Source organism: Danio rerio, chromosome 3, assembly GCF_049306965.1.
Source record: "Danio rerio strain Tuebingen ecotype United States chromosome 3, GRCz12tu, whole genome shotgun sequence".
NCBI lineage: Eukaryota > Metazoa > Chordata > Actinopteri > Cypriniformes > Danionidae > Danio > Danio rerio.
In genome coordinates, this window is record NC_133178.1 from 29298464 (window position 1) to 29442642 (window position 144179).

A 144179-nucleotide genomic window follows, 5' to 3' on the forward strand; every position below is an offset into this window, starting at 1 on the left:
GGCATGTGATTAATAATAGAAACAGAGAAAATATGAGCTCAGGGGGCTACGGTGGGAAATAATTATACTGATGTACATTTCAATAACATGAGCGGTAGTGATTGGTAATGCAGAATTCCTCCATTGAGGGATGTGTGCGGCAGCATTGGCAGTGGTTGTACTGCGATATTAAAGGGATAGTTCACCTCAAATTAAAATTCTGTCATCGTTTTATTCCAAACCAGCATGATTATCTACAAAAGATAACATTGTGAACTAAAAGCCAATGAACGTCCAAAAACAACAAAGGAAGACATTAGCTATGTTTTCATTTAAAGATGTGAAATACATTTATGCGCAAAACTGGAATATCGCATGAAAGACATGCGAATAAAGCAGCCTTTTCATCCGAGTCAAAGACAACAAAATCTACACTTCTTGATTATCTGGCGCCAAATATCAACAGTAAAAATATAATTTACTGCGGTAGAAGAAGCTACTCAATCTTTTCTCAATTTAATAAAATACTTGCGCCTCAGAAGACAATGCCGTCACGCAATGAACGCGTGGTGGCGTTTGAAGGCGTAAAAAGCAAAGCACAGATGATCTTTACAGTTCTGGAGGTAATTAATAATATAATAACATGAATACTGAAATGGTTAAAGCATTTAAGAATAACCAAAGCAACATTTCAGATGTTTTACAGTGTGCTCAGCCTGCTGGTTTGTCCATTTACACATATTTGTATCATCACATGATCTCTTATAACAAAATCACATGACTTTTTTAATGCGCATACTGGAATTCGATCTGTAAAAGTGTCTCCATCGTAGTGTTTTGCTGATCTTTTTTGCCGAATAAAAAGTTGATCCTACTCAGTTATGCGCATTTTTTTTTCTTCGTATTTTCAAAACTTATGTGCATCTTGGCACTTCCATCAACTGTTTTTTATACACATAACCAAACTAGGGGCTTGAAAACATAGCTATTGACAAAAAAGTAAATTCTCAAGATATAGTACGTTTTCAAATTCGAAGTACCTGAGCAGTGACACACTGTTAGCGAGCAACTGGTGGCATCCATGCTGCTGAGAGCAATGTGCAGATGAACATGTAAATGCAGACTCATGTTTTCCACTCAATATCTGAATAAATGTACAACTCAAACGACAACAGTGAGAAAACAGCAGTAAAGAATTAATCTGATGATAGTTATGTGTATGTTTGCATGAGCAAACATTCACTTATATTGCACTTTATAAAGTAGACTGCTTTACATAGATTTTCCATTAGATGTCGCCTACGCTATTGTTGTCTGTTGGAAGGAATGCGTCAATAGAGCCGCCATTTTAGTTCAGAGTAGTGCTCTTTTGAAATGAATATGGGACCAAGGTGCAGTAGAGGACTGGCCACCCTAAGCCATAGATATATAGGCATATATACATATATCTATAATCTGGAGTTTTCCCGGTGGTCAGTATTATGACATATTATAATTTGACATAACTTTTCTTTATAGATGGATAAGTGATCGCACGGGCATTGCTGACAAAGAGCGATTGTTTTTGTGTAGGGAAATGAATTATTCTTCCTCCCTGTTAAATTTGATCTGTATCCTGAAACACACCCCCTCTCCTGCTTTCACTTCTAATGCTAATGGAGGGACTGATTCGTTTGTGAATCTCCGTTATGAATGACTTGTGTGAACCATCGATAACCCTGCATCTCAATGTGCATATCTACCTTTCTGATCTAATTTTATGTAACATTTGTATTATTCAATATTTTAGGGTGGACAGTTTGCACACTGAGGCGCAGGCACTGTTATTATCAGACACCCTTCGAAGTTACTTCAAAAACTAGCCATTACTTGAATTACAGCCGAAAATATGATAAAGTTTATAATATAATAAAGTTTCTGGCACCACAGCGTCTTGTTGTCATATTCCCTTTACATTGTTTGCTGATTTTATTCAACAAAACTAGCATAAGCCTAGTGTTTAGCGCGAGTTGGTGCTACTTTGCCTTATGATCAGAGCAGTAAGAGACTGTATTATCATCAATAATGCTACTTGTTTAGCACAAAAATACGTAACATACAAAAATGTAAAAAATGAAATCTTACCTAAAAAATGTGATGCCTTTATGCTTTGTTTTCTTTGGTTGCTCGTTACTACACCCATACACAATGCAAAAGTCCAGGATCTTCCGACTGGCCTTAGTCTTGACTAGTGCGGTTAAACAACAATTGTCCTAGAAGGGGACCCGTATGCGATATCTAGTGTATATATCTAAAGCAGCTTCTCAGTGTTTATATTTTATCACAAACATACTACCATGACAAGCTTAAAATGGAATTCATTCTTTTTTTTTTTTCGCGCTTAGTCCCTTTATTAATCATGGGTCGCCACAGCAGAAGAAACCGCCAATGTAGCCAGCATATGTTTTACACAGCAGATGCCCTTCCAGCTGCAACCCAACACTGGGAAACACCCATACACTGGTGCACTCACACACATACACTACGGCCAATTTAGCTTAGAAAATTCTAATTTAACTGACCCAGCCAGGGCTTGAACCAGCGACCTTTTTGCTGTGATGCGACAGTGCTACCCACCGCGCCACCGTGATGCCCTAAAATGGAACGAAACTAAGAAAACTAGAGAGTAGCCACACCTAATTATTACATCATCACAATGGACTAATAGTATTTTATAGGTGTTCACCAGCCAAAGCAAACTGTAAGGTTTAAAAGTTTCTGGGCCTTAAGCGATGACAGAATTGAAATTTTTGGGCAAATGATCCTTTTAATAGCGGCAGTGACCCTGGGTATCAAGGGTATGTGAAGGTTTTGATAATGCTCTGACTAGAGAAGCAGCAACCTGAACGTTTACGAGAAAATAAAATGCATCTGAAGTCAGTTTGTAATGTCAAAACTTTAAAAGTAATCTTGTGGAAAGGTGAAACAAATGTCCCCCTCTTTGTCTCTGTTCGCAAGGAATGCTCAGACATAAAAGATAGTCACATTAGCCAAAAAGAGATGAAGAGAACCAGTTTGTCTTTTTTTCTCCACTTTTTCTTTTAAAGACAATGAAAAAACTTCCAACATTTTAGCTGTGGCCATCAGGTCTGTCCCCTCCTACATACAGAGCACATTTACAAAAAAAAAGAAAAGGAAAAAGAGTGAGAGAAGCACACCCAACACGAGAACACAGATCAGGCTAGGGACGAGCTGGTTAGGGACACAACGGAGACAGGTCACAACCACATTCTACAGAGAACGACCGAAACGCGCATCTGAGAAATAGACCCTGTCCCTACCAAGTGCAACAGGTCCTACACAAGAAATAGTTCCTCTAAGACACAGGACAGGAGACACTTGATTGTTCAAAAAATGAGATTTTCTCTGTGCAGGACAAAGGCGAGGGAAGTGGAGACGTACACGGGGTCACGGTGACATATACCAACATACAGGCATACACGCGCACACATCCAAACCAACGAGCAAACGCATATCGACACAAAAAGAGCACTCCCACAAACACATCAGATACACGGGAGGAAAAATTAGAAAGAAAAAGTGGACGAATGTGTGTGTGTGTGTGTTTCAGAAGTGGTCCTCTTGGCAGAAGGATGATGGAGAGCACACTCTTCCTCTTTTGAAATTAAAAATGTCTGAGAGAAAAAAAATCTTGGCGTGGTATAAAAATAAAATACTATGGCCAGATCTTTTTTTTTTCTCTCTCTCTCTCCCCCCTTTGGATATGTTTCCAGGAAGTGCACACAAATCCAAGCTCAGTCCCAGTTAGGGTCCGCTGGCAATGTTTGAAATCAATGAAAGCTCCCATTGGAAGAGTTCTCAAGGGGATTCAGTCTGCCAGTGTGTCCAGGTCAATGAAACATACTCTTTCGTTCAGTATCTGGTAGAACAAGAAGAATGACTGGACTCTAGTAAACAAACGCAAATAAAAGAAAACGCTGCCGATCTCCAAGAGCTCCGAGCAGAAGGTGATAAAAATGTAGAAGGCAGAGGGACACATTTCAATGCTGCGTGACATGATTTGGCCAACGTATCCGTGCTTATTTCTCCTCCTCCAGATGGGAACGGTCATAAAGTAGTCCTCCTCTCCAGAGAAACAGGAAACAAGGATACAGCACTCCCAGAACTTGCAGCTACTTGTCCGACTGAAAACACTTTGTAAAGATTTTCTATAGCTACACACAGACACCCGTACAAACTCACGTACGCACATGCGCTCACACATACACAGAAACATTCGTGGTCCATAATCTATCAGGTCTCTCTCCTGATTATATATATATATATATTTATTTTTTTGTTCTTTTTTAAGTAATTAAAATCTCTTTTTTTTGTAGGCTCAGTTTCAAATAACTAAATAAAGATTATCTATTTAAAGTGGGAATGTTTGTCATATTTCCCCTGAATAAATCATGACATATTTTGACTTTAACATCATTCCTGAAGCAAAACCATCCATGCCAGTTGTTTTGTTATGAGTCTGGTGTGTGTTCTTTGTCTGTTTGAGTGTGTATCTGTGTGTGCTTTGTGTCCGGTCTAGTCTAGGTGTTGTTGTTTTCTTTTCTATATATTGTGTTGGGTCTGCAGGGTTGATTTAGAGGAATAGCACTAACACAAGCACAGTCTCTCTTCTCTGCTTCTTTCTTGATGAACAATTATTCACAGGTGAAAAGAAAGAATGTATTCCCGTCGCTAAAAAGATAATGCTGACCTGAGGATGGGAAAGAAACAGAAGACAAAAAAAAAACATGGTTAGCCATATGAAGAAGAACAAAATGTTACAAATAGCTTAAGGGAACAGATGGTAGCATTCGTAAAGTGTTTGTGATCGGCAGCTGTATTTTCTCTCAAATATATTTGAATCTAGAGATAAAAATAACCTATTTTGTCATATATTGGATTTAAGCCCATTTGAAGACAACACTGTAAAACCCCAAAAGTTAAGGCAACTCAAACCATTTGAGGAAACCGATTGCAACACACCATTTAAGTTCAAAAACTAATCCTAATGAGTACTGTAAACTTAATCCATTTGAGTAAACGAAACAATCTGAGCACAATAATACCCAATAAATGAACCGAGTGCTACAAACCATTTAAGTTCAAAAACGAGTCTATGTGGGAACTGTGACCTTACTCCATTTAAGTTAAAGTAATGAAGTATTTAATTAACTTGTTACCTTCAACGCTGAGTTCAAAACTCTTTTTAAATGATTAGAGTTACCTTTCAGTCAATTTTGAGTTAACTACACTCATTTCATTTGTTAAAGTTGACTGTTTGGTTTTACAATGAAGTTAACTTACAAAACCGTTTCCTTGCACAAAAGAACCATGCCTGAAAATGCAACTGGTGCAATCATTTTTCCTCCAAAAGCATATTGTTTTGAAAAACAATAACATTGACCTAATAGGAGACAACTCTCCATTTATCTATATTTACCTGATGATCTGGGACCTGTATAACCCATTCACACAGGGCTTTAGCGTCAATTTGAATTTTGACATAGCAGCGTCAGCCAATGAAATTAGTCAGCAATAGGCCACTGTCTGAGCTGGTGTATTTGCATACAGCGATCTGATTGGCTGATGCTTCCATTGGCGCTTGAAAAGTTGAGCAAGTCTCAACTTCTGCAGCGGGCAACGCCACTGAAGCGGCGCCGACGGATCCACAATGCAGTTTGGCAATGCGTGACGTCACCCATTCAAAGTGAATGGGAAGCATTGAAGCTGACGCCCCGTGTGAATGTAGTTTTTCATAACAAAACTGAGTAAATGTAACCATAGTTACAGGACTGACAATTGTATTCTGCTGCTGTGAACACAGTCATTGATGTTTTTAGCCTGTGTTCATTCATGACTGAAACCTGAAGCACTGCTGTGTAACAGTTCGATTCATTCACCCGCACAGATCCCATACGTGTGGAAGCACCCCATCTATTTACAGTGTGTGTGTCCATGTGTGTGTGTACTCACATCTCTACTCAGAGTGAGGGCTGTCCACCACTATGTTTGGCTTGGGGGAGGGTGCGGCACTCTTTGACACATAAGTGTTTATGGATTTTTCCTAAGGAGAAGTAAACAAGAATTCAGAAGGAATATTTGGTCCATTTAATGCATTATACAGATAATTCATGATCACACAAGTATTAAACAGTGATGAAATGAGCTTCAATGCAAACCCTCTTTTACCAATAAATGAAATCCCTGTATGAATGTATTAAAAACATCCAGTTAAAATTTGTGATTTTTTACCATTAGTTATCTTTGGAGTTGAACTTATTGCATATGTATGTGATAAATGTAAGAGAGGACAGTATTTAAATGAATTGTGCAGCATGATTTATTAAGTTTAGCAAAACTTTATTTACTGGAATTTGCTCCACTATTCAATGCCAAAAATAAAAATGATAAAAAAGCTGCATCTAACATCGCTGCTGGAATAAAAGAGAGCACACGGTAGAAGGCGAGCATATTACACAATTGTACAAAAAAACAAAATACAAATACTTAAATGCCTGTAATCAAGCAGTTTTTGTCAGGAATTGTAATTTACTAATTTGTTTTGAAAATGTTTACTTTTACTTTCCCTTGAGTACATTTTTAGTGCAGTATCGGTACTTTTACTCCACAACTTTCCTTCAACCTCCCTACTTTACTCACTACTTTGTTTATTTTTGTCTATGGGGATTAGAAAACATCCAACACTAAAGTCAACCAAATATCAACGTCTAATGATGTTACAACTTGTGTGGATGTTACCACTATGATGTCAATCAAATGTTGGATTTTGGTTGCTATACCTGACAAATAAATGTAAGTATTTGACGTCAATATGACGTTGGTTTAAGATTACATGTAAATGCATCAGCTTTTAACAGCGTAATATTCATCACTTACTACTCTTGAGTACTTTTGAAAGGGCTACTTTTTACTCATACTTTAAGTAATATTTACAACAGATACTTTTACTCTACTTGCACTACAGTTTTAGGCAAGTAGTGGTAGTTTTACTCGAGTATGATTTGTCATTTCTCTTTCCACCACTGCACACTTGTGATGATTTACCTGGAAAGGCAAAATGATGTTAAAACCAATTTTACTAAATATTGACAGCTTTGCTGGCACCAAATCAGTGGAAATTAACAATTTGAATTCTTTTTAAATACAGAAATGCTGTATAACGTATATGGTATTCATATAAATGATCACTAACAATCATATTGATTATTATTAATGGCTTGTTTGCGACCGTACACCAATTTAATCTGTTCTTGCAGTATTACATTGGTCAGTCCGGAAATGAGCTGCTGCTTCCGTGTCCTTTAATAACTTGCAGAAATATCCTCTCTTATCAGTGCTTTTATGAGACTGTGATTTCATGGTAGTTTGCCCTGTTTAGCAAATCTGGTACAAAATATTCTATTGTATTTGCACTTATTACTTAACATGCTGGCAAACAGTAACAAATGCAAAGCAATGTTGATAATGTGTCTTTATGTATTAAGCATTATGCACTGAGCTGTACAAACCATTTTCCTAGGCAACCATATTTTTATGTCTTTATTTTTAAAAGCAGGATATTTCACCTCAAATCATTCATTAATGTCCATTTATTTCATAAGTAGCCATGTAATAGAAAAAAATATGTGCAAGCAGTCAAAAAATAAACCACCTCAACGGTCCTGATCCTAAATATGCTATACAGCATTACTTTTACATGTAACTCTTATTTTTATAGCTACGAGAAAGGTAAGTAATATACTGATTAGGGTAATAAGGTCTATTACAGGACATTATGAATGAATTGCCATGCATTATTAATGCTTTTAGTAGAATGCATTATATACAGTGCTCAACAAAAATCAGTAACATCCCATTTAGAAAAGGAATATTTTTATTCATTTCTCAGTGAATATAGGTCATATATTTTAGTGCATCTGAACAAAACAAATTTTATAAATGGATAAAATTATTAAAATAATATTTTCGTCAAAGAACATCTTTAGAAAGAGTAAGATAATACATTTAAATTCATGCAAAATATTGGTGTCACAGTCACTAGCGATCTAGCCCATGCAGATCGCTGGAGAACGTTCGAGGTTACTAAAGTAACCCTTCGTTCCCCGAGGAGGGGAACGGAAGCACTATAAGTGGATTTGATTGTAAAATCCACGCATTGGGAGGTTCGGTTCAGAAGCTACTCGTCTGAAAGAGTATTGAACGGGCCAATTAAGAATGAATTGGCAGCGCAAGCCTGCGCAGGTGAGCGGCATAAGCAATCAACTGAGTATATAAGCTCACCTGGCGCCAGCAGACGCTATCCTTTTTAAGCTGAAGAGACTTTCAACAGCTAAGGGACAGTCATTATGGCGACGGAGTATAGTGCTTCCGTTCCCCTCCTCGGGGAACGAAGGGTTACTTTAGTAACCTCGAACGTTCCCCTTCGGGGGGAACTTCAGCACTATAAGTGGATTTGATTGTAAAATCCACGCATTGGGAGCCCATTGAAAGCGCCATAATGACTGCACCTTACCAACACCCCCGATGAGGAGATAGTCAAGCAAGCGTGACGCACCCACATCATGGGGGGCGCGGTCCTCCAACGTGTCCCTGGCCCTAATTTATCCTACTTCAACAGAAGTTTTACGGATTATATATATTTTTTGGGAAGTCGTGAGCATCTAGATAATTCTAGGAAAATACGACAGTACGTTGGGAAGCGTGCAATTCCCATAGGGAGGACGCTGCGGAGGCCATCCGTTACCCAAGGGGGGATAGATGGCAGAATTACATATGGACTAGCCCTAAAAAGGGGGAGTACGCATAGCAAAGAGTGGTTAGTGGGGAGGGAAGGCACGGGTCCGCCCAGGGGGGGGACTTAACCGTGGCGGAATAAGCATATGGGATCGCCTAGTGGGGATCACTCATAGCAGGCACCTTTACCCAAAACGCGGGCTGACCAGCGGGCAGACCTACAACGTAGTGGGCCAGCAAGTGACTCCTCCGCTGAGTCAGTGCTGGGGGCCACGGAGGAATCTGCAGGGCTCACCTGACGGGGAACTTTACTGACAGATAAAAAGGCGCACGTATCTCCGTGTTAGGGAAAATGGCGCAGCAAGCGTGTTTCAACACCCTACCGAATTGTTTCCTCAATCACCAAGGGTTACCTAATACCCTTGAGGAAACCGGCTCCACTCGCAGATTGTAAAACCTTGCAAATGTGTTGGGTGTCACCCAGCCCGCAGCTCTACAGATGTCTGTTAGAGGGGCGCCGCGTGCGCGCGCTCGAGAGGATGCGAAGCTCCGAGTGGAGTGCGCACGCGCTCTCGGGGGACGCGGCTCATCTCGGCTCTGATAGTGAAAGAAAGGCATCCACAATCTAGTGGGAACTTATTTCGGTACGGCACTTCCCTGCTGCCGACCGCTATAACAGACGAAGAGCTGCTCAGATGATCTAAACTCTGAGTGCGGTCCGGATAATACGCAAAACGCGAACTGGACAATAAATAAGGGCTGGGTCTGCCTCCTCCGAGGGCAGCGCTTGCAGGCTCACTACCTCGTATTAAAACGGAGTGGTAGGAACCTTGGGCACATATCGCGGGCGGGGTCTCATACGTGAGAGAAGCCAGCCCAATTACAGGCACGAGTCACTGACCGAAAAATGCCTCCGGGTCCCCGACCCCTCTAATCGATATCAACGCGACCAGCAGAGCTGTCTTCAGGGACAGAAATATACTGAGTCGAGGATCGAAGGGATCTGACGCGGCTTGTGTAGCGAGGGCGAGATCCTAAGAGGGCATGAGAGGGGGCGGGGTGGATTAATTCGCTTAACGCCCCTGAGGAACCGGATGATGAGGTTATGCGTTCCCACGGTGCTGCCAGCCACCGCGTTATGAGAGCGGAGATGGCAGCCACGTAACCTTGAGTGTGGAGGGCGACAGCCTGCTCTCCAACTTCTCTCGGCGTAAAGAAAGCACAACGCTGATCTGGCAAATTACGGGGGTCTTCTCAGCGAGAGACACACCATTCAGTGAATAGACTTCACGTCAGGGCATAGGCGCGCTCGGGGAGGGGGCTCTAGCCCGAGTGACGGTATTAGCCACCGCAATCGGAGGTTACCTAAGTCTTCCTCGCGTCTAAAAATCTCTTCAAAGATCGGCGAGGGTGCCAGGTGGTGCCCTGTCCCTGAGAGAGTAGGTGCTCTCTCGAAGGGACTGCCAGGGGAGGGCTATCGCGAGGGAGAGCTCTGACATCCAGGTCCGGTTGAGCCAGAGGGGCGCAACCAGCAACCTGTTCCTCATCCTCCCTGACCTTGCACAGTAACTGCGCGAGCAGGCTCACTGGGGGAAACGCGTATTTGCGCGTGCCCCGAGGCCAGCTGTAAGCCAGTGCATCCGTGCCGAGAGCACTCGGTCAGGGAAAGAACAACTGGCAATGAGCGATCTCGGGGGAAGCAACAGATCGATCTGGGCTTCCCCGAATCGCGCCCATATCAGCTGAACAGACTCGGGGTGGAGTCTCCATTCTCCAGGATGCAAGGCTGCCGTGAGAGCGCATCGGCTGCACGGTTGAGCTTGCCTGAATATGAATGGCGTGCAGCGATTCAGCCGCGGATGACTCCAGAGGAGCAGACGGCGGGCGAGCTGAGACATGCGGCGAGAGCGCATACCCCCTATACGGCTGATATACGCCACCGCCGCCGTACTGTCCGTCCTGACCAGCACGTGTTGCCGCTCCAGCACCGGAAAAAAACGGTGGAGAGCGAGGAACACTGCCAACAGCTCCAGGCGATATGCCAATGCAACTGGGTACCTTTCCACAGGTCCGCAGCCGCATGCCCGCAACGCACAGCCCCCCAGCCCGTGTTGGAAGTGTCTGCTGAAACGACAACAAGACTGGACGCCTGTTCTAGAGACACCCAGGCCTGTAGGAACGAGGGGTCGCTCCAAGGGCTGAGGGCGCGGCGACACAGCGCAGTAACAGAGACTCGGTGCGCGCGCGTGCCATGCGCGTCTGGGGACTCGATCGTGAAGCCAGTGCTGAAGTGGTCTCATATAGAATAATCCGAGCGGCATGAAGCGGCTGCGGATGCCATATGCCCCAGGAGCCTCTGAAATAGTTTCAGTGGGACCACTATTTTACTGTCGAGCTCTCTCAGACAGTACAGCATCAGTTGAGCGCGCTCTCCGGAGAGGCGCGCTGCCATGGTGACCGAGTCCAGCTCCAGCCCGAGAGAAGAGATCCTCTGCACGGGGGCGAGTTTGCTCTTTTCTCGGTTGACCTGAAACCCCCACAGGTGGAAGTGCCAGAGCACTTTGTCTCTGTGCATAATCAACTGCTCCGAGAGAGGGCAAAATCAGCCAGTCGTAAGAAATTGAGTATGCAGATGCCCGCGAGCCGAAGGGGCGCTGAGGCACCCTCCGCGGGCTTGGTGAGGACCCGCGGAGACAGAGAGAGCCCGAAGGGGAGGGCTTTGTATTGCCAAGCTCGACCTTCAAACGCAAACCGCAGAAACTGTCGGTGGCGAGGAAGAGTGGAGACATGGAAATACGCGTCCATCAGGTCTAATGCTGCAGACCAACCCAGAGGACGAACGCACCGGAGGATGCGCTTCTGCGTGAGCATTCTGAACGGCAGCTTGTGCAGGCAGCGGTTCAAAACGCGCAGATCTAGGATTGGCCGTGACCCACCGCTCTTTTTGGCACGATGAAGCGTGGGCTGTAAAACCCGCTCTCCATCTCGGCTGGAGGGAGCGGCTCGATTGCATCCTTCGCCAGGAGGACAGCAATCTCCTCTCGCAAGACAGGGGCGGACAGGGGGCTGACCCTGGTGAATACACACCCGTGACTTGGGGGGCCGTTTCGCGAACTGAATCGCATAGCCGAGTCTGATTGTGCGTATGAGCCACCGCGAAGAGCTGGCCCGCGCTAACCAGGCAGGCAGAGCTCTCGCTAATGGACTCATCGCTACAATCGCTGACGTACCAGCAGTGGGGCAGCGCGGAGTGAGTGTGCTGATCCGGGAAGCTCGCGGGTCCCACGGAAAAGCTGGAGGTGAGATATTTGCTCTCACTCCAAACCCGAGCTCCGGAGGGGAGGCTTGAGGGGTGGGAGAAAGGAGACCGTCCTCCCAGCGCTCGTGAGCCACTGGCGAAACACACCGAATCTGCAAGCTAGAAAGCATAGCGTCCCAGACTGGCAGATTTCGGGCTGTCACATCTGGGGAAGTGAAAAGTGCCCTTTCATAATGTTTTCATGGCAGTAAAAAGTGCCGTTGGAAATGGGGCCCCGCCCTCCAGCGGGGAAAGAGCAAGTTCCCTCTTCTCCAGATGGCCTGTCCCAGGGGCGCTTTGCGGTCCGTTGCCGGACTTAGCGGCGTTCTGGGCAGGGGGGCTGCCTGCTTCCGAGGTGCCCGACGCGCTCGCTTCGCCGTAGGCGTGTGCGGGGGCGGAGCAGCTCTCGTAGGCGGGCGCCTTCGGCGAGGAGCAGGTATGAATGGCACGGCGGGCGAAGCGGGCTACGGACCGCCGATAAGACATCACCCACCAACTGCTCTCTCACCGCCTTGAATTCCTGGGTGAATTCACAGACAGTGTCGCCGAACCTGGCTGGGGATATGGGGAAGTCAAGAAAGCGGACTTTGTCGACTTTGCGCATATCAGCCAGGGGTGGCGCTCCTGGACCACTAATGTGGACATCGTCCTCCCCAACGCACACGCAGCGGACTCAGTAGTCCGAAGAGCTAAGTCGGCGGCGGTGCGAAGCTCGTAAGCCTGGGTTGGACCCACCCTCGTGCAGCTCGGCCAGCGCCTGCGCTTGGTAGCGCTGGTAGGTGGCTATCGCATGCAAGGCGGAAGCAGCCTGGCCCGCAGCTATGTAAGCTCTAGCTCCGAGGGAGGTAGATAACTTACAGGCTTTGGATGGGAGACGAGGCGGACCCCGCCAAGAAGAGGCGCCGCGCGGATTACCGCCATCGCGCACTCAACCTGAGGAATCGCCACATACCCCCTGGCTGTTTCACCGTCAAGAGTGGTTAGGGTGGAGGAACACGCAGCACGAGCAGAAAAATGTGCTTTACAAGACCGCGTGAGCCTACTGTGCACCTCCGGGAAGAAGGGAACGCCCCTCTAGTCGGTCCGGCCGCGGAGCTGGGGGATAAACCATCTCCAACCCACGGCCGAAGCAGCCCGGGAAAGCACGGCTAACATGTCTGTTTCAGGATCCGTAGTGACAGCGCTCACCAGCCCGAAGGGGGCGAGCGGGTCTGGATCATCATCGGACAATGAAAGCCCACCCTCCGATGCCGCGGTGGACATCTGGTCTCCGGTGTCATCGGGCGTAAGGGCTACCATCTGTTAGACGGATCGCTTCCCCCGCCCGAAGCTTGGATAGAGCACTTAGAGGAGCGGGAGGTCCGCGGGCCCGTGGGCGACGGATTATCTCTCGCTGAAACCCTCAGATCTGCCCGAGTGCCCGCTGCAGAGCAGGGGACAACTGGGGTGGTTCACCCTTTTGCAAAGGCTAACCGCGATCTTGCGCAACAGTCATGGCATCGCAATGACGACATGAACTGCCCGCGAGCAGCGCATTAACATGCTGGACCCCCAGACATGCAACGCAGTGCCCGCGTCCATCATCCGAGGACAGGAAACCACCGCATCCAGAAACGCACAGTCGGAGCGCCGTCCTGATAAGGACGTGCTGCACGACTGTGTTGCTCTTTCTGTGAAGTTTGCAACTTTATACGCACCGCTCTGGAGGACCGGACCCAAAGAACGCCAGGCAAGGGAGAAACCCAGCTCGACCGTCTGCCACTGCATGTACACACTCTGGACCGGAAGAATGCTCTCGTTCGCTCAGAATCGCTGGTCACAGCAGGAGGAACCCTCATCGACTCGATCAGAAAGTCTCTGAAGCGAAAAGGATAGCGTCTGCTGGCGCCAGGTGAGCTTATATACTCAGTTGATTGCTTATGCCGCTCACCTGCGCAGGCTTGCGCTGCCAATTCATTCTTAATTGGCCCGTTCAATACTCTTTCAGACGAGTAGCTTCTGAACCGAACCTCCCAATGCGTGGATTTTACAATCAAATCCACTTATAGTGCTGAAGTTCCCCCCGAAGGGGAACAACAAATCTGTCACCATATGAACTACAACTCCCTTCAGGCACCACACACACACACCTGTCCCGGTTCTCCATTGGTTACACACATACACATAGCTGATAGCTACTCAAGACTGATTACATGAACTATATAAACAGCACACACACTCACAGACATTGCTGAGTCTTGTCGGTACATACCCTGTAACATTATGAAGCGTTTTCCATGTTTAGTCTCTTGGTGTTTTAACCCTGCCGCCTGTATCAACCATTTGTTTGTTATCTGACTAGACTGCTGGATTTCCCTGTTTGTTACAGTTTGCACCTGATTGTGACCATTTCCTGACTGACCACTCTCTGTGTAATAAAGTACTGCATGTGGATCCTCAACTTCGGTGTCAGCATCCTTCAGTTGCAATTAAGAAAGAAAAAAAATTACAAACTCAAAATTTTACACATTTTTAGTTTCGCTTGAATTTTGCTTTTTTTATTTCATATTTCTCCCTAACATATACATTCCGGTGTACAAATTTTGGACTGATATCATAAGTTATTTGGTTAGATTAGATTTGGCTTAAGTACTGACTGATCTAATGTACAGTATTTGCACAAATATAATATTTGTAAAGCCTCCTATAAAAAAATATTAATTTAAATGAGAGATGTATTAGGGGTATACTCATATAGGTTGGGCACTGTATACAGAAGTCAAGGACAGAGTAATTGTACCAAAAAGTTTTTAATGTTATATATTTTTTTCTGTCTAGATTTGTCTTTATTTCTTGTCTCATTTTGCAGTTTTTGCAGTTGATAGCAATCCCATAATATATAACAATTTGAATACCATAGCAAACTTTTATTTAAGTAAATAGTTGTCCAACAAATAGAAATGCTGTATTTCTTAATTAAAAGAATGTAGCTTTTAAGTATTTTCCAATTAAGTAAGTAAGCACAACATTAAGTGATCATTCACATAAACAGTCAGTGAGTGAGTGGTCTGCTCTTTATCGTGCCAATGTTTTCTGATTAATGCTGTCAGCATTATAGACAGCAGCAGCTCTATTAGACTTTATTTACAGTGCGAGCTCTAATGCATACATCCATTGCTTTTGTACTGCCTGTGTACATTTACTTAAAACATATCTGACTGTGTTTACATTAACATCTCCCCCAGACTGCCTTTTTAGCAAAAAAAAGAAATTAAAAAAAAAAAGGTGCGTTTGAATGCAAGGTACAATTACTCTTTGCAGGCTGAATGTGCAAATAAAAATGAAAGTACAGCTATTTTTATCAACTCCACAACCTGCTTGAATGGTGCACACCAGTAGTTCTCAACCACTATGTGGACTCAGGAAAAAGGGCCTAAATATAATTTCATATATAATTTCAAGGAGTACTTTTATATCCTTTTAAGAAGATACAACATAAGCATATACTGTAATAGCTCATATCCTTTATTACTACCATAGCAATGTCTCTTTAAATGCAAATGAGCTGCTGCTCCCCACCCCTTTTCCAGAAAAGGACGATGCCTTTACAGCTTAAAACTTGATTACTCAGGAAATGACAATAAACAAAACAACTGCATGCTTTTTAAAGTCTTGTCAGTTTTAACTCCCAACTTACAGGCTGCGTCTGAAATCGCCCACTACTCATTAGTTACTGCATTTGAATTTACTACTCGACCATTTGAAAAGTATTTTCTATATGGTATGAATGAGAGTAGTATCCCAGCAAACACGCAATGTCATATTGGGTTAGATTAAGGTTGCCAGCATCTAAGCACAATGTTATTCTGACATCCAATAACAACGTGAAATGACATTGATATTTGGTTGATTTTAGGTTGTGTTATAAAAAATGACCAAAATTCAACATCAAGCCAACATTTTAAACCAACAGGTATGGCAACCAAAATCCAACGCCTAATAGACGTCATAGTGGTAACAGCCACACAACATCAAACATTGAATAGTAACCAAAATGCATTATCTGACGTTGGACATTGACGTAGACCTGATGTTGGGTTCTGACGTCAACATCATTTTCATTTTCAACCAAAAAGCAAAATCCTACGATGTTGGGGTACAACGTCAATCTGATGTCATGTTGACCTCCTGTGCCTGCTGGGATGAATGGAAAACGGACATACTATATCCGCCGTTTTGTCATTATCACATGACCACAACATTGTGTCACTTCACTCCCATTCACAAATTCTCCCATGGTGTGTTATGGGATAGGGTAGTATCCATCAGATGCGCATTTCAGAATCTCGCCGGAAGTATTAGGTCATCCGGGTAACTTCTCGCATACTGGTTTTCAAATTCTATGAAATCGGACAAACTACTTGGCTCACATACTGTTTTTCGTGTACTAAATAGTATGGAAGTATGCCATTGCGGACACAGCCAGTTCTTTTGAGCCCACAGACACAAGCCCTTGCACTAGAAGTTGTCATTTGACTTGTTGCATGAGTAAGGAACTACATTCTCTTTTGTGACAGCTTTAAAATGTACATAAAAGCATGTCAACATGACACAAATATATAAATTCATATAATGTTGGTTAAGTCTGTGAATGTAGACAGTTGTAAAAAGATATTCGTGTGTATTAGTAAATTATATATATATATATATATATATATATATATATATATATATATATATATATATTTATATATATATATATATATATATATATATATATATATATATATATATATATATATATATATATATATATATATATATATATATATATATATATATATATATATATATATATATTTTTTTTTTTTTTTTTGGCAAACCAAGATTTCCAGTCATGAAAAACATTAGTAGTAAAAAAGTAAAATTTCTTGACATGAAAAACTAGCACCCGCTGTGCTACATCCACATATTTGACCAGCTATGCTAATAGAGAAGACTCCAGATCCAGATCTGTTTTTACATTACTGTGACGGTTGGGTTTAGGGTTGGGACGGTAGATGTTAATAAAATACAATTAATGAGAAATTTTATAAATAATCAAAATAATTCTTGCTAACTTCCGGTTGCAGCAGTATCTGATCTACAGCTGATTAACTATGTGGATGGATAGAGCCCATCAGTAGATGCAGAAGGCCCCTACTGGCCTATATCTATCAGCTGATAAAGCCCATTCAATCCAGTGATAACATTCAAATCGTCTGAAACTAGTAGAATTTTTATGAACAGAAACAAAATAATTAATTTGGATTTTAGTTTTGGTTTGGGGCCTTCAAACATTATTGTGGATGATGGGGGTCACTGGGGAGTCAAAACAGCTAGGTATCAGGTGTGAAAACTAGGGATGTAACGGTATTGTAAATACCGTCATACCGCAATATTAAATTTTTTCGATATTACCGAAGTCGCATGACTCGGTAAAACTATAGGTCTTCTGAGAAAATTTGCTCAGGCGAATGAAGCGAACGGGAGGTAGCTGAAACTTCATTTCCCATCAGCCCCGGCGTGGCCATAATCCTTTGCGGTCTGTTGTCGCTACAGATCCAGTAATGCGGAAATGGAGTGTGCTGCTAGTAGCAGAGATGAAAAAAAGATGGAAATGATCGAACCTAAAGCGGGTGTTGTCGCCGCGCGCGTGCTGAATAGCGGTGCTGTCGCGCGCGTTCTGATCAGCTGTGTTGTGGCGCGCGTATTGTAAAGCGCCGAGGGGGGGTTGAGCGCGCATACTCAAGAGAGGTGTTATCACGCGCCTACTGAAGGGCTGGACTGGACGGAGGTTGTGTCGCGTCGCGGGGGCACTTTTGATCGTTTTGGAAGGGCATTTTCTATCCAAGACTAAAAAGGGCATGTGCACTGCACTGCACAGGTTGAGCCCTATGTGTGCACGTGCCTGCAAGTTGGGGAATACGACTAATAACAGTCATGGGGACTGCAGAAACACAGCACACTGTTCAGATTGATGCAGACATTGACTTGTACCGCAAAGAGATCTCTATCTCACTCATGGTTTGTCCTCTCAAGTGGGGGACAGACAATGCACAACGTTACCCCACTGCTGTCAACATGGGCCAAGTCATATCTCTCTTGTCCCAGAAACCTCAGTCCCAAATGAGAGGGTTTTTTTCTGTTGCAGGGGACATTGTAAATACCCAGAGATACCAGCTTTTACCAGATTATAGTTATATGATAATTTTCCTTTAAACCCATCTCTATCTAAGTGAGTGATTAAATGTTAAATGTGATGAGTTTTTAACAATACTAAATTGAAACTTTATTTTTTTACATGGTTTAATAATTTTTTGTTATTAAAATTGAAGTTCCTGTTTCAAAGCTAACAGATAGATGGCTAATTTGTATGTCATTGACACTTTTGGCACTTTTTTGGAGTATTTTCAAAAGTTTTTTTTTTTCCTGTAAATGATTCAATAAATACCGTACCGTGACATTCATACCGAGGTATTACCGTACCGTGAAATTCTGATACCGTTACATCCCTAGTGAAAACTGAGGCTTAAGCCATTTTACTAGGGTCTTGGATTGCATAGAGGGCACCGTCTGTATAAAATAACAAACAGTGCACATTGATTGATTTCCATGCTCTCAGACACACACACACACATAATCCATGCGGTCACGCTTTATACCTCCACCAGCTGGTGCCAGTGTTCAATAGGCTTGCGGGGATTCGCCAGCATGGCTGTCCAGTGCTCTCTTCCCGGCCCATCAGCATCACTGCCCATACGGCACATCCCGATCACCTCATTATGACCGATACTGAGAGATGGAGAGAGAGAGAGAGAGAGAGAGAGAGAGAGTGGGAGGGGAAGAGAGTGAATTAATGCAGTTAGGCTTAGAAATGAAGGAGAACCACAGCACAGTGCATCCATTACCACAAATAGGCAGGAGAGCAAGAGAGAGAGAAAGCCACAAAAGAACACAAGGAGCAAGAAGGCAGAAAGTAACGAGATATAAAATTAAGCCTAATCCGCATCATGTAATTAGAAAGATACAGACAGGACCTTAGCGTCATATAGCAACCTGCCCATTAAGACACTCTCTCACACACACACACCACACACACACACTGAGAGTTTCCACATGCAGTCCTTTAATTACGCAGACACAGACTGAGAGATCACATAATTACACAGACAAACAGAGAACAGAAGGAGAGAGAGAGACAGAGGTACATTTCAATTATTGAATTACGAAGATAAACAAAATGAGGCGGGTGCACAGGGAAAGGACTCAATGATTTGAGCGAAAATTTGTCACAGAGGACAGATGGGTAGTTGTTTATGATAGGTCTACTGATTACCGAGATAAAAGAAACGAGAGAGAGAGAGGAGATGAGAAAAGAGGGAAAGGTGTCATAATCACTTAATTACTTGAAAAATTAGTATGAAAGTGGAATAACAAGCGGATACAATAAGCAGAGTAAATTTTTGACATATATTAAAACTATTAAAAGGTTAGCTCACCCAAAAATAATAATTACCTCATCATTTACTCAGCCTCATGTGGTTTTAAACCTTTATGAGTTTCTTTCTTCTGTTGAACACAAAGGAAGATATTTTAAAGAATTCTGGTTGCTTGCACTCATTGACTTCCAAAGTTAAAAAAAAAAAAACATGAAAGTCAACAGCCCGTTCACACATACAGACTTTTCCGGAAAATGGCTGGAAAAGGGATCATGTGCAAACAGGCCCTTTTTGAAAATACCGGTAAAATATTAATTCTTAGTGCCAACTGTGGAAAAAATGATCGATAAAATGCTTATAATAAACCACTGTGAGTTTACCTGCACTGAACTGCGTGACATGTGAGCATGTGATGAAGTGTCCTGTGAGTCAGACTTGAGTAGCCTACAACACTGGCAGTCTTTCGTTTTTAAAATGTAATCTCACAAGCTGCAGCACAAACTCAAGAGTACATCTCGGTATCCTAAAGTGTTCCTCCACATCTGGTCATCGATGTTGTTCACGATAGCTATTATTTAGTCCATCTCTGAGACAAAAGCACCTACATGAATGCAAGATCTTTGAATAAAAGTGAAACAATGATGAAAATAACAGACCCCCTTCATGTTTAATACAAGCATGGCCGTTTAGAGCTTTTGGCTAATGATGTCAGAATTTACAGATATATTGGAATGAATGTGTGAATGGTCCTTTCCTGAAAATTCTGGAACGCCCTTGCCTGTGTGAACAGCACATATCTGAATTTACATGTAAAAGAAATTTTCTTGATATTTACCGGTATCAGTGTGTGAAAGGGGCTAATGGGTGCCAGTAACCAGAATTCTTTAAAATATCTTCTTTTGAAAAAAACTAAATAGATTTTGAAAACGTCAAGGGTGAAATGATGACAAAATTTTCATGTCCATTTATTGTACATAGTTTTAAAAGTTTCTCGAAAGGTTTATAAAATGATGAATAAAGAAATATAGCAGTTTACGGTATACAGTTGAAGTCAGAATTATTAGCCCCTGTTTGAATTTGTTTTCTCTTTTTTAAATATTTCCCAAATGATGTTTAACAGAGCACGGAAATTTACACAGTATGTCTGATAATATTTTTTCTTCTGGAGAAAGTCTTAAATGTTTTAATTCGACTACAATAAAAGCAGTTCTTAATTTTTAAAAATAACATTTTCGGGACAAAATTATTAGCCCCTTCAAGCTATATTTTATTCCGATGGTCTACAGAACAAACCATCATTATACTCTAACCTGCCTAGTTAACCTAATGAACCTAGTTAAGCCTTTAAATGTCACTTTAAGCTGTATAGAAGTGTCTTGAAAAAGATCTAGTAAAATATTATTTACTGTCATCATGGCGAAGATAAAATAAATCGGTTATTAGAAATTAGTTAATAAAACTATAACATTTTTAAATGTGTTGAAAAAAATCTGCTCTCCATTAGACAGAAATTGAGAAAAAAAAACAGGGGGTCTAGTAATTCAGGGGGGTTAATAATTCTGATTTCAACTGTATATAAAAACTGCAAGTCAATGGCTGCCAACAGTTTGAGAGCAAAAAATATAAAGATCTAGATAAGACAAAACAAAATTAATACATGTGGCCAATGTCCTAGTTCTACATTTTAGAAATCACTAAGGACCACAATTTAAATGAGTAAATTAACAACACATTTTCATTTTGGGGTAAACAAAATTAGCATGAACAGAGTCGACACAACATTCTACTTATTTACAGCTAACAGTTTTTTAAAAAGGTAGCTTGTCTCTACATCTACAGTATTCTTTAAATTATGAGTAGTTTTTATCCAAGGGAGCTGCATTTGTAAAGTCGCTCCACTAACAATATCACTAAATCAAGAAAGAAACAGGTGCCAGCAGATTTATCTCCTGCATTTTCTGTAATGCCAAAATAAAGTCAGTCAAGAGGATTTAAAACAAAATACTGTATGTGTGCTGCAAGCAGCCTGAAATCAAACAAATAACATCGGTTTTACCAAGCAGTCAGCACACCAAGAACAACACTTCTTCATCTCCAACAAAAATAACTTGCACCTGCGCAACGACTTCCGCAGTAGCGCTGGTTTAAATACAGAAACAGTAAAACGGCATGTCAGATATATGTATAAAATGACTATTATCCGACAGATAGCGCTTCTGAATGGAGCGTTTAGCACAGATGGCATGCAGCAATGCTAAGAGCAATTCATCAGCCGTTATCTGTGGCTCACAGACGAGCAGCTTCATTAGGAGGGGCCGGTGGTGTGCCGCGTGCCATTGGGGAGAGATGGAATCACAGAGAGCAGCGACAAACACGCATTTGGGGAAAGTCGGATGTGGATTTCCTCAGCACAGAAAGCCATTCTTAAAATAGAAGCGTGATTTGTATGCACCTGATTTCCGCAAGGCATATTCTGTTCCACAAAAGCACACAAAACATGGCCATAAGTGGGATTAGATGCCACTACACACCGAGCAGTAGGTATACTTTTTCAAAAAGTAAAGGAGAAACATGTAGAAGAATATAAAATCTAGACATAAATGTCTCTCTTAAGGCCTACCACACACACACACACACACACACACACACACACACACACACACACACACACACACACACACACACACACACACACACACACACAGAAGAGGTGACTTGAGCTGTGCCCACCAGACAAGAAATATTGGCTGTGTTACAGAGTGTCTCACCACCAGACATTACTTCCATTAGTATTAGGCCGTCATGTATATTCATGAGGTGTCTGTCTTTATGCAAAGCAGTGCAGACGTCCACCAGGAATAGTCCGACACACAGGGGCATAGAGGTCTATGTTCAGTGAAGCGCATACACATACAAATATGTGCCACAGGAATGCTAATTCACCAATTAAAACAACAAACTATCTCATCAGTACCAGTCATGGAGATTTGACAATGCATAATAATGTTTGTGTCTGCTCTTTTTTTTTTTTTTTTGGTGATAATTTAAAAGTGAAATTCATTGAACTTGTGTAATTAATAGTTTGAGTAGTATTTGAGGAGTCTGAGATCAATAATTGGATTAAAAGTCATTTTTATGTTTGACAAGGCTGCATGTATTTCATTATACTACATTAAAACATTAATATACACAATTACAATTGTGCATATTGTTTAGCCTTTTTAATAACATTTAAAATGTAATTTATTTCTCAAACACATTTTAGGTATCATTATTACTCCAGGCTTTTGTATTGCACAGTCCTACAGAAGTCCCTTCAATATGCTGACTTGCTGCTCAACAGAGACAAGGAACAGAAAATAAAAAGAAATGTTAAATATTAAGCTAAAACTAGGCTATTATTTGAATTTGATAACTTATGTAACAATATAAATGAATAAATTTACAATTTTTAATCAAGAGTAATACTTTGTTTTGTAAAAAATCTTACTAGCAGACCCCATGTTGTTCATTACAGTACAGAAATACAAGTATTTACACAGTTAGGCTTCTTTATTTTATCCACTCAATAATCAAATTAGGCAAACTATTCCAAATTCTGCATGTAAACATAGCAAACGTAATACTAAAAACTATATTTTGTGTTTCTTTCGGTTACCTGCCTTCACTTTCATGACTGGCCATAATACCAAAACAGCCAATGGCAGAGCCGGAGTGGGACTCCTTTTCAGCTTTGGAGTTTCAAGCCTTAGACCGGCCCACATCAGTTCACAAGTGATTATTATGTCTATTTCAAGGACACAGCTGCTTTAGAACTTCAAATGTTTTTCATAAATATTAGAAGATTAATGGGTAGCTAAATCTCCGACATTATTCTTTAAAACATCACAATGTCCTTTCCTGCAGTGTTTGAATATATATTCTGTGCAAAATTCTGTATAGATATCCAGTTCTTCATAAGGGTGGTCGCACAAAAAATAAATTAAAATATGTACACCCATATAAGTAAACCACACAGTATTATATGTCTTAACACTAAAAAAAATAAATAAATAAATAATAATAATAATAAAAATAACTCAGCATCGTAACGCATCATGCTGACCACTGGACCACAATGGCGCTGTTATGCTGGTGGGTTTGGAATAAAAAATATCTGCAAGACTCCTTTAACCAGAGTATTACTTTCTATTGATGGCTTAATCTTTTTCTCCCCTTTTTAGATTTCTGATCAAGTTATGTCAGATTTATTAAAGTAGTGAATCATCTGATTTTCATTGAACAGGTATAATATTCATTAATATTAAATATTCAAATTCATATATTCATTAAGGTGCTGCTGTTTGGGATCGAATGATAGTTATGTCATTATTAGTCTGCAGGTTTCATTTTGTTCATGAGGCTGCGAGAAAATGAATACAAAGAGCGGAGCTGCTGTAAAATAATGAATAAAAAGAGTGAGGCTATGGTCAAATAAATAAATAAATGAAAAAAGTGAGACTGCTGAGAGTGCAAGCAGTTAGAGACACCGGCCCTCGTCGCCAAAAAACCGACTGGCCCACTGTGAATTCTCCCGGTCCTCCCGATTAGCCAATCCGGACCTGGCCAATGGAAGTGCTTCTGTGGTGCATGTCCTAATGCTTGCAGAACAGACAGCTCACGTTTCCTTTAATAAGACACATAAACTAAAAAAACAGTAAAAAAAACTGTATCATAACCTACCACACTTATACAAACACGCAGCAGATCCAGAAAAATGCACAGCAAGCCCAAAAAACTCACCAAATATAAGACACAAATGCCCATTCATTCATTCTCCTTCAGCTTAGTCCCTTATTTATCAGGGGTCACCACAGCGAAATGAACCGCCAACTATTCCAGCATATGTTTTACACAGCGGATTCCCTTCCAGCCGCAACCCAGTATTGGGAAACACCCTTACACACTCATTCACACACACACACACACACACACACACACACACACACACACACACACACACACACACACACACACACACACACACACACACACACACACACACACACACGTCTTTGGACTGTGGGGAAAACTGAAGCACCCTGACAAAACCCATGCAAACAAGAGGAGAACATGAAAACTTCAAACAGAAATGCCAACTGGCCCAGCCGGGACTCGAATCGGTGACCTTCTTGCTGTAAGGCGACAGTGATAACCACTAAGCCACCATGCTGCCCAATTTAGATACAATATATTTTAAAACAAATTGCAAATGTTTATACAAAGTGGCATCTATTTAATATAATGTACAAATCATGCACTACAATATTACTAAATAACAAATGTCTGCATGATGTGTTTTTAATGGTGTTTTAATGTGTTTTTTTTTTGGCCAATTTTGCCAATTTCCACCACAGCTCAGTCCTTGAATAAGAGCCTCTTTCTTCAAGTGAACAGGAAGTCCTGCAATGTGTTCCTGCAATAACTCTGTGAAACGCAGCTTGTAATCATGCCTAAAGTTGCAAGTAGGCACTTCCTGTCAAGCCTCATATCTCAGCATGGGGCTTGATGTGCTGCAGTTCTGTATATGTCTCAAAGCCCATCACAGCATGAAAAAGGCAGTCATGATCTTACCAGTCGTAGTCCATGACGGCTATGATGAGCGACACACTCTCAATGTTCTCGTTGGGAATATCAAAGACCAGAGCCTCGTTATACGTGGGATTGAGGGTATTCTTCTTTATGGATGTCTTTCTCTTTTTCAGCCTTCGACCTTCACAAACCAAAGATGCCTTTACGTATGGATCTGGAGGAGAAAATGACAATTTGTCAGTCAAACTTAAACAGCAGTAGAGTTTTGGCAACATAAACTAAATAGATAGTTCACCTCCCAAAAACTACATTTTAAAAATACAACCTTTGTAATAGGGATGCATGATATATCAGCGGCCATATCGATATCGGCTGATAAATGCTTTTTTTAATGTTACCGTTATCGATCTGATATCAAAATTAGGCCAATATCTTTAAGCTGATAGATTATGTAATTGTATAGAACTGCCTGCCTAACACTTGCGTGTGTCGAACTTGTTCAGTGCTCTATAACAAAGCTTACATCACATTGTTTATTCCTTTAAAGTCCGTCCTTCCTTTGTGTGGTATTGCTGTGCGTTAATAACTCAGTAAGTAATCACATTCTTATCATTGTAGATATGTTTGATAGAGTGTCATTGTGTATTTTGGGTTAAATCGCCTCAGGAAAGGTATTACATGTGTAAACATGATAGCAGCAATGCACACATGCTAAAGAACTTGTTGGGTTGTTTGTAATCTAATATGATTATTTGGTCTTTTTTTAAAGATTGTATTCAGTTTGATCTGCATATTTATAATGATTATAATGAGAGCATGTGATGGTTATTATCATGCACACACATAGTGACTAGCGAGCCGTCAGAACCTTCACAGCAGCAGGGGAGCTAGTCACTGAATCCAGCATAGGGGTTTACAACTATCCGCCACATTCTGTCTTTATAATATGCACTGTGTTTGTCATGAAGTCATCTGTGCTTAATGCTCAGTTGTTGTGTCAAAATCTGACTTTCGAGGACAAACCTGACTCCGCTTCGCATGCACATGTGTGATGCATCACACAGCAAAAACCTTTCATTGATCGGTTTTCCCGCAATTGACAGCAAGAACAAACATAGAAGAGTTGTCTGATTAACAAGCAGCACCTACATGTGTTAAAAGAATCAAAAATGCCAAATGGGGCGAATTTTTGCTGCATTTTTAAAAAGTAAATCATACATTCTGTATTTAGCTTTTTTGCTTGTACGGTGGCTCTAACCTGTCAAAACACCTCTCAAAATGCTTTTTCGGACATCTAATATTTGTACATATATTGTAACACATTTTATTCAGGAACTTTTGAGCTGGTTTCAGTTCTTCTTTCATTTTCATTTCATTTAACATATATTTATTTAACTTGTTTGCTAATTAAGTTCCATCTTGTTATTTAACCAATTATTTTTATACAACAGTCAAGTACATGTTCATTTGCTATGCGAAGAAAAGTAAATAATAAATTTTTGGCATGCTGATTTATGTGAAATGGTGAATATAAGTCTATATGATCACCTTGCAATTTCGAAATTATAGCTTTTTTTGCTTTGAGTAGGCTATTCAGTTCATAAGATCAGTTCAAACGTTGGTCACACTTTATTTTGATGGTCTGTTTGTTGAATTTAAGTTACATTGCATCAACAAGCCAACTAAATCACATTAGATAATAAGCAGACTGTTAGGTTGGGGTTAGGATTAGGATTAAGGTTAGTGTAAATTGACATGTCCTTGCAAAGATTCTTATAGTCAGCTAAGTGTCTGTTTAGCAGCAGTATCAACCGATATTAAGCAGACAGTCTACTAATACTCAAATGGACCATCAAAATAAAGTGTTATCCAAACTTTTATGAAGTTTTAGAAATAAAATCAGTCGTTCAATGTATAAAAATATAACATTTTGAAATAATTATACTTATTGGCTATAGTATATCGGCTATCGTCCTCTAAATCTTAAGAGTTATCAGTTATCAATATCGGCCAAAAAATCCATATCGGTGCATCCCTACTTTATAAGGTTTTTTTCTGTTGAACAAACACATAAAATATATATTTTGTAAAATGATGGACACCGGTAGCTATTGAAAAGTTTTCCAAGGCTTTTCAGCATTCTTCAAAATTTCTTAGTTTGTGTGTTCAACTAAGAGAAAATCATTCAAACCGGTCTGAAACAAACGGATATTGAGTAAATAATAAAAATGTTCATTTTATGGTAAACTATCACTTTAAAATGAATGTTAGTAATGATATCAATAACGATTATGCAAGCATCAACCATACATTAGCATCTATGTAATCATACCTGTCAGTGTGTACCAAATGTTACTTTTTCATAATGCCCTTTCATAATGATCATGTCCTTTGAGAAAATCTTTATTGCATCACTTTAAGCCTTGATGTGATAATTAAATTAGCCAACACTAATTAAAGATGTCTCTTGTCCTTACAACAGCGATGTTGATGCCTTTATGAGGCCTTCCTGTGTTGGCATTGAAATTTTTAAAGGTGTTATTTGATATTCGCAACTTTTCAGAGGTGATGCTTTGATGACCTTTAATGTTATTTCATTATTCACATGCTGGTCTTGTTACATGCAGATTATTAATGAGAAGCAGTTTCATCACGTCTCAATGTTAACAATGTCTGAGGCACTAATGAGGTATTGCTGCTAATTATGAGGGAATTAGATGAATGGCTGGGGACAAGGAGCGAGACCAGACACCTGAGAAGCCCGTCAGGTCCATGGCTTTCAGATTGGTGGCCTTAATGATGGTGACGGTCAGTCGGCCAGCTGTTGGCAGGTAACACAGTGAGAAGTTCAGCTCTCCCAGGTCAGCTTTCTCCTGCAAACACAATAAGCATATGGAAAAGGCATACTGAGTCAGGTAAATGCAATGCAAGAACATAATGAAATATAAAAAAAAAAAAAAAAAAAGGTTTCAATGACTGCAACAAGTTTCAATAATCAATTTGTCCTTTTATTAAGACATAAGGATATACAGGAAGAATGTTTGTGGCATTTGATATTGATTCAAGCATTTTTCAAGGATTCCTCAGGGTTAAATTCAAAGGTAGCTCTATAGACGAAAGCTGGGCCTGCTGTTGACTATCATAGAAAATTATTTCAATTCGTCCTTGAATCTGTACATCACAATGAAAGTCGTGATTAAGTCAAAGCACATACTACAGTAGGTTATAGAATTAAACTGTGATTAACATAAAAACATTCATACATTGAATACACATTCAGCAAACTTTATAGCAAACAAACTGTTTACTGTTACAAACAAACTGTTAAAAAAAATGTAAAGTTTTTTTGTAAATGCTGGCATCCACAAAAAAATCTGGAATTAGTGAGGTTCATTCAGTTTCAATTTGGCACTCAACTTTTTTCTCTCATCCAAAGCTATGGTGTAACGCAAATTATTTACACTATTTAACAAAAAGTTCACAGCATCTCTCACCCCTCAAGCAGGCCAAAGATTATTCCTACTCCCCCAAACTCAGAATACATCTCTTGTTACTGTGGTAACACACATATAAATGGTTTAATGACCTCAAATTTGGATTAGCTCCCAAAATCTTAGAAACAGGCAATAGAAGACAAGACAAAGAATCAAACTTCCTGTAAATGGGACTTTTCTCTATCTCCATTGTGTTGTCTTATCTTTGATACTCTGAACCTTTTAATGCACACCTCATTATGACATTTTTAAACACTTATCTTATGTTTACTATCAAATCAGTCATTAGTGAATGTGATTCTATATACTTACTCATAGGTTGCTACAAAGTACTAATCTGAGTTTACACACTCAAAACTGTAAGTTCATTATACAAATGAACTCAGAAACAATTAGAGAAACTTTTCCCATTTAAAGAAGCTACAGTATGTCGTTGGCCGAAACAATATTCAGTAGGTGTGGTCTAGGTATGAGCCGGTATAAATTTCTGGCGGTACGATAATCTTGGATAAAAATATCAGCTTCACGGTATCATGGTATTGTGATTACTGCTCTGAAATAAGTTATTTTTAAAATGTCAAAACTTTGTTTTCCCATTAAACACGATATATTTTATTTTGGGAAACATTTATAACATTTTGGAACATTAAACATGTTAGGCTAAATAGTTAAAATAAATCACTGATTTCTTTACAAAACATAAACTCATTAATAAAAAACTTGCATATATAGAAGGAACGATATAACAGATAATTTTAGTGGTTTTAAAACCACTGGAAAGGTAGAGCTATCATGCAGATGCCATGTGCTTCAGCCTTCTTCTATCAAGTCAGAATCCCATAGCTGAAGCCATTGCATTGAATGTTCCCACAGCGGCTGAGACAAATGCAGGTATCATACACTTTAACTACTTTAATCAGAGGTTTAGATTAATCGTGTAGGCACCATTAAAAAGGTTTTCAAGATGGTTAAACTGATTTGTAATTGTTCATTCATTCTCCTGTTTTATTCATTTTCACTTTTGCTCCAGCCTTATGTATGTGTTCAGTTTTGTCATTATATACTTGACTCAGCTAAAAAAATAAATAAATAAATAAAAAACTTTTGTGCACACTTTACACTTTGTTGAATCTGTAATAATAACTGCTTCTATCTAAGTCACTTTAACGATCTTTAATGCTTTTGTGGCCACTAAAAATGACATTCTTACTCACTGGAAGAACGAGTTTGAATTGCAAGCTTCAGCAGCATCAAGCTATTACATATGACCAAAGTAGTAAAAGCTGCAAATTAAAAAAAAACTACTAATATTCAAACTGCTGTAACTGAGTAGTTTTTCTTAGGAATGGTAATTTACTACGTAGTTTTAAAAATGTGTACTTATACTTTCACTTGAGTACCTTTTTAGTGCAGTATTGGTACTTTTACTCCATTACTTTCCTTCCAACTGCAGTCACTACATTTTTCTTGTCTAGAGTTCTTATTCTTGAGTAGAAAAATCAGTCCTGGAACTCCTGTCCAATCAAATTGCACATAGAAAGTGAACCACATCATACTGAACAACCTCAAAACAAGGGCTCTATAGAAATGCAGCAAACTGTTTGAAAGCATTAAAAGTGTCCAAAGAGATGGCCAAAATCTTTACTCTCAATGACCCAGATGTTTAGATCAAGGGTGCCCAAACTCAGTTCTGGAGGGCCGGTGCCCTGCAAAGTTTAGTTCCAACCCCAGTTATACACACCAGAACCAGTTAATCAAGCTCTAGGTTTACTAGAAACTTCAGGGTGGTGTTGAAGAAAGTTGAAACTAAACTATGCAGGACACTGGCCTTCCACGACCGAATTTGAGCGTCCCTAGTTTAGACAGTCTGAAAATTGCTGAAGAGTCTCAATCAATAACTAAATGTACAACAGAATGTAAAGTTAACACACACCAGCACAAATTGCATATAAAAGCATTAGTTTTTCACAGCATAACACTTACTACTCTTGAGTACTTTTAAAAGTACTGTTTTACTCGTAATTTGAGTAATATTTACAACAGATACTTTTATGCTGATTGAGCTACATTTTTGAGCAAGCAATGGTACTTTTACTTGAGTATGACTTTTCAGTACTCTTTTCACCACTGCATATAACTGATCCAAATATGCATAAACAATTATAACTGGTTATTATTAAATTATTCAGATTGTCCAATTAGCTAATTAGCTACAATGTTTATCACATTCCGTGTCAATAGAGTCTTGATTTTAAATGTGGATATCGTATAAAAAACTTTGTCGCATGTATTTAGACACTGGTCATCCAAGCAGCATGAAATTACTAAAAAAGGGAATCACTCCCAAAGTTCTGTTATGATCAGTGAATTTCATATTTACATCATGTTTACATGTTGGCTGTTGTAATGAGAAGATTCAAAAGCATGCAGAACATAGTAGTAAACACCAGCGGATTTGTCTGTAATTGGCTGCACGGCTCAACACTGCAAAAACACACTCTAAAAAGAACTTTTTTAATGCTCTCCAGAGTGTAAACAACAATATGCACTGCAGCATTTACTAATTATGTTTGGCAATATGCCATTATACCAGCTTTTAGAACCTCTGTCTTTAATTTAAAATGCAATTTAAATATGTGACAGACAAGTTTTAGTATCACATGATCAATAATTAGATTTGTACTAAATCATTAGGAAAAGTTCAATAAAAGATATAAGATTCTAAGATAAAACATGTTTTATTAATTATACTTAATTAAGATTTCTAATGAATTTTACAAAGTACTGTATTAATTACTGTATTGTATGTGTGGCATTCCGAATGCTTGTAAGTGCAGTATGATTTTGTGTCTGTATTTCCCATTCTCCCCATATAACTTCTACCATTAAACTCTGTCTGTTTTTTTAAAGGATGTTTATTACTGATCAAAAATGTATTTACAGTTGTTGTGTTATCACTTGCATGCGTTTAAAGAAACTCAGACAGACTCTCCAAGCATAAAGTATACAGTGGTTTGTTTTCCCCCTTATGCTCCTTGTTGAGACTTTCATCTTTCTCTCAAGTTCTTGTTCTGCCAGACAGAATTAATCATCAGCTATGATGAAAAAAGAACAAGGGCAGCAGAGGTAAACAAAAAGAGCTGCAATATTTCATCAAAAACGCCAACCATCTGAGGTACATCTCCAAGAACTATAGGAGCTGCCAGCTTCAGGTCTGTGTCCGTACACGTGATGTGAATGCTACGTGATGTGTGAGTATTTTTTTTTTTTTGCTACACTCCGACAGCTCGAAAAATGAATTATACCTCAAGATATTTACCAGCTGAGTAGTTAAATCCACTACCGCCACCTGAGTGGCCAATTGCCTGAATCCTGTATGTAAACATTTGATCTACATGTCAGAAACACACTCAAATCCAGCATGCATCACAGAACAATCATTAAATTCCTCTTGTCAGACAGGGAAGACAGTGCCAAATCTATCTTCTTTCCTTCATTTGATCTAGCCGTGCAGCAGAAAATTTCATCTTCCTTATTTAAGCACACTACAGCTTGTGTTTGATTTGATTTATTCTCTCTGTTCTCCAAAGGTATAAACATCTTTTAGAATAACACTGCTCTACACTCAGGATAAAAATGTTTCTAAAAAATGCACCATTAAGATGCTGTGGCAAGTGCTCGTGATAAAAAAAAAGCTTGTTCGCACATCGACCTTCACTAATTTCATGTCATTTTCTCTGGAAGGACAAGCACATGCATCACTATTTCTCCTCACACCTCTACCAACATCCCCCCAAGGACACATCATCACCATCGACTTAGCATGTAATCATGCATGATTTCCAACTGTGTATGTCTTGTGAATACAAGATGAGCTTTTGAAAAAAGAAAATTAAGAGACATTGCAAGTACTAGAAATAATTCTATCATCATCTCATTATTCAATCTGTTCTTGAAAGTGAATCCCAGCATCATTTCTTGGGTGAAATTAAACAATTTGTTTAATTACATATGAGGATGGCATGGTGGCACAGTAGTTAGAACTCATAGCAAGAAGGTTGCTGGTTCTAGTCCCTGCTGGGCTAGTTGGCATTTCTGTGTGGAATTTACATGTTCTCCCCATGTTCACATGGGTTTCCTCCGGGTGATCTGGTTTCCCTCACAGTCCAAAGACATGGCGCACTATTTTAATGATCTAGGCGCAACTGTGGTCTAAAGCGCATGCCGCAAAAGCATTAAGGGAGTGTCAGAGTCCACTTTAGCTATTTTAAGGACGGTGCATGGTCTAACAGGGCTGTGCTTATTCTCTTAATGAGTTACGGGTGTGTTTTGAACATTGCGTGCATTAAACCAATCAGTCTCATTTCACATACCTTTTAAGAGTCTGTTGCGTCACATCATGGCACATTTACTATTTACATGGCAGACTTTGTAAATGTTTCAGCAGAGAGAAAACAGTTAAACAAACCATCTGCAGTGAGGATAAATAATGAGACTCCATTCGTGGATAAGGAAACGGTGTTGTACACACTCCACTGAAGATATCCATTAGGCTACATATTTAATTTTGTTTGTTAAGCGCAAAGATTTATTTCAAAACATATTCAGTTCTAATTTTTAGCAAACTAATAAATGAACAATAATAACAAAAATAAGTGGTCAAAAAACTGAGTTATAAATCAACACATGTCCTATTCTTATCGCCCATATGGTGATGCATACGACTCCAAAACCCGACAGGGGGGCAAATCTAAACTTGTTTTTATTAAAACAAATATAAAGCCGGCAGCTAGCTCTCTGCAACTCTCACATGGTCACCCACTGAAGCTAAGCAGGGCTGCGCCCGGTCAGTACCTGGATGGGAGACCACATGGGAAAGCTAGGTTGCTGCCGGAAGTGGTGTTAGTGAGGCCAGCAGGGGGCACCCAACCTGTGGTCTGTGTGGGTCCTAATGCCCCAGTATAGTGACGGGGACGCTATACTGCTCAGTGAGCGCCGTCTTTCACTGGCCTTTGTCCATCATGGCCTCCTAACCATCCCCATATTCAATTGGCTGCATCACTGTCTCCTCTCCACCAATCAGCTAGTGTGTGGTGTGCGGTCTGGCGCAAAATGGCTGCCGTCGCATCATCCAGGTGGATGCTGCACACTGGTGGTGGATGAGGAGATTCCCCCCACTGTGTAAAGCGCTTTGAGTGCACAGAAAAGCGCTATATAAATGTAAGGAATTATTATTATTATTATTATTAAATATGCAAATAATAAATATTACTGTAAATAATAATAACACTATACAACTCAGTCATGAATAAACTGAAAAAGCCCCCGGACATGAAGGCATGGAGGTAGTGTAACATTTTAATCCTTTATTTTTTTCATATGTAAAGATATTTGTGCATTGCTGTACATCGTGTGTGTATTAAGCTGTTGAACCTGCATAGGCGCATAACTAACATGCTCTGCACTGGACTTTAAACCAGCTTTTACTTGGTCAATCGCGTGGTCTACTTCAATGTTAAGGCACCAACAATGCACCTCAACACACCTCCTTTATAGACTGGAACACCTCTTGAGTCCACAAAGTGGTGCAAATGGATTTGCTATTTAAACAACGTGGCACAAAATGCCAAAATTAGGGTTGCGCTGGTCTCAAAATAGCAACAAATCTTGTCAAACACAACATGCCTTATTGCGCCGGGTGTATGATATGAACCATGTTGTAGAGGTGAATTGGACAAACAAAAAATGACCTTAGTGCAAGAGTGTGTATGGGTGTTTCCCAGTACTGGGCTGAAGCTGGAAGGGCATCTGTTGGGTAGAACATATGCCAGAATAGTTGGTGGTTCATTCCGCTGTAGTAACCTCTGAAATAAAGACTAAGCCGAAGAAAAATTAATTAATGAATCACAGAATTGAACGCAAATTTGATTTAATTCTTAAAAAAACTGATTTTCTGATCTAAGATGATGTATTTTGGGTGATTCAGCAATATAAAATAATATATTTGAATCCAATAAAACTTTAATAAAATTTGAAAGTCAACTAAATTTAGATAAACTTTATTCCCAAAACTCCAGCACGACTTGTTTGCTGTCACTAAAATGCTGCATGTACCACCCAGAAGAAGCAGAATTTGCCTCAAAAGAGAGATTTGTGCACATTTGTATTGATGACAGCAGTCATTTATCAAATGATGATCAGGTGACAAAAAAAAAGCGTTATATCTTGGTGAATATTCAGAAGCCAAGCACACTTGAAGTTTTTCAGATGCTGGTGCAGATGTGTTCAGTGCGAGTGCTTTGACATCTTGAGCTGTGTTGTTTATTTGTGGCTGGAGTAGGCCATGTTGCCATCCTGTTTCTCCTCTCTTTTTGACTCCTTGTCTCACTACTACACTGTACAGAAAAAAAAAATCTGTCAAGTAGGGATGTCCACTTTTCTCCAGAGTTCAACTTCAGCCATAAGCAAAAACACCTGAACAGGCTGAAACACGGAACGGGGTGAACTTTTACTGTAGCTGGAACAAAACTTTGCAATACCAGTATCTCACAGCTTCAAACTTAAAATGTACTTACTGTGACCTTTAAAATGGCTATATTATTATGTATTAATCACTTTTTAATGCCAATGTGTGAGGAGCTTCTAATAAAACTTCCTAGGTTGTCTATGTAGGTTTGTAGTCTGATTTGTTAAAGGGCATTTCCTAAAGGGATAGATCATCCAAAATGAAAACGAACTTGCAATTTAGGCCCAATCTCAATTCTACCTCTTAGCCCTTCCCCCCTAACCCTTCGTTTTGCGTGTTCATATCAACGGGATGGGATGTCCCAATTCTCTTTAGCTTGAAGGTTTAGGGCTAAGGGAAAGGGCTAGATAGCCCTTGAAACTGAAAGTTTTCAGGACCACACTCGAAAATAAGGGGTACAAAAATTTCCCAGGATACACCATCAACAACAGCAGCATGGCTGCACACGGAAGGAGATGCACAAATTAGCATTTTTTGTCATTATTATGAATCTTTACAACAAACAAGCATGCTTTAATACATTCATAATGGTGTTTGTGTTTTATCGTCATGTTTAAAATAAAAAAGTTTAAATAAAAGCCGCTAAATTTCGATATCCATTATAATAACTCCTGTATAGTAATAACTCCTGTATAGTAGCAACATTCTGTCACTCTATGGCACTCAAATACCCTGACAGAACAGTCTAGTGGCTGGAAATGAGCTTTTTACAGTGTCTGATTTAATGTTAATGTTGTTTTTGTTTGTTTACATATATGAATATGGCCACTGTGTGAATACACAGTACAATTATGAGTTTATTGCCATGTAAAATCAATACGATAACATTATATCGTTGCCTTCAGTGATTTCCTGAAGATAAATACCAAAAAATAACGCAACTGGAACAACAACAGCAGTCACCATCGTCAATCCCATATGAAGTACAAGATCGTGATGACATATAAAGACGTGTGCAGGTGTTGTAGTGTTGTCACATTTCTTAGGGGTAAATTTTAAAGGTCTCACACTCTGTTTCAAGGGTTTCAAAAATAGAATTGGGATTGGGCCTTACATACACAAAACCTGACATTTTAAAGGAAAATGTTGGGAACCAGGCAGTTGATGGTAATCAATGAATGCCTTCAAGGTAGGATTGTTAAGACAGCTGTTTGATTATCGACATTCTTTAAAAAAACATTCTCCTTCTTTCCTCAACAACAGCAAAAAGCAACTGTGTACAGGTTTGAAATAAGTGGATGGTGATAAAATTTCACAGAATATTAATGTTTGATGAACTCTCTCTTGTTTGAAATATTTTTACATATTCATGCTAAGTGCCACACTCAACGGCATGATCTGTTATCAGAATATCACAGCAGAGGTGTTTCCAACATTTTTTTTTTTACCTAAATCAGGAATTAAAATCACATTTTCTGTCAGTTTATAAGGTCATTGATCCATGTTCATTAAGTTTTTCTGAATTTACAGCTAATTTAATGTTCACTTAGTCAATTATTCATTTTCCTTTGGCTTAGTTCCTTATTTATCAGGGGTTGCCACAGTGCAATAAACCACCAACTATTCCGGCATATGTTTTTACGCAGCAGATTCCCTTCCAGCCACAACCTAGTACTGAGAAACACCCATACACTTTTATAAACACACACTCTCATACACTATAGCATATATCTTTGGACTGGGGGGGGAAACTGGAGCACCCGGAGGAAACCCATGTAAACAAGGGGAGAACAGGCAAACTCCACACAGAAATGCCAACTGGCCCAGCCGGACTCAAACCAATGACCTTCTTGCTGTGAGGCGACAGCGCTAACCACTGAGCCATAGTGCCGCTGTCCACTTAATGTTATTCATTATTCATAGATTGTTAATATGTGCCATGTGTGTTTTATGTACATTACTTTGCTCAATCCTGGCATGTTGTCAAAACAAATGACTAAAAAAACCTTCACTGAAAATTAAAACACTGTCATAATTTATTCAATCAACCGTTGTGACTTCCTGTGGAACACAAATAATTCTGTCAAAGGTTTGATTACCATCATTCTTCAAAACGTCTTCTTTTGTGTTCCCTAAGAAAAAGTCATAAAGGTTTTGATCGATTTCGGCATGAAGGATTTGCTGAAAATGACACGCAGGTGTGTTTGATTAGGGTTGTAACTCAACTCTCCAAGACAGCGACTCTCAAGGCCTGAGGCTCAATAGCCTTGTTTTACAGTCTCAGCATAGTACGGCAGATCGTGATAATCCAACATCTGGTAGTTGTAGTTGTAGTGTGCTGCATCCTCCACAACCTAGCACTTAGAACCTGTGTGTTTATGGCGTTACCTAATTTGCATAAATCTGTCAGCACATCAAGTGCTACAACAACACAGACAGCATGTCCAATACACAACACCCTCAACTACTCATTATCTTCTTGTTTTGATTAAGTGCTAATTAGGGCAGTACAATATGCCAATATATATTGTATGGACAATATAAAAAGTCAATCATTTCATTTATTTTATGGTGTCGCAAAAAACATTGTTTACTGTAATACCTTTTCATAATGTATATGACCGCAATATTATGCCTCATTATGGAGATGCAGACAGAAACATGAACAACAGCATCTTAAGAAAGATTTTCAAAGTACAACGTCTACACTGCTTTTTATTTAGCAACCTTTGTTATTTTTATATTGGTTCTATAATCATTCATATTTTTAAATATTTTATATTTTTATTCATATTCATGTACATAAATATGTGCGTTGCGTACATACAGAAATATGCATTTTCCTTTATCAAATATTTGCCCTGAAGGTCTAAATAAAGTGAGAAATATGAGAAATCAGATACAGGAGTAAATTCCTGAGTATACACTTCCAACTGTAAAAAAAGAAACATTTACATGTGGTCAACATAATTTTATAATACTATTAATAAATAGAATTTACAGAAATGGTTCGATATCGTGATATATATCGTTATCACAATTTGAGACATTTATAGTGATATATGATTTCTGTCATATCGCCCAGCCCTATCTGTAATTAGTGGTGGAAAGAGTACTGAAAGTTCATACTCAAGTAAAAGTACCATTACTTGCCCAAAATGTAGCTCAAATAGTATAAAAGTATTTTTTGTAAATATAACTCAAAGTATGAGTAAAAAGTGGTCCTTTTAAAACTACTCAAGAGTTGTAAGTAGAGAGTATTATTCTATGAAAGGCTAATGCTTTTATATGCAATTTGTGCTGGTGTGTGTAAACGTAACATTCTGTAGTACATTTAGTTATTGTTTAAGACTCTTCTCTAATTTTTAGACTTTCTAAACCAGGGATTACCAAACTTGGTCCTGGTGGGCCAGTGTCCTGCATGGTTTAGTTTCAACTTCCTTCGACACACCACCCTGAAGTTTCTAGTATACCAGAGTTTCTACAGGTTTTATCAAGTCAAACTCAAGACTTTTAAAGACCATTTTAATACCATAATGATTGAAATTTCAGACTTACACAAAGCCAAATGCTAAAGATTTTTTTAACGGGCCAATTTAAAACCTTAAAAACGTATGTTATTGTAAGGAAGATAATTAAAGCACCCTGGTCTCTGGGTCATTGAGTGTAAAGATTTTGACCATCTCCTTGGACACTTTTAATGCTTTCAAACAGTTTGCTGCATTTATATAGAGCCCATGTCTTGAGGTGGTTCAGTATGATGGGTTTTTACTTTTTATGTGCGATTTGATTGGACAAGAATCACAAGACTGATTTTTCTACTTAGCCAATCACCATAGACAAGAAAAAATATAGTAGTGACTGCAGGTGGAAGGAAAATAGTGGAGTAAAAGTACCAATACAGCACTACAAATGTACTCAAGGGAAAGTAAATGTACACGTTTTACAAAAAAAAAAGTACATAAATTACAATTCCTGAGGAAAACTGCTCAATTACAGTGATTTGAGTATTTGTAATCTGTTACTTTGCATTACTATCTGTAATGAACCTTGAATGTTGGGTCATTATCTTACCGCCGTTCCTTCCACAATGTCTCTCCAAATAGGCTTCTCCCCAGTTCCCTCGCTGAAGTCCAGCAGGTTATCCACTACCACTTGACCTATGAGGTCGTGTCTGGAAAAGCGGTCAAAGTCGTAGACGGAGAAGTGGAGCTTGCGCGCGTGCAGCTCAGCCAGGGGCACGCCGAACTGGAACGTCTCATTAAAGACCGGGTTGAGAGTTTTTCTGTGCACCTGCGAACAAGAGCCACGGAAAGACAGAGCGGAAATGAGAGAAAGTGAAGGAAATTAGATAAGTGAAGGAGCTTAGAGGGAAAAGTGAGTGAAGGGAGCGAACAAGAGATTGGTTAACATCAAAACTGTGGACGCATAAGGCTAATTCAGAATGCACTGGCTGATATAAATGTATTTTTAGATGAACTAGGGCACTGGGAAAAAAGAAATCTGCAGGCAGGCAGGCAGGCTGAGAAACACATCCAGATCTTAATGAGTCCTAAGAGGGTCTGCCATCTGAACAGTGGATTATTGTAAAAGCCGTGAGCTGACTGCTGCCTCGCTAGCATAAAAAAAAGATACCTTGGTCTGAAATTTCTTCTTCCTATCAGGCAGTAAGTAGATCTTGACATAGGGATCGGAGAAACCATTGGCATCCTTCGCCGGGAGGTCCAGGGCTTTCAGGATCTTAACCACCAGCTGCTCCGTGCTGTAAGAAAGACATGTCAACGTCACCCTAATTCACTTTGAACTATCTGGAACTTTCTGCACTCGCGAGCCTGGGCTTGAGTTTATTTCAGCATCATCTAACCGGCAATGACAAGAGAGTCGGTTTATGTTGAAATAGGCTGACATCCAGGCCAGCATCGCGACGGCAATGCAGCACTACTGAGTTCAGCGAGCCTCAATAGCTGTCACCGAGGTTCAACAGGGGTGGGGGAAATAGAGGAGGTGCCAATGGTACAACGCGACTCAACGGCTTGGAATTAATTGACAGACGGATGGAGCCGTACTTGTGCAGCGCAAGCTAAATGGATCTTGTAGCAACGTGAATATATGAGATAATACATCCGTAATGTGAATATAAAGACATGAATATTTGATGTGTAATGCAATGACTGTGGTCTCCAACACCGGACTTTATAAATAATCTAGAGCTTATTACGAAGCAAACCATAGGTCATTTCATGGCTAGACTACAGCAGGCTTGTTGCGGTCTGGTGCCAAGCGCAGCACGACCGTGAACTTCAGAAGCGCGAGGCTCATCCTGTGTTTTGCGCAGATGTAAATAAGAGAGGCGGGGGGAACTTCTGTGGTTGCTAATCAGGCCTTGTTAGAATGTGTCTCTCAGCGTTAACAAATGCGTCACCCTTTCATTAGGACACTTAAACAAATCAGCAACACTGGGGGAGGAAAAACACAAGCAGAAATCCAATACGGCACAGACTGGCATGCTGCTCACAAAGAATGTGGATGACATTACACAAACCTCAGCCAACGAGGACGGAAATAAATATATTAATCATGCAATATTAGCATCCAATTTGTAAGTGACAAATTTAATCATCCAATACTTTAGAATCATAACAAGGCATTGATTAAATGGTTATTCCCGCTGACAGACATTTGAAGTGACCTGAAGTTATTCATCTGTTTTCATGGTCAGTTTAAAGATTTCCAGCAGCATGCCATTATAACTGTAGGTGCATTATTTGCTGAGTAAGAAAAATTACATATACAGAAGTATTCGCACCCTTTGCTTAGTACTTTTTGGATGTACCTCAATATAAGCCTGGCATAAGCCTGGCACATCTATCTTTGGGAAGTTATGCCCATTCCTCTTTGCAGTACCTCTCAAGCTCTATCAGGTTGGATGGGAAGCGACGGTGTAGAGCCATTTTCAGATCTCTCAATAGATGTTCAACAGGATTTAGATCTGGGCTCTGGCTGGGTCACTCAAGGATATTCACCAGGTTGTTGTGAAGTCATTGATATTTTGGTGGTGTGCTTTGGGTCGTTGTCCTGCTGGAAGATAAAACATCGCCTCCGTATGAGGTCAAGAGCACTCAGAAGCAGGTTTTCATTCAGGATGTCCCTGTACATTGCTGCATTCATCTTTCTCTCTATCCTGACTAACCTTCCAGTTCCTGCAGCAGAAAAACATATCCACAGCATGATGCTGCCACCACTCTGCTTTATTGTAGGAATGGTATTAGCCTGGTGATTAGCCTAATACCATAGGCCTGATTGGTGGATTGGTGCACAGTTGGTTGTCCTTCTCCCCTGTTCACTCAGCTTAGATGGCCGGCCAGCTCTAGGAAGAGTACTGGTGGCTCTTAACATCTTCCACTTAAGGATGATGGAGGCCACTGTGCTTATTCGAACTTTCAGAGCAGCAGAAACTTTTCTGTAACCTTCCCCAGCCTTGTGCCTTGAGACAATCCTGTCTGAATATCTACAGACAATTCCTTTGTCTTTATGCTTGGTTTGTGCTTTGACATACTTCTGTACATGTGATTTATTCTTTTTTTCTTTTTAAAATATTTGCAATAATTTCAAAAAATTATTTATCACATTGTCTGTCAGGGTTCTGCCACTCTGATCTTGTAAAATCTTGTTTTGGTGGCGGATCTCTGACACTACTCGTGTCCGGTCCTGTTTCTGTCTCTGTGTGCGCGCGCGCCGTCGTGGGTGTACGCAGAGTGTGCGCGCTCCTGCTTGACGCGGCCGCGTGCGCGCTCTGCGTCCCTCAGACGCGTGCGCTCTTGTACTCGTGTTTGTGTTTTCGTCTGTCAGCAGCATGGTGTTTCATTCCCAGCGTCTCAGTCTTGTTGGTTTCGGTTTTGGTCGGCGCTGGGATGAAGCATGCATGCTGCATATGTGAGCGCATGGTGAGTTCATTCATCGTGTGCTCGTGTCTTGCGTCTTTTGTCAAAGCACGTGGCTCGGTGTTTACATTGTGGTCACGTGCTTTTGTCGTGTGCTTCAGTGTTGTGTTATGTGAGCGCATGGCTTGTATTGTCTCTCTGTGTCATGCGCTCTCCCGTCTATTGTCTAGTTCCACCCTCCTTGTTAACCCATTATTAGTTTGTCATGTTCACCTGTGTGTCAATTTACTTTTTGCTTTATAATCCCCCTCATGTTTTCAGTCCTTTGCGAGTTCGTCATTATATGTAGTCGATGTTTACCTGTCTTGCTGTGTCCAGTCCTGCCTTGTCGTGCCTGCCCAGTCAAGTTTGTTTGTTTGTTTGTTTGTTTGATTTATTGTTTGTTGTAGAAGTGTTTTCCCCCTCGGGGTTGTTTATTTTGCCTTTTATTTTATTTTTTAATGAATAAATCCTACTTCACTCTGCGCTTGGGTCCTTGCTCCTTTTTCCCTTTACCGGAACGTGACAGTACGAACTCGCCAAAAATGAGGACCCAGCAGAGTGAAGACAGCCCCTTCTCCAGCCGCATACTGCAGCTCATCAGTCTGCAGTCGCTGCGGCAACGTGGCATGAAGGTGGAAAGTTTTGCGGCTAAATTTTGTGTGGCAGCAGAGGGGCTGGGGTTTAATGATCAAGCCCTGGTGAACCTCCTTAACTATGCCCTCGACAAGCCCCTCAATGTCCAGCAGATGCTGAAATTGGGAGGGCTATCTTACCATCAGTTTGTGGAGCATTTGGTTCATCAGGCTGCTTATGGCGAACATCCCAATCCCAGCTCTCTGTTGCCCTCTGCTCTGCAGCTAAAGGAGAGAGTGATCCTTCAAGAGAAGAGGATCCCTTACACCAGCGCCACCTCCCAACACATGTCCAGCCCGCAAGGGCTGACCCGCACTCAAAAGCGGAGGTTAAAGAGGAAGACCTCTGCTGCAGTGTCGGCTCCAGCCCCAGAGCGCCCTCCAGTGTCGGCTCCAGCCCCAGAGCGCCCTCCAGTGTCGGCTCCAGCCCCAGAGCGCCCTCCAGTGTCGGCTCCAGCCCCAGAGCGCCCTCCAGTGTCGGCTCCAGCCCCAGAGCGCCCTCCAGTGTCGGCTCCAGCCCCAGAGCGCCCTCCAGTGTCGGCTCCAGCCCCAGAGCGCCCTCCAGTGTCGGCTCCAGCCCCAGAGCGCCCTCCAGTGTCGGCTCCAGCCCCAGAGCGCAGCTCAGTGCCGGTCCCAGTCCGGCTCCTTGCCCTGCCGGCACCACCCAGACGTCTTGCCCTGCCGGCGTCAACCAGACGTCTAGCCCTGCCGGCGTCAACCAGACGTCTAGCCCTGCCGGCACCAGCCCGGCGTCTTGCCCTGCCGGCACCAACCAGACGTCTTGCACAGCCGGCGCCTCCCAGACGTCTTGCCCAGCTGGCCCCAGCCCGGCTCCTTGCCCTGCCGGCTTCAGCCCGGCTCCTTGCCCTGCCGGCACCACCCAGACGTCAAGCCCTGCCGGCCCCAGCCCGGCTCCTTGCCCTGCCGGCACCACCCAGACGTCTTGCCCAGCCGGCTCCAGCCCGGCACCTTGCCCTGCCGGCACCTACCAGACGTCTTTCCCTGCCGGCACCTACCAGACGTCTAGCCCTGCCGGCCCCAGCCCGGCTCCTTGCCCTGCCGGTCCCAACCAGACGTCTTGCCCTGCCAGCCCCAGCCCGGCTCTTTTCCCTGCCGGCCCCAACCAGACGTCTTGCCCTGCCGGCGCACCCCAGACGTCTTGCCCAGCCGGCCCCAGCCCGGCTCCTGGCCCTTCCGGCTCCCCTCTGGTCTTCAGCCCCGCCGGCTCCCCTCTGGTCTTCAGCCCCGCCGGCTCCCCTCTGGTCTTCAGCCCCGCCGGCTCCCCTCTGGTCTTCAGCCCCGCCGGCTTTAGTTAAGTCGCCTCTAGACCAGCCGGCTCCCCACAGGCCTTCATCCCAGCCAGCTCCCTACAGGCCTCCTGCCTTGCTATCCCAGGCCGATCCTCCTTGGGTTGTCCCTCCTGCTCCACCTTGGAGCATGCCTCTGCCACCCTGGACTGATCCTCCGGCGCCACCCTGGTTCCCTGCCGGGGTCCCTGACCCATTGCACCTGTCCTGGACTGTCCCTCCTGATCCTCCCTGGTTTTGCCCTCCCATCCCTCCCTTGTTTGTCTTGTTGGGTCTGACTTGGCTCCCCTCCCTCCCCCCCTTCATGTCTTGCCTGTTCACCTCCCTGTCTTGTGTTTGTTGACGTTGCCTGTTTTGTTGTCTTGTGGTGTTTCTTGTCTGTCTTGTACCTTGTTGGATGTTCCCTTTAGGGACGCCAGGTGGCGTCCCTTTTGGGGGGGGGTAGTGTCAGGGGTCTGCCAATCTGATCTTGTAAAAACTTGTTTTGGTGGCGGATCTCTGACACTACTCGTGTCCGGTCCTGTTTCTGTCTCTGTGTGCGCGCGCGCCGTCGTGGGTGTACGCAGAGTGTGCGCGCTCCTGCTTGACGCGGCCGCGTGCGCGCTCTGCGTCCCTCAGACGCGTGCGCTCTTGTACTCGTGTTTGTGTTTTCGTCTGTCAGCAGCATGGTGTTTCATTCCCAGCGTCTCAGTCTTGTTGGTTTCGGTTTTGGTCGGCGCTGGGATGAAGCATGCATGCTGCATATGTGAGCGCATGGTGAGTTCATTCATCGTGTGCTCGTGTCTTGCGTCTTTTGTCAAAGCACGTGGCTCGGTGTTTACATTGTGGTCACGTGCTTTTGTCGTGTGCTTCAGTGTTGTGTTATGTGAGCGCATGGCTTGTATTGTCTCTCTGTGTCATGCGCTCTCCCGTCTATTGTCTAGTTCCACCCTCCTTGTTAACCCATTATTAGTTTGTCATGTTCACCTGTGTGTCAATTTACTTTTTGCTTTATAATCCCCCTCATGTTTTCAGTCCTTTGCGAGTTCGTCATTATATGTAGTCGATGTTTACCTGTCTTGCTGTGTCCAGTCCTGCCTTGTCGTGCCTGCCCAGTCAAGTTTGTTTGTTTGTTTGTTTGTTTGATTTATTGTTTGTTGTAGAAGTGTTTTCCCCCTCGGGGTTGTTTATTTTGCCTTTTATTTTATTTTTTAATGAATAAATCCTACTTCACTCTGCGCTTGGGTCCTTGCTCCTTTTTCCCTTTACCGGAACGTGACATTGTCATTATGTGGTATTGTGTGTATAATTTTAAGAAAATAAATTAATTGAGTCCATTTTAGAAGAAGGCTGTAACATAAAAATGTGGAAGAAATTAAACATTATGAACACTTTCCGGATGCACTGTAAGCATGCACTGTACTGTTCAAAGTTCAGGGTTAGAAATAATTATATTTAAAGAAATGAATACATTTATTCGGCACGGACTGCAAGGTCACTTGTGAACATAAGAGTTTATTACGTTACAAAGCATTTCAATCTCAAAAATTCTGAACAAAAAAAATAAGAATCATAGATACCAAAAAATATTAAGAAAGGTGAAAAAAAGAAATATTTCTTAAGCACTAAATCAGAGTATTAAAATGATTTCTGTAGGATTATGTGGCATTAAAGACTGCTTTAACAGTTGTTAAAAATTGAATGTATCATGCTTTGCCTATAAAGTAGTAGTGCATCCGTCCTTTCTCCAAAAAGTCATTAGCTTTTTATATTCATTCACTCAATCATTCATTTAATAATTTTCCTACAGCTTAGTCCCATTATTAATTAGGAGTCGCCAACTTGAAATGAACTGCCAACTTATCCAGCATATGTTTTACACAGCGGATGCCCTTCCAGCTGCAACCCAGTACTGAGAAACACCCAATACACTCTCACATTCACATACATAGACTAAGGAAAATTTAGCTTACCCAATTCACCCATAGCACATGTCTTTGGACTGTGGGGGAAACTGGAGCAGGAAACCCTTGCCAACACGAGAAGAACATACAAACTCCATAGAGTAACGCTAACTGACCCAGCAGGGGCTCGAACCAGTGACCTTCTTGCTGTGAGGCGACAGAGTTAATGACAGTCACTGTGTTGCCCCAGTTTTTTTTTAATTTCTATGACAAAATTGCAGCTTTCTGATGTTCTCTGAAAAATAAAAATGAGCACCTGCTGGCATGCTGTGGGCAGACCTACTGAGTCAACAGTGTGCAAGCACAGCAGCTTCCGCTTAGTGACCAACAACATCCTGTGATACTGCTGTAACAACTTTGCTATCGTAACCCTTTGACACATACAGTCACAGCGGTGTGGTCAGTTTTGGCTGGTCCCTAGAGCGTACAATCCCAAAGGTGTGATAAGAACGTTCAGTACATCATTGCTCAGCTGCTAAATTCAAATCTGCCCACAGATTTGAAATGACTGCTGCTGAGCAAGAGAAAGCAGAGCGTAGCGCTTGTCAAAGATCAAATCTTATCAGTATTTCGAATTAAATATTATTCGCTTATAAATAATATTTGGTTGCAGTTATTTTAATAAATAGACATGCCAGCAAAAAGCACTTCGAATTGAAAACCTACACGTGAAAGGGTAAATGAACTATGGCTGAACAAAATTCCCTCTTGTCTAACTTGTTGAAGGCAGCGAGAGCGTCAAAGTTCGCTCTGGCCACCCTGACGACAAAACTGTCTGCCTTTCCTGCTCCGCCATCGAGAGCATCAAAATTTGCTACATTGATCTTGTATTATAGGGGCCATTGCAGCATATCAGCAAATCAGTTACATTCCTGCATAAAAACATGCTTTCTTGTGTAAAAATGTTGCGTGCTTTTTATCAAATTATGAAAAAAGATGGAAGTTCAAATGGAAGATCAACTTATTGCATGTGTTTTATGTATGTCCCTGTAAGAAAATATTGTAAATTATTATAATTATAATTATTATTATTTTAATAATTATTATTATTATTAAATATGTGTTCTCTGCAATTCTTTCAAGTAGTTGACTTCAACATTCCGATTGCTTGCCGTCAAACCATGTCATAGCTCATTACCAAAAAGTTGACTTGATTTCAACTCTCCTCAACACCCACACCAGAGAATCCTCACCGCTTATCACTGCTGGCTCGCATTGGAAATTAATGAATTCCGACCACGTTTACACTCTCGCCACTTTTGGTGTGAACGCATAGTAAAATACATTTATTCTCAACCAAATCCTGTGTAGCACTGTTGAGGGGCGATAGGTGCTAATCATGGACTCACTTTTAACTCACATAAAAGGTTTTCTGCTCTTGATTACCTAACCAAAATACAGTTACAACCTGGAAATAAGATTTCTAGACATATGAATTAAGAATATGAATATCATTATACCACCCATTAACATTTAAATAATATGACTGGCTTCTATGTATTCTTGCAGCCTTGGAGAACTTAAGACTTTACCAGTAATTATTTAACATTCCCCAAACCTTTTGAATCAAGACTATTTAAATAAAGAGAATTTATATATATATATATATATATATATATATATATATATATATATATATATATATATATATATATATATAGAAAGTAAGTGTATTTTTAATTTATTATTAATGCCTAGAGAAAGCAGGTGGTGAACAGAATTTATTAAATGATGGACAGTATGGGCTATACTGGGAATATTTTCAGATGAGTTGTCCATATTAACATCCTTGCACCATTTGAACCATGATTCAGATGCCGTGAGCAGCACAGATATGCAGCGATGAAAAATAGAAAAGCAAGCAGTGATTCACACACTGATATCATTGGACAGCAGTCAAGTATAACAGTCTACTAGCAACCAACAACATAGGAACTGAAATTTCCTGTGATTTAATCGATGTCAGCATGAGCGGCCATTAAAACATTCTTGCTAATAGTAAAGTCTCATCAGATTGCAAAATAAGATACTTGTTGACGTCTCAAGATAGGGGAAAAATCTCAGATGCATTTTGAGCTGTCCAGTCTAATATACATTATATCAGTTTGGCGGAATTAGAAATGAATTTCACAGCAAGTGGCATACAGCAAAACAGCACACTTTAAATCAGTCTGGTCTTTAGAAATGTACGGTGCTATTAGCACTCAGGGCTATAATTGAAAATGACAGCCTCTGTCTTGCCCACATTAGAGTGAGCATTTAAAGCCGCCCCCCTCCCCTGGTCGTGTATTGCATCGCATCGCATAAGGGCTTTTCATTATTCAGTGACAGACTCCTTCACCTCCCCATGTACAAAATCACAGCAAAACAAAACGAAAACTCAAACAAAAGTCATGTATTTACACATGCTGCCTGAAAGCGCTCGCCTGGAAAACACAATGATCAGCACTCAGCTGGAATTTGACAAATAGATGGATAAATTAAAATAATAATAAATAAAAAAAACAACAACATTCAGCTTAAAGTCATAGACAATGGGTTGGAAATAGCTGCTATTCCCTCTGCGCCGCATGTGTTATCGGCCTACTGCTGGGCTGATAGAAAGCTGCGTCCCACCGGATGTGACTCTGACTGACAGTGTCAACCTGCCTGCTATTCCCCAAATGCTTGTAGCTGTGACATATTCACATTGATGTATTGCAAACGCAACAGCATAGCAGGAGGTGTGATGATGTCAATTAAACACACACGGGCATGAGAAACAGTTTTGGCCGCTTGCTCTCACACAAACAGAGTAGCATTTCTGGTTATATTTGCCTCAAAAAGAGAGAATCTGTTCATTTACTTGCCTTAGGCGTGGGCAAAATGACTAAAATCTTTTAGCGCAATAGGAGTTATTTTTATGTCCAACTAATTATATACAGTGCATCAGGAAAGTATTCACCGCACTTTCCAAACTATGAGCAATCAACTGAATTCACCACAGGTGGACTCCAATCACATTGTAAAACATCTCAAGGACTGTGTTCGAAATCATCCCATATACCATTAAGTAGTGCATTATTTGAGAGAGCAGACATTTGCAGTGGTGTCTGAAGCCATAGTGGACATTCTGAAGTGCACTCAATCAATCCCACAATGCACCCTAATAATGAGTGTACAGCTGATGTTCACTCAATGGTTAGAGAATATCCTGTGATTACATTCAAACACTCTGCTATCTTGACCCCAAGATAGCATGCTCAGTGAAAACCGATGAACGTTTGTAAATAAATGATTATTTAATTGTTTGATTAGCATTTGTATACATGACAGAAATCAAAATACTGTTTCATTACTAACAGACAATTCGCTAAATGTTAAGTAACCATCACAGGGTCTGAATAAAACGTTGAAAATTAAATCGGAATGATTTATCAACAAGCAAAGCTAAAAAATAAATGTCTTTTTTTTTTTTTTAAAGAGCCTCTATTATGCATAATAAAGATCATATTTTGGTTTTGGGGGTCTCCAACAACAGGCTGATATGCATACAAGGTCAAAAAACACTTTCACTGTTTTATAATATGCATTTACTGTATTTTTACCTAATTATCCCACTGACTCCCATATGATTTCTTCAGCGATTCATTTGTTCCCAAACCGCTCTTTTGCATGAGGCTAATCTGCAGTGATTGGTCCGATGACCCAGTTTGTTGTGATTGGTTGACTGCGTTTATCGCAAGACGGAGAGAAACGCCCGCCATGGTCATGAAGTAGCACAGAGCACAGATTATAGGTGTGAGTCCAATGCAGAAATGCATCAAAGCAATGCAGTTAAACACCAGCATATAGAGTACTCTACTCCTAAACCTAAGCACAAGTAATAACAACGACACACATTAAGTATTAATCCACACACGGGCAAAGTTGAACTATTTTGAAAACTGACCTCACAGTGCATGTGTAGAAACAACCGATGGTGGCCATAACAAGGACAAACAGCAAGAGATCGTGAGCAAAAAATGAATTTCAATCGGTAAAGTAAGAAGCACGTGTGCGTTTTTAATGTGGTTTTGGGTGCAATATGCGAATAGCCCTATACAGATTTAACCTAAGAGATACATTACGAGCACTGATCTGTTATAGATAAGTGTTTACAAGCTGCATGGAGCGATTTTACAGCTTACAACACATAATTAAATACACATTTTGCTAACTACATATAATGGGACAACAATTTTAATCACACTTACATGTTCTGTAGAAAGGAGCAACACTTACAAGATCTAAGAAACTGGTCCATATAAACTGTGTAACGGTTACTGACAAAGTCCCATACATTAGTAGTCTTTGCTGCTTTTTCCTTTAATAACAAATGGCTAGCGAATCCTTTGTTGCAGGGTAGGTTTTTGTATTAATCATCAGAAAAATGACAGGAACAAACACAGAACACTGTTGGCTATACTGTGGTATTGTTGTGAAAATTTACTTTAACCTTTTATTCCCCACAGCTGCATGTCTGGCCATCTCTCAGTGATAGTAATCTTCGCGTCATGAATAATCTCATGATCCCTCGCAGGCACGTTCACGTTTTACTGGATCTGACACTTCATATTTGACAATGTCCCGTATTGACGTTGACACGTTGAGGCAAAAGATCCGAACAAAAGACGAATCATTCATCTGATTCTAAGTCGACTCAAAAGAATCAATAGTTTTAAACATGGTGCAGATTTAACCCTCAGCTGCATGTTTCCATTCACTTAGAGCTGCGTTACATAATGCATAATGCATGGATGGTAATTTAAAAAAAAACATTATAGGGACTCTTTAAAATGCCTACCAGCTTTGATATCATGTTTTTTATTTTTACAAAAAAAAGTACAAAATTTAAGTAAATTGTAAAATGAGAATAAAAATAAAAGCAACATGACAGAAAAGAAAAAGAACAAAGATACAAATGTGTTTATGTGAATACTTGTCAGCGCAGGCGATGTGACATTTTATTTGTGTGTATCTGACATTTTAAGCTTTAAAAAAAATTCTATGTGACTAGCGGCTTTTGTGTGTGTGTGTGTGTGTGTGTGTGTGTGTGTGTGTTTGTGTGTGAGTGTGTGTGTGTGTGTGTTTGTGTGTGTGTGTGTCTTATTTAATCTGACAGAGCCTAAAACACATGCAAATGGTCACTTTGATGACAATGTAGCACTGCAGCATGTGAATGTACAAGCAAGAGACAATACTCCAAAATCTCAACCAGGGGGAAATAGAAATGCAAGCAATGATGGCTAGTAACTGATAACATAATCTAGATCTAGCTAGCTAGCTCGCTCACTCACTCACTCACTCACTCACTCACTCACTCACTCACTCACTCACTCACTCACTCACTCACTCACTCACATCCTTTCTTCTTCAATTCTTTCTTGTTGTTTTAATCAATATGGAATACATTGACAAATTACCTGCAATGAGTAAAATGTAATACATACATTACAATTTTAAAATTTATTTTTAATCAATGATGTACAGTAATTTACCCAGCATTGTCTATTTGTGCAGTATATCACCCTCGGTATATCTGTGTCAGATTTTGGATTTGGATTTTAACTAAAATTCTTCTCATGGACAAGAAAGGTGTCAAACTGCACAACAAATCCATCACTTGCTGTCTTTAATGATGTGTGTAATGCTGTTAAGAAGGTGGAACTAGTGAATGACTTCCAGAGGCAAAAGCATAAACAAATAATGCATACATTGACAGGAAATATCATCAGGTGCGTTTTACCATCTTTAAAAGATGTGTCCAAAAATGATCTGTACTGTTATTGGTCAGTGTCAACAAATTTGATAAAATGGGACACTGTGAAGCTGCCCAAATGCAGTGTAATATATGGTTCACTATAACGCACTTTACAAGATAAAGCAATCACTTCTTGCATGAATTGTTGCTTACAAATCATCCACAACTCCCTACATTAAATCGATCTCTGTTTTCCATAAAACCTTAAATAGCCTCTTTCGCACACACAGATGTTTACAGAAAACTATCATTAAGCTGCCGTAAAGTGATCATGCATGAACAGGCCTCTGTTAAATTTTTGTTTAACATAACCAGCAAATTGCTTTAATTCTGCTGTTTGTAAACACAGAAGGAAATTTAGCGATACAAGCAAGGTCAAGTTGAGAATGCGCTGATGTGAGATGTCTACTAATGAGAACATTCGGATGCCAATGACTCTCTTCCTCCAGCTGAAGAATTAGAAACTTACATGTTAAAGGGTTAAATAAACTATGGCTGAACAAAATCAGCTTTCCCTCACATCCAAAAGCACACTCATTCCCTGCCAAATCATGTGTAGCACTGTTGTGGGGTGATGGGTGCTAATTATGCACTCACTTTTTCAAAAGCGTTTATAAAAGGTTTTTTGCTCTTGATTACAAAACCAAAATCCAGGCGAAACTAGTTACAACCTGGAAAAAAGATTTCTGTACATATAAATTTTACATTATAAATATGAATATCATTATACCACCTATTTACATGTGAATAATATGACTGACTTCAATGCATTCTTGCAGCCTTGGAGAACTTGAAATTTTAACAAGTAATTATTTAACATTACCCAATCTTTTTAAATAAAGTCTATTTGAACGAAGAGACTTTTAAATATGCAGCAAGTGTATTTTTAATTAGCGTAATTAATAGCATGCTATTATTGCCCAGAGAAAGCAGTTTGAGAATGCACTGATGTCTATGCCGAGCCAATAAGAACATTCGGATTTCAATGACTCTTTTACTTTTTAAAGGAAAAAAAGTATTTGAATCTTTTGTCCAGACACATTTAGCTAATGCTTTTAATTAGACAGCACTCCTACAGTATGTTCTTTCTTAGTGTCAACTGTGGAAAAAGTAAAAAATAAAATACTCATGAAAAAATGTTGTGAGTTCCAAAGAGGGTCTCACAAGCTGCAGGACATACTCCAACGCATCTCCTAACATGCAAAAGTGTGCATTCACATCTCTTCATTAGAGTTGTTCTCAACACTTTTCCATGTATTCACAGAATTGCCATTTTGTAAGGAACTATGCATGTCATACAGACCGATATGTGTAAGCATAGCTTTTTTTAAAGAGCCCCAATTATGGGTTTTTGAAAATGCCCTTCCATGCAGTTTAGAACACAGCACTAAGTGAATGAAAAAATGCAGCTGAGGGTTATCTGAAAGTGCAAAGTGTTTAAAACCATTGTCTCATTAATGAAATGGTCAACTCAGAGTCGAATAAATGAATCGTGTTGGGTTCGGATCTTTTGCCTGAACATGTCAACGTCGGTATGGTACATCACCAATATGTAGTACCGCATCTGGCAAAACATGAACGCACCTTTCTCTTCAGACAATAGCGGAGCGCAGGGATCACGGGACTGATCATGAAATGAAGATGATAATCCCTGACAGATGGACATTCGGCTGTGGGGAATAAAGGGTTAAAGTTAATTTTCACAACAATACCACAATATAGCCAACCGTGTGCTGTGTTTGTTCCTGTCATTTTTCTGATTTTTAATGCAATAACCAATGCTGCCACGTAGGATTTGCTAGCCGCTGACTATTAAAGGAAGAAGCAGACATTGACAGAAACTTTGTCAGTAACTGTAACAGTTCATAAGGACAAGATTCTTCTTCCTCCGGATCATAACATGCAAGTGTAATTAAAATTGTTGTAACTTTCAATCGCTCCGTGTGACTTATAATCATTTATCTACTATAAACCAGTGCTTGTAATGCATTTCTTAGGTTAAATCTTTATGGGCTATTGCTATGGCCACCATCAGTTGTTCTTACACACGCGCTGCGCAGTCAATTTTTTGAATAGTTCAACTTTTCCCACTGTGGATTAATACTGAATGTGTGTCGTTGTTATAACTTGGGGTTATAGGTTTAAGAGTAGAGTATATGCTGGTGTTTAACTGCATTGCTTTAATGCACTCCTGCATTGGGCTCTCACATGCTTTGCCACTTCATAGCCGTTGTGGGCATTTCTCTCTGTCTTACGCTGAACGCAGTCGACCAATCACAACAGACTGGGTCATCAGACCAATCACAGCAGATTACCCTCATGCAAAGGAGAGATAAATTGCTGAACAAATCATATGGGAGTCGTTGGGATAATTAGGTAAAAATAATAGCATATTATAAGACAATTAAAGTGACCCCCAAAACCAAACTAAAGACTCTTAAAGCTGGCTTTAAATGGCAGAGACAACATTTTCTCCTATAGTTCTCCTACAAGACAAAAGCACCTGCATGGTTGTGAAAGTCTGAAATAAAAATGTAACCACCAACAAACAAACAGACCCCCTTCATTTTTACAAATACAAGCACAGCCCTTTAGAGATCATATCTTATAAATAATGTCACAGAATGTATCTTTACTGAAAAAAAAAAGAAAAGCAATTGCATGTGCACAACATCACGTTTTTTAATTCACCGGTAAAGCAGTTCTGGTCATTTTACTGCAATTTACTGGTATTACTGTGTGAATCTAATGGGAACTAATGTCATTCAATACAATGAAAAGACCCCAGATATACTGTAAGCAGAGCAATATTCTGCACACCACCTCTTAAGCATGTCCTACAGAAGAAAAAATAAAGAGAGCATTTTGGGGCGAGTTATCCTTTTCCTTTATAAGCTTCCCATCACCTATGCACACACAATGGTGGCACACTTACCTTAGAACTCACAGCAGAACATAATATACAAATAATGTAATGAACAGGGAAAGAGGTGTCAAATCATTTATTTGAACTACTCCCTGCGTGCAAGAAATGAGATTTCAATCTCCACTCACCCATCTTCATCTGTTTCTCTCCGTCGGCCTCTTCTGTAATTCTGGCCGTAACACAATGCTGTGTTATTATGTGTTGACAGGCTGTGCTGTTTAAAGTGGCCGGTCATATATAATTCATGAGTGAAACAGCCTCTCCTTCCTTCATTTCTCAAACATCAGCACTTTCCACCGTTCTAATGTCCCTCTGTGTGACGGCAAAATAAAGGACCAGGCCTGACGTGCATGGGCTGCCCACGGCGGGCCTGACTATAACTCATTGTGCTGACTACAACTCCCCTGCTGCGTTCTCCAGCTCGCCTTTTCAATTGTGAGCCCTGCCGATGAAATCTATTTATAACCCGACTGATGTATTGAGAGGCACGGATCCTCATTGTGTGACAATGGATCATGGATCTGAGTGGACTCACTTGAAGGCGTATCGCAAGAGGAAGCTGATTTTGCCACAGTTGTTGCCTTGTTTGCCGTCCCCCTGGTCTCCTTGGCGCAGGCGGTAAAGTTCTGGCTTGATCTGCCCAATGCTGGTCAACTGCTCGCTCTTCTCCTCACCATGGAAATCAGGGCTGGAGAGCTGGTGAGTCATGGGCTTTGGCCTGGACAGAGACCAGAAGGTGAACACACTCACACACACACATAAACTGACAAACACAATGGCTGGTAAAAGGAATCTCACAAATAACATCTCATTTTGCTCAAAGAATGTTTTGTATTGCCAATGTGTGATTCGACTGTAACAAAATATAAAAATACAAGACTTTCCCAAATTTCATTGTGGTACCCATGTGGTACCTATGTGAAGTATTTGATGTTTACACACACGTCACACAAGTTACACTCGTTTACACAGCCTCTCTAGACATGATGCTGTTGAATTAAATATCTTCTGCAAGCATATTCACAAAGCTAAATAAATAATAAACATTCAATTCAGTTTTATTTTTAAACAAATCTATACAACACTTCTGTCTGGTTGTTGAATCTGATCGTCTGGTAGTCGTTTGATTTTCTGCAAATAACACTCATCTAGCTTCTAACTACAGCTGATCAAATCATTATTAAACAGGTAAGTGACATTCTAAGCCGAACTCTCTCTTTTGTATGTTGTAGTGCTGTATTTATACCATATAATTGTAGTGTTTTAAGTGCGAGATGGGACTCGCATATCAGAAATCTATGTATTTTGTGTTGGCCACTCTTTGTCTAACCCAGAGTTACTTTTTGGTTGGCCATCTGTTTGTTTCTAATGTCTTTCCTGTTTACGCTACTGTAGGCTAGTTTAGTAAAAAGAAAGAAAGAATAAATGCTCGCATGTGTTTAGCATTTTTCCTTATCGCAAATACAACAATAAACTGGTAGTGTTTGCGCTGTTTTGGCTTTTTTTTGGGTAATCATTGTGATCTCCCAATTGCAACAGAGAAATGAAGAGCTTTATAATCTTAAAATGTCAGCAAAATCCCTTGTTTTGTCATCATTTTTGACAGAATCATTCAAACACTTGCTCTAAAATGACGTTAGTGAAGTAGCAGCGGTTTCTGCTGTTTTGACGTCAGCTGCAGATGTAATAATGGCGAAAGAAAGTAGTCCTTATACAAAAGGGTTTTTAGACTCTCATGCTTGATTTTCTTTTTTTTACACTATTGGCAGAGCATTAAGTTAAGTATTGCTTTTTATCTGGATTCATTAAATATATGAAAAGTGAAGACATTTGTTAAAAATAACTTCTATTACATGCAAATGCTATTCTCTTATGCAAAGAGACTTGAAAAATAGTATGATTGTTTCAACAAATATCTTAAGCAGCACAACTGTTTACAACATTGACATTAATAAAAAAAATTGTTTCTTGAATATCAAGTCATCTGAAACTGAATACACTAACTGAAAAACTGACAGCTAAAATGAGCCTTAAAAACGAGCCAACAAAAAATCTTGGTGTGATTCTAAAGTCAGATCTGAATTTTAGCAATCATGAAAAAGCAGTAAGCAAATCAGCATACGATCATCTCAAAAACATTGCCAGAATTAGATGCTTTGTTTCCAGTAAGGGCTTAAAGAAACTTGTTCATGCTTTTATCACCAGCAGGATGGATTACTGTAATGGACTCCTCACTGTCCTTCCCAAAAAGACAGTCAGACAGTTGCAGCTCATCCAGAACGCTGCTGCCAGAATTCTGACCAGAACCAGAAAATCAGAGCACATCACACCTGTCCTCGGGTCTTTACACTGGCTCCTGGTTACATTCAGAATAGTTTTTAAAGTATTATTACTTGTCTATAAATCACTGAATGGTCTAGGACCTCAATACATTACAGATATGCTCACTGAATACAAACCTAACAGATCACTCAAATCATTAGATCAGATCAAGTAAACTGGAAATTCAGTCAAAGCAGGGTGACTCGGCCTTCAGCTACTACACCCATTGCTGAAATCAGCTTCCAGAAATGATCAGATGTGCTCCAACATTAGGCAAATTTTAATCAAGACTGTACACACATCTATTTAACACTGCTTTACTGAATAGCACTGTGCTACATCCCACAGATTGCACTACTATGTCTTTTTTTTCTTTTTCATTCTTTTATAACCTCTTTTATTCTGTTTTTAAAACATTTTAATGTTTTTATTATGTTTATATATATAAAGGTTTTATTTTTAATCATCTTTATTTACTTGTTTCTTTTATTTTTGTTTATAAAAAGCACTTTGAATTACCATTGTGTATGAAATATGCTATATAATAAACTTACCTTGCCTTTTCAACACTGGAATACATTAAACTTTAAAAAAAATTTATAATACACTTAAATCCTAAAATATACAATATAACATAAGGTGCGTCCCAAATCACATACTTATGCACTATTTTACGCCATGTGTAAATAGTGCATTCACACTGAAAACTCTAAAAATAATAAGTGCACTTTAATTACCCGTATAATGTACTTATTCAACCGTTAAAATAAAGTGTGGAATAACACTTCACACGATCGCAGCTTTGCTCACATAGCGGAAGGGGCAGAGCTTTTGGGCACTTATGTTGGATTTTATTATTTATTTTGGATTGTGAAAGCAAAATTCTCTAACGAGGGTGATTATACCACCTCATGATGGTGAATGCGGTTATACTGCATAATATGGCAGGTATTCTTTGGTACTTTGGTCATTTATTTCACTAATTTGGCAATCATCAAAATCATCAGGGAAATGGTTTGAATTTAAGCTTAGTAAAAAAAAAACTTTAGTGTTTCATTTAGAATGACACTACATACATATACTACGCTGTTGAGTGTGTGAGTGCATAAGTACACGCAGCTAAAGGTCTCAGACAGCAACTCTGCATAGTTTTACTCCAGTCCTAATTAGCCACACCTAACCCAACTAATCAAGGTGTTCAAGACTACACTGGAACTCCTTAATTAGTTGGATCAGCAAAATTTAGAATAGGGTTGGAACAAAACTGTGCAGAACTGCGGCCCTCCAGGAATTGACTTTGAGACCTACAGTATGCGATACGATATGCTATAGAACCTTTTACATCCTATATTTATAACACAATTTAACTTCATCCTGCACATACAGCTAGTCCCAAGCCACAAACTCACTCCATCATCCAGCAACACACACACACATACACACACAAGCACAGACAGGAACAAGAAGAGAAGGTCACTGACCTGGTGGTGACCTGCTGCTGGGAGTGGGCATTGGGCAGGTCTTTCGCAGCTGAGCCTCCTTCTGTTGCCGGGGGCAACTCGGGCGATGTCTGGCTTAACTTAAGAGTTGCTGAAAGCAAGAGCCATAGAAAAGATGAAAGGAGTGTAGTTAAGAGAATGGAGCATAATTAACAATGATCACTGTCTCTTAGGTCTCGCAAAAAGTAAAAGTATTGCTTCTGAGTTTGATGCAAAGCAGAGATCTGCTTACCAGCATTGTTGGGATAAGAGTCCATGTCCAGGTAGGAGTGCTCCTGCATCTCCTGCGGACCCCCAACCACACCCCCTACCACCAGCCCCCCTCCACCCTCGACCCCCATCACGTCGGAGAAATGGGGGTGATGCTGACCCTGCTGGGACAGCGTGGGATACAACGAGGAAGAAGAGTGAGTATCTTTCCTCTGTAAAAGGGGAGGAAGGAGCGAGGCACCCCCTCCGCCTCCGACCCCACCCAAACCCGCACCACCGGGCAGGAGACCCGACGTCAAGCTCAGACCCCCGCCTTCCTTATCTCTCCAAGGCAACCAGCATAGCTTCCAGGAGACGAAGAGAGAGACAGAGAGCAGCACGATGCCACAGAAAGTTACGATGACGGAGAGCAGACTCACAGAGATCTCTAAAACACAAAAGAAAAAGACAGAGGAGAGTTTGATTTATTGCAAGCATGATTTAAGAGTCATAATTTGACAGATTATACCCAGCAGGCACACAACAATATAAGACATTAATAATAGATTAGATTTAGGTCACAACATCAGCTGATCAATGACAACGTTATTTTGGTGTTCAATAATGACGTCAAATGATGTTGTTATTTTAGGTTGTGTTGGAAAGTGACTAAAATCCAAAGTCTGATAGATGTCATAGTGGTAATGTCCACGCAACATCAAGGTGCAACATGATGAGACGTTGATATTTGGTTGATTTTAGGTACATTTTTAGGTTGGACATTGGACATTGACGTCGGCCTGATGTTGGGTTCTGACAACAAGAAAATCCTACGTCCCCTTGACGTTGGGGTACGTTGGTTTACAACGTCAATATGCAGTCATGTTGACATCCTGTGCCTGCAGGATAATTTATTCATCGAGAGCTCAAATACACGTACAGTACTATAAACGTATGTTGATAAGTTTAGTTTATGTGACAATTGTTGATCTGCCCCCCTGTTTGTTGTTAATGGTTTAGTCTGCCACTATTGTACTGTCGCAGGTTATTATAGGGGTGCCTTTGGTAAGAACTAAAAATGTAAGTAAGAAAAGGGAGCAACACAGTTTTATGTTTATTGCGTAAGACTATGCAGTAAACATCTGAAACTTAAATGAAACCTGAATCAATAAAATGCCTGAATGAGACTGAACATTACTGATACTACACATAAGATGAAAGATTGTATGACATATCATGATTCTGGCTCAATTTTCAAATGAATGTTTTCAGTAACAGTACATAACAATTTCTCACATTTTTTGTAGAGGAAACAGCCCCAACTACAAACATAATTGCTGACCCAAAGTGCTTCAAAATAACACCTGATTCACGTTAGCAGTACTTCCTATTTACTTTGAATGGGTGACGTCAAGCATTGCTGAACTGAATTGTGGATCCATCAGCGTCACTCTGATGTTCTCAACTTTTCAAACACCAACGGAAGCGTCAGCCAATCAGATTGCTTTATGCAAATAGCCCAGCTCAGACAGTAGCCGATTGCAGATTAATTTCATTGGCTGGTGCTGATATGACAATCGCGTCAGCCCCAACTTCAGACTTTCATCAAGTGTTGATGCTAAAGCGCCATGTGAATCGGGTATAAAGCTCAAAGTATACATCACTTTTAATGTGTACGTGAAAGTCAGCATAACTACATAGTTAGTTGCATCTGACCAAAAGACCATAAATTCCAAAGTATACTTCACTTATTACATGTTTATGAAGGTCCGTGAATAGTGTGCATAACGTGAAATTCATCATTAGTACTGTACAAGCACTGCTGGATTTTTGTAAATGCACATTTACAGTATTGTACTGTACACTGTGCAGTTTACAGGCCTTTTACTTTATTGTGCTGTACTGTACACTATTGCACTGTACATTATGTGCAGGCCTCACATGCTCATTCTATTTTTTGGAGCCCTGTGGAAGTGTGAGTAAAATTATTTTTGAAAGGCTGTGCAATCAAATGTGAGTGTATGCTTTAAAAGCAGTATACTGTACTTTAGGCTTAAGACACACCGTGTTATAATTGCATTATTTAAAAATAAAAGAAAGCGGTCATATTTACAGCTGTGACAATTAGCACTTGTCATCATAACTGACCGCCTGGTTTTTAAAAGTGCTGTATGTGTAATTTACAGCATTGATGTTACACGCTGGTCTGATATTGCAGAAAGATCAACATTACATTTTCATGATGCTGATAAAATAATGACACTGTCATCGGTTGCTTTATATATGTCAGTCACATGGCCACAATGGCCATCGAAAGCTGCAATGGAGTTCACTGTTTACCTTCTATTCTCATTTAGTCTGAACAGCATCAAGGGATGTGCTGATGATGTGTGAATGTCTATGAGAGTAAAGCACATGAAGGTGTGCAACTACAAATGCTGACAAACAGGTAAGACATTCCATTACTGTATTTAGGCCAAATGAAATGATTGGACAAACATTTTATGGCTGCGCCTTCCACAGAACCATAGAAGATGAATTATTGATTGCTATTAGGTTGTGAAAACACTTTCAACCAGTATAACAAAAAATGTTTCTGGAAAAAATGGCCTACGCTAGCTTTGATAAAATGAAACCTTTACAAACATTAGTAACATGTATTTTAGTTTCCTTCACTCAACAAAAAAATCACTTACGTTTAATAGTAAGTATAAAACCTACAGAAATGTAAGTGACATTGACTATAAACAATGTATATCAACCATCAAGCCTAAAATAATTTGTTTAAAGCTGAGTGTGGGAAATGAGCTTTACAAATACTCTCATTCAACACATTACGGGTGCTTGACTTGCATGATGTTAATGGCATTATATAACTTGCACATTTCAGATGAAAATAAAAGAGGTTACAGTGTGGGACATATTCCGGAAAAAAATGATATCCAACATTGCTGTCTTTGGACAATGAGCGAGCGTTAATTTAGATTTCATCTAAAATATCTTAATTTTATGAGGACAAATGAAGGTCTCAGGGGATTGAAAGGACAAGAGGGTAATTAATTAATAACATAATTTACATTTTTGGGTGAACTAACGTTTTAAGTGTACGAAGTCTTAAGTATGCACAGCATAGTAGGTGTTCTAGGTTCATTTCGAGTTGTGGTCCAGTGATCGATTCAGTTAGTGAGTGAGTCATTAGACTAATTCAAACTGACAGCTCACTTCTTTTTGACCAGTTCATTATGAGCAGCAGGTTCTGTGACTATGACCTACCTCTTGTCAAATCCTACTGGGGCCACAAAGCAATGACAGAATGTTTTTAGGTAGACTATTGTGTGTTTCAGTAGAAAAAAGTGCAGTAATTGTCCATATACTAAGGCTGTATAATATTGGAAAAATTACACATTGATATCTTTTTATTCTGCGATATTTATGATATAAACAACATTTCACTAGATAAGTTGAAAAACAGTTTGAAAAGAAATTATAATTTTAGATTGAAATGATTCTGTAGGGGAGTGCATGAAATGGAGCAAACAATCTACAAGCATAAATACATTCAATAAAGAAAAATATGCAAATTAAATTAACAGTATTTTATTGTTTTCCAAAGAGTCCAAATGTATTCAGGCATACAGTCTTTGAATAATCAAATGTAAAATAATACTGCATAGTCTTTCAATGAATTAAAAAATTCACTAAATCCTGTTAATTAAACATTAAATACACAATATTCACCTTTAATACCTCTCTTGCACAATATCCTGCACAACAATGTTCAGTCTCAGTCTCATGTAAAAGAAGTACTTGTATAGGCTGTCTTTTGTGTATAGTTAAGTATTTTATGGTATATGTTAGTTATGCTTAGTTTTTTATATAGCTCTTATGTCCAGTGTTGTGTTTGTATTTATGATTAATTTATGTAGCACCATGGTCCTGCAAGACATGACATTTTGTTTCTGTTTGTCCACACGTGTAGAATCATAAAATAAATCGTTATTATTTTTTAAAGTTACAAACGATTGACAGATTGAGGAGCGGGTCTGACGTTTAAACCTAAAGGCTGATTTAAATCGTGCTCTAAATAAAAGCAACGGCATGCAATAGAAGGAATATTTTCCATATTAAAAGGAGTTTTTCTTCTAGCCAACACCTCAAATCGATATATTAGAAATGACTTCTATTTCTTGCAGCTGAACAACAGAAAAATTATAATGATCACCTCAGGTAAACCTCATGTGCTTTATTCATTGATAAATGCTAATAATGTTTGAATGCCATTTTGCATTACATTTATTGACCTCAGATCTTTAAAATGAAATAAACCCTTTTGAAATTGAACTTTAGAACTGAAATAATGCAAACCGACACATATCAGTGATTCAGTATGTACATTTAGTAATGTTAAATAGGTTTAATATGTTTTAATATGTATTAATATAATTATAAACCTTACTATTTCGTGAGTGAGTGCATATTCTGTGCTTCTGAATGGTTATATTTAAATTTCTGTCGTGTTTTGTCTGGTGCAAACAGCCAAATTGCTTATCACTGCAATTCTTGTGACGTAGCATGTTGTATGTTTACACACGTAATATTTCGATTATTTGCTAATTAATAGCCTCATGTCGAACTCTGAATCTGTGTCTTATTTGGTCGTCTGCTACTGTCCACCAGAGGTCGAATTTCAGTCACGGACGCATACTTTGTGAGCCATTCTGAATGAATGAAATATGCGTTTTTCAAACAAGGAACCCCAAGAGCTGAAACATAATTGGCTAAAGTGGCATTGGGCGGGTAAAAGAACCAAAACAAAGGCAGCATTCCGCACGTAACTCACATTTTTAAAGCAGAATATCTGACCTTAGCATTGTTTTTCAGATAAACAGGAATGCTCACTTGGCATGTTTCTTAAATATCTGCAAATATATTAGGGTATTTTTATGCTTTAGAGGAGTCAAAAACTTTCTGTTGTGATGAGTCAGAAGGCATTGAATCCATTTGCAAGCTTTATTAAGAGCACACATACAAACAAACACAAGGGGCAATCCAGGAGACAGAACGTGGGACAGGCAAAAGTTCAAAGGCAGGCAGATATCTTACTGGTCAGAATAACAGGCTGGAGATCAGGGGCAGGCAGATGTTTTTTGTAATCGTAGAACAAGCACAGGGTCAGAAACACAGATCAGTCCGAAGCAGGGAGTATGGAACGCTCAGAAATGACAGCCAGGCAAATCAAGACTTCGCAAAGAACCGGAGCGTGAGTGTGGTATATATACACGAGAGCTGATGAGTTGCACCTGGACCGTAATCAGTGCCAGGCAGCAGGGCTTATGGGATTTTGAGTCCGTGAGTCGAATCAGAATTCTGGCGATGGTTCCCTCTGGTGGTGCACAAGAGGGTTGGCATCGCCCTCATTTACAACAGAACCCCCCTCCTGCGAGCGGCTCCTGAAGCGAGAAGGCACCTGACGCCGGGGTCTACCGCGCTGTCGGGGGGCTGGTTTCTCTGGGAACCTTTGATGAAACTCTTCCGTGAGAGTTGGGTCTAGAATATCTCTAGCATTCACCCAGGACCGTTCCTCTGGACCGTACCCTTCCCAGTCCACCAGATATTGGAGGGCGCCACCCCGACGTCGAGAGTCCAGCACTTCTCGAACGAGGTAAGCTTCCTCGCCCTCGATCATGACAGGTGGAGGGGTCCTGGTTTCCGATTCCTCCTCAACCGCCTCCTCTCGTGGACCACCAGCGGGTTTGAGTAATGACATGTGGAAAGTAGGAGAAATACGATAATGATTAGGCAAGGCTAAGCGAAAAGACACTGGAGTAATCTGGCGTACAATTTTGAATGGCCCTACATACCTGGGACTGAGTTTGCGGCAGGGCAATCTCAGACGAAGGTCTCGTGTCGACAACCACACCCACTGCCCCGGTTGATACGTGGGTCCCTGGCGTCGGTGACGGTTCGCCTGAATCTCTCTCCTCCTGACTGCCCTCATGAGATGTCTGTGAGCCTGGTTCCAGACATCCTCACTCCGCTGCAGCCAATCCGTGACAGCAGGTAACTCAGTGGGTTCTCCGGACCATGGAAACAGGGGTGGTTGGTAGCCAAGAATACATTTGAATGGCGTAATACCCGTGGCTGGCTTTATTAATGAATTTTGTGCATATTCTGCCCACATCAGATAGCGACTCCAGTCGTGCTGTTGCTGATGACAGTAGGAACGTAGAAATCGAATGACTTCTTGATTCATACGTTCAGTTTGGCCGTTGGATTGAGGATGGTACCCTGAGGTGAGACTAACATTAATATTTAGATTTTTACAGAGAGCGGACCATACCCGGGAAGTGAATTGGGATCCCCTGTCTGAGACGATATCATCAGGTAAGCCAAACATTCGAAATACATGATTGCACAGGGCTTCTGCGGTTTCAAAGGCAGAGGGCAATTTGGGCAACGGTATTAGGCGACAAGCCTTGGAGAAACGATCAACCACCGTGAGAATGACTGTGTTGTTCTGGGAAACAGGGAGATCCGTAATGAAGTCCACCGCTATATGGGACCAGGGCCGTTGCGGAACCGGTAGCGGTTGTAACAGGCCAGCAGGGGTTTGGTGAGATGCCTTCGTGCTTTGGCAAATTTTACATTTCTGAACATAATTAATTACATCCTTCGTGAGGGACGGCCACCAGAAACGGGCTTTGACTAACTCCAAAGTTGCAGTGATGCCTGGATGCCCCGAACTGGGAGTGTCATGAATATGGGTCAGTAATCTGGTACGTATGTTATTGGGTACAAAAATCAGGTGATTCGGACAGTCTACTGGAGGGTTGTTTTCTCGGTTGGCCTCTTGGATCTCGGTAAGTATGTCCCACTGTACTGGAGCCACTAGTAAGTTCGTAGGAATAATGGTTTCATCACTAATTGGGGTTTTATCCTCTGATAGCCTGGATAGTGCATCTGCCTTACCATTTTTACTCCCTGGTCTATAGGTGACAATGAAGTCGAATCTGGTGAAGAACAAAGCCCAACGAGCTTGTCTGGGATTTAGACGTTTGGCTGAGCGGAGATATTCCAGATTCTTATGGTCAGTTAATATGGTGAATTGCTGACTAGCCCCCTCCAGCCAGTGTCTCCATTCTTCCAGGGCTAATTTCATTGCCAGTAATTCGCGATTTCCCACATCATAGTTTCGTTCTGCGCTGGTCAATTTACGGGAGAAGAAGGCACATGGATACATTTTGGATGGTTGACCCTGACGTTGAGATAACACAGCACCGACTCCTGTGTTGGATGCATCCACTTCCACAATGAAAGGTAGGTCTGGGTTGGGATGACGGAGAATAGGAGCTGTGGTGAATTGAGTCTTCAGATCGCTAAATGCTTGGCGTGCTTCAGAGGACCAGGATAGTTTGTGGGAATTTCGTTTGGTCATGGCTGTAAATGGTGCGGCTATTGAACTAAAGCCTCTGATAAACCGTCTATAGAAGTTGGCAAAACCTAGAAATCGCTGCAACTCCTTGAGATTCTGGGGTAACGGCCATCGTTGAACTGCCTGTACCTTCGTATCATCCATGGTAATCCCTTCTGCACTGATGACGTATCCCAAAAAGGCGATCTGTGTCTGGTGAAATTCACACTTCTCTAATTTGGCGTACAGACGATGTTGAATCATGCGTTGCAACACCATACGTACATGTTCAACATGTTCCTTCATCGTGTTTGAATATATGAGGATGTCGTCGATGTAAATGATGACCCAGCGATCCAGCATATCCCGAAAGACATCGTTCATAAAGGATTGGAACACGGATGGACAGTTTGACAGGCCGAAGGGCATTACCGTGTACTCATAGTGCCCCCTAGTGGTGGAAAACGCGGTCTTCCACTCGTCACCAGCACGGATTCTGACAAGGTTATATGCACTGCGAAGATCAAGCTTGGTATAATATCTAGCCTTTCTTAATTGTTCCAGGGCAGGAGGTACGAGGGGTAATGGATAGCGGAATTTTACGGTGATTTCATTGAGCCCTCGGTAATCAATACAGGGACGTAAACTGCCATCTTTCTTCTTTACAAAGAAGAATCCAGCTGAAGCAGGAGATGTAGAAGGTCGGATGAAACCCTTGGCCAATTCCTCGTCGATATATTCAGACATTGCCTTGTGCTCAGGTTGTGACAGGGGGAATATTCGACCCGTTGGAGGACTTGAACCTGGAATTAACTCAATAGCACAATCACTTGGTCGATGTGGGGGAAGTTGAGTAGCTTTTTGTTTGCTAAAAGCTTCATGTAAGTCATGGTACTCAATGGGGATTAGTTCATCAACGAGTTCAGGTAACACATTGGTGGTTCGTAATGGAATTTTGTGAATGGGCTGGATGCACTGTTTCATGCATGACTCACTCCACTGCAATATCTGTCCGTCCCTCCAGGAGATATGAGGATCATGTCGCCTTAACCAGGGCAGTCCCAACACCAGTGGATGATTAACTGAATCAATAATGTAGAATTGCATTTCTTCAATGTGTAGAACACCAACTTGTAACTGTAGCTTATTCGTAATCATACGGATGCGTCCTTCACCCACAGGACGACCGTCTAGTGCTTCCACTGCAAGACAGGAATCATATGAGCTGAGAGATAGTTCGTGACATAAAGCAAATTTCTTAGATATAAAGTTCCCGGCAGATCCAGAGTCGACAAGAGCCGTAGTATTAATCATTCTTTTATCAAATTTAATAATCACAGGAATCAGTACACTGAAAAGTGCAGGAACATGGGAAGGACTCACCGATTGAACTGGTGTCTGAGGTCGTACGCTGCAGGTGGATTTCCTGTGCCCTGATTGACCGCAGTACAGGCATAGATGATTTTGCAATCGATGCATTCTTTCTTCATGGGTGAGACGGGTGAAACCCTGTTGCATGGGTTCATCAGGGGGCGTGTCACTTGAAACATGGAGCTGTGTGCGAGGATTTCTACGGCTGCGAATCAGATGATCAAGACGGATGGTAAGTTCAATGAGTTCGTTCAATTTCTTTCCTTCGTCACGGCAAGCCAATTCAGATTGTAGATTGGTATTCAGACCCCGTCTGAATAGTGTCTTCAGTGTATCCTCAACCCAGTTAGTTTGAGCGGCGAGAGTGCGAAATGACAGGGCGTATTCTGCAGCTGTGTTACGCCCCTGTGTAAGAGAAAGTAACTGCTCACCGGGGCTTCTCCCATCTGCTGGGTGCTCGAACACTTCCCGAAATTGCTTGAGAAAAGTTTCAAATGTGGGATAGTTACATTCCTCCTCCTTCCATATCGCTGTAGCCCATTCCAGCGCTTTCCCCGTTAACAGGTTGCATACAAAAGCCACCCGACTAGAATCAGTGGGATATAATGCAGGTTGTTGGTTAACAAATAGTTTGCATTGCAATAAGAAGCCTTTGCAGCGAGAAGGTGACCCATCAAACTTTTCAGGAAAAGCTAATCGGGGACTTACGGTAGCCGGAGCATTGGAGACATGCGTTGGTTGAGAAGCTGTCATGGTAGCAGGCGGGGTAACTGCAGGATTCGGATGACGGAGTTGTTGCATAGCTCTCACCAGTTCCTCCGTGAGAGAAGTTAGATGGGTGAGTTGTTGATGATGGGTGGCTAACTGAGTGGCTTGAGCGGAAAGTTCAGTCGAGACTTGTGCTAAAGCTGCTGGATTCTGTAGTGGCGAAGTCTTCTGTTGTGATGAGTCAGAAGGCATTGAATCCATTTGCAAGCTTTATTAAGAGCACACATACAAACAAACACAAGGGGCAATCCAGGAGACAGAACGTGGGACAGGCAAAAGTTCAAAGGCAGGCAGATATCTTACTGGTCAGAATAACAGGCTGGAGATCAGGGGCAGGCAGATGTCTTTCGTAATCGTAGAACAAGCACAGGGTCAGAAACACAGATCAGTCCGAAGCAGGGAGTATGGAACGCTCAGAAATGACAGCCAGGCAAATCAAGACTTCGCAAAGAACCGGAGCGTGAGTGTGGTATATATACACGAGAGCTGATGAGTTGCACCTGGACCGTAATCAGTGCCAGGCAGCAGGGCTTATGGGATTTTGAGTCCGTGAGTCGAATCAGAATTCTGGCGATGGTTCCCTCTGGTGGTGCACAAGAGGGTTGGCATCGCCCTCATTTACAACACTTACATACAGCACCTTTAATTAAAATGAAGTCGAAATCACAGTACAATAACTAATGTTAACAAGCAGGAATTTTAATTTTATTAATGCATTAGTAAATGTTGTACTACAATTAATAAATGCTGTACAAGTATTGTTCATAATTAGTTCATGTTAGTAAATATATTAACTAATGAAACCTTGTTACAAAATATTAATAAAACAATTGGAATTGTCCATATTTTATAAAATAATAATAATCATTGGTTGATTTTTTTTTAAAGTGCGCATACCCCAGATGTGTACAAATTGATGCCATAATAAGCTACTCCAAATTTGACATCTTGCAAGAGTCGATATGTCATCACACGTTTTTCTATATCACATGATTTCTAATTTGCCACAACTTTAACTAATCTCTAATAAAAAAATTATAAAAAAATTATATAATCTTTCACAGGTAAGAATAAATTGGTTTATGTTTTATTATAATATATATTAGCTCAATATACATGATCCTGAACTATGGCACATTTTAATGTTGTGTAAGCTAATACCTTTTTGTTTCACTATGTTCCAATTTGCTGAAGTCTATTGCACATATAAATATTCAAAACTATGGTTGTACACAAAGTCAACTTGCTCTCAAGCCTTCATGAACTGGCACTGACCATTGGTAGCAGATGGCTTATGTACATCCGCCCATACAAACAGCCACTAATGAGGCATCTACTGTATACGTCTGTGGCTTTAGCCTTTTTTATTGCTGACTTTTCATGCCTATTTATTATCTGTGCATAATTGTGTCGCCTTTCTTTCTCATCGCATTCAATCCACTATGATTACTCAAATGTCAACATTATTTGTATTTGCATATAGCTGTAGATTCAGGAACACAACCTCATCACAAGACGAATGCAGACATTCAAGAACTGTTATTGGAAATGAACATTATGGAAATCATACAGTATTTGTGTGTGTTTTTTTTTTTTTTATTTTAACAAATGAAACTCACTTCTCGGTTCCCTATTCTAGGTAACAAGCTTGATTGCATAACCTAGGAGGATGAACACAGAGATATTTGAAAAGAAAAAATGTGCAAATGAGATAGCGTTGGCAGACAGATGCTGCGCTTGGGGAATGACTGGAAGAAACCGAAGGAAGTGCAGATAGAGAGAAAGAGAGAGAGAGGATCAGAAGGAGAAAAAGCAAAGGAGATGGCGCATTGTGCCTGTAAATTACCAGCAGCTCTCCCAACATTCACGAGCCCCTATCTGAATACAAAGCCAAGAAAACGATGGATTTATTTCCAAGCAGAAAAAGTGTCAATGCCAATGACAATTTCCACAAAGATGTGCTCTAAACTGTGATTAAGCCTTATGACTCTGTCTCTCGCCGGGTATGAGCTTTCAATCACGCAGCCTTTAATAACGATTTCTAAGGGTGTGCATGAGTGAGTCACTTAGGAAAAAAAAAAAAAAAAACGCGACTTTGGCAACTGGTTTTCAGCACCAGAGTGGGGAGAACAACTCATCTCCAACAAGCAGTGACAAACAAGTGGCTGCCAATCAATAGAAACAAAGGGTCTGTCTGTCAGCCTGACTCTCCAGAGCTCTATTCACATCTCACACCCACACCAGATCCTCAGCTTCCCCTGTTTTCACATCACTTCCTCAAACACGACACCCACCAGCTCCAAAAGCCCCCGGGGTCGCTCTACCTCCAGCTACTTTGTGATTTCTATTATGCAAGGAGGCTATATCGTACGGCTATCCGCTCTTACGTCATGCCATGTCCTTCCGCTTTTGTCTCACCTTTTGTTTCATCTCCATTCCTCGCTGTGCATACTCGCAGGTGTCCGAACAATGAGCCTGGCTCGGGCAAAAATCAGCATCGACTCCCTTTCGACTTATAATCTGGAATTTTAATTGAATTGGCCGCATCTCAGAGGATGCTGGAATGAAATGTAAACTGGAATGACAGGAAGAAAGGGGATTCACTGGACTGCAAACAGCCACAAAACAGAGGGATTTCAGTAATCCAACATAAAGAAAAAGAAAAGTCTGGATCATCTTGTTTGGCTCTCTTTTGAACGCCTTTGGGTGAATATGAATATTATGAGGAACTGTTTGCTTCCACTATGGTTCATAAAATAAGAGCTGCATATATAACATATTCATTTATTAATACATTTAAAATGTGAACATTGTTATAAAGACATGATGTGCATTGTGATATTGTTATGTAAATTACAATATACAGTTGAAGTCTGAATTATTAGCCCCACTTTGAATTTTTTCCCCTTTTTAATAGTTTCCCAAATGATGTTTAACAGGAAATCAAGGAAATCAAGGATATCAAGGAAATTTTCACATTATGTCTGATAAAAAATCAGGATATCAAGGAAATTTTCACATTATGTCTGATAAAAATTTTTCTTCTGGAGAAAGTCTTATTTGTTTTATTTCAGCTAGAATAAAAGCAGATTTACATTTTAAGGTCAAAATTATTAGCCCCTTTAAGCAATATTTTTTCCAATAGTCTACAGAGCAAACTATCGTTATACAATAACTTGCCTAAATACTTTAACCTACTTACCCTAATTAACCTAGTTAAGCCTTTAAATGTCACTTAAAGCTTTATAGAAGTGTCTTGAAAAATATCTATCAAATATTATTTACTGTCATCATGGCGAAGATAAAATAAATCAGTTAATAGAAATGAGCTATTAAAAAAAAATGTGTTAAAAAAAATCTTCTCTCCGTTAAACAGAAATTTGGGAAAAAATAAACAGGGGGCTAATAATGAAGACTTCAACTGTACATATAATAATCTTTCTTTCACTCTTTTCCAAAAAAATTTTACGTTTTTTACATTCATTAATTCTCCCTCTCTCACACACACACACACACACACACACACACACACACACACGTAAACACACACACAATCAGTATATTTAAAAAATGTTGTCATTTTAATGTTGTTTAATGTTCTATATTAAAACTAAAGTAAAATGTTTATATAATGTTTACATGATGAAAAAGAAATACAGAATAACAATGTAATTTAGGTAGCAATTGACGCTATTAACTACTGGATTATTACCTGCCTATTATTATTACATTTACATTACTACATTTACTAGAACTTCTACGTTAAGGTGCTTTGACACAATCTCCATTGTAAAAGCTCTAAAGAATTAAACATGAATTGAATACAAAATTAAGATATTAACTGTTTATTAGAATTGATAAAGTATGACATTATTCTGTAACCCTAATGCTACCCACGACCCAAACCTAAGTACTACCTTACTATTAATAAGAAGCTAATTAGTAGTTTATCAAGATAAAAGGTCTTAGCTAATGGTTGGTTAATGGTTAGACATACATTTGACAAATGCATTATAAATTCTATAAATATTAGTAGCAGTAGATGTTCATTCAAATAACTCTAAAATACAAAAATGCACCAATAATATACTAATAAAACCAATAATAATTAACTGCATTAACATTTTATGTTGTTTGATAATTGAGTTATTGTTTCTGTTAAAGGTCCTGTGAAGCGCTTTAAAATGACCATTTCTATTCAGTGTTTGACGTAATCTCAACTGAAACATGAAGGATTTGACAGATTAGTTTCTCCCCTTTTAAAACAGCCAATAGTGTTTTGTTTTTCTCACAGCACTGCCAGTGAAGATCAAGCACATTAAATGCAAAGCAAATGGGAAGTGTCTTGAGGGGGGGAGGGGCATGCCAGATACTAGAGAGCATTTGATTGGTCAAGATTGTGATGACGTGAAAAAAACGTATCCGAAATCCAAAATTGATCCATTTAGCTTATAGATATCCTTAAGACCTACATACTAATGATAACATTTAAAAAATGTATTTTATTTTTTTACGGGACCTTTAACAGCATGAACTGCACATTAAAATAATATGTGACTAATCAAAATACAAAAAAGATGCTAAATAAATTAAAATTAAAAAAGACAATACTTTCTCAATGATACAAAAAAAAAAAAAAAACTATATGCTTTGCTTAAGCGGCAACCTCTCGCTCTCCCTTGTGAAGCAAATACGGAAGTAACTGAAACAAAATTCATTGAAATTCCGCTAGTCCTGGCTCCATAATAGAGCAGATTTCTATTGAGCCCATTGTTAAAATGGCCAACTTTACAGCATAAAAAAAGGTTTACAGCCTGGTAAAAAGAGAACGATTTTGGTTTATATAGCTAATATTACATTTCAAAACAACTGTGAAGGGGGTTAATTTTTTTTATAACTCATCCATTTTGTTTATATTAAATTATATTAAGTCTGCAAAATGAAAGCCATGGCAATTTGAGTGACAGCTAGGTCTCGCTGGTCGCCGTCCATTCACCTCAGCTTATTCCAGCTGATTAGCCGCTGAGCTCGGCATATACATACTATTTTTGTTTTGTTTATGTGGCCTGACACAGTCAGTTGCTTTTTGGAATTATTTCTTACAATTATCAGATGATATGACCTACTGTGTGCACTTAATTGTGCTCATAAACCATTCACGTGGCCTCCAGGTGATTGAAATTATATACTGATATACTGTCTTTACAAATGTATTGGTTTCATTTAAGATTATTTATCGGTCACACTTTACAATAAGGTTCATTAGTTCATGTTAATTAATGCATTTACTAACATGAACAAACAATGAACAACACATTTACTACTGTATTTGTTCATGTTAGTTAACGTTAGTTCATGAAAAAACAGTAGTTCATTGTTAGTTCATGTTAACTCACGGTGCATTAACTAATGTTAACAAGCATGGACTTGGATGTTAATAATGCATTAGTAAATGTTCAATAATGATTAATAAATGCTGTATACCTGTATGTGTTGTTCATGAAGTTCATGTTAGTAAATGCATTAACTAATGAACCTTATTGTAAAGTGTTACCCATTTATCATTTATATTTTTCTTTAGACGTGTAATGCACTCCAGAATCTGACAGATTGATTAGCTGTAGACTATAGAACAGTCATCTGAAATGTTGTCATACAGTGTTAGGCCTGGATTTCATAAATAGCCTTGCATTTACAAACACAGACTATATTTAATGTGTTTGGAAGTAATTTGCGTTTTCCTCTTGTAGAAAAACTTCATAAGAACAATGCTCTGTGGTTCAATGTGTTACAACAGTGTTTTTAAAAGTCTAAACACTTTATTGATATAGTGTACAACCAAGCACATGTGTTTAGAACACAAAAGAGTCGCAGGTAAAGCATGTCTAAGCAAAATACTAACAGGTGTCTGTAGCTCTGCTCATGCTCCGCCTCTTTGCCCTTGTTTGGTATCCCCCGTTTGGCGCGATGACGCGCTAACAAAATGGCGACGGTTGATCACGCCCACTGGTAGCTTCTTTTGCGATCTTCAGAAACCTATGGATGACGTCACATATACTACGTCCATACATTTTACAGTCTATGGTTTCATCCTAACTGTTAAAAAAATGCAAATTTGCATCTGAATCCTTAGGCAGCTGATTTGTTGCCATGCTTCCTTATCAGACAGTGACTCTAGAGGCAGCTTTTGTGCATGAAGTCATCTCATAAAACTGATTTCAGTCAGATTTCCGAGACAGCACACTGATTTAATCCTGTACAATAAAATAAAAAGGAAAGCTTTGGGGATAAGGGAATATTTGCTTACTACAATTCTAACTTCTCCCTAGAAATGTCCTCAAAAGTAAAAAACGTTGGTCAGAAATGACAAAAAAATGACATCCAAGAAGTGCTTTGAGATTACATTTTTATTTCTTAGCTTATCTGCCAGAAACAAAACACACGGGGTTGTCTGATATCGAAGGCAGTGATAGACACATCTATACCACCTTTAAATTCGATTAGAAGAACATATTTTAGGAGACAAATAGCGAAGCCAAATGTAGATTCAGATGTTCATCCAAAGGTTTCTGATGCAGCGTTTGTGTAAATTGTCAGCACTGCTAGTTTAGGCAGAAGCATACGGTTAAAAATAGTCGTTTTTTGCTGTTTCACTTTGTTAGTGTACGCTTGACAGCATGAGTAGCCTTCAGCAATACTCCACACATGTACCACACTGTGAGTAAACTCCAATCTGAATTGCAATTATGAAACGTTAGCATGACTGAGCACAGACACACACACACACACACTCGCTCTCTTCTAATAGGTTACAGGGAGACACTGTGCTTTCCATCCTCATCTTGCATCACCTTTATCATTTGTCTCCCTTTTCGCGCCTGTGCCCTCCTTCTCCTTCCTCCCCATCCACCCTTCTCAGCCTCCCTCTCGCTGTTTCCCTTCTTCCTTTCTCAGTACTTTCTGTCTTTCTTTGGTGAATAATTCATCAGTCTCTGTATGTCATTAATCACTGCTTGTTCAAAGATATGATCAGAGAGAGAGACAGAGGGAGGAGAGAAGGGACTGATCTGTCAGCTTGAAGAACAAGACGCAGATAGAGAGAGTGAGGAAAACGTAAATAGCAGGAGAAAACGCAAGTGAATGGGACAAGGATGGAGATCAGAGACCTGAATTGTAGGAAAAAGGACAAAGGAAAGAGTTGGGTCTAAAAAAATCATGAAAAGAAAAAGAAGACAAGGAGAAGATGATGGCGAAGATGAGGTTGGTAAATCTGCGGGTCAACTGAGTCCATAAAGAAGAAGAAAAATGCATACATTTGATAAAGGCATTATAAATTACCCGTCTATTAGTAGTAGTTGTACATTCAAATGATTCTACAAGACAGAAATGCACCAATATGAAATTCAACTGATAATGGACTATTAATACACATAATAATTAATTGCATTGACATTTTATGTTGCTTGATAATTGAGTGACTGAGTTTCTGTTGTCTTGCTTTAGGAACATCACTCCACTATGGTCAGGTTTACTGGTTACAAGTTTATTTTAGTGAAATATGAACGATGGAGGAATTATGGAATGCTAAATGAAATGCTATTTATAAAACTATCAGCTTTCAAGGCTGTGAACCAAGATTAATTTAGATTCTGCTTACAAAATGTATTCTCCCCAAGACTTAAAGGGCAATGAAACCAACCTTATTCAGATCAAGTCTACCTCAGAATTGTTTAAAAAAATGCTTCATGATAGGCGTAGAGCTCTGCGAGCAGAGGGAGGAGTGGGCGTGGCCGGCAGAACAGGGGAAAAAGAGGGGAACAAACAACTGTTGCCAGTCGGCTCACAAAATGAGACACAAACCGTGAGGAGAGCCATGATTTTATAGTTTACATAAGTTAAAATGCAAAAAAATAAACAGTAAGCAATTTGAATGCTTTGCTACATATGTTATTTGTAATTCCATATACACAAAACCACAATTTGCTTTTATCATTATAAAGATAATCATGTTTATATAAACACTATAAACGAGGAGGACTTCTCTCTCCTCAATCCTGGGTCTGAATGCAGACACAGTGGAGCAGTGCAGCAGTTCTCTTGCCTTGTCTATTCCAACCAGTAGCCCTGCCGGTAATCTGGAGGATTGTAAACATAGGCGAGCACAGCAGCATGGATAGGCGAGGTGTCTGAATGGTAACAAACTCGACCAATAAAAGACAAAGTCCGCCATTCTCCAATTCTCGTACAGCTCTTCAGACAAAAATGCTTGCTGCAAACCAACAGCTTTAGTGTATTGCCCTAACAGCATCATGGGGAAAAAAATGCACCAAGCTCCATGGATCATGAAAACAAACACAAATGACCCTTGCTGTGCAAGGACGCGGTCTCACCCAGTCATTTTTCTCACAGCTTGGCAGGTCTGCCTTGCCGAGTGGGGTCTGGATGCAGACCTGGTGCAGTGCAATCTGAGCTGCATCCAATACTTTTTAATACGCTCACTTAACCCCACCCCTAACCCTACCCATCACAGTGACATCACTAGCTCCATTTGAGTGCATTGTGTCTGACATTGCATTGTTGAGTGATGCAATCTCAGCTTGCATCATAAAGGCTGCATCCAGATACTTTTGGCCATGCCTTTAGAAAGCATTTGCTCTCATGGATAATTATGAAGCAGGGTCTTCTCATAAGATAAGAAAACTCCACTTTAAATAATAAGAGGAAAACGACAAACGCAGATGTGCGCTACTTCACTGATTTTGATCCCAAACATTATTTTAAACACGGAAGATGAAAATAGCTGACAAAAGCTCAAAATTATCCAGCTTTACCCAAAAATAAAGCTTACGCTCAACACACACAAATCTGTGATTTTGTTTTTTAAGTACTCCAGGGTGTCTTGATGTTTTTACAAAACAAAAAAAAAACTTTTATTAGTGGGTACTCCAAAAGATTATTTAGACCTACAATTTATGTTTCTGCATATAAATGTTTTTATAAATGCTTAAAGTGATGCATATTTGTCCATAAACTGGTAAGAAACAGATTTGTGCACAAAATATTTTAAAAATATGACCTTATTATTTAGGTTTTCCTCAATTCATGACAAATCTTTTAAATAAAAAGTATTTATAGCATAAAAATGAGTAAAAAGTATAAGTATAAACAAATGAATTTACTGTATAATTGGTACTAATGGCCCCAAAGTGTGCCAAGAAAATATACCCCACGCCATTAAACCACCATGAACCTAAACCATTGAAGCAAGGCAGGATGGATCCATGCTTTCATGTTGTTGATGCCAAATTATGACTCTACCATTCAAATGTTGCAGCAGAAAACAAAACTCATCAGACCAGGCAACATTTTTTCAATCTTCTATACTTCAATTTTGGTGAGCCTGTGCTAATTGTTGCCTCAGTATCCAATTCTTAGGAGTGGCATCCGGTGTGGTCTTTTGCTGCTGTAGCCCATCTGCCTCAAGGTTCAACGTCATGTTTTCTCTTTTTCGGACCATTCTCTGTAAACCCCATGCATAAAAAACCCCAGTAGATCAGCAGTTTTTGAAATACTCTGACAAGCCACGTTCAAAGTCAATTAAATCACCTTTCTTCCCCATTCTGATGCTCGATTTAAACTGCAGCAGATCGTCTCGATCATGTCTACAAGCCTGAACGCATTAAGTTGCTGCCATGTGATTAGAAATTTGCATTAACAAGCAGTTGAACAGGTGTACCTAATAAAGTGGCCGGTGAGTGTATATCATTTGAATTTTATGTCTACATATTTTGATAAATTTATATAAATGTTTTCTCAAATATATACAAGAATGCAAGTATCTATTTATATACGTGACAGTGCACACATATGTTATGCAAATACAAACTCTTATTTTAGATGCCATTAATCATAATTATTCATTTGACAGCCTTATTCGGGACCAATCAAAATGTGTGTGCACTTTGTGCATGTTAATTCTGAATTTTAAGTTGCAGCACGTATTGGATGATTAAAAAAACAACTAAATCTAAATTTTCTGAAATCCAGTATTATAATAAATAATAACACATCCTATTTATAATGCGCTTTTCCTAAACCCAAATCGCTAACACTGGGTTTCAGAAAATATACACAGCAAAATATGGGAACCCAAAACAACTCTATGGGTGTTAATTTCAACACTTTGAAAGTGTCTCATGGGGTCCACTCAAAACAAAGTTAAATCAACACTTTCAAAAGGGTTGGCACATTGACACCGAAGTAAGGGTTAATTTTAAGTCTGGGCAGAGTTAAAAAATGTAACTATATTTAACACCCCCTGGTGTAATATATTTATTTTATTCAACTCTCTTGAGTGTAAATATGGTAAAAAGGTCAAATAGACTGTAAATTATAAAATAAAAAACATTTTATTTGAAAACATTCACCACTTCAACAATTCATTCAGTTTTTAAAATGCAACAATGTCAAATATGCTTTCAATCTTTTATTTGTACAGACAGTATCAACAAGATATGTATGACCAGTGCTCAAAAAGGCTGTTTCAGTCATTTGGTCCAAACTTGATGTTTCATCAGAGCAATTTGAAAGTTCAATATAGCTTCACTCATAGTTTTCTTCTGAAATTACATTTTAAACAACTTGGCGTGCAAATCTTTCACTTCTGGTGTTTCCTTGTTCCTCCATATCAAACACAGCAGTTTAAATGAAGGTATAAATGCTGTAAACTTGTGTGAAAACAAACTGGAGCTAGGAAATCTCATCAAGCATGTCCTGTGAATGAAGTGCTTCCCAGCCACAGGATGACCTTTTTATCCATGACGATGTAGCAGCTGCTGATCGCTCGTCTGGTGGTTCCTGATGCACGGATATAGGGTGATGCTCATCTAAGAACTCTTCAAGACTCCAGCATGACTAAGAAAAATGTTTAAAAACAAATTGCAATCAAATTCTATTATATATTTAAAAGAACATTTAAAGTAAATAAAACATTCAAGAAATCTAAACTCACCTTTTGAAAATCTACATGATGATCCACAACTTGACTCTCCCAGCTGGTTGAGGTGACAGGTTATGGAAAAGTAGAAAAAACACACACATCACTGTTGGATCTCCAAAAACAATTAGGTTAACCACTATGACTAGAACTGGAAAAACAGGCAGCTGTCTGTCCAGAATTCTGAATTTAACACAACACTTGGAGCAAAATTTAGAGGAGCTTAAAATCTTTTATATCATTTCGTGATGCTGACTTCCCCAAAATATTGGCCACAGTGTAAAAAATATTCATAAACTTACAGTTTTCTGTAAGCGTGTGCGCGTGTGTGTGTGTTTGTGTGTGTGTGTGTGTGTGTGTGTGTGTGTGTGTGTGTGTGTGTGTGTGTGTGTGCATGCGTGTTTCTTTACCAGTTAGGCCCTTTCAAGTCCAGTATTGACGCCACCTTTCCTGGGGTCTAGCAGATGTTTCAGGTCCAAATATAATCTAAAATATTAGGATAAGTAGAAGAGGAAAAGTGCAAAGCACAAAGCAAAGAGCAAAACATTATTTAAGTAACAGTTCACCCACAATACAAAACTTATCACCTTCATGTCATTTGTTATTCTCTAATGCTCTAATACCCTCTCAGCTTGTGAAACAAATACAGAACTTTATCAAACATACCTTCATTATTATCACCACATATGACCAAGAAGGTGTGCTTGGTCATTTCACCAACTCTGGAAATACACCATCCGTCTCTAATCAGCCAATCGTCACAGGGTCTTGTGTTATCGTATGGAAAACTGTAGCTGTTAAAAAACAACAACACATTAGTATCTAACACATATGCATAACCTTCAGATTAAAAAAGAGAGATGAACAATACAAAGTATGCCTCCCACTTTTTCAGAAATCTTTTTATTCAGATGTTGATTATTGATAATAAATCTACAAATCAAACCTGTATCATCATTAGGCTGCTCAAATATGAATCAGTGAATTAATTTTACAGACAGGTGGCTGTTTACAACTCACTAAATTGTCTTTAAGTTTAAGTTTAGCCTATAGTTTTAAGCACAATATCATGCGGGAGAAAAAGCTTGACTAAGATGTTCCTGACTACAGAAATAGCCTAACTTACTAACGTCAGACATCCCGAGTTGGGAAAAGTCATTTTCGGGGGATACTGAGTTGATTTGCGGGAGGTAGCGGGAGAGATGGGTACCTGAAGAGCGGTGGGGTGAGTTGCGCGCGACGTACCTTAAGAACGGTGGGGGTGACTTGCGCACGACGTACCTGAAGAGCTGGGAGGGATGCGGTGGAGAGGGGTGTGCAAAGTGTTTAATGACCGGGCGGGAGACGCGCGATTTCCGGGAGATTATCATTCATTTGCGGGCATCTACTTGGGCATCTGGGAATCTCTGTGCATTTGCGGGATAACGTTAACGTTAGTCCCGCAACTTCCGGGAGACTTCTGTAACGTTAAATGTCTGAGTGCAAACGCGGTCATTTAAAGACATTAATGTTAACATTCCGACTTTAATGGTTGTCAACTTGTCAACTTAATATAATTCAAGCGTACGTTATCACGCGAGTTTATGGACTAACGGTATATGGACGGCCACGAATGAACCAGTTTAAAAGGGCCGCGGTGTTTAAAATAACCAAATTAACATACACGAATAACAATCATATGTTTTAGTCAGGAAGCCTTTTACAAGTAAGCATGTGTTCATTTACTCACCAGATATGTTTTAGAAACTCTCCAGAGCTTATGGAAACCGTCCTGTGTTGCTGTTAGCATCCGGGCAGAGTAAGTTAGGCTAGGCGGCTCGGAGTCCGGGGATTACCTCGCTAGTTTGCTTCGAATTAAAGGAGAAGTGTCGATTTTATTTTACAGATGGGTAACAACGCACAAAATGGCATTAAGCGTGACAGAAATGTGTTAAAAATGTACATTTGATGTTTTTATGCACTATGTATGCGTAGGCATATATAAAAAACATTCTTGAAAAAAAGTCAATAGTACTGCAGTTAAGCTAGATACACAAACGACCATGAATGAACCGCAGAAGTTTAAAATTGTCACTCCATTCTAAAGTTATTAACTTAACAATATGTTTACAACTGTATTTCCTTAAAGAAAGTCAGTAAAATACCAACATTTAGGTAGTTTGACTCACCAGTTGCTGTTCTAAACCTGGAAAATGGCGTCTGGAAAATTCTTCAGTGACTGGGGCTGCATGAATTCCCGGATGTTGGAAATAACACCACCAAGTGTTGAAAAGTTAACTCCTTGATTTCGCACTGAATAAAATCAATTCCAACTCTTATTATATTCATTTATCAAAATATAACTCTTTAACGTCAACACTTTACTCTGAAATGCTTCAACACCGAGAATTTAACTCTGATGAATTTGCTGTGTACGTAGAAATTTCAGACACTTTTTTTGACATTGGTCCAGCACATGAACTAATTTCATAATCATTGTAATAACTAAATTGGAAAGTCCTAACTATATTTTTTGTTGGCTTATGGCCATTGAATAAATGTACTTGCAGATGTGAGCCGTCATCAGCTTGTTGACTAGCAAATATATTCCAAAAACCATTATGAACAAACTGAGCAGCTTGGACCATCAAATAACCAGTTCAGACCAGCTAGAAACCATTTCCAAACACAGCTGCCAGCTTAAAGTGGATTTTCCAGCAGGGAGCTGACAGAGAGAGAAAATGAAAATAAAAAAAGAACAAGGATATGTCTGAAGAAAGAGGGAGATTGGGAAAGGGGGAGGTTCCAGGAAAGGGCTAACAGATTAGTGTACATGTTGAAGCAGACACATGGGCTGACTGGTCAAGATAACGCATTCACTGCACACGTCGAAGGTGAGCAAAAGAGAGAGATAGCGGCAGAGAGGGGTTAATAAAGTCTGCAAGCATTCCCCCGTGAGAAAAACAGGCAAGGAAAAAAAAGTGGACAGTGATGGAGAGAGGGAGAGGTTGGTGCGGGAGAGGCGGAACTGCAGGAATGAAAGATGTGGAGCCAAACAAACGGACACTGATGGAGAGAGAGAACTAAACACGGGAGGGGTCTGGGATTAGAAAGGTTAATGTATCGATCTGCTAGTAAAGAAAAAAAAGACTGTTTGGAAGCAGTATATCTGGGGAGGGAGTTTGATCTACAAACTCTGGGTTTGCTGAACCGAGAGGATCGCTGCTCTGTGCCGTTGCTAAGCTTTCATGTCATCTTGTCTCATAGACTTTTCCACACCATCAACACCTTCTAAAAAGCGGGGTTAGGTATGCAGCAGCCAAACGTAACTTTGTTGCATCATTTCTTCTTAAAGCAAAAGTAGCCGGTGATTGAAAGATGTCTATGCAGCAGTGTGTTGTTTAACTTCATCTGAGCATTCAAAAATTTCTTCAAAAATGTTTGTCAAAGTAGACTTGAGTTTTTGCCTCTCATAATACAACAATAAATGTGAAAATGTATATACATAAATATACACTCAGCGACCACTTTATTAGGCACGCCTGTCCAATTCTTCGTTAATGCAAATTTCTAAGCAGCCAATCACATGGCAGCAACTCAATGCAATCAGGCATGTTGACATGATCAAGACGATCTGCTGCAGTTCAAACCAAGCATCAGAATGATGAAGTGATTTAAGTGACTTTGAACGTGGCATGGTTGTTGGTGCCAGACGGGCTGGTCTGAGTATTTTAGAAACTGCTGATCTACTGGGATTTTCACGCACAACCATCTCTAAGGTTTACAGAGATATTCTAAAAATATATATATATATATATCTAGTGAGCGGCAGTTCTGTGGGTGCAAATGCCTTGTTAATGCCAGAGATCAGAAGAGAATGGCCAGACTGGTTACAGCTGATAGAATGGCAAAAGTACTTAAATGACAACTCGTTACAACTGAGGTATGCAGAAGAGCATCTCTGAATGCACAACACGTCCAACCTTGAGGCAGATGGGCTACAGCAGCAGAAGACCACTCCGGGTGACACTCCTGTCAGCTAAGAACAGGAAACTGAGGCTAAAATTCGCACAGAATATTGGGAAAAATGTTGCCTGGCATGATGAGTCTCGATTGCTGTTGCTACATTCGGATGGTAGGGCCAGAATTCGGCGTCAACATCATGAAAGCATGAATCCATTCTGCCATGTATCAAAGGTTTATGCTGCTGGTGGTGTTGTAATGTTGTGGGGGCTATTTTATGGCACACATTGGGCCCATTAGTACCAATTAAAGTATTGTGTCAATGCCACAGCCTACCTGAGTATTGTTACTGACCAATATTTAGTATTTGGACTAGAAACAAGACAAAAATCTAAGTAAAAAAATATTTTTTTACAGTGTGATGGCTACTTCCAGCAGAATAATGTGCCATGTCATAAAGTGTGAATCATCTCAGTCTGGTTTCTTGAACATGACAATGAGTTCACTGTACTCAAATGGCTTCCACAGTCACTAGAACTCAATCCAATAGAAAACCTTTGGGATGTGGTGGAACGGGAAATTTGCATCATGGATGTAAAGCTGACAAATCTGCAGCAACTGCATAATGCTATCATGTCAATATAGAGCAAAATCTCTAAGACATATTTCCAGTACCTTGAGGAATCTAGGACTCAGGCAGTTCTGAAGGCAAAAGGGAGTCAACCCAGTACTAGTAAGGTGTACCTAATAAAGTGGCCAGTGTGTGTACAATACTTGTTTAAAATGAGTTTATTTTCAGTCCATTTTTTAAACAATATATCTGTTTTATGTTCAATCCACCTAAATTTCACAGGGCAAAAAAACAGAAAATTTGCTTACTATTTATAGACTCTAAAGTGTTTCTAAACCTTTATAAGTTTAAGTTTAACAACTTTTTTAACCCCACCAGGGGCAATTGGATTAGGGTAGCAGCATTTAATGATACAACAAACACATAAAGAGACAAATCACTTACAAAAAAAAAAAAAAAAAACACACAATCCAGCATGCTTTATAATAGCTTCATAATACAAAAAACATAGGAAAGACCCAGATGTTTTAATAATGTAAATTTAAAACTTGCTAAAATGTATTGTTGTAAAGCCTTATTGCCTCTGGAACAAAGGTAAATTTATATCTGTTGGAAGAGCATTTAATTCTTCTTAACCTTCTTCCAGAGGGCAAGAGAACAAAAAAAAAAGGCTTCAGAGGATGGGAGTCATCTCTTATCACACTTTAAGTTTTCCCTAATACGTGCTATTCATGCAACTCTGTTAGACTCCTCAGAGGTAAACCAATAATCTTGGAGCAAGTCTTGACTAAGTTATGAGTTTCTTCTGTTAAACGCAAAATAACATAATAAATTGAAAATCTGTAACCACTGATTTCACTACTATGAAAAACAAATACTATGGAAGTCAATGGTTACAGTTTCTAGTTTCTTCAAAGTACCTTCTTAAAAAAGTCCTCCTAAAAGTTTGAAACAAGTAGTAAATGATGACAGATTTTTCTTTTTTGGGTGAACTATCACTTTAATTGTTTTGTGTTGAAGGGATGTTAGAATTGTGTAGCTGTAACTATACCAGGGCAGTTGATTGCATTATAAGGATGTTAACAATTAAATTAAATGTAGGTGTAGACTGAGTTTAGTTTCCACTTAATTTGAAGATTTAGAAGAGTTGCATGTAAGGTTTTGAGTTTTTAGTTTGGGGTTGCAGCTTAAATAACAACATTAATGTTTGTTTCTTCACTCTGTGAGCCATAAATGTACAAATGCTAGTTCTAAGAATGGTCAACAACAATCATGACTTAAATAGTTATGTTTGAACTGCAATAATTACCAGAAAATTGGTTTTCTAAATTAAGTGATTAAGATTAATTGGCTCAACAAGAGTATGTAGACTGTGGACCAGGCAAGTTTAATTTACTAAGTAATTCAAATGAACATGATTTGACATCATTGGTTCAAAAGTAATTTTGCTTTTGGGCTCCATTTGCCTAAAATGAGTTGAAAAAAACGATTCAAATGAGTGAAAATGTGTGTCATAATTAAATTAAGCTACACCAAGGATTTACTTTGTTGAGCTTACATTTCTAGAGTTTTAAATAAATACAAAAAACAGCTATATTATATAAATATGCATACATATAAAATACATATGCTAATTCTGCATTAATACTCCAGTCTTCAGTGTCACATGATCATTCTAACTTGGTGTGACTACAATAGTGGCCCAATCTACAAACACAGTCTCTCTAAACATTCTTATTCCATACAATCATTCACACAATCATTTCACTCTCGCTTCAACTCAACGGCCTGCAGTAGTAGAGAAATCAAATGTGAGGGTCACATTCAAGTCTCATCCTGAGCACCTAAATGCACTGTACTATAAAAAAAAAAGTAAAGTGAATTGAAAATATCTTCAGCAGCAAATCCAAATGGAAATGTTTAATCCATGCTATACGTCTAAGCGGTAACTGACCGTGGCTTAGACAGAGACCCAGTGTTAAAAATAGTCTGTTTCACCTTGTTACTCTATGCTTGACAGCTTGACTACCCTTCAGCTGTAGTGCACATATGGGCCATACTGTGAGTACAGAAGAGTTTAAAGAGCCTCGGGCAGCTTCCCTCAGTTTCCCATTAATTAATACTATGGTAAGCTGCCCGTCCTGCTCAGCTATGCATGTCACTTTTTTTGCAATGCATTCAGCAAATAACATCATAAACTGTGCTCCCCTTAGTGCTTTCCAGCTTTTGATCAGTAGGTAAATGTATCAGATATTTTCTTAAGCGAAAACAAACATGCATGTCTTTGACTTTGCTTATATAAGATGGGGTCAGAATGCCAATCAATTTTACAATATACACTCACTGGCCACTTTATTAGGTACAGCTTACTAGTACCGGGTTGGACCCCCTTTTGCCTTCAGAACTGCCTTAATCCTTTGTGGCATAGATTCAACAAGGTACTGGAAATATTCCTCAGAGATTTTGGTCCATATTGACATGAAAGCATTATGCAGTTGCTGCAGGTTTGTCGGCTGCACATCCATGTTGCTGCCATGTGATTGGCTGATTAGAAATTAGCATTTATGAGGAATTGGACAGGTGTACCTAATAAAGTGGCTGACAAGTGTATATGTTATATTGCAGTCTCTAACAAATTAGCAGCCTCTGGTATTCTTTTTTAACTTACCAGATAATTTTTACTCCTATTTGGTGCTTGCCAGATGCAAATTGTCCTTGTAAAGTTGGAATAGTAATGCTATTTGTATTGTTTTCTTCAAACTGCTTGTGTTGTTCACATCTGCGAGCTGCTTTTGACTAAAAGCCTCTGCTAAATAAATGAATGCAAAATGCAAATTTAAAATGCAAATGTAATTTTGGACTTTGCTTCTAGCGTATCTTTCATGACACAAAATGCAGGATTCAATGCACCACTCCCCTAAACTAATGACCAATATTTAGTCAGTATGTCAGAACTTGATAATGTGACCAAATGTCGAGAACTGATTGAATATTGTTCTATTTAATAAAACGAAAATATGAAAAACATTTAGCATGCATTTTAACATTCATTTTAGCAGTGTTATAATTTTGACATCGCTCCACAAATTGAACTTACGCTTCCAAAAAAAAAAAAAAAAAAAAGAGTTAATTTTAAAGAGGTAATTCATCAAAAACTGAAATTTCTGTCATCATTTACTCTCCCTTTACTTGTTCTGACTTGTTTGATTTTCTGTCATTTTGCTGAACATAAAAGAAAATATTTGAAAGAAAGCACCGACCCTACTATGGAAGTCAATGGTTACAGGTTTTCAGCTTTCTTTTATGGTCTTTTGTATAAATAAACAGAATAAAGAAGCTCATAATGGTTTGAAACCATTTCAGGGTGAGTGGATTTTCATTTTTGGGTTAACTGTCCCCTTAATTGTTTAGCAAGGGATCTTTGACCCAAAACGTTCGAGGTTACTAAAGTAACCCTTCGTTCCCCGAGGAGGGGAACGGAAGCACTATAAGTGGATTTGATTTGTAAAATCCACGCATTGGGAGGTTCGGTTCAGAAGCTACTCGTCTGAAAGAGTATTGAACGGGCCAATTAAGAATGAATTGGCAGCGCAAGCCTGCGCAGGTGAGCGGCATAAGCAATCAACTGAGTATATAAGCTCACCTGGCGCCAGCAGACGCTATCCTTTTTAAGCTGAAGAGACTTTCAACAGCTAAGGGACAGTCATTATGGCGACGGAGTATAGTGCTTCCGTTCCCCTCCTCGGGGAACGAAGGGTTACTTTAGTAACCTCGAACGTTCCCCTTCGGGGGGAACTTCAGCACTATAAGTGGATTTGATTTGTAAAATCCACGCATTGGGAGCCCATTGAAAGCGCCATAATGACTGCACCTTACCAACACCCCCGATGAGGAGATAGTCAAGCAAGCGTGACGCACCCGCATCATGGGGGGCGCGGTCCTCCAACGTGTCCCTGGCCCTAATTTATCCTACTTCAACAGAAGTTTTACGGATTTAGATATATTTTTTGGGAAGTCGTGAGCATCTAGATAATTCTAGGAAATACGACAGTACGTTGGGAAGCGTGCAATCCCGATAGGGAGGACGCTGCGGAGGCCATCCGTTACCCGAGGGGGGATAGATGGCAGAATTTACATATGGACTAGCCCTAAAAAGGGGGAGTACGCATAGCAAAAGAGTGGTTAGCGGGGAGGGAAGACACGGGTCCGCCCAGGGGGGGGACTTAACCGTGGCGGAATAAGCATATTGGATCGCCTAGTGGGGATCACGCATAGCAGGCACCTTTACCCAAAACGCGGGCTGACCAGCAGGCAGACCTACAACGTAGTGGGCCAGCAAGTGACTCCTCCGCTGAGTCAGTGCTGGGGGCCACGGAGGAATCTGCAGGGCTCACCTGACGGGGAACTTTACTGACAGATAAAAAGGCGCACGTATCTCCGTGTTAGGGAAAATGGCGCAGCAAGCGTGTTTCAACACCCTACCGAATTGTTTCCTCAATCACCAAGGGTTACCTAATACCCTTGAGGAAACCGGCTCCACTCGCAGATTGTAAAACCTTGCAAATGTGTTGGGTGTCACCCAGCCCGCAGCTCTACAGAAGTCTGTTAGAGGGGCGCCGCGTGCGCGCGCTCGAGAGGATGCGAAACTCCGAGTGGAGTGCGCACGCGCTCTCGGGGGACGCGGCTCATCTCGGCTCTGATAGTGAAAGAAAGGCATCCACAATCTAGTGGGAACTTATTTCGGTACGGCACTTCCCTGCTGCCGACCGCTATAACAGACGAAGAGCTGCTCAGATGATCTAAACTCTGAGTGCGGTCCGGATAATACGCAAAACGCGAACTGGACAATAAAGAAGGGCTGGGTCTGCCTCCTCCGAGGGCAGCGCTTGCAGGCTCACTACCTCGTATTAAAACGGAGTGGTAGGAACCTTGGGCACATATCGTGGGCGGGGTCTCAGGACGTGAGAGAAGCCAGCCCAATTACAGGCACGAGTCACTGACCGAAAAATGCCTCCGGGTCCCCGACCCTCTAATCGATATCAACGCGACCAGCAGAGCTGTCTTCAGGGACAGAAAGATACTGAGTCGAGGATCGAAGGGATCTGACGCGGCTTGTATAGCGAGGGCGAGATCCTAAGAGGGCATGAGAGGGGGCGGGATGGATTAATTCGCTTAGTGCCCCTGAGGAACCGGATGATGAGGTTATGCGTTCCCACGGTGCTGCCAGCCACCGCGTTATGAGAGCGGAGATGGCAGCCACGTAACCTTGAGTGTGGAGGGCGACAGCCTGCTCTCCAGCTTCTCTCGGCGTAAAGAAAGCACAACGCTGATCTGGCAAATTACGGGGGTCTTCTCAGCGAGAGACACACCATTCAGTGAATAGACTCCACGTCAGGGCATAGGCGCGCTCGGGGAGGGGGCTCTAGCCCGAGTGACGGTATTAGCCACCGCAATCGGAGGTTACCTAAGTCTTCCTCGCGTCTAAAATCTCTTCAAAGATCGGCGAGGGTGCCAGGTGGTGCCCTGTCCCTGAGAGAGTAGGTGCTCTCTCGAAGGGACTGCCAGGGGAGGGCTATCGCGAGGGAGAGCTCTGACATCCAGGTCCGGTTGAGCCAGAGGGGCGCAACCAGCAACCTGTTCCTCGTCCTCTTCCTGACCTTGCACAGTAACTGCGCGAGCAGGCTCACTGGGGGAAACGCGTATTTGCGCGTGCCCCGAGGCCAGCTGTAAGCCAGTGCATCCGTGCCGAGAGCACTCGGTCAGGGAAAGAACAACTAGCAATGAGCGATCTCGGGGGAAGCAACAGATGGATCTGGGCTTCCCCGAATCGCGCCCATATCAGCTGAACAGACTCGGGGTGGAGTCTCTATTCTCCAGGACGCAAGGCTGCCGTGAGAGCGCATCGGCTGCACGGTTGAGCTTGCCTTAATATGAATGGTGTGCAGCGATTTCAGCCGCGGATGACTCCAGAGGAGCAGACGGCGGGCGAGCTGAGACATGCGGCGAGAGCGCATACCCCCTATACGGCTGATATACGCCACCGCCGCCGTACTGTCCGTCCTGACCAGCACGTGTTGCCGCTCCAGCACCGGAAAAAAACGGTGGAGAGCGAGGAACACTGCCAACAGCTCCAGGCGATATGCCAATGCAACTGGGTACCTTTCCACAGGTCCGCAGCCGCATGCCCGCAACGCACAGCCCCCCAGCCCGTGTTGGAAGTGTCTGCTGAAACGACAACAAGACTGGACGCCTGTTCTAGAGACACCCAGGTCTGTAGGAACGAGGGGTCGCTCCAAGGGCTGAGGGCGCGGCGACACAGCGCAGTAACAGAGACTCGGTGTGCGCGCGCTTGCCATGCGCGTCTGGGGACTCGATCGTGAAGCCAGTGCTGAAGTGGTCTCATATAGAATAATCCGAGCGGCATGAAGCGGCTGCGGATGCCATATGCCCCAGGAGCCTCTGAAATAGTTTCAGTGGGACCACTATTTTACTGTCGAGCTCTCTCAGACAGTACAGCATCAGCTGAGCGCGCTCTCCGGAGAGGCGCGCTGCCATGGTGACCGAGTCCAGCTCCAGCCCGAGAGAAGAGATCCTCTGCACGGGGGCGAGTTTGCTCTTTTCTCGGTTGACCTGAAACCCCCACAGGTGGAAGTGCCAGAGCACTTTGTCTCTGTGCATAATCAACTGCTCTGAGAGAGGGCAAAAATCAGCCAGTCGTAAAGAAATTGAGTATGCAGATGCCCGCGAGCCGAAGGGGCGCTGAGGCACCCTCCGCGGGCTTGGTGAGGACCCGCGGAGACAGAGAGAGCCCGAAGGGGAGGGCTTTGTATTGCCAAGCTCGACCTTCAAACGCAAACCGCAGAAACTGTCGGTGGCGAGGAAGAGTGGAGACATGGAAATACGCGTCCATCAGGTCTAATGCTGCAGACCAACCCAGAGGACGAACGCACCGGAGGATGCGCTTCTGCGTGAGCATTCTGAACGGCAGCTTGTGCAGGCAGCGGTTCAAAACGCGCAGATCTAGGATTGGCCGTGACCCACCGCTCTTTTGGGCACGATGAAGCGTGGGCTGTAAAACCCACTCTCCATCTCGGCTGGAGGGAGCGGCTCGATTGCATCCTTCGCCAGGAGGACAGCAATCTCCTCTCGCAAGACAGGGGCGGACAGGGGGCTGACCCTGGTGAATACACACCCGTGACTTGGGGGGCCGTTTCGCGAACTGAATCGCATAGCCGAGTCTGATTGTGCGTATGAGCCACCGCGAAGAGCTGGCCCGCGCTAACCAGGCAGGCAGAGCTCTCGCTAATGGACTCATCGCTACAATCGCTGACGTACCAGCAGTGGGGCAGCGCGGAGTGGGTGTGCTGATCCGGGAAGCTCGCGGGTCCCACGGAAAAGCTGGAGGTGAGATATTTGCTCTCACTCCAAACCCGAGCTCCGGAGGGGAGGCTCGAGGGGTGGGAGAAAGGAGACCGTCCTCCCAGCGCTCGTGAGCCACTGGCGAAACGCACCGAATCTGCAAGCTAGAAAGCATAGCGTCCCAGACTGGCAGATTTCGGGCTGTCACATCTGGGGAAGTGAAAAGTGCCCTTTCATAATGTTTTCATGGCAGTAAAAAGTGCCGTTGGAAATGGGGCCCCGCCCTCCAGCGGGGAAAGAGCAAGTTCCCTCTTCTCCAGATGGCCTGTCCCAGGGGCGCTTCGCGGTCCGTTGCCGGACTTAGCGGCGTTCTGGGCAGGGGGGCTGCCTGCTTCCGAGGTGCCCGACGCGCTCGCTTCGCCTGAGGCGTGTGCGGGGGCGGAGCAGCTCTCGTAGGCGGGCGCCTTCGGCGAGGAGCAGGTATGAATGGCACGGCGGGCGGAGCGGGCTACGGACCGCCGATAAGACATCACCCACCAACTGCTCTCTCACCGCCTTGAATTCCTGGGTGAATTCACAGACAGTGTCGCCGAACCTGGCTGGGGATATGGGGAAGTCAAGAAAGCGGACTTTGTCGACTTTGCGCATATCAGCCAGGGGTGGCGCTCCTGGACCACTAATGTGGACATCGTCCTCCCCAACGCACACGCAGCGGACTCAGTAGTCCGAAGAGCTAAGTCGGCGGCGGTGCGAAGCTCGTAAGCCTGGGTTGGACCCACCCTCGTGCAGCTCGGCCAGCGCCTGCGCTTGGTAGCGCTAGTAGGTGGCTATCGCATGCAAGGCGGAAGCAGCCTGGCCCGCAGCTATGTAAGCTCTAGCTCCGAGGGAGGTAGATAACTTACAGGCTTTGGATGGGAGACGAGGCGGATCCCGCCAAGAAGAGGCGCCGCGCGGATTTACCGCCATCGCGCACTCAACCTGAGGAATCGCCACATACCCCCTGGCTGTTTCACCGTCAAGAGTGGTTAGGGTGGAGGAACACGCAGCACGAGCAGAAAAAAGTGCTTTACAAGACCGCGTGAGCCTACTGTGCACCTCCGGGAAGAAGGGAACGCCCCTCTAGTCGGTCCGGCCGCGGAGCTGGGGGATAAACCATCTCCAACCCACGGCCGAAGCAGCCCGGGAAAGCACGGCTAACATGTCCGTTTCAGGATCCGTAGTGACAGCGCTCACCAGCCCGAAGGGGGCGAGCGGGTCTGGATCATCATCGGACAATGAAAGCCCACCCTCCGATGCCGCGGTGGACATCTGGTCTCCGGTGTCATCGGGCGTAAGGGCTACCATCTGTTAGACGGATCGCTTCCCCCGCCCGAAGCTTGGATGGAGCGCTTAGAGGAGCGGGAGGTCCGCGGGCCCGTGGGCGACGGATTATCTCTCGCTGAAACCCTCAGATCTGCCCGAGTGCCCGCTGCAGAGCAGGGGACAACTGGGGTGGTTCACCCTTTTGCAAAGGCTAACCGCGATCTTGCACAACAGTCATGGCATCGCAATGACGACATGAACTGCCCGCGAGCAGCGCATTAACATGCTGGACCCCCAGACATGTAACGCAGTGCCCGCGCCCATCATCCGAGGACAGGAAACCACCGCATCCAGAAACGCACAGTCGGAGCGCCGTCCTGATAAGGACGTGCTGCACGACTGTGTTGCTCTTTCTGTGAAGTTTGCAACTTTATACGCACCGCTCTGGAGGACCGGACCCAAAGAACGCCAGGCAAGGGAGAAACCCAGCTCGACCGTCTGCCACTGCGTGTACACACTCTGGACCGGGAGAATGCTCTCGTTCGCTCAGAATCGCTGGTCACAGCAGGAGGAACCCTCATCGACTCGATCAGAAAGTCTCTGAAGCGAAAAGGATAGCGTCTGCTGGCGCCAGGTGAGCTTATATACTCAGTTGATTGCTTATGCCGCTCACCTGCGCAGGCTTGCGCTGCCAATTCATTCTTAATTGGCCCGTTCAATACTCTTTCAGACGAGTAGCTTCTGAACCGAACCTCCCAATGCGTGGATTTTACAAATCAAATCCACTTATAGTGCTGAAGTTCCCCCCGAAGGGGAACAGCATTTACTTATCATTTACTCCCTTTCCATTTCAAAAATGTTTAGATTTTAAGTACTTTTAATAATTTTGTTCACTAAAAATGTCTGCAAAAGAACATTGGGCTCCAATGACTTTCATTTTAAAAAAATCACAAAGAATATCTTGTCATAGTGATTTGCAAACATTTTTATTTTTGAGCAAACCTTCCCTTTAAGAAAAAGAGACAATTCATTTACATTAATGTTTTTTAACCAACTAAATACTAAACCAACAAAACAGGTTTTCAGCTTTCTTATAAATATCTTCTTTTGTGTTCGACAGAATAACAAAGCTCATAATGGTTTGAAATCAATTAAGGGTAAATTTTCATTTTTGGGTGAACTATCTCTGTTAATTGTTTAGCAAGTAATGTTTGACCTAAAAAAAAGAGCATGTTTGACCAATAAAAAGCATTTACTCATCATTTACTCCCTTCCCTTTCCACAACTGTTTAGCCTTTTAAGGACATCTAATAATTTTGTTGAATAAAAATGTCTGCAAAGGAACATTGGGCTCCAATGACTTTCATTTAAAAAAGCACCAAGATTATCTTGTCATAGTGATTTGCAAACAGTTTTATTTTTGAGCAAACTATCCCTTTAAGAAAAAAAACAATTCATCCATTAACATTAATGTTCTTAAACTGACTATACTAACCCAACAACACTTGAGGTCATGTAAAAAGGTTAACCAAACAGACGAGGACATCGACAAGCATGTGTAATAAGTGACAGAGAAGAATCATCACGGCAGATTTAAGTGCACAGACTATTTCTTGACCCATGAAGCAATAAGAAAATATGTTCTCATCTCATGCACACACAGGACAAGTGGTAGTCATAGAAACTTCAAATATGGGAGGAAAATGAGTCTGTGCAAGTTTACCTCTGAGATTTAATGCTGTATTTAACATCACAATTCACATAACAAATGGAACACTCTGATGAGAATCCATGGATGCTTGCTTTTTGATATAACCATGGGGAAATGGGACGATTTTACAATAAAAATCTACACAGTTTAAGCTGTCAAGTCATCGTTTTGCATTTAAATCAGTAAAACGGGCTATTTCAATGAACTGATATCAGAACATATGTGACGAGTTTTTACTGACTTCTGTCTAGAGTCCATTTGGGGGATTTCAGGGTGTTTGGAGACCCAAGGAAGGAAAGCCTGAACGGCTTCATTTCTTTTCATTCTTTCACAAGGAGCTTAGAGCCATTTCAATTACCTGCGGTTGTGCCATTTCATATTAAACAGAACGCAAGTCCAATTCCATTTCAATCACTGGGCACTTGGGAATTTAAGCAATAATGACTAAATCTGTAAACAGGACAGTCTCACTCTGAACACAGCATCCAACCATAACACCTGTGGTGGGCATGGTGTGAATACAAATAAAAATGGCCAGGCGCAATTACATGAACGGGCAGCTTTTACCAGTGAGGCTCTTTCCAAGGCTCATGGCTCAGTGAGGTGGACCGATGATGAAAATTACCCTTTTAGACCATTTGTCTGCTCCATGTCAATATTTTGGTTAGAAGTCAGACATAAATCATAGGCTTTGAATAGGTTTTAAATAATAGTTTTCACCACCTATAAATATGAATATTCTCCAATCATTTACTCACTCTAATGCCTTTCCAAACCTGTTCCTCGGTGAAACCACTTCAAACAATAGAGTGCATTTTCCTGAATATTTCCCATTTTTATTGTTATCTGAAATGTGCTGCCTCACATTCCAAAGCAACTTGCAAAATGCAATTAACATCAAGAAAGCAAAGCACATGCACACATTTGTATTGGTGTTGAATGAGAGTGAAACTCTGTGTAGCGCATTTCCCACAAACCATTAGTCTTAGGTTCATTTCAAAAATATTTGTTTAGGCTTGACTTTTATAATAAATGTTGTTTACAATGAACACTGATAAAGGTTCTATTTTAATTTAGTTTTCTGTTGTAAATTCTGTCAAGTTTAAAGCATTTGCAGAGAAGTGATTGAAAGTGAAAGATGTTTAATATGCTTTCTTTCGTATTGTTGTTTATTTTGTGATTAAAGTTTGTTAATTGCTTCTCTCTATGCGTTTTTTTTTCCCTATCTTAGCTATAGAATTTTGACGATGTGCAACTAAAGCCAGGCTTACAGGAGTTTTGGGCCAGTTAACCTTTGATTTACCCCTATGACATTCTTAAAATATATCTTGTGCAGGACAGGCAACAACATGGCTGCCTGTTTAACACAACATAAGCTCATTCTGAAAATGTAGCCCTATATACATTTTAAGAGATTGTGAATTATGTACCCAGAGATACGTATGGCTGCATTGCATCTTTAAAACGAAGGCTACGAGGCGTATGATGCAGTTACTTTTCTCGCTTACCAGCTGACCGATTACATCCATATGGACAGCTTTTCTGCTGTTATCAGTTTGTCTGGTAGCTCATTGAACGTTGTTGACCGCAACAACGGGGTACGAGTCCGGTAAAGAACGGTAAAGAAAGCAGGTATGACAAAAACAAAAGCCAAAAACCAATATAAACAAGTAAATAACAGGGTGACACCCTGAAATCTGAAAACATGGTAAAAATCAGGCTGCCGTAATGGCTTTTCTTTTTCTGCATTGCTTTTAAAAACACTGTGGTTGGATTTATTGAAGCGGGTGCATGGGTCAATCGGTGCTTTTTAAAACACTATTTTTTGGGTTTAGGGAAAGAGGTGGGTGAGGGGGATCAGTTGTTTAGTCTGTCAGTCAGTTGACGGCAGCCTCAAATGAATTTACACGAGAACATCAGGCACGCATGGCACTTGTGAGAGAAATTTGAGATCTGAAAAAGGCGGAGACAAAGTGGCCTCTAGCAGATGCACAAAAACAAAAACTGCAAAAAAACGTAGCTCCTGTGACGTATTTTGCTCTCTCCAGATATGTATAAAGGGGTAAATAATCAGTATAAGCCTGAATTCGTTTAACATGCTGTGGAAAAAGTACCACAAGTATATCAACAAACTGAGGACCTGAGGAGAAATCACCTCAGTTTTGACTGTGCCAGGGGAATGTAGAAAGCTACTAGTCTCAGCTTCATGCCCGTGGATTATTGGCTGGATATCTGACACATATGGCACACTTGGAAGGGCCCTTCAAATCATCCAAATCTTCCTCCTCAATAACCATCTCTGTTTCCAAGCCTGGCTGACTGTGTGTCACAATTTGGAAGGTTTCCCTAATGATCCAATCCTGCAGGTTGTTTGACCCATATGACATTTTTATGGAAGATCAAGTAAAATATCTAAACAAGAAGGAGATATCGGCTACATTTGTGAGGGGGAAATGAAGTTAAAATAGAACCTAGACAGTTTAGTCTTTAGACGAATTGTTGGGAGTCAAATGTGTAGAAATATTATGGAAGTCAAAAATGTATAATTTTTATGGTTCATCACAGTGCAAATGAGGACAATTTGGTATAAGTTTAGTAACAGACCATAACTGATAATGATTTTCTGATGGTTTTCTGATGTCATTTGTTATGGAACTATATTATAGCAAGGGAGGCGAGATGCATGTGTGAGTAATAAAATGTGCTAACTACTTTAAAAACCTACAATGGGGCAGACACTGCTTTTCGAGTTTGCTGGGACAGAATTTTTCTGAAACTGACAGTACAGTGGAACCCAAATTTCCCTTAAACACTTAAAAAACTCTATCGCTCCAACTCTCTGACCATACACTGAACATTTCGTTATCACGTAACTGATGTTTGATACATTAAAGAAGTGTGCTTTCTTTGAGCAGGTAAAATTAAAGCTTCAGTTCATATATCTGACTGTTTACACTTAAAGAAAAAATTTTATATATTTAAAGTCAAATTAATATTTAAGGGGTGACACGGTGGCTCAGTGGTTAGCACTGTCACCTCACAGCAAGAAGGTCGCTGGTCCAAGCTGGGTCAGCTGGCATTTCTGTGCGAAGTTTGCATGTTCTCCCCGTGTTGGCGTGGGTTTCCCCCACAGTCCAAAAGATGTGCTGTACGTGAATTGAATAAACTAATAAAGTGTATGTGTATGAATGAGTGTGTATATATAGTGTCCCAGTACTGGTGTGCAGCTAAAAGGCCATCCGCTGAGTAAAGCCGAAGGAAAATAAATAATATTTAAGGATGCATCGTATTGTCTATTTACACTGATGCATCGTGATATTGAATTAAATCTATGACAGGATAACAGTAATCAAACAGAACCGCTAGACCAGTATAGAATAGGTGCACACCCCTAATGCTGATGACCACAGGGCAAATATTGGGTAATATTGCCGGGTATGATGTTGTTTGGCTATTCTTTGCCCTTATTAGTTATAATGTGTCTCACCTACAATGTGTCACACCAACTATGCTTAAAAAAGTTGCCCTGAAATATGCTACAAACAAATGTTTACTGTGAGAGTCTTATTAAGTAATGCTGTCAACAAAGTGTAAATCATTTTAATAATTATAATAAAAATTTGTTATAATGCTTTTCGAAGCACTCAAAGTTCTTTAAGGGAATCTCCTCAACTGTTATACAACAGTAAGAAATGTTATTTTTGGTTTAAAAGCAGAGTATTTTTAATGGAAAGTGTGTATTAACGCATAAAATACCCTACAAAATTGTTTTATAATTAAAATGTTTTTGTATTACATTTTTTCCGCTTTTCAGAGACTGATGAGCAATTGTTGTTGTAAAACTTTGCGATGTTTGTGAAAGAATGATTTGTTAATGGATGTGATAACTGTGTGTCCGCTTCTAGCGGTAAAAATGTCTTAATTCATTTTTTTAAATCACACTTCATAAAAATAGACTGCAGAACCACTTTGATTGACATTCTCTCTTTGTACATGCCATCAGAGAGGAAAAGTCCCATTAGAGATGATCCATCTCTCATACTGTAGCATAAACTACCCTGAGTGAGAAGCAGCCATCCGCCACTGTGCCTGCTGAAGATAATGCCAGTGACTAAGAGGATTATTAATGTTGAGCTTTAGGATGCACAAACGAAAACAGTAGTCTCCATAGACTACCTTCTTCTAAGCCACTTCTTGTTACATTCACATTTTTTCCACAGAGATAACAGTCCTGCTTTGAATCTGCCGCTATGCTAAAGCAATGTTGTTTGTAGCTCTGCCATTTAAATTTAAAGCGACAGTCAACAAAATGGATCAAAACAGGCATATTAGAAATATTTATGGGATATTTTGAACTTAAACTTCAAATATACACTAAAGGTACATAATAGGAGCCTAACAGGTCCCCTTTAAATGGTGCTTTTGTGTCCTTTTTGATGCTTTAAAATTCCAGTACTCATTCACTGCTACTGCGCTGACAAAAATGACTAGTGCAATCTCCCTTTTGATATCCATAAAGAAAATATAGCAAGTCGTAATAGTTTGTGTCTACATAAAAAAGGGTGACAGAACTCTTATTTCTGGATCAACCATCCTATTAACAGGCTGCGTTCCTACCTGTGTTTATCTGTCTGTTAGGTCCTCTCATCATGTAGCTGAACTCTTGGCAGCTCGCGCTCTGGCTGAGGCCTCCAGACCGAAAGCACAGTTCCTCCACCAGCACCATGGCCCTCTTACAAATGTCGTCATCCCAGTCCCCCGACATCCTCCAATCCGCATCGCACACCAGCCTGCACTCAACCAATCACGCCGCAGCCCTCACCGTCCACACCAATAGGACGGCGCCCGAGGGGAGAGAGTGTGTGTCTGGCCACTTTCTACCGTAGGTTCCCGATCAGACGTGGATTCTGAAGGACAACTTTTCAGCAAGAGACGGTCTCTTTATGACCGTTAATTGAAAGCTTTAATGTTTGTTAAACCCATCGGTAAGCGAGCCACAACCGCTCTTTTCAGTAATAACATCGGCTCCTGAGGGGGGAACAGAAAAGAAAGAATGAGAATAAGACAATGCACACATTAATGAAGCTAAATTAAAAGAGTGAGACATCCATTACTGAGCTGTTGCTTTTGTGCACATACTTGTTATAAAGGATGACAATGACATCCCTGAGTCCTCGTCATGGTGAAGAAGGTCAAACTGGATTTGATTCACAGAAACGTTTGGAATTTTCTTCAATGGATAAACAGCACGACTATATTTAGGTCTGTTGTTCAGAAAGCATAGCCTAGATTTCCTGGGCTATTACTCTGAGTTAAATCATCAGTCAGGGAAGAGGAAGTGTTTGCAAGCTCAGTCCTTAAAGCAGCATCAGGGCAGGGTTGAGTCTGTGACGTATGGTGTAATTCCACTTTGTTTTTTTCCATTCAAGTTCACTTAATGTTCGCTGTGGTCCATGGCTGTATTTCTGGAATGTTCTACAGAAGCTTTGAAACAGCCTGAAAGAAAAAGAGGCAGAGAGAGAGAGAGAGAAGTGTGTGTGAGAGAGAGAAAATGAGGCACACATCATTATAAAAAACTGCTGTAAAATTATGGTTAAATTATAAAGGCAACCCGCTGAGTGCACAGAGCTCAATAGCACGCAGAGAAGAACCGTTCATTCTGGATATCCATTTCTTCCCAAAGACAAACATCTCTGCTCATACAGTGCATCTCGGGAACGAGGATGTGGTCAACCACAAAACAAGTTTATCTTGTAAGCTGTTGTTGCTTGATACTCAGCAGATTAAAGGTGAAGTGTAATTTCTACTTTATAACAATGCTGAAATTGCAATGTTAATTTGAGCTTCCGAACACACTGGCTTGACCAGTAGTGTCAGATTGGGTGGGGTTTAGGTAGGTTTTTAATTATCTTTTTTTACCAATTATGTTTGCTTTTAAGATTAAGTCAATCTCTTTACAATTTATGTCCCCAAATAGAGTTGCATGATTGAGATCAGATTAACTGACAACCCCAAACTCACACTAATAGTTGTTTCAATTACACATTTTCACATATTTACATATTTTCATCTCTATAGCGCTTTTACAATGTAAATTGTGTCAAAGCAGCTTAACATAGACATTCTAGTAAACTGAAACTGTGTCAGTCTAGTTTTCAGAGTTGAAGTTCAGTTTAGTTTAGTTCAGTGTGGTTAAATTTTACTGCTGAAAGACCAAACACTGAAGAGCAAATTCATCGATTCACAGCTCTACAAGTCCTAAACCAAGCAAGCCAGTGGCAACAGTGGCAAGGAACAAACTTCACTAGTTGACGAAAGTGAAAGACAAAAAACCTCAAGAGAAACCAGGCTCAATTGGGCAAGACCATTTCTCCTCTGGCCAAACATAAATCTGAGATGTGATACATTTTAATATAGTTTTCTAAATATTATATACACAAATGTTCATCTAAAAATTGGGGTTAGTGGAAGTTATTTTTGATGTTTGGGGTCAATAAGACTGTTTATTATCAACAAGTCCCCCTATATTTTATATTTATTTATTATACCTTAATGTTATTTTAATTGTAATAGCATATTAAATTACAGAAATACAGTACAATGAAAAAACATTCAAACACAACAAATAATTATCACAAAGTTTGGAAAAGCTGAAGGTCCTGTTACATGAACTTTGCTGATTTGTTCAAACGATGACGAGGGGTGCTCCGGTTTCTTCCACAAGTCCAAAGACATGCTGTAAAGGTGAATTGGGTAAGCTAAATTGTCCGTATAGTGTATGTGTATGAATGAGTGTTTCCCAGTGATGGGTTGCACCTGGAAGGGTATGCGCTGCATAACAACATATGGATTGTTGGTGGTTCATTCTGCTATGTTGACCCGTGAATAATAAAAGGAATATGCCGAAAAAGAAAATGAATTAATGAATAATCATTATCATAAATGCAAAACAAATGTTGTGATTCTTAATATATTTGTGGAAACTGTTTCCCTTTTTGAGGATTCTTTGTTGAATAGTAAACATAGAATTAGAAAAAAAATAGGCCGATAAACAATATCATATCGAATCGCAATTAAATTGATGTCAACAACGATGATAAGCTGTGGACATTCATTCCATCATTCATTTTCTTTAATCTCTTTATTAATCTGGGGTCGCCACAGCGTAATGAACCACCAAATTATCCAGCATATTTTTTACACACTGGATGCCCTTCCAGCTGCAACCCAACACTGAGAAACATCCATACACTCTCATTCACACATACACTACGGGCAATTTAATTTATTTAATTCACTTATAGTGCATGTCTTTGGACTGTGGGGGAATCCGGAGCACCTGGTGGAAACCCACGCCAACACGGGGAGAACATGCAAACGCCACACAGAAATGCTAACTGACCCAGCAGAGGGTTGAACCAGTGACCGTCTTGCTATGAGGCCACATCGCCACTCACTGCGCCACCGCGCCACCCAGCTCTGGACATTTTTTATCTATATTAATCTAAGAGCCAAATACACTGTAGAAATCAGCATAAATCTGAGTCATGTGTAATCTGTTTAAGTTAATAAATATTTTAAGATGTTATTTAATGAACCCTCTAGTTTTAGTAACTTCGGTCATTGCTGGGATACTCTTTTAATGCTGGAAGCATTAACAGCTTTTATCGAAATATATATCGTTATTGTTTAATATGGAAAATAATTATCAAGATTGCATTTTTGCCATTTCGCCCAGCCCTAGTATAAAAATAATAGTGTTTATTTGACATTTTATAGCAGTATTATAAATCACAATCATTGAGTCCTCGCAGAAAAACTAGATTTATTTATGTAAAATCTATTCTAACCCAAATGTTTGAAAGCTAGTTAATAAGTGCCCCTACCAAATTCATTCATTCGTTCATTCATTTTCTTTTTGGCTCAGTCCCTTTATTAATCAGGGGTCGCCACAGCGGAATGAACCACCAACTTCTTCACTATAAGGCCAATTAAGCTTATTCAATTCACCTATAGCGCATGTCTTTGGACTGTGGGAGAAACCGGAGCAGCCGGAGGAAACCCACGCGAACACAGGGAGAGCATGAAAACTCCACACAGAAGTGCCAACTGACCCAGCCGAGGCTCAAACCAGCAACGTTCTTGCTGTAAGGCGATCATGCTACCAACTGCGTCACCTTAGCAAATTCAACAACAAAAATAAAAATAGCATTTGGAAAGACACACTTCACCTTTAAGGTTAACACCCTGTTGTAACGGGGCAACACAACAAGATTCAAGTGACAGGCAATTTGTCTGTCCACACCGAATGTGAAAATAAAGCGTGACACGGCACAATCACACAGCACAGACGATCACAACCATTCTCACAACACGCTGCAGGTGAAGAACATAAACAAAGCAAACAAAAAACACTGTATTTTCATGCTTTGGGCAAACTTTGACATTTCACATGGTGAAGAGGATAAAATCATTCACACAGAAAAGCCAAATATTGACAAAACTGTATCACATCAAGACCACAGAACAAGACATAGTTCATCAATTTGTCATTCCAAGAAACTCGTTGTTAATGATTCGAATAAAGGTCAGATCTACAATAACCAATACTGAATCCAGCACCTTTTTCCATAATGCAGTAATGTTGACTGCAGTAATGAAATGTTCACCATCCAGACTGCTTAATGATTCTTGAGCATCGCTTCACAAATTATGTAATACGATGAACCTAAAACGCACGTTACAAATCTCCGTTTTGATAGCGTTGAGAAAAAAGGTGTTGTAGCGATGCATCTGCTGAGGGCCGTGTGAGTATAATTTGTCAGCATGAGGTTCTGTATCTATAAGATCTCTCAGCGTTCTTCCTTTGTTCTGTGCTCATTCTGTCTCACGGAAACCAGGTCAAAGCTCCACCTTTCATTTCTCTTTCGCTCCGTGTCTCAGCTCTCCTCCAAGTGTTTCTTTCCACCCCTTTCGATCTCTCCTTCATCCCCTCTCTGCGTCAGCTAAATCGTTGCAAGCCTAGAAAAAAGCATGCAAATCTATCAATATGCATATCGATTTAACGACTGTCGGCTTTCATCGGTGAGTTTTTCTAGCTAGCAAAATCCCTCAACGCGTCTGATCTGTTCTCACTCTGACGGGACACCTCCTCTTATTGAGCCGATCGCCCATCTATCATTCTGATAGACTATTCTTTCATGCTTTTCAAGTCTGTAAAATGTCATTGGTCTTTCTTTGTAAGGCGGATGGTTTCTCTCCAGCTAGCTGTATCTTTTCTATCCGTCTTTCCCTCTCCGATCCATCAATCAATCAGTCAAAGCCTTAAGTACAGCGATAAGTCATTTGGGGCAGGACTCAGGTCAAGACGTTCACCCGCACGCTCCTTCAATCCTTCGTTCAGCCCTCTTTCTCAGAGCTGCCTAATCAGCGTGTCCGAGCAGTCTATCAGTCTGGAGCATCATCTAAAGCAAACGCAAACAGATTGATGTCCATTTATCTGTCCATCTCGGATCTTGGTCCGTTGTAAAAAACGAGCCTTAGATTAGCCCATAAAAAAGCACCCCCACCCCCCCTCAAAAACCCTGTCTGTTCTCTTCGCCTGTAAATCTGTCTGAGTTTGACTTAAAAATGCAGCATATCTCAATCTGAAAGATGGCCGTCTGGCAGCAAACTACAGTGTCACCATCCTGAAATGCCAGGTCGATTCAGAACGAAGTTAGAGAGGAATGAAGCAGGTGAAAGAAAGAAAGAAAGAAAAGAGGCAATGAAAGAGAACGGCATAAACTATAAGGCCTGAGATGTAAAGGAAGTCATGTATAGTGAAGGGCATGTGTGCTATAGCATGTGGCCTTGGAGTCCAGACATAAGTGTCTGGATGCTGGTGTAAAAGTCTAGAGGACAGGCATTTACAAGTGATAAGCTGTAATATAACCATACTGGGCGTCACAGCGGCGAAGGGGGTAGCACGATCGCCTCACAACAAGAAGATTGATGGTTTGAGCCCCGGCTGGGTCAGGTGACATTTCTGTGTGGAGTTTGCATGTTCTCCCCGTATTTGCATGGGTTTCCTCCAGTATCACTGTGTGAAAGGGGTTAGTAATACAGGTACATTTCTGGATAATTTTCTGACCGACTTTACCGGTAAATTAAAAAAAGCACTGTTCACACAGGCAAGGACGTTATGAAATATTTCCGGAAAAGACCATTTACACATTCATTCCAAAATACGGGTAAATTCTGTCATCATTAACCAGAAATGAGCTCTAAACAGCAGCGCTTGTATTTGACTACATTACAAAATCTGTGGATGGATCAGTATTATGAACAACTTTGATGAAAACATATGGAGGAACATTTTTCGCATGTCGAGATGTAAATAATGTGTGTGCTGGCGCTCAGTGGCTTCTTCACGTTCACACGTGTCAAGGAAGAAAGGAAGCAGAGCTTAAAGGTAAACAAACGGCGGTTTATCATAAGAATTTTTATCGATAATTTTTGACACAGTTGGCATTAAGAAGGAACATAGAAACGTTATCTGACTAACAACTAGCTAAATGTGTCTGGAAAAAATACAAAGGCTTTTATTTTCATAAACAGCGCAGATGTGAATGCGTCTGAATGTTCTGATTGGCTGGAGTAGACGTCTCACGTGAGCGTGTTCTGATCGTAAACGTGCTCTTTCTGGCAATGTTGCATTCACACAGTGCAGCATTACAGCAAATTACCCGTAATGTTACAACTTCTCGGGCAATGCAGTGGCGCAGTAGGTAGTGCTGTCGAATGTGTGTATGGATTTTTCCCAGAGATGGGTTGCGGCTGGAAGGGCATCCGCTGCGTAAAAATGTGCTGGATAAGTTGGCGGTTCATTCCGCTGTGGCGACCCCGGATTAATAAAGGGACTAGGCCAACAAGAAAATGAATGAATGAATGAATGAATGTTACAAATTCTCTTTAGTATTTACCAGTATTTTTAAAAAGGACCTGTTTACACATAAAATCTTTGTGGTCTGTATGTGTGAAAAGGTCTGTATGTGTGAAAGGGGCTACTGTGTATGTTTGTGAATGCAAGAGTGTATGGGTGTTTCCCAGTGTTGGGTTGTGGCTGGAAAGGCATCTGCTGTGTAAAATATATGCTGGATAAGTTGGCGGTTAATTCCGCTGTGGCGACCCCTGATTAATAAAGGGACTAAGCGGAAAAGAAAATGAATGAATGAATGAATGAATGAATAACCAAACTGACGTTCTGAACATTAAAGGTTGTGCGTCTGGGAATAAAGCTGGAATGGAATAATATGTTTGTATTATGTTGTGTGACACAGACATGAAACGCATGGACAACAGAACATGAAACCTGTCTCAGACATTCCATTGACTGCTTCCCAGGTCTCAATCAATACCTCCAGGAAAAGCAATATGCCACAACAGGGAGCCCAGCCACCTGTATGGTCACTGTCCAATCAAACGCATTCCAGACGACATTGCCACAGTCCAATCATGTTAAAAAAGTTCAATCACACCCCAGAGATGAAGACCTATTGTAGTAAAGTGCAATGATTGCATGGATATGTACACAATCGCAAAGGTCGGTGTTTGGTGGTGGCATCCATCAAGCAGCCAATAATTGCACTGCAATTAAATTCAGAAACATTTGAAGGTTGAGCTCAGTTTGGTGTCTAGACAATTCACATAACACTCAGACGTCCAGTACCAACCCTGAAAGCAGAACGACTGCATCAGGTCGCTGTGTCATTGAATGACAGACAACGGTAAGCGATCTCAAAGCAGAACAAGAGATGATCTCGAATGAGCACTTGACACTGACCAAAAAAAGAAAAATCAATAACAATACTTCACAATTCATAACATTTCAAAATATTAGCAGCTTTCCTCTTCTGACAAAAATCACTGGTAACAACAGCAGTATGGACTTTTCAATAGGCAATCCATTTAACAATATTTATTAGGGCTGCACATTTTGAACATTTTTTTGTTCAAAAGAAAACAAAACTGAAAATTTGAAAACAAAACTGACATTTTGGTTTTCTGCAGTACAATATGTATTGTGGTGTGTATTAGGGCTGCACAATATATCGTTTCAGCATCGATATCGCAATGTGTGCATTAGCAGTAGTGGAGTTGGGATTATTATTGTTGATCAGCAATTATGAATGTACAGTGATTACATTTTACATTACATTTAATTATTCAGTAGGGAAAAGACAAAATAGCAGATTAGAGCTATTCAGACATCTGATAAAATTGAATATGCACACTAGGGCTGCACAATATTGGACAAATCTGACATTGTGATGTTTAATTTTGATTTATATTGCGTTTTCGGCAGATGACCTGAATAGCTCTATTAATAAATAAATAAGATAAAAGGGAAATAAGTAGTCAGATATTCAGGTACAGTTATAAGATACGATATTACATCCATGATAATGACAGATCATGATATCAGCAATATATCACAAGAAAACCATACACAATATATCATGATATTTGAAAATGAAGAGGAAAAAATGCATCAAAAAGTTATAAGATGTATTAAAATAGTGATGTGCATGAGGTGATGCATCTCGTTATGTTGTAATTCTAAGAAATATATTTGCTGGTAATAAAGGAAATACATCTTATAGCTTTTTGATGGATTTTTCGCTCTTCATTCTACAGATATCATGATATATTGTGGATGGTTTTCTTGTGATATATTGCTGATATCATGATCAGTCAATATTGTGAAAAAATATCATAATAATATCGTATTGTATTATTGTATTTGAATATCTGACTACTTATTTCACCCTTTTAGTGATGTTTTTTATTTATCAAGTCATCTGCCGGAATTGTATTTATTTCGCAATATAAATCGCAGCTAAATTAAAAATCGCAATGTCAGATTTTTCCAATATCGTGCAGCCCTAGTGTGTATATTCCATTTTAGCAGATGTTTGAATAGCTCTATTTTGTAAGAGACTCAAAATGTAGGTGAGTGTATCGGCATAAAATAATAAACAAAAACAGCTTAATACAACAAAGCAAAGAATACAAATGAAAAACACAGTGATTTATGGTTTTCTAGGGCCAGATTCAGTGGAAGGGCTGAAATCACAAAGATTTATCTTAATTTGTGTTCTGAATATGAATAAATCCTGGCCAAATTCCCTTCATTGGCCCTTACTGCTCATGTTCTTCTAATCATCCCCATCCACCGAATTTTCTCTGTCATGGTCTTTCCACTCCACCTGTAGCTGGTGTGTGGAGAGCGCACTGGCGCTGTTGTCCTGTGGCTGCCGGCGCATCATCTAAATGGATGCTGCACACCGGTGGTGGTGTAGAGAGACCCCTTCATGATTGTGAAGCGCTTTGGGTGTGTGGCCATACATGATAAATGCGCTGTATAAATACACATTACTTACTACTCCTAGGGTGTCAAAGTATTTAGGCACATACTGTTAATATAATGTATCCATTGTGTAATTATTTAAATACAATTACAAAAGTACATGTTCTTGTACTAAAATTTCACTCTAAAGTTAAAGTAATACCACAGTATTTTAAACTGTTGTGTACATTTGAAATATCAACTTAACAGACTTTGACTGTTGTAGGTTTGCACATTGCAATATTGATGCTGAAACAATATATTGTGCAGCGGTTGCAGCCCTTATATTTTTATTATGATATATTAAATCAAACTACTAGTTCACCCCAAAACAGAAATTCTGTGCTGATTTAATCATGTTCAAGCTGTCCCAAAAGGCTTAAGATTTTTATTTATCTCTATAATACAAATGAAAATATTTCAAATCAAATCTGATCAAACTGAAAAATTTATTTAGTCTGGTATAGAGACACATTGACTTTATATGATGAACAGATTTCATTTAGAGTTTTATTCGCAAATAAAGACTGATCAGCAAACATAAACCAAAGCTCAGCCATGCGTACTTAATGAGTGAGAAAAATAAATAAAACATTTTAAAAATCTGTTTTAGGCGATGCAGTGGCGCAGTTGGTAGCATAATCGCCTCACACCAAGAAGGTCGCTGGTTCGAGCCTCGGTTGGGTCAGTTGGCGTTTCTGTGTAGAGTTTGCATGTTCTCCCTGCGTTCACGTGGGTTTGCAACGGGTCTCCGGTTTCCCCCACAGTCCAAAGACATGTGGTATAGGTGAATTGGGTAGGCTAAATTGTCCGTAGTGTATGTATGTGTGTGAATGTATGTGTGTGTATGTTTCCCAGAGATGGGTTGCGGCTGGAAGGGCATCCGCTGCGTAAAAACTTGCTTGATAAGTTGGCGGTTCATTCCGCTGTGGCGACCCCGGGTTAATAAAGGGACTAATCCGACAAGAAAATGAATGAATGAATGAATAAATTGTCTGTAGTGTATGAGTGAATGAGTGTGTATGGATATTTCCCAGAGATGGGTTGCAGCTGGAGAGGCATCCGCGGCATAAAACATATGCTGGATGAGTTGGCGGTTCATTCTGCTGTGGCGATCCCAGATTAATAAAGGGACTAAGCCGTGAATGAATGTGAATGAATTGAACGAAAAGTAAATTAATGAAAATTATTTTTCTTTTTAGGTTAAAACATGCTCAAGTAAAACACAAAAATGAACCTCATGTACCCTTTTCACTAGACTGTTATGTCTCGTTTAACAGTCATCAGCCTCTTAAACCCTTCAAAGATTTTAATATTATGATTAAAAAAAAACACTTTGGCTTTAGCCAACTATGACGACTTCCACTACTGAAAAACCCGGAAATGTGTTAAGGGCCCATTGGTTTGGTGAATCAAGAGAGCATGCTTTAGTTTTCTTAGCCAAAATCAAACTTAAATGCCTATGCATTTGAATAGTGGAAGGGTTGAAATCACTCAGATTTTTCTTAATTTGTAGATGTGTGAACCTACACTGGTCTCACGATTCGGTTACGATTATCATGGCATTGATTCGGTTCAATTCGATATCTCCGTGCATCACGGTGCATTGACAATGCTTTCCATACATCATTTTCAATTTTACTGCACAGCACAACAATTCTTGTATTAAAATGTATATTTATATGTTATTTGTCATACAATTTTGTCCTTTAAAACAAACAGATATATGAACTGTTTTACCTGTGTACCTTTAAAAATGCAAGTACATGCACAGACGACATGAGTAGTTATAGCAAATAAACAAATGTAAATATCCCGCTGGCTTTCTTAATGTCATCCAGCGATTTCTTAGACCCCTGTGATTGGTCACGCGCTCAACAGAAAATGCTGTGATTGGCTCTAAAGTGCTGTGCTGTTCACCGATGAGTTACACTGACAAACAGCAGCGGCGATCACAGCTGATCCATGATAGACGCGGAGGAGAAAACTCGCTCTGCAGACACGCGCTCATGTCTGTATCTAGAAGTATCGCTATAACAGCCAAGAGGAGAGGATAAGTTACCTCAGAAGGTCAAATGTCCACAGTAAGTGAGAGACAGAGAGTGACAAGCAGAAATGGAGTTTACTTTCATTTTCTCAATCGCAGTGAAATAGAGGCTTCTGCTGTAACTTCAGTGTCAGTGAAAGACTGTCTAGCAAAAACGCACGCAGTGAATTGTGCAGAGATTTGCACTAAGTAGTTGGAGTGTTTTAATTACTCGCACTCGCCTACCGTGCCACAGTAAGCAACCACAACATAGCGCATGAGTTAAATGAAATCAGTACGTAATAACCGGTTCAGATCTATAACTGAACCAATACCGATTTGTGCGTGTCTACATCGCGGTGCACCAAAGAGATTATTAATTCTGACACCCCTATTAATTTGTTCTTAATATGAATAAATTTGGGTTCAAAACAAGATGATGATGAGTAAATGATGACAGAACAAACCCTTTAAAACAAATACAATTAAAATTGTATAACACTAAGTTGAATTTTTCTTCCACTTGGAAATTTTCTAAAGCTACATTTGGTGTCTGTATTACATGTGGTTTTTAACATGTTTTGTCTGTAAGGGATTAAAACAACCATAATAATATTTTGTTTACATTTTTATGCAAATTGACAATCATTGTTAACCATTTGATTTAACTACTATTCAGTCAGATTTTGCCAGCATAATCTGGTGGCCTTTTTTAAAGCTGAGTGGCTTCTAAAAATGGCCCACAGATGATCATTTCATGTTTATATCAATGCGAATGTGACTGAAAGTGATGATGTCCGGGCAGATGAATTTTTTAATTCGTAATTAGCCTGTCTTTTTACGCCAGTTTGATCCATTCAAGGGGATTTGCAGACCGCTTTGGCGGCCATGATCTAGCGTGACAAATGAGGCCGTCCTACAATACAACAGGTCTTAATGACCTCGAAATAACTGCAGCCAGCACTCTCAAATGTGTGTTGCCATAAGTCAAGTTGCTGACAATGATAATATCGCTGACTGTTTATACAGAAGACACCTGGCATTCACTACATGACTGTCAGGAGTCTCGAGTGGAGATCTGTCAGGGGGCTGTCCGTCAACACCCCCGATCAGCAGCAGTCGCTAACGCCACTGTGTGTTTCTACAGCACAGAGCAGATGGGTCTGAAGTTCTGTCCTCGGCCCTCAGGTGAAATTATTCAAGCCAATGAAGAATGATGAAATTCGTTTTGTCCCGCAGGCAACGTTCACTGCCCTATTTAGGCTGACCAGTTTGTAGGCTAATGGTCAAGTTGCTGTAAAGTCTGTTAAAGATGACAAATCCCGAAATGGCTAGAAGCAGAGTCTTCCTTTTTTTAAAATGGCAAGGAATCTAGGATAAAACGAAGATGCTGAACCAAGTATTGCATATGCGTATCACACAAACCATACACCTTATGATACATTTTAATGAGGATGCATACGGATAAAAACTTTATAGCTAATAAAATTCCTCCTTTTTTCGTTTGGCAGTCTGCTTGCTTCAGCATTGCAGCCTTTTGGACCGTTCTCCAGCCTAAAATCTAGTGTTTAAATATACAGACATACAAAATGTAATCAAATATTTCAGTTGCTGGGTAATGGTGTTCTGTGATGCTAACTATCCCGTCTAATCCATCTCCAAATGCAATGTACAATTATTTGCATCTTTAATATTTAAACAGGTCAATTATAGCTTTAAACTGAAAATTCAGCCCTCATCAACCTATAAATTCAAGCAGGTTAAGCAATTTTGCTTCATTCATTTTTAAAAAGATATAAATGTCCTTATATTAAATGTTTTTTTTTTTACATAAACACAATTTATTCTATTAATCATAGTAGTATACTGCTACTACTACTACCATCTTTTAATAAACCAAGCAAATATTTGACTTTGTTATAAGAATAAATGCATTTACATGTATTAATTTTGCAGATCTAAAGTGAAAAAAATAAAGAATACAACAAGCAATTCATCACGAAGAGGCAAATAAGCATACGAAAATGCTTGTATTGCAAAGTTTCACACATCTTTTAGGACAGTACAAGCTAGACCTGGGGGGAATAAGAAATTAAAAGCATTGAGGAATTAATATTATCATAATTAATATTATTATTACTATTACTGGGATGTAATTAAGTGATCACAGAACAGATGAGTTGTATTTTGTGAAGGGATTCTGTATTTCGAATGAGGTTAGGAAGATAATTTCTCCAACGAGGAACAGTGAACACAAATGTATTCTCATCTCCTCTGGGGCATCGATAGATTACTGCCTGATTTCAATAGAAGCCTATATATCAATTTCATCAGCTACGGTAAATATTATTTTCTACAGCTCATTAGAATAGTTTCGCTTAAAGGGTCATTCGGATAAACTGAGAATATCAAATGCATATTGAAGGAAATGAAGCATTTGCAGTTTCCACAATTGCCAGCCTCCTTTTGAAGTTTCCTCGTCTTTCCTCTTAGCTCAATGGAAACCTGCCTTACAACTTCCCTTATTCCCCTGAAATTGATAGATGTGACTGAGACTAATTGTAAAAGAAAAATGATGGCTAATCCTTTTCTTCTCTACCGAGGCTATGAATTTGAACACTTCTATTGACAAGGGATGTAAATCCATTAAGTATAACCAATAGGATATTAGAGTAATTTCTTAATGAAGCCGTGGTGGTTTTTCTTTCTCGCCTTCTTTTACGTTCCCTCTGTTCTCTCACTCACTGTATCACCTCCACGCCTGTGGTCTTATCTGCAATGTCATCGGGAGTCTAATCTGCTTTTGTTTTCTGTAAGACTGTTGCGTGTGTGTTTTTTTTTCTTTCTTTCTTTTAAATCTGTCGGAAGATAACAGTAATTTTCTTTACCCCTCTGGCATCAAAGCAAAGTGTTTCCAGACTTCCTGCAAAGTGGGAATGAATGAATAAATGATAACAATGCTGTTTTAGTAGACTCGTGTAGCCATTTCTCTTCGTCTCCCTCCCTCTTCTTGCTTTCCTAGCTATTCCTTCTTCTTTTGTCGCCTGGTTTCTGTTATATCACTGATCTCGTGCACTAGAAGAAGAAACCAGGCTAAACGGCCTTCAGCGCGGTCATAACCTCATAGCCAGATCACTGCATCATATCCTTGTCTTGCTCATCCCTGCCATGAAGCCATGAGTTCCTGGACTCATCTCCTGTGCACAGCACTAAGCACACATCAAAACCACCCTGTCAACGGCTGCTGTCATTTACACAACCGGACCTCCGCTGTTGGCCGGAGACCGGGGTGATATTACAGTATCACTGTTAAAAAAAGATACTTTGGGCCTTTGCGGCTTGTGGCTGAAGCTGAAGAAGCAGAGATCATGTTGTAACATTGTTTTTTTGTGTCTAAAAGGAGTTCAAATCAAACAGAAACCATCAAACCTGTGCAAAGCGGTTACAGTAGTAAACTGCAAGTAAGCCTCAGGTTTAGATGATATCAGCGCTTGCTGGAAACATAATCAAATTATCCCACGTATTTAACAAACAAATATGCAAGGTGGGACATTTCTAGAATTATATGAATGACACAGATTCAGATTTCAAGGAAATCTGCAGATTTCTTGTGGGCCTGGTTTCCCCCTCCCATCCTCTCTCTCTCTTCGCCGCTCTGCTGTCCAGGCCTTCGGAGTATCTAAATTATCTATAACATCACACAGGAAAACACAGGCAAAAGAAAGAGCAGTGCGAGGAACCCTGGGATACTGGTGACGCTCTGTGCCAGCCCTTAAGATTCAGCTCCCACACAGATAGAGGGAAGCTCTCAGCAGCCCGACAGCCAGGAAACGTCATCACCGGCTCCGTCACATTGTGGGGGGAATTAATCGCCCCCTCATATGGCTTTTACTGATGCCGTTATATGCTGTCAGTGAACGACGGAAGAGGATTCCAGTGATGGTTCCATATGGATGTATTAATATTTGCATAATTATGGTCCTGTGCCTAAGAGAAGCCCATGTAAGCCAGCCTTTGAAGACTGTGGGGAGGGGTGGGGTTTGGAGGGGAAGGAACACTGATAAGGGGTTGAAGAGGAGGGAAGCAGCTTCATATGTACATCTCCCATCCTTCCCTATTGAATGACACATGCATGTGCAGATTAAACATGTACAGTAGGAAATATGGAAGTTGAGGATAGAATTACATAAGTGACAGAGTCCAAGTGAGTCCAAATCCTTGCATTGTTGCACACACATACACATACAGTAGCTATATATTTATGCACATCTGAAAATGCCAGGTCACGATGCTATATGCCACGAATAAATGAAGATTGCTGAGAGGTTTTTTGCACGACGGTATCGGACAGACGTGCAGACCTTTTACAACACATAAGCGCGCGCGCGCAAACAGACAGATATAACATGGATAACCTGAAGACAACAATCCGTGGAGTGCCTGCACCGTTTAAAGCAATGCAGATCTCAAACGGAACGACTGTCTACATCATATACACACACGCTTTCTCTATCGAGCTCACATTCACCCAAATATTAATTTTCACATGCGACGCGTTACAACAGCAACATCGTAACATCCGCCCAGCACACCCAAAGACAGATAAAGGCTGAAATACCGCACCTGGGACAGACGGATGCCAAAGGGTAGACCGAGAGGGACAGAGGAGGTGTCTCTCCGCTCCCCTCTTCCTCTTCTCTTTCTGTGTTTTCGCCTGTCTTCACAGCCTCGTTTTTTTTCTCTCTATTTCACTCTCTGCCCTCCCTCCCTTCTCCCTCCTTCGCCTTGTGCACGGAATACTAAACGAACCTCGTCGCCGCTCACGGGCTCCAGCGCGCGTGCAGTGCTAAACACATACTGATGTATTGGTGTGTGTGTGTGTGTGTGTGTGTGTGTGAGAGAGAGAGAGAGAGAGAGAGAGAGAGAGAGAGAGAGAGAGAGAGAGAGAGAGAGTTGTAGGTGGGTGGAGTAAGGGTGCTCAGACCTCCCAAATTTAGTAAAAGTTATTTTTTATTCATACAAGACGATTATCTAAACGGTTTCAGTAATATTTTCATGAAAGTTTGATTATATGCTAGTGGTGACCATTTTGATTTATGGTAATGTTGTTACTCTTACTGCATTCACCAAAAGTATTAACGACATTAAGCTAATTAGTTCAGTCACTCTTGCTGCAAGTACCACATTGCTGCGTCAGTATAGGTGGCGACAAGTTTTCATTTATTAATTTCCTTTTTGGCTTAGTCCCTTTATTAATAAGGGGTCACCACAGCGGAATGAACCGCCAACTTATTCAGCATATGTTTTATACAGCGGATACCCTTCCAGCTGCATTCACGCATATACAGCCTGGACAATTTAGTTTATTCAGCTTACCTACCGCATGAGTTTTGGCTGTGGGGTATACCAAAGCAACCAGAAGAAACCCACGCGAACATGGGGAGAACATGCAAACTTCACACAAAAATGCCAACTGACCCAAGCTCGAACCAGTGACCTTCTTGCTGTGAGGCAATTTTGCTACCCACTTCTTCACCGTGACGCCTCTACTACTCTCTTATCAATGTTTTACGAAGAATCCCCCGTCCACCCCATCTCCCCCTTTTCTTCTTTAACAGGGGAAGCAACTAGCAGAACTACCTGATCTTGTACTCCCCTTACATGCTCATCAACCAGGCAGGAGCCCTGGGCTCAATCGTCACCAAGTTCAGGGGTCTCTCCCGGGACAGCATTCCAAACCTGCTATTATTATCAAGCAATATCTAAGTGTGAGCTCTTGAAACAAATGGAGTCATGTAACTTTAAAACAAAACCTGCATTACATTTTTGTTGATCAATATACTGAGAAACTACAGAAAGAACGCACAAACATTTTCAAAGCACAACAATGAAATTGTTAAAACAAAGATGATAGCCAAATAAGTCATGCGTTTCAGTACTTACTCCCAGGGCTGTTTATATCAAGGTTGATTATTGACCACACGGTGTTGGTGTTTCGTAACATCTTATTTTTACAAGGTGGGTCGTAAGCCCAACGCTCAACCCCCATCCTTGAGGACCAAAACAAACATAAGCTACACATACGATAAACCGATAAACGATATCATATCAAATCGCAATTAGATTGATGTCAATAACAATGATAATAATGAACCGCCAACTTAGCCAGCATATGTTTACACAGCGGATGCCCTTCCAGCTGCAACCCAACACTTGGAAACAACCATACACTCTCATTCACACACATACAGTACGGACAATTTAGCTTACCCAATTTATCTATAGCAAATGTCTATGGACTTGTGCGGAAAACCGGAGCACCTAGAGAAAACCCAAACAAACACAGGGAGAAAATGCAAACTCCATACAAAAATGCTAACTGTCCCAGCCGGGACTCGAACCAGCGATCATTTTGCTGTGAGGCCACAGCGCTTCCCATTGCACCACCATGCCACCTGCTTTTCAGTAATATATGCATATTTTGCACAGCCATAAGCTATTTTAGCTACCTTTAACAGCAAATTATACAAGATATTCATATATACTCTTAAAACTCAGTTTTAGAGAAGGGGGTTTCGTACTATCAGTTGACTAAATACCTTTAACTGGACAGTGTGTCAGATGAGTATGGCATCCAAATTCACAGTATTTGAAAAAGGGAAAACAAGAAGTACCCGGATGACATAACCTACTACTTCTGCTGAGGTTCTGAAGTGTGCATTTGATGGACACTTTACTATCCCATTAGGCCACAGGAGGGAAATTACTGGAGATGCAACTGACACAAGTAGGTCATGTGATAATGAAAATATGGTGGATGTAGTTTGTCCGAATCCCATTCTTACTACTCTCAATTCTGTACCTCCTAAGACATACAGTAACATGATTTAAGATGCACTGCATGTTTTTCTTTGTGTGAAGAACATTTAAATAGTCCAAAGAGGCTTTTTCCACAATAAAGAACCAAATATTTCATGATTTCTTCATTAAACTATTGATGTCAATAAATTACCATTATTTTTAAAAGTGTGTTGAACTCAGTTGCATACCCCATAATCTATTTAACAAAGGTCTCCTTTTGTTCTATGTTGTAAAAGATTTGTAAAAATATATTTTTAAAGATAATTATATAGTGAGATCATTCAGCTGGTTTTCCTGAGTAGCTAGTGGATGATAAACACTAAGAAAAGCAAGAGCACCCAAGTTTAAGCTGTAATAATAACATATACTGTAAATAGATTCTGCAAAGTTTTTAGTGTTTTTGTGTTCGTTAAAAAAGTTATTTAGAATATGTTTTTGCAGCCTTAAGCAATGCAGCCAATCACATCTTGAATGCAAAAAACCAAACAGAGGTGTTCAAGTTGAAATCCACTCAGCACTCAGTTTTTGGTCAGTGCTGAGTGATGATTGTAAATCTAATAGACTGCAGATGCAAAAAAAAAAAAAATGTGAGAACACAATGAACTAAGATGAGTGACAGCTTTTTAATAATTATGAAGGGAGTGCACTTTACAGGTCACATAAAATCCATTCAGCATTGCAAAACTGCAGTGACTGCATCAATTAGCAAGACAAAAATATAATGTCAAAATAGAGCACCTTTACTGATTTCAGAAACACGCTCAGTGATTGTATTGAACAGGCTTGAAATACTATTGTTCATTTACTTTTTTTAAAGACAGAAAAACAATCAAAATAGGCAACGCGGTGGCGCAGTAGGTAGTGCTGTCGCCTCACAGCAAGAAGGTCGCTGGTTCGAGCCTCGACTGGGTCAGTTGGCGTTTCTGTGTGGAGTTTGCATGTTCTCCCCGTGTTTGTGTGGGTTTCTCCGGGTGCTCCGATTTCCCCTACAAGTCTGAAGACATCCGGTAAAGGTGAATTGGGTAGGCTAAATTGCTAAACATGTGTGTATGGATGTTTACTAGAGATGGGTTGCAGCTGGAAGGGCATCCGCAGCATAAAACATATGCTGGATAAGTTGGCGGTTCATTCCACTGTGGCGACCCCAGATTGATAAAGGGACTAAGCTAAAAAGAAAATGAATGAATGAATGAATGAACAGTCAAAATAATACCACAAAAAACAACATTTTACTGCATTCACAAATGCTCTCCTGTGGCCTCATGGAGTCACTACAATGGAATGAACTGCTGGTTAGTTTAGCTAAAATAGTTTTCTCAAAATTATACTTGAGCAAATACCTGTATATGTTACATTACTACAAATGTGGCCATCTACAGTATAAACTGTATATAGTTTCAAAATATCTGTAAAAAGTCATTTAAAAGCATTTAAAAAATACATTTGCTTAATTATCTTCTAAGAAATTATATTAATTTTTACCATTGGAAAAAATATAGAGCACCTACTTTACCATTTTTTCAAGATTTAAGATGAGCTCAAAACACCCACATGATTATTTATTGTAGCTTTTCAGAAGTTAGTAATTTTCAGATCTGAGCATCTTGCTTGCATCTAGCTGCCTTTAATGCTAGTTCTCCCCACTGTTCCCAACTGCCTGTCAGAGTGTGCCTCAATTTCCGTCTTGGCTGTGTCAGATAAACAGCACAGTGACAGACATGAAGCAGATGTAACGTTTGTGAGAAATACTACAATAAGAACTCTACCAATGATTATTTGATGTATTTGTTGTGGAGTTAATGAGTCGATAAGAACGATGAGTCACACACAATGTTGTTACAAAGTTCACACAGACACACACAGCACTTAAGTTTAACTTTACAGTGTTTTTGCATGCACTCACAGCAAGAAGGTCGCTGGGTCGCTAGTTCGAACCTTGGCTCAGTTGGCGTTTCTGTGTGGAGTTTGCATGTTCTCCCTGCTTTCGCGTGGGTTTCCTCCGGGTGCTCCGGTTTCCCCCACAGTCCAAAGACATTAGGTACAGGTGAATTGGGTAGGCTAAATTGTCCATAGTGTATGAGTGTGTGTGTGTGAATGTGTGTGTGAATGTTTCCCAAAAGATGGGTTGTGGCTGGAAGGGCATCCGCTGCGTAAAAACTTGCTAGATAAGTTGGCGGTTCATTCCGCTGTGGCAACCCCGGATTAATAAAAGGACTAAGCCAACAAGAAAATGAATGAATGAATTAATTAATTAATTAATGTTTTTGCATGCAAATGTGACAGGACACATTAATATTTACTGCTTTATGGATATCTGTTATGTTAATGAACAAAATAAACCTTTGATTACTGTACTGACACCCGGCTGTGGTGATAAAGTAAAGACGGTAAAATTGCTGTAATTCATTACAAACATACACTGATTTAAACTTGTGAACTCATTCTTGAGCACATGTTATGATGATTGATGATCACAGAGAGCTGAACAGATCTATTAATCCTGGTTGCTTTGTGCACGTCCTGTCTTGTTGATATGATTATACGCTTTACTATGGAGACATGTTAATATGCAGCTGTCAATCAATTCGGTGGGCAGGAAAACTGCACTCCTATTTCACATTGCGGTCGGCCTCAAATTTACTGGGATTTGGATCCTAATTTAACGTCACGAAATTAAAAAAAAAAAAAAGACTTTTTGTCTTCATATCACGCCAGTATGACTGGGCACACTATACCTACACACAGTTCAGTCCAAACAGCTCACAAAAGATGATTTTCATCATAGGTGCCCTTTAACGGTGAAACATTAAAAGCAAAAAACACACTTTTTAGAATACAATTATTATAGCCTACAGTTTTAAATCTTTATTCGAATGTGTCTGTATTTTGGTTTTGAAACCTTTGTTTGAAAGACATTGGGCCGTATGGATTAATCTTTGACATAGACCTATCCCCCCCTCCCCACTCCCCCCAATTTTAGCCACCCAATGTTTGTATAGTTAGAAATCATGCTGACACCTTCTAGCAACTAGATCAATCCTGCCCTTACTGTTTGCATGAGACTTCTTTTTATTTCTTAATAAAAGTTTGTCTCAGCAGCTTTGTGAATAGGTTTTAAGAGAAAAGTCTTTTTAGTTCTCTTAGTGAATACAGGCCTTGATGTTTATCTAAAACCAATCGCCACCCCTTAAAATGTGGCCAATTAAATTTCTTTTTATTATTCTCTATTGACAACCCCCTTGAAGTCACTGTATAATTGACGTACTGATACAAGTCAGTCCAGTCAGTCTAATTTATATAATACAGGGGTATTATATAAATTAGACTGACAGCATAATCTCCTATATTTGGACTCATTAACTACAACGGTTCCCATGTAATTATTTCAGATGGGATAAAAACGTGGGCTGTATTAACATATCCAACTTACAGCCGAGGGCGCTTTTGTGATCAGATCAAAACCACTTTAGGTACAGCATAACCTGAGCATATGCAAATCACCATGTGTAAACTATCCAATATTACAGTCCTCCAGGGGCACCACGATAGACACTAGGAATAATCATTTCTAAAGGTGCTATAATCCTACTAATAAAGAAATACGAGCATCTGTCAGCACACAACGAATACAAATGTCCAAGCAGTGTGTTGCTAATCGGAGATTAGTCAAGTTATCAAAAAAGCCAATCAGTTGTGTTTGAACATAGTGTCCAAATTTCGTCATCAACAAGATGATGATGGTGACAGGATATCACACATCAGCTGCACTGGAAAAATTATACAGCGTGAAGCACAGGATGTCTCAAAATCCTTCATAATGCCACTATATAGAATAGCAAATCGCAGAAACATAGGCTTCTTTTTTACATAATAGTATCAGCTTTATTTACAGCAGCTATTATTGTGACTCTTCAGCTGCTGTCATGAATCCAGGTAATCAAGCTGTTTCAGAATCATGAATGTCTCCTCATGATTTATGATTTATCGTACATGCACTATTGATGAGGGTTCTGTTGAAATAAAGGGCACGTAGAACAGTAGCCTAAAGCATTGAGCACTATGATTGGGGTATAAATGAGTGTAAACAGCTGCGTCTGCTAACTGTCAGAGCAGTGCATACTGAGAGACAGAGGGAGAAAACAGGAGAGGACAGGGCAGAGAGAAAGAGAGAGAGAGAGAGAGAGAGAGAGAGAGAGAGAGAGAGAGAGTAGACTTAAAGATACACTAAAAAAGAGAGACAGGTTTTAGAGAAAAGATCTGAGACAAAAAGGGTTCAGGGAGAGGAACTGAAAGCTTGGCCTCAGGCGGCGGTCGCTGTCCTTACTCAGCTCGTGTCACTGAGGGAACATGCACTGGCACTGCTTGGAAATTATATTTGAACTCAGAAATGTACATATTCCTGGACACTCATTTCTGGCAGAGAAATTTCAACAATCAAGCTGTTGAAAGGTTTGCTGTAATCGTGGAGGTCCACAAATAATGAGCCCATAAAGAGCTGCACAATGTGATTTAGACTAGCAGGAGGTGTTCCTCAGGTTTTGTTATTTAGAAGCAGGTACAAAAAATTCTGGAATGAACTGGTTGTCATGACATTCTGTTCCATTAACATTTTTTCAATAATGTCTACATATTTCCTCCAGTGCTACACAAGCAGGGCAGTGTGATTCAACAATGAATGACTTTCACCATTCTGACTTTTTTATTTTGTAGCGGTTCTTGTTAACGAATCATTTAAGAAGCCTTTTGAATCCAAGGTTTCACAACCTATTCAATGTGACTGAATCAGTGTTTAAGATGTAAATAAATCTATAATATGACTCCTTCGGATTTTTTCAAATAATTAAATAAAATCAACACTCTCATAATAATCATCAAACTAATGGCTCATATATTGTCCTTCTGTATTAAATAAATTGGCGATGTGATTCTGAAAAAGGCTAAATTAAAAGTATTGAACTCATGATATGTTAATAAGTTTAATAAGTTAATAACATGAGGCGGACTGAATAAACCCTAATATTCTTTTTAATTAGCTGGTAAAATAAAATCAAACAAATACAAACCTGTTCAATAAAAAATGACTGATGAAATCAGCCTTATGATTCATTTTATGTGTCTGACTATTGCCTTCAAGTGCTAGACAAATCAGTAATTTAACTTTTTTCTAAATAATTAGTTTGAAAAAACAGGGAATAAATCAGCCTCAAGCACAATACCTTTTCATATGTGAATTAATATGTGATTTGGTATGTAAAAAAAATGAAATAAACAAAACAGTCATTCATTGACTGAATCTGTCTTCATGTTTTAAATCAATTGTTAATGTGAATTTGTAATTTTGAATTCATTGGCCAGAAAAGCTCATCATTCAGTCAGATGCTCCTGCCTTCAAGGTCTCAATAAAGCAGAAATATGTTTGACTCTTTTGAGTTTGTTTGATCTTCACTCATGTACACATAAACATGAATCAATCAAAATACATTTACACTCACCGGCCACTTTATTAGGTACACCTTGCTAGTACTAGGTTGGACCCCTTTTGCATTCAGAACTGCCCTAATCCTTCATGGCATAGATTCAACAAGGTACTGGAAATATTCTTCAGAGATTTTTCTACATATTGACACATTAGCATCACGCAGTTGCTGCAGATTTGTCGGCTACACATCACATGCCATAGGTGCTCTATTGGATTGAGTTTTGGTATCTGTGGAGGCCATTTAAGTACAGTGAACTCATTGTCATGTTCAAGAAACCAGTCTGAGATGATTTGTGCTTTATGGCAAAGTGTATTATCCTGCGATGGGTACACTCAGGGGCGGACTGGCCATCTGGCAATTCTGGCAAATGCCAGAAGGGCCGGACCAATTTTTAAATGTGGGCCGGTCAGTTTTTTAATTATTTTTTTTATTGTTTTTACGTGCAGGCAGCTTTTATCTCTTGCTAGATGTGATATTATGATGACGATAAATAAAAAAACATAAATAATGAAAATAAATAAATAAATAAAAAAGAATAATAATAATAATAAATGTTAGGCATTTGGCCCAAACGGCGATGGCCGCCTAATTTCAAGATGGGCCGACCCAATCCAAGGTTACCCAGACGTAATCAAAATCTGGCAAGAATGTCATATTATTTCACTATCTGTACACCAAAATAAATAGTGAATGTGCGTGTCCGTGGGTGGGGCTGTGTCGGTGTGGTAATGTGGGCTGATGTGAATTTTTGTCCCAGTCCGCCCCTGGGTACACTGTGGTCATAAAGGGATGGGCATGGTCAGCAACAATACTCAGGTTGGCTGTGGTGTTGACACGATGCTTCATTGGTACTAATGACCCCAAAATGTGCCAAGCAGCCTGAACTGTTGATACAAGGCAGAACGGATCCATGCTTTCATGTTGTTGATGCCAAATTCTGACCCTACCATTCGAATGTCGCAGTAGAAATCGAGACTCATCAGACCAGGCAATGTTTTTCCAATCTTTTATTGTCCAATTTTGGAGAGCCTGTGCCAAATGTAGCTTCAGTTTCCTGGTCTAGCTAACAGGAGTGGCACCCGGTGTGGTCTTCTGCTGCTGTAGCCCATCTGCCTCAAGGTTTGACATGTTGTGCATTCAGAGATGCTCTTCTGCATACCTCAGTTGTAATGAGTGTTTTTTTTTTAGTTACTGTCACATTTTTATCAGTATGAACCAGTCTGGCCACACTCCTCTGACCTCTGGCATCAACAGGGCATTTGCCGTCACAGAACTGCCGCTCACTGGATGTTTTCTATTTTTCCGACCATTCTCTGTAAACCCTAAAGGCAGTTGTGCATGAAAATCCTAGTAGATCAGCAGTTTCTAAAATACTCAGACCAGTTTGTCTGGCTGTTTATGTTAAATAAGTGTACCTAATAAAGTGGCCAGTGAGTGTACATCAGTTTAACACCACTTCACATGTTAAATGCATTGTTAATGTGATTCTCTTAACTGCTGTTTTAAACTAATTGATCAGAATTTTTTTTTAAGTCCTGAACTCATGAGCTTGTATATTGAGTACAAAAATTAAACGTCTTATTTACTGGCTGAATGTACTTCATTCAATTATAAAAATAAGTAAATTAAGAAACAACATCGTTTTAAGTTCCCAAAATGACCATCACTATTCCTAGATCCACATCCTTCACAGCAAATATTGAAAGACTGTCAGTGAAAATGGCCACAACACTACATCTAAAATCAGAGAGCAATAAATGGGTGATGCTGATCCAAGAACATGTCCTACTTGTGTGAATCGCGTTAAGCGTGAAGAGCAATCTAAAGCGACGTTTGACCTTATTTTTTATCTATTTTGACTCCTGACTCTCTGTCAGTAAGATCTCGCACCCGACTTGAGAGGTACAGCAAGGTGGCGCACCGTGGAAATGCTGATAACGTCTCAAGCCTCAGTGAACCAAGTTCATCTCTCTCATCCGCAACAGTTTGTCTGCCCTCTTCCACTGGATTGCTCCTTTTTGAGTTCTCCATTTTATTTTGTTACCATGACAACCGTCTCTAAGTGAGTCGCCCACATCTCTCGTTCCCTTTCCTCTTTCATTTTTTACTTTCCTCGCAGTGACTTTCATCTTTCTGTCTTCTCGACTCATTCCCCTACTCTTTCTTGCACCATCACAGTGACTCACACTTCTCCACTCTTCAGGCTTAACCCCGTTTTTTTCTCTCTCTCTTTCTCACCAGTGTAATATGTGGTACAGATTTATGTTCAGTCTTTTTCACTACAGTCTGCAATAAAATATTTATACTTCATTCTAAACATCTCCCACTGTATAGAGTTTGAGCAGCTTGCTGAGGTGCTTCAGGTTTTTAGGCTTCCTACATGCTGTCTGTCTACAACTACAACCCCAACAGTTTTTAATAAAGGCTTATTGGCAGGACAACAAAGATCAATACACAAAAGCTTTGTTTAAAAATTGGTTTGTAACAGATTGAACATTAAATCGCCATAAAAGCAGAGAAAAAAAAAATACTACCTTTATGGGAATGTTTACTTCATCCTTTTTACTAATCAATTTGCTATAGACCATTTTGATGGATGTAAACAAAAACAATGGTCCCAATGTATTTCCTGTTTTACATTGTTAATTTCTAGAGCTTCCGAGAATCCAAAAAGAGCCACATATTGATGAATAATGTTATGATAGCTGTTTTAACGTGAATTTGTTATTGAATTGCCTCTTGTGACAGTTATGAAATAGTTTAATAACAAGCAGGAAATGTTCATGGACCAATGACATTGCCACATTGAAATGGTCTATACGGTCATAAAGTCCTAAAAATAAATGTTCTCCAAGATATTTTAATATTCTGCATCATCCAGAAGTTGTTAAGACTTTTATTTCAGTTTGTGGATGTACTTCCATCTGAAATGGAATATTGCGCAGTGCTTGGGGCTTTTCTTTTTATGCATCATTCCCTCATAGCAAATTAACGGTAAGAGTGGCTGAGTGTATTTGACTCTGTCTGTATTAAACCCAAAATTACATTTAGAAGGTGTTGCGTTAACTGATAAAAAATGTAATAACAAACACATTAGTAATATTTTTCAGAGCCAAAATAAAATTACTCCAAGAGGCAAGTTTTTCAGGAATTCTATTATAGTTAATATTAATTGGAAAAGAGTCTGGTTAACTCTAGCTGCATCCTAAATGCCACACTATACACTATGCACTCATGCACTATGTACTTATGCACTCACACACCCAACAGCATAGTATATGTAGGCTATGTAGTGTCATCCCAAATGGAGCACTAATGTTTTTTTAATAAGCATTTAAACTGTTTCCCTGATGACGTTTGACAGTTGCCAAATTAGTAAAATAAATGACCAAACTATCAAATAATACCTGCCATCAGTAGCACTGCCTTCACCGTCGGGAGGCAGTATAATCACTTGTATGTGAATTTTGCTTTCACAATCTAAAATAAAGTTATCCAACATGTGCGCCCGATAGCTCCGCCCACTACATCAGCAAAGCTGCGGTCATTGAGTGCGTGAAGTGTCCAACATTCCACACTTCATTTTACCAGTTCAATAAGTGCATCATTCGGGTAATTCAAGTGCACTTATTTTTATTTATTTTAATTTTTTTAGAGTTTTTAGTGTAAACTTCTATTATTAAAATTAAGGAAACTAATTTAAAAAAACTACATTCTATTTACCCAGTAAAATATTTATCAAAGTACAATATAATCATCTGTAGTTTTTGTAATGCAGATAAAGAGAGCCTTTGTCATTTATTGTTTAAATGTAACATTGTAAACAAGAATCTAGCAAAATATATTTTTTTAAATGACAAAACTTAGTTATTCTTTTACATTAAAAAATATTATTTTTTATTATGAAAACAAATCCAACCAAAGTCTTGAATATATTGTTAAATTTCTTTATTTTATTTGCAAAATTTCACATACACAAACAGAAATTTGCTGAGTCATATCCCACATTAACAATTTTTTTGTATCGATCTGCAGTTCTTTATTTTTACTGGGAAATTGTTGAAAAGCAAAAAATCTGAGATATATATCAATCATTATAATAGTTTTAGCGATTTTCCTGTTAATTCTTAAAATCATTGTATGTTGCAATTTATTTTTATAATTTAATTTTTTATTCTCATTTATTTTTTACAATTGTTATATTAGTTTTCTTTTCATGTTCATCTTTTATGTTGTGTTGTTGTAAGTATGTTCCTTGATGATTAAAAAGAAAAAGCATTGTGAGAAAAAAGGGGCGTGTTTAGGAATATTGTGGCCGAACTGTCAGACTGATGTCAAAAGAAAAAGATCACCACTCTGTGGTCAGACTTTGAAGATTACCAAAACAAACTTTTTTTTTCAGTGGGTTAACCTAATTAACAAGGATTTATTTGTTTAGATAAAGAACATAAATGTGTACTAGCAATGGACTTTAAGAATTAGCAACTTAGGAATATACAATTTACTGTGAAGATCAACATTTTGTAAACATCGCTTCCAAAGTTCACTGACTGCAGATTTCTTGGCTATAACTTTTTTCTGCAAAACATTTTAAGAGATTTCCAGCCTGGCTTGGGCAAAAGCTTCTCTTACAGTCCACGTTTTCTTAAACTTTAAGACACTGTGTTCAAGACAAACCTTTACAGCGCAGTATACCATTAAACCGAGTGTCCAATAAAAAAACTCTAATCTACCCTGTCATTGTCTTTTATGGATGACCAGTCTTTGGGGGGCCTTCTGTTAGTTATTTATATTGTACAGATAAAATAGTTAAATCACATATGTCTTACAGGGCTAAAAGGGTCATATTTTTAGTCTTTATTTGGACAACATGTTTCAGAATAGGGTTTCAGAATAGAGCTCCATCTTGCAAAATCTGTAAAAATTAGAATGTTAAGTTACCAGTTAAAGGACGATTGTTGAATAATTAGGAATTTCTGTCATGGGAACTCTCTGAGAGATTTAGTATGGTAATAAACATGTAAAACATGTCATAAACATGTTTATGGCAATGTCGATGTGTTTGATCTTGGCAGAATAGACCTGCTATGCTGCTGCTGCTTTCATTATTGGTGCGGAGCAAGTATAGAGACTGCCAGTACTGCCAGTATAGTCACAGATATGTTGTCAGAGAATAACACTGCTGCTGCAAACATAACATATGTATGAAACCCTCATAAAAATTAAAAAATTTTGATTATATTTTTACTGCAAGCAACACAAAGCCATTTAAGTATTGAGGGGCAAGCTTATTGGATGCTGAGGTGACAGCAACCATACACCTGCTCCATGTAGTTGCTAATGCAGTAGAATGCGCCAAATTGACACTAATATCTTGGTGAAATTTGAATTTCCCTATTTTTTTTATGAAATAAGTGCTTCAGATTATGAAAAAATGCTTTAAAAATCTACTTTTCTACTAAAAATGTTATTCTACTATTAGAATAACCTCAATTTCGACTAAACAAATGACCTCAATTTAGAAAAATGTAGGTGTTTTCTATTTTCTGATCTCCACTGTATGGTTATTTAGGCAACACAAGTCTACTCTAACGTTACTCTTCCCTTTATTGTTCTGTAAGGCTTTGGAGTTTTTGCATTTTTTAGGCAAACTGATAATGTTTAAACATTATGGCAATCAGACCTTAAACAACTATAATCAACAAAATGCTAAATTTACATAATTTAAAAAACAAAGGGAAACAAAATGTCTGTGGGCTCTTTCTTAATCAGTTTGAACTGCCCTTTTAACCTAGAAACTCCAATTCTTGTATAAAGCTTGCAGGACTGTTTTCATTTCATGCACATTGGGGATAAAAAAAAATAATAATAGATTCATTGATGAAAGCAAACAGCCGAAACGTCTGTTTCATTTGGGATGTAGTGCATAAAGTAGAAGTAAAAAGCAGAAAATGAGAAAGGCATTGCTGATTTTTGATTTCTTCTTGGGAAAAAAAACTAAACAAAGCTTCTGTTTTTACAGATCTGTGCACTCTGAGATGGTAGAGGGCAGTGATTTCCCTCATTTTGATAAAGTATAATAGCAAAAAAAAAAAAAAAGCATTTAAATAAAAATATAAGTATAAAATATGGGTATGCTCTTTCCAGATGGTTTTACCATCAAAGTTTGAGGGAGAAGAAGCCCCGTTTGACCGAGCAAATGTGAACGAATCACATGAAAGAAGTGATCATGAATCTGTTTGCCCCATGGGGCTCGGAGAGCATTCAACCAAAAATGTTGCTGCCCGGCATTAGCATCATCCATAAGGAAGTTTGGGAATGCCATGAACCATTCAAAAAGGCAGTCACGAATGAGACACATGAACTAGTAACGGCAAATCTTAAATGCAAATGAAATGCGAGACAGCGAGGGTGCTGAACTGAAAATTCAGCTGCAGAAATGATCAAAAACAGTAGAATAGGATCATATCTGAGACATTTGTGTGGTCTAGTGTAAGTTGAAAGCCTACAAACTGCACAGCAATTTGATTGATTAAAGAGCATGAAATGAAAACCCATATGATGCAAAGAAATCACGGCTGTTTATGTGAATCTACAAGAAATATGCACATATTTGTCTAGTTACATCACATTTTGTTACCTCTTTAGGACATGCATCCCCGAGACTTATTTGGCATGATTACGTCTCTTTCCTTTTAAGCTAAAGAGAAAAAGTGATGAATATTCAATCCTCTGGCATACTTCGAGTGTGGCTGTTTGCATGGGAGTGATAGAGTGGCTGAAAATCAGTGAGTGCACTTCACCCGAAGCAGTCATCTCCTCAGCGTCTCTCTTCAAAGCAAATACTGTTGTTCACACATTTCTCACACCCCAGGGACACGCTGTGGCAAAGGCAGAGCGGTGGCACAGGGAGGCGTCTGCATTCATATGGCCTGATGTTTTTCACCACTCAAACAAGAGGCTCTATATATCACGCTGCTCTGGCTAAACTGCTCTGCTGTTCGGATGTCCATTTTAAAGCGTGATGCATTGCTGACTGTATGGAGTTGGCCAGCAGGCTGCTAAAGCACTCTGCACAGAGAGGGGAATTAGAATCGGGAGTTCGCTGTACGAGTATGAAAGTACATGGGGGATAGATTTAAAGGTGACACGGGTTAACAGACACTCAAGCACTGCCAATTTCAAAAAGAGGGAGGCAGATGAGCGAAGAGAGAGACGCTGTCTTGCATTCTCTTATGTAGTTACTTGCTTATGTTATGAATCATAAATAGTGAGAAAACTTTTTCAAAAAGCACCCAATCCTGAAATAAGCGTTGGGTTCAAAAACAGCTAGATGAAGAGGAATATACTGGAATATAGATGTTGATTAGGCTAGATTATTTTTGATTTAACACCATGTTCATCTGATTAGGCTTTTAAGGAGATTAAGGGACTTTTCTGATAGAATTTCTGAGTGAGTGCAAACTGTCAAACATTTGGATCCATGTTTCCACAAAGCATCTTTAGGTTCATGAACTTGCATTTTCAAGAACTGTAGCTCTGTTTTGACCATTAATCCACGAGGAAACGGAGTATCTTAGGCACTGAAACTGAATATTTTTGCAAACTCCTGTCAGAGTGAAGATTTTCAAAAGCTGTGTAGTCATGTATCCTGCAAAAATCTGAGTTTTTGGCTTGTCCACGCCGTCGTTTCCCTTGTGTGACTTTAGATTATGTTCTCTGTTGTTTACAAGATCCTTGCAACGGCCCTCACAATCATAAAATACTTCTGCTACTAACTGTTCTAATAGGGCTTGTATAACATATACTGATTTGTGAACAAATGCGTGGAAGTGTTTATTAGCCACTGATGAACTTCTATTGAAAGGTTGATGTGAATATTTTCACATTCAAGGCTTCTTTTTTACAGCATCAATAATGTAATTGAATCAAAATACAGTCAGTTGAATAGACTTAAGCGTTTGTTTTATTGTTCAAAAGTAAATGCCGTGAGGAGCAGTTGAGCTTGAAAAATCAATTGAAATACTGTGGTAAAATCAATGTTCGTATTTTAAAGACATGGCATGGGAGAAAGGAATTTAATGCAGTTCTTTGAATTCCTGAAGTTAAAATAGGATGTAAATCCCTCCCATTTTGAGCCCCACTGCAATGTGATGTAGGAGTGCTTTTGCCCGCCGATTAAATTAATTAACAGCCGCATATTAACATATCCCCCTAGTAATACGTAAAATCTTATCAACAAGACAGGACGTGCACAAAGCAACTAGTATTAAAAGATCTGTTCAGCACTCTGTGATCATCAATCACCATCAAATGTGATCAAGAATGAGTTTTACAAATTTAAAAAGTTTTTAAAACAGTGCATGTTTGTAAAGAATTACAGCAATTTTACCATCTTTTTCACCACAGCCTCATAGTGTCAGTACAATTATAAAAGACATGGTTTGTGGATATTAAATCAGGTTTATTTTGTACATTAACTTGGATATCCATACAGCAGTGGATATTAACATGTATCCTGTCACATTTGTCGTGCAACAACAGTGCAAAGTTACACGAGCGCGCCTTGTCTGTGTGTTTGCTCTGTGTGTGTTTGTCTGTGTGTGTGTGCATGAACTTTGTAATGACACAGTGTGTGAGTCATTGTCGCAAAAAGACTTGAATTAACACTGCAACAAATACATCAAACAATCATTGGTAATGTTCTTCCTGTAGTATATCTCACAAAAGTTACATGAGATCTGCTTCCTTCATGTCTTTCACTGTGCTGTTTATCTGACGCAACCAAGGTGGTGATTGAGGTACACTCTGAAAGGCACATGGGAACGGTGGGTGGGGAGAACTAGCATTAAAGACACAGGCCACAAAAACAGCTACAGTGTGTTTAGAGTTGAAAATTCTAATATTCTAAAAGGTTTAATAAATAATCTGATGGGTGTTTTGAGCAGAAACTTAACAGACACATTTTAGAGACATAAAAGACTTCTCATACATCTTGAAAAAGGGGTCAAATAGGTGCCCTTTTTAAATCCCAATGGATAAGGTCCATTATCCCACTTAATTTCAGAACAGAGGCATCAGAATGCATTATGCAGGTCAACTGTAACGGATAATAATACATTTTTTGTGGCTTTGGATTGGCCTACATGACTTTATATTTTGTTTTGGTATTCTCTAGACAGCACTTCATGGGGCATTTTTGTGTTTCATGTGGGCAACAATTTTTTTTTAAAATCATGGATTTGTGGTCATGGCATTATGCATCTAAAAATTCCTCTTAAACTCTTTTTAAAAATTGGAATGAACAGAAAGAATAGAAAGCAGCTCTGTATTGTAGTGCAGATTGCCTTTGATCATCCAGATTAACCCACAATTCATTCTGAGAGATATTAAAAAAACAAACACTGCTATTTTTCTTAAAGTGCATAATAACATATACACTGATTAAAGCCTGGTTCATTGGTCCATTCGGTTGGATTGTTTTTTTCTACATGTGAACCGCTCCAGAGGTTATTTCCATGTGGGCTTAGGACACCACATTCAGGCAATCATTGACCAAAAAGATCATGGTTTTCACAAAAAATGTACCGTAATAAAGTACAACAACTGTTTTCAACATGTTTCTTGGGCACCAAATCAGCATATTACAATAACTACTAGAGAATCATGTGACACTGAAGACTGGATATAAAACAATGTTTTATGTTGACCATCTCCTTTAGTTGTAAGGGCTAGGAAATATGATCTCATTATGTAGCCATGCTATAAAATGTATTTGGCTTTCATCAGCCACATCGCAAGTGTTTCATAGCAGCTGTTCAAGTACAGCACCATTATGAAAAATGGGCAAGCTCCACAATTCTTAAGCAAAGATTATAATCTATAAGGATAGTTCTAACAAAAATGCCAACGTTTACTCTTCCTCCATTTGTTTAAAACTGTCATGATTTCTTTCTTCTCTTGTAGAAGAGTTCAGATGCAAAAACTTCTAAGTGCGGTCTGAAATTTCCATCGAAACTGAGCATGTTTTTCAGAGTCCTATGTTTCATTCATTCATTTTCTTGTCGGCTTATTAATCTGGGGTCGCCACAGCAGAATGAATTGCCAACTTATGCAGCACATATTTACACAGCGGATGCCCTTCCAGCCGCAACCCATCTCTGGGAAACATCCACACACACACACTCATACACTACGGACAATTTAGCCTACCCAATTCACCCAATACACCTGTAGCGCATGTCTTTAGACTGTGGGGAAACCGGAGCACCCAGAGGAAACCCACGCAAACGCAGGGAGAACATGCAAACTCCATACAGAATTGCCAACTGACCCAGCGACCTTCTTGATGTGAGGCGACAGCACTACCTACTGCGCCACTGCATCACCACTCCTATGTTCATATTGTGTTATTTCATTGTAAAGACCTTTAAATGGTTTTAAACAGAAAACAAGAAACTCATAAAGGTTTGGAACCAAGGATGAGTATATTTAATTTTGGGGTGAACTATCCCTATCAAGCACTGGCTTTCAGACATTAAACTACAAAACATACTTAAATGAACAAATAAATGAAACGTGTGCAGGGTTTGAAACATTTTGATTTGATCTTTTGATTTAGTAACTGTAATTACAGTATAATACTTAAAACAATGCATGACTTTTTCTTCTGCACACACATTGAGGATGAAATATATAGTGATTCAGGTCCATTCTGTTATTTGAAGTCGTTGAGATAACAAAATCGACTATCTTGACATGACCGACAGCACTTACTGCCTGCTTTACGTCATCAGCCAACGTCACGCATCATTACCATAGCCACTCACCTGGGACCTTGTATTTCCTCTGCCTATTCCCTCCTGGTGCATTCTGAGAATTTTAATTTCAGTGAACTGGAGCGATGACAGGACACTCCGTTTTAAGACATGTCATGAGAAATGCAGAAAAAAAGTGTTTCAGTTGAGTGTGTGCAGTCAGATCAAAACAATAAGGAGATAAAAGACAAACATTTTGAGAGAAATCTTGAGAAGGAGGGGGGACCTGAAGGAATTCTAAAAAAAAAAAAACTGAAGCAAATGAAAAAGGCTTTGTTTATTTGTTGTGTCAGGGATGTTTGGCTTCACAAGCTAATGAGAAGCAATTAGACAGCTGCCAATTAAGCATGACCATTAGACTGTGACTGAGAGGATGGGGAAAAGACAGAAATACTGATGAGAGATGGAGCGCTGTGACAGGAGACTGTTGGGCTTTAGGGGAGATTGAGGAGGGGGAAAAAAACACAGAGAAAGTAATTATTACCGACAGAAACTTCTGGAAATCTAACAAAGTGCCAGAGTGTTTATCTCTGTCCGCAAACAAGCAGTCCTTGGGGCCGCCTGAATACTAGCACTCTGAGTGATGTTGGTCAGTCAGTGTGAAAGCCGTGTGCATGATATCTCCCTTAACATGTTGGAGTTGTGGAAACAGAGCCATCACTGTGGCAAGTAAAGCTACATGCTCACTCAGCCGTTGGTTTGGCCGGCGCTGGGGAGCTCTACACTTCAGGCGGAACAGACACACTGTGGAGGAGCATGCATCTCCAGTGTGTGTGTGTGTGTGTGTGTGTGTGTGTGTGTGCAACCAACTCTCACAAGACAAACATGCAACCAAAGCTTCAAAAACAAGCCATTATTTATTAGCATCCATTTTAGCTACCATTAAAGCAATAGTTTCCCTGAAATAAAAAAAAAAACTGTCTCTTCACCATTAAACACAAAAGAAGAGATTTTAAAGAAAGCAGGAAACATTCTACAAAATATTTTCTTTTGTCTTTAACAGAAGAAAAAAACTCAATCAGGTTTTTTTTTAAAAGTCAAGGCTGCTGCTAACTGCTTATTTTGGGGTGAATTATCAATTTAATTTAGAATTATCAATAAATGAAATGTTGCATTGAAGCTGATTTAAGTTTGGAAGGCAAAAATACAAGTTGTTTTTTTACACACACTCCAAAAAATACATATAAAAATAAATTGTAACAGCAAGATACACTTTCCATCCACTGACTTACAATAACTTGTGAGGAAAATAGGATTGGAGAGATGAGCACTAAGGGTGAGCTGTATAATACACTGCCTGACAAAAGTCTTGTCGTCAATCCCAGTTGTAAGAGCAACCAATAGTAACTCGACTTTTAGTTGATCATTTGGAAAAGTGGCAGAAAATGGATTTTTCAGATGAATCATCTGTTGAACTGCTGATGTCACAAATACTGCAGAAGACCTATCGGAACCTGCATGGACCCAAGATTCTCACATAATTTAGTCAAGTTTGGTGAAGGAAAAATCATGGTTTGGGGTTATATTCAGTCTGGGGGCATGCGAGAGATCTGCAGAGTGGATGACAACATCAACAGCCTGAGGTTTCAAGACATATGTGCTGCTCATTACATTACAAATCACAGGAGAGGGCAAATTCTTCAGCAGGATAGCGCTCCTTCTCATACTTTAGCCTCCACATCGAAGTTCCTGACAGCAAAGAAGGTCAAGGTGCTCCAAGATTGGCCACCTGTTAAGTGACAAGACTTTTGTCACAGCAAAGTCAGACCTTACTGTCCTATTTAAGTAATTAAAAATCAAGGCATGATCATGTTTTTTTTTTGTAGTAAAATAAGTGCAATCTAGAGGTCTTTTTCTTCCATATGAACCCTTTCTGATGCCAAATGATCAACTAGAAGTCAAGTTATTGCTTGATGTTTCTAAAACTTGGATAGGCAACAGGACTTTTTCAGGTAGTGTACAAATATTCACAATAAAATAAAACAAATTAAAAGAAAGATTGGATTAAAGAACTTCACCACTTTATATGTCCCATATAATTTAAAACAAATCCTTTAAAATAATAAGGTTTAGCTTCAAGCAATCCATATATTTAGTTGTGTGTTTCTCTCTCTTGAATATATACTGTACCTGAAAACTGAGTGATAGATATATTTGGCTTTGTTATTCATCATGAAAAAAAACGTTACGCTTAGTATTTAAAGTTGGCATTAGTATCATCAGCATATCTGTGAACAAATCTTTTTTGAGTTCACTGTTTGTTCCTCCAGATTATTTTCTCTCTGTATTTTCAACAGTAATATTTAATAAACATCTATTATATTGCAGCAGGAAGAGAGGGTTTTAGAGTCTTGAGAGTTTTGGGGGTTATTCAAGGTCTGCTGAAAGTATTTCATTATTCTTTTAATTCAGTTGCTTTTTTAGTATTTGATAGATGAACTGTAAGAACAATAATTATACCAAACTCTACCAGGTTTTATTCAATACTTCACTGATAGTTTTAAGAAAGTTACTTCTATATTTCACACAAAGCATCAATTACTGCAATTATTAAGTATTTAAGGGTTAGTTTCCAGAAAAATGAAAATGATGTCATTTACTCATTGTTCACTTACTGCAAACCTTTAAGAGTTTCTTTCTTCTGTTGGACACAAAAGAAGATACAGTATATTGAAGAAAGATGAAAACCTGTAACCATTGATCTCCATAGTCTCATTTCTGCTATGCAAGTCAAAGATTACAGGTTTTCAGCTTTCTTTGTAATATATTTTTATGTTATAAACAGAAAAAAAAAACCATAAAGGTTTATAACCACTTTAGGGTGAGTGAATAATGAGTAACATTTCTGTTTTGGGTAAAACAATCCCTATGAGGTGCCATATAGGATTTAAATCAAACTCTGCTTATCAACACATACATAAAACACGTGTATATACACCAATAAATTACTCGCATATACACCTATTCTACTGGATGTTCAAAACAACATGGACGAAACTTGTGTATATACACAGTTTATATCGAGTTTATATGTATGTGCGTGTGTATGTGGGTGTATTCATGCGTCAAGTTTATATGTATATACACAAGTTTTATCCATGTTGTTTTGAACATCCCGTAGTATAGGTGTATATGCGAGTAATTTATAGATGTATATACACGTGTTTTATGTATGTATTGATAAGCAAAGTTTGATTTAAATCCTATACGACACCTCTTAAATCCCTGTTAACAGTATCTGTACTACATTATACTAAACTATTGTGCATCATAAACAAACAGCGAACAGAACTAAACAGAACTAAATTGCTCGCCATATTTTCTAAACATATTTCCCTATTTTTTATATAAGCAAAGTAACTTTTTTTCACGCAACATAGCAAAAAAGGAAGACCAAAGTTGCACATTATAAACAGACTTGGCAACTGTGTTTTGTGTGTGTGTGTGTGTGTGTGTGTGTGTTTGTGTTGGTTTAGTCCAGCAGGGGGTGCTGCTCTGAGCTCTTGCTCTGTCTCTGTGAGGGATCCACTCAGCCATCTGGCTCTCAGCTGAAGAAGTGATGCTGAAGTAATGATTAACCTCTACGGTGCTTCAGCTCTCTGCTAATGGAGGCTATTTCTCTCTCTTTCTCTTAGCCCTTCCCCCTCTGCTGCTACCTGAGACTGGTCGCTCACAGAGATGGAGTTGATGAAGGGTGTCTAGGGGTGGACAACCGTTAATTATGAGAAAAGCCAGGGCTAGTTGTCACACAGATGACATTTTTTTATTATAAATGACAGTATGGGTCAAGATAAGATGTCAAATGTGTTTTAATTGTATTCATTTCATTTACTATTTTTAGCAAGTGCTGACTTAAATCATTCTGAATTTTAAGCTTATATTTCTGTTGTTGGTGCGGTGCAGTGGTGCAGTGGGTAGCACTGTGGCTTCACAGCAAGAAGGTCGCTGGTTCGAGCCACGACTGGGCCAGTTGGCAAATCTGTGTGGAGTTTGCATGTTCTCCCTGTGATCATGTGGGTTTCCTCCAGGTGCTCCGGTTTCCCCCACAAGTCTAAAGACATGCGCTATAGGTAAATTGGGTGAGCTAAATTGTCCTTTGTGTATGTGTGTGAATGAGAGTGAATGGGTGTTTCCTAGTGGTGGGTTGCAGCTGGAAGTGCACCTGCTGCATAAAACATGCTGGATAAGTTGCCAGTTCATTCTGCTTTAGCGACCCCAGAATAATAAAGGGACTAAGTATAAAAGAAAAATTAATGAATGAATTTCTGATCTGTAAACAATTGTTTTGTTTTAAAATCTTATAATAATGTTAAAACAAGCATCACACAATTTTTGTGATTTGTGTGAAAAAGTTTTATTGTAGGAATGATTATTGTAGTGTTTATTAATTGCTTGATTTAATTTTTAATAATTGTTTTTCTAGGCAACGCAGTGGTGCAGTAGGTAGTGCTGTCGCCTCACAGCAAGAAGGTCACTGATTCAAGCCTCGGCTGGGTCAGTTGGCGTTTCTGTGTGGAGTTTGCATGGTCTCCCTGCATTCGCGTTGATTTCCTCCATGTGCTCCGGTTTCCCCCACAGTCCAAAGACATGCGCTACAGTTGAATTGGGTAGGATAAATTGCCCGTAGTGTATGAGTGTGAATGAGTTTGTGTGGTATTTCTCAGAGATGGCTTGTGGCTGGAAGGGCATCCGCTGCATAAAAAACGTGCTGGATTAGTTGGCGGTTCATTCTGCTGTGGTGACCGTGGATTAATAAAGGGACTAAGCCGAAAAGAAAATTAATGAATTAATGAAGGAATGATTGTTTTGCTATTTTCATTTTAGATTAATGTCACATTGAAAAGTATGATTGAAGCAAATAAAAGATAATTTAGTGTGAATGAATATATTACTGTTAATTCATTTCTTACACGCATCCATACATCCACCCGTAGCCAAAACATTATAGTAGACCTGTCAAACACACACTACCGGTCAAAAGTTTGGGGTCCTTTTTTTTTTATAAAGAAGATTATTATTTGAAAATAATTAAATTGTAAAATATTTATAAAGAAATTTAAAAAACTGTTTTCTTATTATATGTAGTTTTAAATTAAATTATTACTCCAGTCGTTATTGCTTTTATAGCTATCACATTAATAATAATAATATTAATAAAAGTAGTAATAATAATTATTATTAATATTAACATGATTTTTGAAAGATTATGTGACTGAAGACTGAAGTAATGAATGTGTATGGGTGTTTCCCAGTGTTGGGTAAACATATGCTGGATAAGTTGGTGGTTCATTCTGCTGTGGCGACCCCTGATTAATAAAGGGACTAAGCCAAAAGAAAATGAATGAATAAACTTTTGAAAAGTAATTTTATAGTGCAATAACTTTTCACAATTTAAAAATTTGTACTGTATTTTTGATTAAATAAAAGCAGCCGTGGTGAGCCGGAGAAGCATATTTTAAAACATTTAAAAAACCTACTGACCAACAAACTTTTGACCGGTAGTGTACATTTGAGTGTATATCCTGAAACACATTTGCTAAATGAATTACTCTGAATTGCTTTTAAAATGTAATTTCTGATGTCCATATTAAACATTTAATCTATGCATCTTGTTTGCAACCTTATTACAAATCCAATTCATATTCAAAAACTTATATTGGAAATTAAAAGGTATTTGCATTTCTGATAAACAACAGGGTTCAGTAAACAGTTTTTTTTCTAAAGCATTTTCATAGATTTTAAGATAAGTGCCTACAGAGAAGTCTTTCAAAAATAAACCTTCCCGCATAAATAATTAAAAAGAGTGAGTATAGCAGTCCATAGATTCACAAACATACTCGCATAACCTCAGAGTGTTTTTCCTCGTCTGTATTGCAGTATATATAAGCCTTCAGCTCGTCTGAGGACATTGTACACACACACACACACACACACACACACACACACACACACACACACACAATATTAAGTCCCTCCTCTCAGTAGCCAGCCAAACTCTTATTTAATTAGGCTAATTGCAAAGCTAGAATAGCCATTTTCCTGATTACTCATAATTTTGTTCTGTTAAAGAATTGAAGCCAGCACAAGTCTCTTCATTTGCCTTAACTGACCCAGCACTCACACACACACACACACATTTTCCTGCTGTCTCTCCTGCTCAAGCTGTTAGTGTGAAGGATGACTTGAAGCTCCACTATTTTCTGTCAGGGGTTTTATATGATGTGACACAATAAGCTCCTTAACACATGGAGTTAATGGACTCCATTTCTGTCAAGGGAAACGTAACAGTGTGGGTAAGTGTCCTCTACCAAACCTTGCTCAAGATACATATGTGTACTGTGTGTGTATATTTAAGAGATGTGGTAGTGCCAGTGGTGGTGGGATACTGTATATTAGTTATAATTGCTTTAAAACAAGGTAAAGGCCATTTGGAAACTGTAGAGATGCCCTTGAATTTTTTTTAAATTATGTGAATCCTTGGTATATGAATGTATCCTTGAATGTATAATATAAAGAATTGTAAATTCTGGAAGTCTACAGTTTCTGAGCTGGTGATGTTTAAATGAAAACATCATACACAATCAATTAAACATCTGTACTGATAATAAATCTGTTTAAATTAAGTGATTTTTCTTTCCTTTTTTATTGCATAAAATTAAGGATGTTTTCATCATTGGCTCCACGAAGACCCTTTAACACTCATGGAACCATTTCCAGTTGTTCTTCACACTATAAAACATGGTTCTTGTAACTTTCAGTTAAAAGGTTTTGTGGTTGCATCAACCTTTTTGGTTCTTCCTGCCACTTCTAGATTTATTTTATTTGTTTACAGAATTTTCACAAGCTAAATAATACAAAAAGAAATGCACATTGTTAATTAGTTATTTTGCATATAAAATCATGTCTAATTTTCTGTCTGTATTTTCTGTATTTTTTCAATAAACCTTGGGGGACTAATGCTCTTGGTCATTGTGGCAATAGATGGGGTCAAAGTAAAGGGGAAAAACATATGAGATACATACAGTACACACAAGGGAAAAAGAAGATCAGGATGCAGGCAAAAAAATGCCTTGTTGGTGAAAACCAACCTACAACCATTTGGTTTTCTGTGTAAAAATACGGTTTGGCTGTGATTTGCTATAACGTGTTGCACTTAGTGTGAAAGGGCCTTTAGATGTAATAACTGGCTGACCCTCAATGACCTCCATTAGACGTTTCTTGCGATTGCTGGTCAGATACGCAAAGGTCAAAAGTTCTTTTTCATTATTCCTCTTTACTGGCATTTCTGTGTATGTCTAGTGAGAAACACTCTCTTGTGACCACCACAAACTGACAGAAACTATATAAAATACTGTAGTTTATAGAAAAAATTTAATCATTTTAACTACTTTTACCTGCTTGCTGTTTTGATACATGGACTTTAATTGTTTATTAATTTTGCAAAATATCCAAGCTGCTTTTAACCATAAAACAAAATTATATGTAGATGTCCAGTTGAAGTCAGAATTATTAGCCCCCCTTTGATTTTTTTTTCTTTTTTAAATATTTCACAAATTATGTTTAACAGAGCAAGGACATTTTCATAGTATGTCTGATAATATTTTTTCTTTTGGACAAGGTCTTATTTGTTTTATTTTGGCTAGAATAAAAGGAGTTTTTAATTTTTTAAAAGCCATTTTAAGGACAAAATTATTATCCCCTTTAAGCTGATTTGTTTATAAATAGTCTGCAGAACAAACCATTGTTATACAATAACTTGCCTAATTACCCTAACCTGCCTAGTTAACCTAATTAACCTAGTTAAGTCTTTAAATGTCACTTTAAGCTGTATAGAAGTGTCTTGAAAAATATCTAGTAAAATATTATTTACTGTCATCATGGCAAGGATAAAAGAAATAAGTTATTAAAAAATGAGTTATTAAAACTATTATGTTTAGAAATGTGTTAAAATGGTATACAGGAGGGACAATAATTTGGGGGGCTAATAATTCTGACTTCAACTGTGTATATATATATATATACTGTATACACACACACACACACACACACACATACTGTATTTAGCTGGACTGTCTTTAGCTTTGATTATGTCACACATTCAGCAAATTACACATATTATGGCACACATTCGCCATGGCATAGGTGTCAATGCAAAATCACAACATTAATTCCCCTCCAGATTTCCATTCATTTTTGTCATTATGAAACCGCTGTTCCTAAAGATTCTATCACTGAAGATTCTCAATAAGGTTAAGATCTGGACTCTGCCTGAACTATCTTTCACAATTTAAGCCAGATAAATTCTTGCATTGTCATCTTTGAATATAATATCCACATTTAGTAAATTTCAGGTAGTCAACTGACCTCATTCTTTGGACACAACACTGCTGAACTTAGACCTGGTGAGCTGCAGAATGTCCAGATCACAGGAGTTTGTCCTTGCTGCAGCCTGCAGCCCGATAACATTCTGGAGCAGGTCCTATGCATAGTGGATGTCCATGCATGAGCGGTTGTTTCTAGAAACAAGAATTATTTATATTAATTATTAAATTACCAATTACATTGTGTGTTATAAACGTCTACGCTTACCTCAATCTATGTCTTATCTCACTCCGATGTGCCCATCATTCTGGAAAAGGGTAAATCTGGACTCATCAGATCACTTGACCTTCTTCCATTGCTCAAGAGCCCAATCTTTATGCTTATCTCTTGAAAACTGAAGCCCTTTTTTCCGATTAGCCTCACAGATAAGTGCTTTTCCTAAGGCTACACAGTTTGCTGCCAATCCCTTGAGTTCCCTTCCCATAGTGCATGTGAAATGTTCTACCTTTCACTAATAAGCATAGCTGTCAGATCTACTGTTGTTGTTTTTTTTTACGTTTTGATTTCACCATACAATCTCAATCATTCATGTTTTTTTCCTGACACCATTTTTTCCTCAGAGATGATGGTTCCCCATTATCCACCCAGTGTTTAATAATGCATTGGACAGTTCTTAACCCAATTTTTGCAGTTTCAGATGTTTTTTTTTTTTTTTTTGCATGATGCATGCTGATAATTAAACTCTTCTGAAACAGATTAACATCTTTTTCACAACCATTTAAACCCTGGTTGTAAATGAGAAGCTACTGTTTGTATCAGTTGGGGTTAAACAACTTGCTAAATAACCAGCTTAAACAGTCGTCCATGCAGTAATTATCCAATTGGAAGCTCTCACCTATTTGCTTAGTTAAATCTAGGTGGTGACTTTTTAATAAGCAGTGCATGTACACTCACCGGCCACTTTATTAGGTACACCTTTGGAGTTGGACCCCCTTTTGCCTTTAAAACTGCCTTAATCCTTTGTGGCAAAGATTCAACAAGGTACTGGATTTTGGGTCCATATTGACATGATAGCATCATGCAGTTGCAGCAGATTTGTCATCTGCACATCCATGATGCAAATCTTCCATTCCACCACATTCATAACGTGCTCTATTGGATTGAGTTCTGGTGACTGTGGAGGCCATTTGAGTACAACATTGTCATGTTCAAGAAACCAGCCTGAGATGATTCGCGCTTTATGACATGGTGTGCTATCCTGCTGAAAGTAGCCATCCAAAGATGATGTAGTTTTTTGGGTGTGTGCTTTAGGTCAAGGTTTTTCAACCAAGTTCCTGGAGGACCACCAGCACTGCATGTTTTGGATGTCTCCTTTATCTGTCACCCATTACAGATATTTCCGATTCTGCTAATGAGCTGATGATCTGAATCGGGTGTGATTGTTTAAGACGGAGACATGGAAAAGACATGGAAAATGTGCAGAATTGGTAATCCTCTAGGTACATGGTTGAGAAACACTGCTTTAGGTCATTCACATAAGCACTCCAGCTATGCTGTGTATTTAACTGGACCATGTGGAATTAGGATGCAGTCATGGCACATGGGATGTCACATCTTGCCATATTATAACTTTATAACTTTCTGGCTTTTCTGCACAGCCCCAATGTCAACGTGACCGATGCTCTCTTTATGTCCTCTTGGTCGAAAATGTTCTTTTTCTAAACCATTTGCAGCCTAAAAAACCCTTTTGAATTTTTCTAATAATGGCAGTAGGCAGGGGGTCAGGCAGCTTTGTTGTACACCAGTGAAGACTTTTTTTTCTTTTTTTCCTGAAGCTATTCTTTCAGTATTTTATTGAGGTTTCTTGGCCATTAATGCACATGATTAGCTTTTATTTTTATTATATAAAGAACATATGCTGTAAGGAGCTTATATACCAGCAAGATGGTCATTATCACAAAATACACCCTCCGGCAGGGTGACCTGGTATCACCCTGAAATGGTTTATTTGGCAATAATGACTGACTGGCTGTACATTATTCTACTTAACTGACAGCTTCTCAACAAATAAATAAAGGTGTGGACATGAAATATTGAGCTGAGTTTGTTTTGTATTCTTGGGTTTCTCCAGTATGTTATCTTCCACTAAAGAAAAAAGTCAGCCTAGCAACAAGATGAACACTTGGCAACAATATTACAGTAATGCTAATGATGAGGTCTAATGAGATCGTTTTCACTATACAGCTGATAATTAAGATGCAATTACACATTATTTGCATGAAACAAGAAAGGGAGGGTGTGTAGTGTGATTCATGAAAGTAATGATGTTCCGGTTACCAAGATCAACTGAAACAGCGCTGCCACAGATAAGGGCGAATGGAGTTCAACCAGCGGGAATCAGAAGTGCAAATCCTTTTCTTTTATTCTCAGAAGAGGAATTGATTTTTAGGGACAACCTTTAAATTAAATAAAACAGATCTACTCTGAGCTGAGATGCTGTTGTTGATTGATTGATGGTATATGTACTGAAGCTGTCAATCTGCATCATTTAACTCATTTTATTTTTAAATAGATTTCCTAGTGACAAACTTTATTATTCATTTTCTTTTCAGTTTGGTCCTTTTATTATTCTGGAGTCGCCACAGTGGAATGAACCGCCAACTCATCCAGCATACGTTTTACGCAGCGTATGCCCTTCCAGCTGCAACCCAGTACTGGGAAACACCCATACACTCCCATTCACACACATACACTACGGACAATTTAGCTTATTCGATTCACCTATAGCGCATGTCTTAGGACTGTGGGGGAAAACTGAGCACCTGGAGGAAACCCACGCAAATATGGGAAGAACAAGCAAACTCCAAACAGAAATGCCAACTGACCTAGCTGAGGCTTGAACCAGTGACTTTTTTGCTATGAGGCAACAGCGTTACCCACTGTGCCACCACAAACTACATTGCAAAAGAAGAAATCAAAACCAGCAAATCATGTCAAAAGAACACGGTAATGCCTGCTTACTTCATGACAGAGGCTCCGTTCCATTCTGAAGAGCTCAATCCTATGCCCTAATCTTTTCGATGGGTTCAATAGGATAAAGGGTGTAGGGGGCCAAAAATAAAATACTGTTCATTCGAGTGTCAACTGCGCCACAATTAAATGGGCAAAGAATAATAGGAGGAAAAAATGGCCATCACTTATGCCCTTGAAAATAATTCCAGATGGCCCTTAGAGGTGCCAGTTTTCAGCACTGTGGTTTGGAACGACC

The 144179-nt window shown here is 39.8% G+C and overlaps 1 protein-coding gene and 1 long non-coding RNA gene across 5 annotated transcripts; both read right to left on the bottom strand.

Moving 5' to 3' along the window:
* Window positions 1-3032: 3032 nt before the first annotated feature.
* On the bottom strand, window positions 3033-114176 carry syt3 (synaptotagmin III). Of its 3 annotated transcripts, none has more exons than XM_005163974.6 (13): window positions 114055-114176; window positions 99155-99511; window positions 98633-99043; window positions 58628-59032; window positions 58378-58486; window positions 55110-55292; window positions 39697-39823; window positions 39136-39354; window positions 27854-27974; window positions 25144-25315; window positions 18754-18883; window positions 5992-6082; window positions 3033-4729 (listed from the first exon to the last, which is right to left on the bottom strand). In XM_005163974.6, exons 3-12 carry the CDS (start codon window positions 98778-98780, stop codon window positions 5996-5998), a joined length of 1701 nt encoding a protein of 566 aa, XP_005164031.1. In that variant the 5' UTR covers window positions 98781-99043; window positions 99155-99511; window positions 114055-114176; the 3' UTR covers window positions 3033-4729; window positions 5992-5995. The 3 variants fall into 3 exon arrangements, 2 of the variants coding, with proteins under 2 accessions (XP_005164031.1, XP_073800660.1); XM_073944559.1 differs by having other exon boundaries at window positions 54703-55292; XR_012401046.1 differs by having other exon boundaries at window positions 4307-4729; window positions 39136-39425.
* On the bottom strand, window positions 78526-81346 carry LOC137490622 (uncharacterized). 2 transcript variants are annotated; one of them, XR_011010426.2, is made up of 6 exons: window positions 81299-81346; window positions 80860-80977; window positions 79797-79924; window positions 79541-79616; window positions 79146-79188; window positions 78526-79048 (listed from the first exon to the last, which is right to left on the bottom strand). It is a non-coding gene; the product is annotated as an uncharacterized lncRNA (long non-coding RNA). The 2 variants fall into 2 exon arrangements; XR_012401051.1 differs by lacking the exons at window positions 79541-79616; window positions 80860-80977; window positions 81299-81346 and having other exon boundaries at window positions 78608-79048; window positions 79797-79882.
* Window positions 114177-144179: the final 30003 nt, after the last annotated feature.

Excerpts from the sequence above, each read along its gene's own strand:
- syt3 (XM_005163974.6), bottom strand. The coding sequence starts at position 98,780 with ATGTCGGGGGACTGGGATGACGACATTTGTAAGAGGGCCATGGTGCTG. Across the intron at positions 58,487-58,627 it reads CTCTTATCCCAACAATGCTG|CAACTCTTAAGTTAAGCCAG; the intron begins GTAAGCAGATCT and ends TCTTGCTTTCAG. Across the intron at positions 25,316-27,853 it reads GGACCTGACGGGCTTCTCAG|ATCCATACGTAAAGGCATCT; the intron begins GTGTCTGGTCTC and ends TTTCTCCTCCAG.